General features: G+C 45.2%; 1 protein-coding gene across 5 annotated transcripts; it reads left to right on the forward strand.

The window, feature by feature from the left end:
• Positions 1 to 3,194: 3,194 nt before the first annotated feature.
• On the forward strand, positions 3,195 to 104,372 carry NFATC2 (nuclear factor of activated T cells 2). Of its 5 annotated transcripts, XM_055814186.1 has the most exons (11): positions 10,843 to 11,378; positions 19,670 to 20,696; positions 22,047 to 22,215; positions 39,254 to 39,456; positions 41,481 to 41,653; positions 52,176 to 52,316; positions 67,082 to 67,137; positions 68,068 to 68,194; positions 69,785 to 70,480; positions 94,122 to 94,209; positions 98,608 to 104,372. In XM_055814186.1, exons 1-10 carry the CDS (start codon positions 11,234 to 11,236, stop codon positions 94,163 to 94,165), a joined length of 2,781 nt encoding a protein of 926 aa, XP_055670161.1. In that variant the 5' UTR covers positions 10,843 to 11,233; the 3' UTR covers positions 94,166 to 94,209; positions 98,608 to 104,372. The 5 variants fall into 5 exon arrangements, with proteins under 5 accessions (XP_055670163.1, XP_055670161.1, XP_055670158.1 ...); XM_055814188.1 differs by lacking the exons at positions 10,843 to 11,378; positions 94,122 to 94,209 and adding an exon at positions 3,195 to 3,277 and having other exon boundaries at positions 20,187 to 20,696; XM_055814183.1 differs by lacking the exon at positions 94,122 to 94,209.
• Positions 104,373 to 144,179: the final 39,807 nt, after the last annotated feature.

Consider the following 144,179-nt stretch of genomic DNA (forward strand, 5'->3'; position numbering starts at 1 on the left):
GTAGCTGAGCACTGCCTGCTCGACCTCCTGGGCTGGGAGCCCAGCACTGGGGCTGCACTGGGCTGCTCACAGCGACAAGGTCGGTTTCCAAGCCCACTGCCTGAGCCAGGGGGTTGGGGGGTGGTGGAGGGGGTGGGGGGGCAGCACCAAGGCTGGGACATGTGCCCCCTCCCCTGTCCCCAAACCCTGGGCATCCTTTTGGCAAATCCCACAGGGTGCCATGGGTACAGTGGAAAAGGTGGATCTGTTTTGGGGGGTAGGGATGTGGTCCAGAATGTGCCCCGGAAAGGAAGAGGAAGTATTCTCCTAAAGAGGGAATAAATAGCTAAAAATATTAGTTATTAATAGCTCCTTACCTCCAAAAATAAAATCCCTTAGTGATACCAAAATAAGAAAGCAAAGGAAAGTCGGAGGTATTTGGCCTTCCTTTGAAAAAGGAAGCTAAAAATAACTATATATATATAAAAATCTCTCGTTTCTAGGGAAAGTCTCTGCCCCCGCATCCAGCTTGCACAGTTATATAAGACTTGAACTACATCCCCCTGCTCCTCCGCGGCCGCTCACAACGCGCTGGGAGCCGGAGCCAGATGGAGAAAGGTTCCATCAGGAAAGTTTAACTCAGCGGGGAAGCTGCAGCCAGTGGAGGACACGATTCTCTCGCTGAACTCTCCAAAAGCCTTGGAAATCTTACAGTTGTGTCATATGCTGGTTTGGGGAATGCTAGCAGTCCGGAGGCAGCCGCCAGCCCTCTTTCACTTCTTTCTTTATTTTTTTTTTTTTCGCTCTGCACTGAGTTTAATTTGGGTAGCAGGATTCAGCATTTTTAAGTTGGAAAAAACTTGGTGGAAGAAGATATTTTAGGAAAACCCTGTCATGTGAACTAGCGGGAGCCGATCAAACTGAGCTATTAAAAGAAAGACATTGTATTTTTAAACGGTCCAGACTAGGGAAGCCAACCTGTGTGCCATAACCGCTGAGCTGGGACTGCTCCCCCGATTATAGCTCAGCGTGGGAGGAGGCGAAGCTTTCCGTCAGGGTCGCCCATTCTCCGCTCGCTCTGGGATACCCTTTGGCAGGGCCCGGTGCCCTGGGCCCCCCCAGGTTGTGTGTGTGTGTCCCCCACCCGGCTGCTCCTCTTGCTCGCCCCCTCTCATCTCTGCTTCAGTGCTCCCTGTCTAGAGCCCCTTCCCCAGTTCCTATTCTCTGCATTTCCCAGTGCAATACAACGGGTGATGCTGGGTGACCGGTCAGTGCCACAGCGGGGAGTTGGGCGGTGGAAACCGGGCCAAATCACTGATTTCTCCCGGGTAATAATTAATTAGCAGTTGCTTCGCTCTGAAGCAGAGCAGCGACCTCCCTTTCCCTTTAACGGTTCGAACTGGCGATCAGGCGGGTCCGACATCGCCCCACCTGATGCCGGCAGCGGCTGCGACCGCGCAGCCCAGCCCAGGCGCGACACCGCCGCCGTGGGGCCGGGGCGGCCGCGGGGGCGAGCGTCGGGGCTTCGGCGGGACCCCGAGGGGGGGCGGCCGCCGGGGGGGCTGCGGAGGCCGCGCAGGGGGCGAGCCCAAGCGCCGGGCGCGGCTCCGCGGTGCCCGCAGCCGTGTGCGGCCGGGAGGACCGCGGGGGTCCCGGCGGCGGCTGCTCCGGGGGGAGCTGCGGGGTCGCGGGCCGGCGCTGCCCCGGGGGTCGGTGGCAGCTGGTTGCATAACGAGCCGGCGGAGCCGGGGAAGGTATTTCCGCCTCGGCGTGTCCAACAATGACAAAGGCTAGGAAAGTGAGGTGCGCTGAGTTTCCCTGGCCGGCCCGCAGTTGCTAGCCTGCGGGACAACAAACCGGAGCAGCAGAAAGTGTGATTGCGATGCCTCCTCCGAGCCGGTGCCGGGGCTCGGGGAGCGAGGGATGGAAAGGCGGCGCGGTGCCAGGTCCCGCCGCGGTGACTCACCGCGCTGCTGCCCCGCGCTCCGGCTGACCCCGCACCCGGGGCTGTGCACCAACACCGGGGGCTGCCACGGCCCCCGGAGCAGCCTTTACACACGTGCACCCACTGCCCCCCCCCCCAACCTATACAAATCCACTTGCGTGGACGCACCGAGCCCAGCACTGTACCAAGCGCCAGATGCTCATTAACACACTAGTGAAAACTATACGTTGTAATGCAGCTCACAGTTCATGACATCTTGGACTTTATTTTCCTGTTTTCTTTTGCTTTATTTTCCTGTTTATACATAGTACGTGTAAACACACACGGGTTGTCTTGGTTTCGAGGCTTCCTTGGCTATTTCATTCTTGCTAAGCTCCACGTGTATCAATGGAAATCCATGGGGTTGCTCCTCTCTTCTAAATGGATCCAAAAATAGAAACAGAGAGAGGTCTGTGAAATGCCACTAAACAAATTAACCGGTTTTTTTCTTTTTCTTTTCGTCTTCTGTATGAAGAATTTACCCAGTGGTAATTAGAAGCCAAAACCTGTGCCAGTAACAAGATGGGTATTAATAGGGTGCTGGCGAGTTTAAAAGACATAAATATAAGCTGGGGGCTTCGGTTTTCTGAAGATTTATTCAAAGGTAAAAGCAGCACCAGTCCGAGCTTGTCTCTGCTGGGAAGAAGGAAAAATTTTGCACAGAAGCCCCGTTGCTTTGAAAGGCTTTGCAGTTCCTGCAAGTTTTGTTTAAAAAGCACACACTGGGATTTTTAACATCATCCATATTTCTTTCTTTCTCGCTCTCTAACTTTCTGCTCAACAATTAGGCGCTTGTGCTGCAGACTGAGAAAGCCGCAGAGCTGCCTTGGCCGGGAGCTGGGAGACGTCATGGATTCCTAAGTGAGAAGTTTGCAGGAAAGCCCTCAGTTTGGGAGATGGAGTCGATCCAGTGGTTTCCATGGCACTGGGATAAACAGGAGGAAACAGTGAGGGAATCCCGTTATTTTATAGCATTCAAAGACTATAAACACTCGGAGCAGGGAAGGAAGTGGCCTTTCCCTCTCTAGTAACCCTCATCTCAGAGCAGAGAACTGACTTCACTTCAGGAACAAGCTCAGCCCAGTTCGGATCCCTCTTTGCACCTCCAAACACTTACGGAGGAGGCGAGCAAGAGGGGTTCCCTCTGTCTGGGCGGCACTGGTCGAACATGGTTTAAAGAAGACTTTTTTCTTCTTTTTTTTTTTTTTCTTTCCCATTTTTTCTGCTATTGATTTTTTTTGTTTAAATTCCTGATGCAGCGAGAAACTGCCTGCAGGCTGGTACATTACCACATCATGAGGTCTATGGATCAAGGTAGGGTCGTATTCCCGCGCTGTGTGTGTGTGTGTGTGTGTGTGCGCCCCCCGCCCCCGGGGGTCCCCGCAGGTCCCTCCTCGGGCCAGGTGGTCTACCCCGCCGGGCCAGCTCGCTCGCAGGGGGTTGGGCAGGCGGGAAGGGTTTCGTGGCGAGAAGGTGCCTCGGGGAAGGGACTGGACTGGCTTTAGGTTTGGTTTGAAGCGCTCCGCGATGGCGATACAACTCTGTCTGCAGAAACCTCCTTTCAACTTCAGCCAGGGGGACTCTCCTCTTCCAAGCGCTCACCCCGGGAGCCCGGCTGACTAACCTCCCGGCCGCTTAACCCTTCCCCGCCTGCCCGGCGCGGGGGCCGGGGGCGTCGCAGGCGGTTTCCCCGGGCGCGGCGGAGTCCGCGGCAGCGCTGGGCTGGGGACGGCGGCCCCGCGGCCCTCGGGGATGCCTGGGACTCCCGTCGGGGTCGGCACCCCCGCGGGGCGGGCGGGGGCCAGCCGTGCCGGGGGGCTTGGGGCGGCCGCCGCGCACCCTCCCCCCCCCCCCGCTCCCCGGTGCCGGTGGAGGCAGAGTTAAGCGCGGCGAGAGGCGGAGTCTGCCCCGCCGTCAGTGCTCGGTGCGCGGCCGCTCCGCGCCGCCCGCGGGGCCGCTCCCACTCCCACCCCCGCTGTCATCCCCTCCGTAGCGGGGGTCTCCCCGCCGCGGCCCCCCGAGCAGGGGGCAGCCGTCCCGGAGGGGCAGCGGCATCCTGCGTCCTGCCCCGCCGCGGCGAGCGAGGCGGTGGGCTCCGGCGGAGGGCGCGGCGCCGGGAGCGGCCCTGCATGGGGAGGGGGCTGCGGGCACGGTAGTGGCCGTGCGGTGCCGGCACGGAGCCAGGGGAAGTGGCCCCTCGCCGGGCGATGTTAGCGGGCAGGGAGGGGGGCTCCGGGCGCAGCCGTGCCTGCAGCTCCCGGCGGCGGCGGAGCCAGGCGGAGGATGCTCCGCGCCGGGAACCCCCTCGCCGCCCGCCGCCCGGCTCTTGTAAAGCACCCGCGGACCAGCGCGCCCGGCTGCCCCGCCGGGCCCCACAGCCCCCTGCCCGGGCGGCCTGCCCGCTCCCCCGGGGTGCTCGGCGCTGCACCCCGCAGGCGGGGCGGGAAGCGCAGGTGAGTTGCAATTTTCACAGGGCTACTGGGCCGGGGAGCAGCGTGGACAAAGGCGCAGGAGGTGCAGATGGGAAGCGCTTCTCCATCCACTCGCTCCATGTTAGATTCCCCCCGCCCCGCCCTGGGAGCCGCCGCCGAGCCTGCCCGCCCGCTCCCCGCCCCGCCGGCGCTGGCACCGCCGCTCGCCGCTGAGTCAGAGCCGCCCCGGGCGCTCCCGGGGCCGGCCGAGGGGGTGCGGGGGGATGCGGCCAGCAGCGCAGGGCTTCGTGTGAAGGGCCCTCAGTAGCCGCTGTTTGTTTTCTCCTGCCGCAGCGAGCTCCCCAGGCACCTGCCAAAACACACTCATTAGCACGTACACCCAAAGGGGATCAGCCGAGAGCTCCCATCCTCGGGCAGGCCAATGGGACGGCTCTGTACCGCCTCAGGATCAGGCCATTGCCCTGCCTCGTGTGGCCTCGGTTCCTCCAGACAAAACTCCCTCTCTCCTGAGCGCTTCAGCTGCTCTTAGTCACTCTCTCAACATCCCGGAGAAGTTACGTGGCTGCAGAGCGAGCAGAAGGAAGGACAGGAGGCTTCTTGCTCTTAGGGCTGCCGAGGTCCCGCTCTCACCTGCTGCAGGATTGCAGCGGATCAAAGCACAAGGCAGCACTCCAGTGGCAGCTGCCACAACTCCATCCACAACTGCGCAGCTCTGCTTTCCCCAGAGTAGATGTTCCCCAGAGCCCTGCAGTCACAGACCAAAATGAAAGGCACTGATCACTTCCCCCCCCCCCCCCCCCCCCCGATAAAATAATTGATTCCACAGCAGCCAGATGAGCGGTGCAGTCAGTTGCACGACACAGCCCAGAGATGGTATGGTTCAGGAAGAATATGCCCCTGGGCCTCTGCATGCGTTTTTGCCTTACGCAAAATGCTCGCTCCTGTTGGTGGCACAAGGGGTGATGAGAGCAGACCTGGCACTCACTCGCCTTTGTGTCACAAGTCTGCTCCCAGCCTTTCTACAAAGAGCGAGCTGCATGAAGCTGCTAGGGTTTAATAGCACATGGCACTTTCGAGATCAGTCTCTGGCTTTGGGAGGATTTCTGCACCCACAACAAAATGCAAGAGTCTCATTAATATAGGGTGTGTAAACGATGATGTGTTAATAATTTTAGGACCTAGCCCCCTTTTATGATTAGAGCAGGCTCGGAATGGGGAACGAAGACTTTGCATAGCCTAACACCCTGCTAGCAAAAAGATGCTTTGGCAGCTTTGCTCCTGAGCTGTGCTTCTGCAAGTGTCAGGAAGACACCAGCCACAGCAGGGATTTTCATCAGGTGACCGTATGTCCCTGTGTCATCATGTTATTCCACATCTGGTAATGCTTTGCCACTCGAGGTAGCCCCTTTCTATCTGTAAGCCTGCCCCGTGGGACACAGTTATACCAGCTAACAGTCAGCAGATGATTTCAGAGTCTTTCGTACAGGGGAGGAATCGCATTCACAGATGGGACACTGACATAATTGGAGCACTCTTTTATAACATTCCAATAGATATTCTAACTGAAATGTTTCATCATTCATTTTTTTTAAATAGCCAAGGATAATAATATCCTAGAGCTTCTTTTCCACTACTGGCTTAATCTATTTTTTAGAACTATGATATGTGCATTCCTTTGGTTTGCACTGCAGACTTCAGAACTTAATGGGAACACGGAGATAGGAGCAATTTTTCCATTGTCCTTTCTTGCCAAACCACTTTAAGCCTGAAATTGGGGGGTAATATCTCTGACTCAACCTGACCCCAAAATTGAATAGCAGCGTGTGTGCCTGTGTGCCTCTCAAAGGATGTACCAGAATATTTCTCCCCTCTCTCCTTTTTTTCTCTAACAGCACTCCCCACACTCCAGACCAAGCAACTAGTCACTCTCAGTCTGAGCTCATTTTAAAGAGCTTGGATTAAGTCCATGTGCAAGTTTTAGTTGCCTGTTAAATTTCTAATGCCTGCCACATACACCATTAGAACACTTAGATTTTTAAGACAGCATTGACTCATACTTTCTTTGGGTTTTAGCTGCTAAATAGATGTGCAGCATTTTTAATCCACTTTTCTCTACCTCTTCTTCTTTTAAAAAGTTTAATATGAGGGTATTACAGTATTACAGAACCACCATATTTCTGAGAAGATCGTCTAAAACTTTCTTCAGCTCAGAGCATCATCTGATCACTTGCATTAGTGAAGTTATTGGCACAGGGAATGCAATGGGAACTGTGTAAGTAGAAAGTGAAACCAGTAAATGATAAATTATATTTGCAGTAAATTTAAACACTGAGAAATGTGTTAAATACTTTTTAGATCATAGTTTGTATTACACTAGAAACTACTCTTTCTTAGCTTTGTTTTTGGATGCGTTGTCCCCTAGTACCTAGGTAGTCCAGCACTCACATACTTTTAAAGTTTATTAAAGCAAAGCCCTGCCAAAGGCAAGCACTGATCCAACTATGTGGAAAAGGACTCCTTCCATTCTCCAGTTCCCTGAAATGGCAGCACAGTGTATTTCCAGTTCTGCTCTGTGTAGAGCCTGCTGCAAGTAGACGTGGCTGCAATTTTTGTTAGTGCTGCCAAGGACAGGCTTTGCTTAAGTTCTTGAAACACCTTTTTGGCTCATGAAAACAGCTTTACAGAAAAAAAGATAGGAGCTAATGCTGCCTCCCAGATCTCTAATGTGAGTGCTGTGAGCCGGAGTGGTGACCAGTGGCTGGGGGTTGTGGGCATGTCAGCCTTCTGATAGTGGTAATAGGAGAAACAAATGGAGGATTCTTGTAGAAAGGAAGTGTTTCTGATATGAAAAAGATTGAGATTTAGGGAAACTAGTATTTCCAGTCTTTGGACACTGTATTCCAGCCTTTTGCTCCAGCCCTATTGGAAAACAAGCATTGGGAAGTGTTTGTCACATTGTTTGGGTTTTTCCTTTCATTTGGAGTGGCTGGATGCTTTTTCTGAGTGTGTGTATTGAGCTGAAGAGTCCACAATCTATTTCAGTCTAGTAGTTGCCCTGCCTTTTCTTCATTGTTAATTATTAATGACAGACTGTGGGCAGTATTTGTCAGTTGTGTAGTTATAACATCTAAAACTTAAACCATTTGTAATCTTTTATTCTCATTGTTGGCTCGAGAGCATGTTTTGGGTCGAAGCTGAACTATGCTCAGCCCTTGGAGGGCTCCAAAAACTACATCTGTCACTTGAGCTGAATTCTGCAGCTGCTTGCACCCAGTAATAGTTTCATGCATCTCTACTATTTAGGCCGGATCTGTATTTTGTGGATTTGCCCCAGTTCAGCTTGAAATAACACACCAGTAGGTTGCAACACAGCTCGCAGCATATAGTATTGTAACTCACACCCCTGTGCACTCAAAGCGTGTGGAAACAGTTACTCCTGTACAATGTGCCGTAGTGGTCATATGGGACCAATGTCCTCATGTGCCCTGTGAGCTGCGGAAGGGAGCAGGGGGAATCCAGTCGATTGCATGCCCGGTGGCTATTGCTCCTTGATGTCTGTCAAGCTGTCTGCTGGGCAAAAGAGCTGAAGCCTATAAGCTGAGCTAATTCCTATGTTTCTCTAACACTTTTCTCATTGCTGTCTTGTCACCCTAATTCCTTGCCAGTGTCAGGATTTATGATTGCATGTGTTAGCAGTGAAACTCTTTCAGATGACATGGTCATCTTGGAAAGCAAAAGGTACATTTTCCATTTGAGGAGTATTACTAATTCTAGGAGTAGCTGAGGATAAGTTTGAAACTTCACATGCTTAATGGATTGCAGGCGAGCTAGGAAATAAAGGATAAAGGGTCGGATAAAGATTTAGCAGAAGTTGGGGTCGTTTCCCCACGCTCTCCTGCCAATCACCCATATCTTACTTTAAAAGGCCAATGTTATTGTTCATGTCTTTTCTTTCTGTGGCTAATACAAATGATACTATCCAATCGTGCTCCATGTGGTGTTAGCTGCAAGGATGACAGTTCTCTTTAGTGCTATGCCAAGATCAGCAAGTATATTTGGTTTTTCTAATGAATTTTAAATAGAAGGGCCAATGATAAAAGCTAGCGCTCCAGCAAACGGTAAGCATAATTTTAGAACAGATCTATAAATAGGCTTATTTAGTGTATGTTTTCTTCACGTTTAAACAATTCAGAGCAAATCAAGCCCTCAGACAGAGCAGCGTGTGTTCCCCAAGGGGCCAGCAGCCTCTGTTGCCCACTCGCGTTCCTGAGGGTAAGAGCTCAACCCCATCTGCAGCTTTCGGGGGTGGCCTCATTTCTGAGTGCTGGTAGCCAAGACCACTAATCACCGGCTGCTCTGGCTCCCCCGTCCGTGCCCGGTGGCAGCAGGGCCCTGTTTCTGGCTGAACCAGACACTACAAAACTACAGAGAGCAAGAGCCTTGTGTAGTATTAAGAACCGCTGCAGCAGATGAGGTAGGCTTGAACTGTGGTCTCCAGCTCAACCGCAGAGCGAGCACGGGATCCTTTCCAAAATAGGCTTCAGCAGTCCCTGCCCCGAGCAAGGAGCCACGCTGGGTCAGGGAGCAGCACCGTGCTGCACGAGAGGAGACGGTCACAGCCTCTGACCTTTTCACGCCGCTCACACGCGTGTGTGCACGTGCACACAGGGCTGTGTGCTGACCACGTGGAAACCCAGCACAGTGCCATTCCTGGTTGTTTTGGCAGCATGTGCAGGAGAAAGTTCAAATCGTTTGGTCCAAGGAAGCTATTGCGTTACTATGTATATTTTGCATCAGTGAGAAAAAATAGTCCTTTTAGTCTCTGCTGAGTTAAAGTATGGCATTGATTGCAGTGAAATCACTCATTAATCTAGCGGCTCTGAATACGGAATGATGGGTTTTCCCCTCTCCATTTAAACTGCATTTCAATGGGAAACTTATAGAGTGAATAGACCAGTAGGATTCCCAGTATTTCCAGCTCACCCTCTCCTTCTGTAAATACCTCAGTAAAAACCCTGGCACATGCCGCCTGCGGGGTCACCCGCCCTTTCTGGAAGTCAGGTTTCCCTGTCCCTTGGCACTTTTCAGTAACAAATTCAATGTTATAACGACCTAATTCCAGCCTGATTGTTCCCCACCTGCCTTCCCGCAACTGCACCAGTGGCGTGTGCTATTCCCCGTGCTCCCCTTCCACACCCGAACACGCTGCGTGGTTTTTTTGCCCCAGAGCTGCTGCGGGATGCCCGGCCAGCACAGGGCTCGCTGCCAGGAGCCACTTCAGCAGCTCAGCATAGAAACTGATTTCAAAGCATAGGAAAAGTCCAGGCTCTTGCACTCTGGGACTGGCAAAGGATAGAGCAAAAGGGTGTGATGAGAGGGTGATTTGTCGTTGCTTGGCCGCATGAATGATAAAGGTGATGGGGTGTAAGCATGAATGCAGAGGTTCTGGTTATATGTGCTATGGAACAGACTTTCTGTGGCCTCAGGCAAGTAACTTAGGGTCAGAGCTGTAATGTAGTTAATGCTGTCGTGCTAACAGGCTTAGCAAATAAAAACAAGTTGAAGTAAACACCAAAATATTTTTTTAATGATCTTGGTCCCTCTGCCCTTTGCCTCCCTTCCCTGTCTGCAGACTAAGAGCATTTTTCAAACTTAGACCTGGTGACAGCCATCTGTACACTAATAAAAGGGACCACACAAACAGGTAAGCAAGGGAACAGAGTCTTCTGACCACAGGTGCTCTAAACACACAAATTTAGGACCTCCAGCTACCCATGAGTGAAGTCATTGCTGGTTGCAGCTGCTGTTGGGGGCGGGGAGGCAGAAGGCTGTCAGGAGGCAGTGACCAGCACCCTGTGAAGGGCCTGGGGAAGATGCTGATGAATAGAGCCAATGTGGTGAGGGCGGTTCAGGTACTGGGGAAGCTGGCAGCACTGGCAGTGTGGTCAGCAGGGAAGGCGGCAAGGGCCCCTTCTGTGAAACGCTGTTTGTGAGCAAAGCAGGAGGAGAAGAGAGGCCTTGTGCATCATGGCCTTTATGTTTCTCAAGGTGCTCCAGTTAGGAGAGATTAGCCTGTGATTGCTGAACGAGATGCACCCAGAAACTTGCCTGTGATGGGAGGCAGGAGCAGGTGGCGTGGGACGTGTGAAGCCTGGAGGAGGCAATGGCAACACCTGGGCTGCCTGGAGGTGCTGGAGACCCTGGAAACCTCACCAGAAAGGGGCCTGACAGCTGGGGAGGAGGTGGCTGCGTGCAAGCCCACCAGCTGTGCTCAGTCTGGGGTAACAGGGCAGAGGCAGCACACCGAAGGGGGGCTGAACGGGGCTGCCGCAGGCTCCCACCCCTGTGCAAGCCCACTGCCCGGCTTGCCCACCTCCCAGACCCTCCGCTCCGCTGTCCCGGCCCGCCCCAGACGGCCTCCCCGGGGGCCCCCCCTCCCGCGGGGCCGCGGTCCCGCCGCGGGGCCGGTGCGGTGCGGCCGGGCCGGGCTCCTCCCCGCGGGGGCGGCCCCGGCGGCAGGTGGCTGCTCGGCAGCAGGAAGCCGCCACCGTCGGTTGCGCCAACCCCCCGCCTGTGCCGCCGCCGGGGCTCCCCGCCGCACCCGCCGTCGGGGGAGCTGCGCCCGCCCCAGCGACCCCCGCCCCAGCCTCTGGCTTGTTTCCCCCCTTCTCCCCTCTTTTTTTTTTTTTCCCCTTCCTTCTCCCCTCTAACTCCTCTCCACTTGCATTCGGAAGGATCCCGACGGGTTTCGCGGCGGCAGGCGCACTCCGTCTCCTCTCGGCGGCCGGCGAGCCCCCCGCGCCCCCCTGCCCTCGCCGCCCGCCCCGCCGCTGCCGCGATGAGCGCCGCCGCCCCGGCTCCGGAGCCCGACCCGCAGGAGGGGGGCCCCGGGCCCGGCCCCGGCCCGGCCCGGGAGGGCAGCCCGCAGGAGGAGTTTGACTTCTCCATCCTCTTCGACTACGACTACCTGAAGCCGATTGAAGGTTGGTGAGGAGCCGCCGCAGGAGCCGCTGCCGCGCCCCGACGGGGCGGAGGGGCCGCCTCTGCCGGAGCGAGCGGTTGCGGGGGTCGGGCCGAGCGCTGCCCGCACCCTCCGGCAGCCCCTGGCAGGGCAGGGGGGAGCCGGGGTGCCGCCGGACCCCTGCCCCCAGCCTCCCCTTCCCCGCCGCCAGCCCCGCGGGGGGCCCGCTCCGGCCGCCCGACGCCGGTGCGGCGATGGGAGCCGGGCTCGGCGGGGCCGCCCTGGCCAGCGGCCGGTGTCACTGCAGCGAGTGGCTCGGTCCCGTCTGGTGGTGGCGTGTCAGACAGCGGCCGTGGGACCTTCCCGTTAACGGCAGGGCTGCGCACCCTGGTGCGGGAGCGCGGCCGTGAGCGGCGGAGCTCGGCTGGCGGCGTCGGGGCGGCACGGGCACGGTGGAGCCGGTTCTGGGGGCTCCCCCAGGCACCCTGGGCACCGCGCCGGGAGCCCCAAGGGCATCCTGCCATGAGTCTCACCATCCTGCTTGGATGGTGAGGAGCTGGGGAGATCCAGTTTCCAGTCTGGGTCCAAACGCCATAAGCTTAAGTTAAAATAAAAGAAAAACAGGAAAGATTTGCAGACCTTTCTCCTGCTGGTCAGAGTTCATGCAAGCCTGTGATGCTACAAACACTGTGACAAGTGTTCCCGGACTTTCGAAATGATATTTCTGTTGATGGCACTAAAAAGCAGTACTTCCTATCCCATAAAATACAGATTTGTGTAAACCAGGTAAAGCAAAGAGAGGACCCAGTGGGAAGGATTGCTGGGGCATTGTTTCTGAGATACATTTGTTTTGGTTCTGCGGGCTGAGAGGTGGCATTTCTTTAGGGTGTCTGATGAAAGAGGCACTGTGGTCCTAGGGGATGGTGCAGGAGACCACCCGCTGGGCATGAATTGTGGTATCATTAGTGATATGGAGAGTTACTGAGATTTATTCTTTGTGTACTTGTTTGAACATACAGATGGGCACCAGCGTCAAAGCTGAGTGAGGATGGTTCATGTCATCAAATGTACAAAGCTGAGTTTTCTTTCAAGGTTTAAGATAGATCAAACTGTGCTAAAATAAGTCCACGATGCGGAGAGGTCAGTGATTTTAATGAAAATACATTAAATCTCAGTGAAAGCTTCAGATGCTCAGTTTTTTCACATCTTTATAGTAGAGAGTACTGCTGTGAAGCCTGAGGTGGGAAGTTCCACAGAATATAATAGTAGGTAGGTGGGGGGTAGAAAGTTTAATCTTCAAGCCACATAAATGCAGAGCAGTGTATGCTTGCAGTAGAAATAACTTCCTTCTTGAGCCTGCTTTCTCCACATTTGAATGACTGGAAACCATAATTAGTAGTAATTTTGTTTGTTCCAAAGATGGAAATCATTAGCATAAAAAAAAATCACAACCATATATACTAGCATTGTAATCTGGAGAACATTCTCCCTCGCTTTGAAAAGGCACCAGTTAGAGTCTGTAAGCAATCCGGTATACATCCGTGACCTTTAATGTACAAAAGATTAAAGCATGTTTACACAAGAACAGAAAATGTTCAAATTTCGAGCAAGAGCTTTATCCACATGCCGGTGGTAAATGATGCTCGTTGTTCGTGTGCGATTCTGGCCTTGTCTGAACCGCAGTTGGGAAAACAAGTCCTTATCGGTGGAGGATTCGAAATGGAACCAAAACCATAGGGGTGTCTGTGGATCCCAGCACTTCAGCCTGGTTCCTACATTCAAAGCCCATTTGAAAGAGGCTCTGGTGTCTTCAGAGTCTGGCCTGCTCCACCCACCACTGACGACATCCTATAATAACAAATCTCTGTAAACATGGTTAAAGGGATTTTTTAAAAAAATATTATTTTAGGGAAAAAAACGCAATTTTGGGGCTCTAGGACTGGATTGGGATGAAAGTTTATTTCTGAGAAACAGTTTTATACAAGGTTGGGATTTGATGGTATCCACCTAAGCTTGTGTTTTAGAAGTAGGATCTATATCACAACTTGTTGCCATGGAAATGCCAGAAATATCCTTACTGAAAGCAGCTAGCATCCAGTAGTGCTTGTGTGTGTGCCTGTCACAACAGGAACATGAGCTGCTATAAAAGCAAAGGGGAAAAAAGGGTAAATAAAAATCCTGTGGTCAATATTGTAATATTAGATATTCCTCTCTAAGCCAACCATTTTCAAAAGCAAGAGTGCTGTATTACCATGTATCTTTTACCCCTACTAGTCAGAGTTCATTTAGCTATCTTCTCAGCATTTACAAACCAGAAACACCTGCCTTCTGCAGACTGAACTCAAAGGTGTGCCCAGGTGAACAGGCTTGAGGAAGTTTGGGCAAAGCAGGTGTCCTGGCTGGTAGGTTGAAATTTTCATTTCACTTGGGCATTGAAGACGTTTTCTGTCTCCTTTTTTTAAAAAAAAGTGTTAGGTGCATTCCCTCAGAGATACATGTGGAGGTATTGCTAGTGGTATCCCAAGTTTTAGTTTATTTTGAACTTGACAGTGCTGAATATCCTTGTCTCTCAGGGGAGAAGACTGACAGAAAGTTAATGAGCGTTTGAGCTAGCTCCTACAAATAGGTCTCCCAGATGAGTAAGTTCTGGTAACTGCTTTGTGTATTATTTCATCATACCTCTCGTTGGCCACTATGACAGGCAAAATACTGAAAAACCAGACAACTGCTCTGCTTCAGCAGCTCACTTCATGTATTTTTGTTCTGTGTTCAGTGGGTGATGATCTGCTGATGGGTAAGGCTGCCGTGTAAGTTTGGATATTTGAGGTGAACCCTTGCCCTCCAAGGGATGTTTTGAAACTTAAAATCCAGACAAAACCCATCTTTAAGTAAGATTCAAGGCAAAATCTTGCCCTAAGATAGTAGGTGAGAATGCAAATGGGAAGGAGTATTTTCTCATAGACTCAAGCCTTTGCTGCACCTCAGCAAGTTCTTGCGTTGCATCTGGTGATACAAATCTACACGGTCTGTGTATGTGTAATACAGTGAGAGGAAGCAGGGAGCATCCATAAATATTAATATTCCTCTGAATGCTTGCTTGTGTGTAGAAAGGCTCCCAGGGACATTGCCACGTCTTGTAGGTGTCAAGCCCTGTATAATTTGCCTTGTTCCTTTTTTTTTCTCCCCAGTGCAAAGCTATTAACAGGCCAAAAAAAAAAAAAAAAGATGCTTGCAGTTCAGTCCTGGTGAGTGGCTCAGTGACACAGGAGGCAGTGTTCAGCAGCAGCCCTGCAGTAGAGAAACAACCATGCACATGTCACAGAGAATGCCTGATTACACTCAGGAAACGAGCTTTCACTTTGAGCTTCCAAGCAGCCAGTGTAAATAACAGGCGACTTGGCTCTTGAAAAATGCAAAAAAACTCGGGACTGGTCCCTTCAAATGACAATAAGCAAATGAATTAAATTTTTTTTGACTGATGCAAATAAGGAACTCTTTAAATCCCAGGAGCTGTGTTGCAGCAAACGGATGTGAGGTCAAAACGAAACTTCTCCCCCTGCCCTCCCTCGTCCCACATGCAGCTATCTTTAGCTTTTCCTAGATGATGGTTTTTATAAACCCATCGCGGAATGCCGTTGCTGGGGTGATTTGTTATTCCCTAATTTCATGCTAATTGGCAAGGTCACATTTGGCTGACTGCATGGCTTTGAAGTTACTGCCTTGTTGAAAAAACAGCGGAGGGTGGGCCCGTGCAAAGCCCTGTGTGCGCACACTGGCGCGCGTCCCGTCCGGCTTGGGAACGCTCTGGAGCCCAGCAGGACCTGGTGTGGGTTTTCCTTTCTGCTGTTCAGAGGTGTGTGAAAAGGAGTTTTTTTAATTCAAGGGTGAAGTCCTTTGAAACTTAAATCCCTTGATCTTTTTCACCTGTGTTTTCACTCTCCTGGCTCCTCGGTATGAAGGGCAGTCCTGGGGGCACCCGCCCGGGGAGGCTGGCCAGCACCAGATGGCTACTGGGGCCACCTACAGCCCCCTCAGCCTGGCAGCAGGGCTGCTTTGCTGGCTGCAGGACGGTGGCTTGCAGAGCCCTGCTGTCACGTTCCCTGTGGTGGGAGGAGAGGAGATGTTCTTGTGAACTAGTGACTGGGTAAAGGCGATGGGGGAAAGGGGGGAATAAGAGCTGGCAGCTTGGGGGGGGGTGTCCTAGGGGGCTCAAGGGTAGGAGTCCCTACTCGGGGGACTTGGGTGATGCAGGGGAATAGGCTGTTTGCCGACGACGTAAAGCTGATGAAGAATGTGAGAAGGTGCTAGTGTTGTCTGGGGGTGAAGCTCGCTTTCTTTTAACCCCTTGTCAAACGAGAAGGGTCTTTTGGTGCTGAATCAGGGATGATCCAGCAGTGAAACCTCAGGCTGGGAAATGCTGGAGCGAAGGGGGGTGGGGAAGCTCTGTAGCTGCCCATGCAGAGGGGTGTCGGAGGAGCTGTGCTGAAGCTGCTGAGCTGAAGCTGTGCTGCTCGCTGAGATGTCCATCAGCAAAGCGGTGGAGAGGACAGGCCTTTGCAGGAGTATTCAGACTGCGTTCTGGGATGCAATGGAATGGATGAACCCTTCAAGGTGGCACAACTGTGGCTGCAAAGCTACACCTCTGGGACTTCTACACAAAGGTTTCACAGCTGCTTCAGTTCTTGGAAAACACTTTTGCTAGGCTGATCTGTCACACAATTGTTTTCTTGTAAGGGGGTGCAATGGGCTCTCACCTCCTTGGGGAGCCCAGCTGGTGGGCAGCTGAGCTGCTCCCTGCCATCCCCCCAGTGTGGCGGAGGGCAGCAGTGTGAGGTTTGCTGTCCTCAGCTCCTGCTGCCCTAACCAAGCTCACCTTGGCAGCTCAGGGAGAAGCGTGGGTATCGCTGGGGCCATCTGCCCGGAGCCGTTCCTGTGCCCTGGGCTGCTCCACGTTCCCACTGTATCTGCAAATGCAGAGAGAAAGGAGCCAGGCTGCCGGGGAGCACCCTCTTCCCGTCCCACCCCCTCTCAAAGGCAGGAGCTTGACATTGTTTACAAAACCAAACTCCCGTGGTGCTCGCCTGGGGAAGCTGGGAAGTTGGCTCTGGTCTGCCCCTTCCTCAAGCAGATTCCAAACCCTGCCTTAGCCAAGTTGGCCAGGAGCGGGCCAGCCTGTCCCCTCTACTGAAGTGAAAAGCAGAATTTCTCCTGATTTCGATGGAAGAGCCATTTATTTCTGGAGAGCAGCACTTGCTGCTTCACCCAGCTGCCCCTTTTCCCTCCCCTTGGTCAGAGCCTGGCATTGTAGCATCACCAGCTTTTCCATGGGGACAGGCCCTGACATCACAGGCGTGAGCAATAGCACACGGGACAGTAATTTCATTGTACCTCTGGAGTTATGCAGGGCTGGGATTTGGTCAGGAGATCTCCCCAAACCCCCCAAGCCCCAGGTCCTGACGAAGCCGTGCCGATGAGTCAGGGCTGGCAGCCTCTCCCCTGCCCGAGACGCAGCCTCAGCCTCTGGGCATCCCTGCCTGGCACGATTCCCCGGGAACTCTTCAAACGAGCCGAGGTTTTCTTGTCTGCAGTCTTGCCCACACTCCTGTGCTGCTGCCTCCTTTATTGATAATTTGCCATGGTGGGGGGAAACTAAATATTTTTGCTCTACGGCAGGCTGTGGGTGTTGTCTGCTTGGCAAAGGGTGCCCGCCTGGCTGCTGTGAGCAATCCGGGTTTGCAGGACCCACAAAGCGCCGCAGAGGAGAGTCTGCGAGAGCGCTGTACAAAGGCAGGGCATGTCGCAGCTTGTTGTTGTGCGTAAATGTTGTTATTAATATCTGGAACGTGGATCCTCCTGGGGGGTGGATGCCAAGGATGAAAGTGCTCATTCAAACACAGTATTTCAGGGAAAAGCAAAGAAAATTTAGGTTATCTAATGCCCAGGTTTTAATGGGCAGAAAGTGGTGGTGGTGGTGGTGTGTTTGTTATTCAGAAGAATTTAGAGATTACATGTGCACGTATAAATAAGTTTGCTTTTCCCATGCCCCTTAACACAAACCTGCGCACACTAGCTTTGCTGCTCAATGTGTTGGGAGGAGTTTTAATTCTTTACCTGTTGGCTGTGTATCTGGCACAGACAGCGTGGTTGAATGTGTTACGGTGGGGGCAACTTTTACTGTAGGTGTGTTGGGTGGGGAGCTGAAATGGTCACCTGTTCCTTGATGCGAAGCTGTTCAGACTGGGGAGCTTTTCTGCGATGGCCCGTCGCTGTACAGATCCTGCCTCAAATCCTGGCGTGGCGCCTCGCTCTGCTTGCTGCTGATTTTGCTGATTTTACTCCCTTGCATCAGCTTAAATCTGAGTGATTCTTCTGAAAGCGGTGGGAGTGCTGTTTTGTGTGACTGTGGAGGGGTGTGTTGCTCTATTGAGCCCGAAGGAGTGATGAGTTTTATGCAAAGTGAATCGTAGCATCGATATCTAGGCTCGATGCGTCAGAGTTTGAGTGATGTGAATGACACACTATTCCTGTGACTGCCAAAGCTCTGGTATCTGAGATCAACAGCTAAAAATATGTTCGGCTCAAAAGTCAGTTACTCGTTGCTGTTTTCCCATCCCCAAAACAGCTGTGTGCTGGGATTAAAAGCCAGAGGGAACCTTAAGAAATCTGCAAGCTGGACTCTCCCCATCATCTCCCATCCCGTCCAATAGACAGACATTCTGTGTGTTGGTTTGTTTGGTTGGCCATCGGGGGTTTCCCGCTAAACATGAAGGCTCAGCAGTTCCTGCTGCATTTCTTCTTTTTGTGTTTTCCTCAGGTTGTGCAAAACGTTGAGCACAAGCAGTAGTAGTAAAAAAATCAGTGGATGATTTTTCTTTCACACTAAGAAGCATTCAAAACTGAAAATGAACAGAAACACCCTGAAATTAAATCACAATCTCTCTGTGTGTCAAAGTTTCACTGCAAACTTTCACTGCTCTTGCAGAAAGCACAGTCACCTCCTGCCTGGCTTTATGTACAATCTTATTTGCTCATGGGAAATGCTGCTTCATGTAGTGTAGGAGTTAGAGAAGATGCTGGAACAGTTATTGAAATAGTCTGTGACACACACTGATGTGTGCCCAGGGGTGAGCAGATAGTGTGAGTTAATCTCAGTCTGTGGAGCTTTTTCAGGTATTTCCTGCTGGATATATTAAAATCTTTAAAAACATATAAAAAAATCCTGATAGTACTTCGCATGCTTTTGTGTAATGACTAGTATTACTCAGCTCCCAGGCTGGGGAAGCTGCAGGAGCTGATGTACACAGAGGGGTCTGTCCCAGGGATACCTGGCATGACTCTGCTCTCTCAGGTGCTGCTGACATCAGACATCTGGTGGGATGAGATCAGAGCTGGGATCAGTGATGCTGGTGGGAATTCTGTGCTGCCTAGAAGCCTCCCTACACTCTTTAGTCCTGGGGATAGTTTGCAAGATTGAAAATCTCTGAAAATTTTTGCACCAAGAGAGAGGGTTGCACTGAGCACTTGGCTGTTATTGTGTATTTCATAATCCCTCTCTGGCCAAAACATTCCTTGAGCTGAAATTGGAAAGTTGATTGCCTGTAGCCGTGGGGCTGGATCCTGTCTGCCCACCCCCCAAATATCTGTGCATGTGTTTTCTGATCATCTGGTGCTTTCTCATGTGAAACCTGTCACCAAAACTTTTTGACATGATATGGAGCCAAACAAATCATCACACAGAACTGACTTTTAAATTAAAAAGCTTGAACTCAGCTTCGATTTCATGAAGCCTCTTCTGGCTGGGCTTTGCTGCGTAAGAAGGCTTCACCAGAAGCTGTGCCGCAAGCTTTTGGTGTTACACAGACTGATTTGGAAGTGGTTTTGTGATGTGATGGTCTCAGTCCAGCTCCTAGTCGACCAAAGCTGACCAAAGTCAGCACACCCCAGTTGGTGCTAAGGGGTGTATTTGGCAGAAAGGGTTGGAAGGCCAGCCGTGGAATGGATGGAGAGGCTGCTGCCAGTCCTCCCAGGTGATCCCGCTAGCTCAGGGCTCAGGTAGCGGGAGCCCGGCCGGGCAGTGTGGAGGTGTTTGCAGCGCTTCTGTCCATGCTGCATCTGCTCTGAGCACTTGAGCTTCCCTGGCTGTTAATCTAGTACTTTTCACCAGCATTAATTGCAGTTAAAAAGAATTAAACAAATATTTACCTAATATCAGATCACAACCAGTTTATAAATATGCATATTTTTTTCTTAATCCATGATTGCTCAGCTTCTGTAATAATATTTATAGTCTTAAAGAGACCCTTCTTTTTCCAGAAGAACCGACTCCACATAAAACCAACAGCCCACCCTCTGGAGTTACATACGCTCATGATGTCTTGGACTGTGGCCTCAAGCCATGCCCCCTGCCTTTTTCTAGCCTTTCTGCAGATCCCATGGGCAGATATGGACAGCCAGATAGCATAGGGACAACACCTACACACCCTGCCAACGCTGCAGGGGCCTCTGCTCCGAGCCCTAGGATTGAAATTACTCCATATCATGAACTGATTCATTCAGGGGGTCCCTTCCGCAGCAGAGACACAGATGTTCTTTTGGTAGAACATCAGTCAAACTCAGCTACCACTAGCCCAAGGGTTACCCTGCCTGTCCCTGGCTTTGAGGGCTACAGAGAACCACTGTGTTTGAGCCCAGCTAGTAGCGGCTCCTCTGCAAGTTTCATTTCAGAGACAAATGTATCTCCTTGCACATCACCATGTGTTTCACCAAATAATGGTCCTAGTGATGACCTTTGTCCACAGTTTCAAAACATCCATACTCATTATTCTCCTAGAACCTCTCCAATAATGTCACCACGAACAAGCATCACGGAGGAAACCTGCTTGGGACGACATTCACCATCACCCTGTCCCAACTCAAGGTCTTCATCACCAGGTGCAAAACGGAGGTACTCTTGCACTGAGCTCTACAGTACTCAGCTGCCTTCCACTTCTCCACGACAGTCAAGGACCCCCTCTCCACAATCCTCTCCTCGCATCCCCTTGAGAGAAGACAACTCTTCAGTTACTTACACGCAGTTGCCCAGCGCTCCTCTTTCCATGGATGCTATGAACAGCCTTCCTACAGATCCTTCCTGTGGTGTTCCCACGAAAATTTGGAAAACCAGCCCTGATCCTTCATCAATGCCTTCCCACAAAAACAGCATTCCATGTCACGTCTTTCAGACTGTTGACTTCCATGGGCCTTGTGAGCAGGAGGACAGGAGAAACTCAGCCCCAGAGTCAATTTTGTTGGTACCTCCATCCTGGACAAAGCAACTGGTGCCTGCAATACCTATCTGCAGGTATGTAATGCTTCTTGCGGTCGTGTGTTTTCTCATGGCATGATGTCCTCTGTCGTGCATGGTGATCCTTAGGGAACGTTTCCTTGGGCAGGTCCTTCTGCAGACCAGAGCTAAGTGCTCAGGGACAGCACTGGTTAATGGGAGCCCACTCTATTGTGAGTCTGGGAGATGGCATCTGGGTTTGAAAGAAATGTTATCTAAGTGGTTCATTGGTAGCACAGCATGTGACAAATTCAAATTTCCGTATTAGTTGTCTAAAAAGCAGATTGCAGACAGCCTTTGACAAAGGCTAAGTACTCTTACTTCGTCCCGCTGCTTTTAAAGAAAATTGATTGCTTTTCTAAATTCAGAGGACGTCTGGCTTACAAATTTCCATCAAGCATGAAAATACTTTAAATATTTCCTGATTCAAAATAGAGCATGCTGCTCCAAGTCAGACTGAGCATTCAGTCAACTCCAATTGACTTACTGTTGGCTGTTAATTTGTTAATTGTCATTTAACCCCAATCTCTGTCGTTGGTGTGACCCTCATCAACTCCCTCCATTGTCTGGCAGGGGCGACACGCAGGTCTGGACCCCGGGCGGTGCGTGGCTGCCAGAGTGGGGGCTGCCAAGTGTGGGACTCCACTTGCCGTCACTGCTGGCAGCCTGGCAGCCCTGCCATCCCGCTTGGCGGCAAGGTTGTCCCCATGCTGACGTTATCCCACGCTGCTCCCAACCTGCTAAATGCAAATTGCGAGTGAAAGAACGCGGGCTGTGACTTGGCTTATTAGATCGGTCCTGGCAGCGCTTTGTACTAATAAAATAAGAGTTGTTCAAAATCCAGTGCAAGCTCTAGTTGTACGTTTCAATGTATTAATTTCATGTTATAAACCCTTGTGTGCTTTGGTAACAGGAATACTAGTATCAGGTAAGGATATTTAGCATTTTATTCGTGTGCATTTTAATATTTATGGAAATAATAAACATTGTTCATTTACACAACTGGTAAGTAATGGTGAAAGGAGTTCATATTCCACAGTGTATGTTCTGTGATCAAGCAAAAGCTAGATACAAGAGGGGGCTCTTTGAAAAAATGTAACTGCTACAGATATTTCTGTTTAAGAAAGAGAAATATTCCATTTTATTCTCTCCTACAAGGAGATGGGCCCATCTCCTGAATTTTGGGAGAGTTGTAACCAAATATGAGCAGGAGAGCATGTTCTCGTTGAAAATAGATAGCTCTCACTGAAACTAAATGTTTCAGCGAGAGCAGCCCCGGTGGGGTGCTTGGGGGAAGAATGGATCAGGGCGTTGATAGATCAAGTGCTCAAGAGGTTCAGCTGGTGTGTGTGGTCTCTCTCCGTCCAGTTTGCCGGTCCAGTCGCTCCCGCCCCTCGAGTGGCCGCTCTCCAGCCAGTCCGGCTCCTACGAGCTGCGGATCGAGGTGCAGCCGAAGCCCCACCACCGGGCACACTACGAGACGGAGGGGAGCCGAGGGGCCGTCAAGGCGCCGACCGGAGGCCACCCAGTCGTCCAGGTAAGGGACTGGAGAACGAGTCCATAGGGGAAAGGTGGGGGGTGAGTTCATTTCTGAAAGTCTTGCTGGGGGCTGACCCTGAAAGAGGAGGACCATGTGAACCTGGGTGTGCTTGTAGGTGTGTGTCAAGTGCCCGAAGTTGATCTGTGGTGAAGTCCTAGATGTTTGGAAGGTTGGTTTGGATTAGCTTGTGAAAGCTCAGAAAATTAGGCAAAACATTTGCCACCTTTCCTGGGCTCTGTGCTAAACCTCCTGCCATCCAACTCTGCCACGAGATGCCCCGCTGTCCTGAATTCCAGCTGAGCCCGTTTTATCTTGGCAATAGACTCTTCTGTGTAAACTAGGGCATTTTGTGAGGTTCAGAATGTGCAAGCGTCAAGCCTGGCTCTCAGTGTAGCGCAGTGACCTGCCAAAGGCAGATTTCAAATAACTTGCAGACGGCATTCGGTCCGCAGCCCCGCGTCCTGCGGGCAGTGAACGAAGGGTCGGAGCTGTGCTCCCTGCGCTCCGCAGAGCAAGACCATGCGGCAGAGTTGCTGCCCGTGTTTCTGGCTGTGTCTAACCTCTGCTCCTCTCCGGTTCGTACAGCCAAACTGTATATTCTCTTGAAGAAAGGCAAAGCAGCCTTCATTCACCTTGCTTGGAGTTGGATTGGGAAGGTAGGGATGTTAAACTGGGGTTTCCCCAGAGTTCACAGCTGCCTTTTGCTAGAAATGTCTGTCATGCCTTTGCTTTTCCCTTAGCAATTTTCCTTTTTTTTTTTCCTTACCCCATCCTCTGGTTACATGGTAGAACTTCTAATTTTAAGCCCATTTAAATTTAGGTCAGAGAATTTCACCCGTGTGTAATTCGAACACTCAGTACATCCATTTCAACCTGGTGTCTGGTTTATGTGTAACTTGCTGATGCCATGTCACACCTCATGCAGTTCTGCTTGTCATCTGTGGGAACGCTGCTGCCTTTTTGTCCTGGGTATACACCACCAAGACGAAACCTGTACTAGCTGTAGTAGCCATGTGATAAGGAGACAGCAGGGCAAGATAATTGCATAGCAGTGGGGATGCTTTCAAGAAAATGTTTGGTGTCTGTGAAGCTGTAAATATATAGAGAAAAGGGGCGAACGAGTTTAGGCAGGAGCTCCCTCGTGATTTGGGCTGATGTCACTACAGAAAAAAAATTTTATCTCTTTTGAGATATCATTTTTATTGCCCTAAAGAGTCCAGTTCTGGTCCTAGCTATGCTTGTGAGACTGGTTTCACCCTGCTGAAACCAGTGAACAAAACCCAAGCTGACAGTGATGGAGGTAACAAACTCTGGCCCTTTGCTGACCTGAGGGGTGGATGAGTTGAACCCTTACTCTGTCGCGGAGGGTGAAGGGCTTTTCTTCTTCACCTCCCGAAGGGTAACGTGAACCAGCGGCTGAGTAGCTGCACTGTAGCCCTGTGGGGCCGCATCAGTCCTTCCGTTCCTTTCCTTCCCTGTCCCAGGCAGTGCCGTTTGGTCAGGGTTGCAAGGCGACGGGGCGATGCTGCTGGTAATGACGTATGGCGACTATATGGGTCAGCCAGCGCTAAGCAAGGCTGGGGTGCATCCTACAGATAGGCCTGTCACAGGACTTGCTCTGGCAAGTGTAAACCAGGGAAATGTTGACGTTTATGCTTAATTTTAAGCATGCGATCAATACTAATTTCACTGAGTTGATTTGTGCTTAACTTCAAACATATGTTAGATATTCCCCTGCAGGCTCGCTCTCTTTTAAAACCAAACCATAAATTGTTAAATCAATGAATCTGTTTACTTTGGTTGAGCTGGGCTTACATGTATGGACTGGATATTTGAGTAAAGGGGGCAGGATAATAATAAAGAGCAGTCACGTTTGACATACCTTAATATATGCAATCTTTTTAGTTTATGAATCCGACAAACTTATAGCCTGCTGTGGTGCGTTTGAAGGTACATGGATGTATGGACTATACGGGCAATCAGCACTTGCTCTTGTCTTGGTTTGCTTACAAATATAATATCATTTACCTTCCCGAGATATTCCTATCAACCGGATGTTTATTGCAATGAAGGAGTTTCTTGTGACATGGGGAAATATAAGTGTTTTGTTTCCTTCCTGTAATCAATACCAATCAAAGAGGGATTTATATTCTCTGTTGGAGACAGGAACTGGTATTCCTGGTTTTATCATAATTTGCCATCAAGCTTAAGGATCTTAAACTATAAATTCAAAGATCCACACCAGTTTCCCGAGCAGATGTGCCTCTGCACAGCTGTGCCTGCATCTGGGGAAAATATGGACAGTTTCCTTATGAAGGTTTATTGTAAACCTGGAAGTATTTGTTGGATTTGTGTTCACTTTAACATAACAAGGTTCATATGGGTGCCGAGCAATGAGGTAGTTGCACCTGTATGGTTTATGACATCTGAAATTTGGGAAGGATAGTAAAATCCAAAGCTTTCATGTCATAAGTTATTTGGCTTTTAGGTCTCTTCTTTCCACCCTCCCCCCCCTGCCTGTCCCTCCCGTTAGTGAATTTTAACTTTTGTGTTCTTGTCAGATGCAAACAGTACAGAAACAGGGAAAATGAAACAGGAGAGATTTTTAAAAGGTAGGCACTGTTGAGGAAAGTTTGCATGAGTTAAAGGCAACTGGTTGCAAGGAAATTAAATTGTTTTCAACAGGTTCTATCTGTATGCAGCCCCAGAGCAGGGACCGCAGGGTTGGCCCAGGGGTGACAGGGCTGGGGCTCTGCTGCAGGCGGCAGACCTGGTGCTGGGGACCCACAGCGCTTCTCAAACGAGAGATGAACACACCACCCTTGGGATTTTTCTGGAGCACTAGGACCTCTCCATAGCAACTTTCTTGAATCCAGTGCTGTTTCTTAGATATTTGGACTTAAATATTGAGAAGCCAATTGGGAGTGGGAGAAGCCCCCCACAGCGGTGGAATTTATACTAAAGCTGAGTGTCCCATACATTTTACAACCACTTTTGATATACTGATTTTCCACTATTTTAATTAGTTTTTCTAAAATACAATCTCTTAAAAAAATAATTTAAGAAAAATTTCCCATTAAATTAACCCTTCATGTGACTAATTATGCAGCTGAACCTTCTGTTGGAAGAGAAGTTGGCTAGTTGTTGCAGCATGGTGTTGGCCTGCAATATTTACTTTTTGAAAACTGGGCTTTGCATGCAAGTTTCTTCTTTTGAGTACTCTGAAGCTACAGACCAGCAGATCTCATATCCTCCAGGCCTTATCTTGTGGTTTATCTTTCTGATGCTGCTTCCTCTTCTTCACATGTCTAGCCCCTAGAGTTTGTGCACAAGACTCTGCACCAGTTTTGCACTCCAAAGTATGGGAGGGGAAGAGTCTGGTTAATCAGAACCTCTGGCTAGGTGGGCCACATGGAAGAGGGCATTTACTTTGTTGGCCTGGAGGAAGAGGGGAGAAGCCATGCATGCCATGTAACCTTCACACCATCTGACTTCGGAGACCTGCCGGAGTCACATGGAGAAACACAGGCTCCCAGTTTAAGTGTTTCGAGTCACCCTTGAGAGGAAACTACAGCTTGCTGTTAACCATAGAGAAGCTCGGGCTGCTATTTTAGGGATGTAAATTGAATGCCAGTGTGACTATCCCCTAGACGTTAAGTCTCTGAGAACGCCAAGGAAATCCTGCGTAGCAAGGCCAAAGCTGGAGTTTGGATGCACCTACTGTCTTGCAGGTCCAGCCGGTCCCTGAGGCTGGAGAGGAGGGGCAGGCATGATTGATTTCCAGCTCTTTGTCACCACATTGAGGGACAGCTGCTTATTTGTACCCAGCTGCTCCAGTCAGGGCTCTGGAAGAGACTGTCCATTGGGAAAGACAGTGACTGTGCCTGTGTAAAAAGCTTATGGATGTGATTGGGATAGAGGTGGCAATCCAAAGGCAAACCTAGTTATGTCCGTGTTCACCCCACGGCAGTGCGCCCTGCCCAGGGGGGTAAAAATCTCCATTTTTACATGCTTATGGGCAAGTACTGCTATGAAGGACATGGATTTATTTGAATTCTGCTTGGGACGGGAGAGATGAACTAGATGATTCCTTGAAGATGTCTGCCAGCATTATTTTCAATAATCCTTCTAGGAGCTCCTACCCATAAAGGAAAGTAAAATTTTTGGGTTGTTGGCATTGCTCACTGTCCTGTTGTCCAGGGGAAACAGGGCATGTGGTAGCACTCGAGGAACACTGGGTGCTGGCAAAGGTGTCTTTCACCTACAGCCTGCAGGAAAATGTGGTGATCAGAACGTCTCTGCCTCAGGGGGAGAGATATTTTAATTTCTTCAGCAAAGATTCTCATGTCTTTGAACTGTTTAAGGCAGTGATGAGAAGGAAAAACCTTTTCAGTAGCAAAGGCTGAGTCTGGATGAGCTTCACCCTGTGGTAAAGCAGAGTCTATGGTACTTAAAAAGCCATAAAATAATTATTTTGAAGGCACTCCGTGGTTCTGTTTTTTTGTCCTACTGCTTTGCATGAAGCCAGATTTTTTTTTTTTTTCCAAGATGGAAATGATATTCCATCAGTGGTATTCCAGGGAGTTCTCTAAGCAGAACTCTTGTCCTTCCCGCAAGGGAAGCGGAAGGGAAAGGAAAAGCTTTTAGGGAAGATGGGGAGTTGATTTATGCAAATGATTGCCCAGCTGTACTCTGGGTAGCTGATCTGTACTCGTTTCATTGGAAGCTGTTGCCTTTACATGTGTGGCAGCCCATGGATATAAATGAGACAAACCCATTTCACATCATAATCTTCCCACATTCTGAAGTCCTCTGGGGTGTTTGGAGATGATCAGTGTGAGAGAGATGTGTGATCTGCTGCTGCATTCACCTCGTATAATCGAGAGAGGTGACACAGGGCATCGATTTCAGATGTGCTATGGACTGTAGAGAGGCTGAGGTATGCTATTTTGTTAAAAATCTGTTTATGAGAGCTTGTCTGAGTCTTGGGGTCAAAGAGTAAATATACACTTTTTTACTACTTTTTGGTTTTCTTATTATTTCTATTTTTTTCCCCCAAGAACCTGTGTGTTTTGGACTTACCTCGCTGTAAACAGTCCTTGAGGAAGCTGGTGTTTTACATAGCTATTCAGCACAGTAATTTGTAGTCATATTCTCAGAGGGTTGTGCCTAACTGTCATTTTAAGGTGTTTTTTTAATTGCCATCTTAGGAAATCCTTCCCCCAATGTATTCATTCTCTAACTTGTCTTTACAAAAGGCTCAAATACTTCTGAATGAAAACCAGCGCATAAGCAGTCACTCATTTGCATCTCTCGCTTTGTTTCTCTCACTTCCACCACATTATTAACCCAGTTCTTCATCAACAAACCTGCTTTTTTCCACTGCTTGTGTCAGATAACTGAATCCATTCAGCACAACCTGAGGCTGCAGTGTTCGAAAGCAGCTGAGGATGCTGGTCACTCGCAGCCCAGTTTTCCAAGGCGCCTTGCCCAGAGCGCATCCTGCATCGGTGGTCCCTGGCTCAGGGTGGGGAAAAACTCGCTCCTCAGCCAGGAGGTTTGCACTTTCCTGCAGCTGGAGGTTTCAGCCCCACACCGAGTGGTCTGAGCCCGTGTCTGGGGGCGAGTGTTGTTCGGGACCCTTGCAGAGAGCAGTCCCTGTGGCTGGTGGGGCTGCTGCCTCCTGCCTTTAGGAAATGGCTCAGTTTGGGCACTTTCCTGGGCTGTGGGAGCCAGCAGGACCCTCCTTGGCCAGTGGGGCTGAGCCCACGCTCGCACAGGCTCCCACCCACCGTGCAGCAATGGGCGGCAGCTGTCTCTGCCTCTGCCAGAGCCGTGGTCCCCTGCAGACAGGAGGGCAACATCCCTGTGACCTGCCTCAGCTGCTGCTGAGTTCTGGGGTCCTTGTTTCATCAGGTGTGGTGGGTTAATCTGTGTAACAGGGCTGGGAGAGAGGAGGGAGTATTTCCTTCCAGTCAGAGCATCAGGGATGACTCCTTCCTTGTACCCTCCCTGCAGCAAGAAGGCAAGATACCACAAGTGCACTCAGACTTCAGTCCCTGCCTGCTGCCGCTATCCTAAAATCACATGGGAGTTGTATTTATTTAGCAAAAGCCCTGCCAATGCAGGTGTCTTGGACATCGGTGAGGCCTTCAGTCTCTTCTGTTCTTGGAACACACGACATCAAAAGCTGTTGACATTCCCTCTAACAGAGTTCAGGAGCAGTAACCTCCAGCGTGGCAGTAATGGGCAAACTGGGCACAAGTCGGCTTTCCGCTGGCAGCAGTGAATGGGAAAAGGATATTCTCCCATGGGCTTCATTTCAGAAACAAAAGGGAGGAGGTAATTCTGCTATGAGCTAACATCCTACTGCCAAAATTACATCTCCTTTACTGGCTTGATTGTAATGGTAAAAATTAAATACATTACCCCACTGTTTAACTGGGTACAACATCCAAATGTAGACCAGGTCTACCAAGCCCCAATGCTCAAGGGGAGGGCATGGGGCACACCCAACCCATCGCACAACTGTGTGTACGAGTCTCCCCCTCGCTTCGTTTAAAGCAGGAAAGATGTATGGAGAGAGGCTCCTGTGCAGCACAGCTGACCCAACTTTCCCCTAGGTTTTAACTTCTAAAACTGTGGTGACTTCTACTGCCTATTTTTTTTTTTTTTTTTTAATTAAAAAGAAGCTGGAATGGTAGCATTGTTAATGGAGCATACAGGAGCTGCTTTACAATAACAAACGTATGTTCCACTTTCCTTTTATATTTGAATTTTGCTGTATGTGTTTTCTTGTGGTTTCTGAGTCAAGGGAGACATTGTTTTCTAGCCTATGCTTCCCGTGGGGCCCTGACTTTTAGCTGTATGTAACTTCCAACATTCAATTAATTCCTTTGTGTATTAGTGAAACCAGAACCTTTGATGGAAACTCAAAACCAAATCACAGCTTGGTGCCGTGATTCACGCGCTGACAAGTAGGGCTGGGCTGGAGATGTGCTCCTGCTGAAACCCAAGCCTGCCTGCCCAGGAAAGTTTGCTGTTGAGGGCAATGCCAGAGGAGCAGAGTTTGTCCTTTTCTGCCCATCTTTCCAACTCCCCCTTCTTCAGCAAAGGGGAAGTCCGACATCTGGGACGAACCCCTGCATGTTTGCACTTCTGTGGGCAGGCAGTGCTGGATGTGCGCAGAAGAGCTGGCTTGCACCGTGCAACGTCTTTGTAGCGTTCTCATGGACTTAACTTCCCTTTTCTAGCAAGTGGGAGCGTCGCGCAGGCTCTCGGCAGCTTTTGGCTCTTGCAGGGGTTTCTGCTGCCAGCTCAAGAACGGCATATGACAGATTGGCTGTGCGTTTCATGCCTCATTTACCTGCGGGACTACCGGGCTTGTTTGCACAACTGTGGCGATTGTAGGCGCCTCTTGAGCTTTGCGCTGTTGGGTCATGGACATATTTACTGCCATTACGTGTGCTGTTGCAGGGCTAGATGTGCAATGCTGAAAACGCAGATTTTAGGTACATCTGGGAAATTCTTTTCAAAACTAGTATCCCATCAAATGTAAGGGTAGGGCAGTACCCCTCCCACTATACTGCTAACATGCTGATAGCACAGCTGCACCTTGAGATCTATCTATCTGAAAGCTCAGTGAAGCCACTAAGGAAAGGAAATAGCCAGTTAAATCAGAAGTAGTGTAGGAAGACATGGGTGAGCCTGAAATCTGCTTTTGTTTAGATGCGAGACTGGATTGAAAAACGGGGAATATAAAATATGGTATCTAATAAACCAAGATTAGAGGAAGAGCTGACCTGTATGTTTTCTCTAATTAATGCAAGAAGAGAACTGCTGGATAACAGTGAGGATAATTAGCTACTGGGATAATTTAACCGAAGATGAGTTGCATTCCCTGTTGCCTAAAGTCTTTAAACTGGGTCTGCATCCCTCTGTGTGAAAGGGATGCTGTCACATAGAAGTTATGGCTGAGCGAGTGCAGCTCGCCCCTAAGAGAAGGACAGGCAGGATCGCTCCATGGCACGGTTAGGGTGCAGGGCAGATGATCAGAACTGTGTACCTGAGGGAGCCGTGGGATTTTTGCATGTGCCAACCTGCTTTGAGTTAAAAGTGAAGGAAAAGCTCTCACTGAAAATTTTTGAGCCCAATTCAGAATACATTGCTTTTGATGGAAAGTAGTTTTGGCAGGGGTGAGGGGAAGGAGAGTATACCAGCTGGTTTGAGGGTGATGCCTGTGCTGTGCAGAAGGCTGGGGTTATTCCTCGGATTAGAAATACACCTGGATTAGGCAGGTGCAGGGTTTAGGTTACCCTTTCGTGCATGCTCTCACTCCAGGACTGTGTATGGGGGAGTCAGTGTGCAGTAAACAAAAGTTCAGATTCTTGGCTGGTTGCCGTGAATGTGGACACTTCCAGCGCAGCAGTAATGCCGACATAACTCATCCTGTTCATGGCACACTTGAGTATGCGCAGAATTTCATGCGGAGTGGATAGTGTCCTGTAAACTCACATCTGAGCTCTGTTCATGGGCTTTACTGTCCAGCTATAAGCCTTCAGTTCCTCCCTTCCTCTCTCAAGACCAATGTCTATTGAACTGGAAGCGCCTTGCGCCAAGCGAGGACTCGCACCTGCGTCTCCTGCATCCAAGGGGAGCATCATGCTCGCCAGGCTGATGGCTGTTTGGGGGGAAAGGGACTGGACTCCTGCCTGCTGCTGCTCGGTGAAAATTTTCTAGGGTCTCTATTTCATTCTGAAACAACTGTTGAAACCCTGATGCTTCCAGCAGACCTGAGTTATTCTCTCTCTGAGCATGCCTTGTGTTGTGGGTTTCAGCTTGAGAAAGAAATTGGGGAGGAGAGAGGTTCCTGGGGCTTGCTTCTTTTTCTTCTTTTTTTTTTTTTTTCTCTTTCTTTTTTTTTTTTTCTTTTTCCCAAAAAATGCTTTTCAGCCAAGATCCTTTCCAAAATCTTGCTGACATTCAGTCAAAGAGCCAGTGCCTGAGCAAAGGCCATGGTATGCTTCCTGGACCCTAAACCCGCCTCACAGGAGGCACAGCACTAAGCCCTGGCAGAGGGCTTAGCTCTGGGGATTTGGTTCAGTGCAGTCAAATCAATCAGCTCAGGCTGGAGTGAGTAACTCCAAGATGCTTTTGCTGCTACTGCTGTCCCAGCTTGCCCCTTGTCTGTGTGGTTGCTCTCAAGCTTTGTGCCACATCTCGGCTGCACAGCGTGATGCACCTGAAGCATTGCTGCCTCACCTGCCCGCCGGGAGGGGTGAAGTGACTGTGGCAGAGGAAGCTGCGAGGTTTGGGGATAAGAAAGCAGCTCTGCTTGCCACCCTCCGTTCTGCTCCAGCTGGGCTGAGGCTGGATTCCATAGTGCTTCCAACGGCTGGCAAGGGATTGGCTCTGGTAACTGGTGGCAAAGCCCCATGTCAAGAAACTCCCCCAGTGCAATGCTGTCAAAATCAGCAAATCTGCACCCTCTGATCTACTTGTGGCAGAGTTTTGTCATGCTGGGGGAACTTTAAGTCTCTCATCATGAGTGTGCATGGAAGCTCTCTTAATTTCACAGCTGCTTTTCTTAGTAGGAGACAATTCATTTTTTCACCCAGCTGTGAAAACCCGATCTCTAAATCCCCATATCTGTGCATGTGTGGTAGTCAGATGCATAGTGCCTCTTCTTTTAAACTTTCGGCTGAGATAGTCAAAGCATCTTGAAAACAGGATCAGCTCTTCATAGGCGCGGGGAAACTGAGGCACAGAGAGGAAGCAACTTGCTTACGTTGCAGTGTAAGGTTAGTGTCAGGACAGCCAGGAACAAAACCCCCAACTGCTTTCTCCCAAGAGCTGCTGCCTGCATCCCAGACCTGTATGTTAACCCTGTGTGAAAGCAGAAATCCCAGTTAGACACTGGGAGTCTGGTTGTCGTTTACTGTAAGGAGCAGCAGAGCAAATGAGATTCAGTCCTTGGAATTTTGACAGAATTGTCACCAAAATAAGAAACACTTTAAACTGGGTAGAATAAAACCTCATCATTTAACAGAATCAGATGTTCAAAGGATTATCTTTGGAGGCCTTTTTAGACTGCTCTGGTAAGGAGCAAAAAGAACCAGGGCAGAGATTTCCTTCTGGTTTGCGTTCTTTTGCTATGTCCCAAGTACATTAAATTGAACAAAAACATGTGACAGGATTCAACTTTGTTGCTCAGTGTCAGCTCTAACTGAAGCAGGCAGGCAAGCTGCTACATGAGCCGGTGTCTGGCTGAGGTCTTTGTCTTTATTATTGACAGCTATTGATATGCAACTCTCCCAGAGACAGCACAGTAAAATTTTCCATCTTGGTAGGAGTATTGTTGAGTAAAGACCTCCCCCAAAACCCCTTGAAATTGTTGCAGTCAAAAGGTATCAATGATGACAATTAATGATCAAAACCCAAGACACAAAGCTGCTTGCGCCAGGAAGGGAGCTGAACAGGCGTGACAGAAACACTGTGCCAAGCTGGGGCTATTCTGACAAGCACATCTTCCTCTTGTCCGCTGCCGAGTGTCTGGGAGCGCCTGCTGGCACGTGAAACAGCCTCGGGAATGATGAAGAGTCCGAGCAGGGGAATAGTTTGTGGTGTCAAAAGCTTTGAGACACGGCTTCAAGTCTGCAGCCTCTTGCAGTTTGCAGAGGAAGGTGGGCGTTGGGTGAGCTGGGGCTCCTTCCTAGGGCAGCTGGTGCCGTGACCACGTGCCGCTCCTGGTGAACCTTTCAGTGCTTTCTTATCTCCTTGTGTACAGCAGGAAAAGGGAAGCAGTAGGAGGAAGTGATTTCTCACGCGGCTTTGTATTTGCTTCTAATTAAACGTTGCTAGTCGAGCTGTGTTTTCCCACTTTTCATTACCGGCTGGGGACGGTCTATCTGAATCACCCCAGTGCTGTTTTCAAAGCTGACCACACACATGCACATCCTGGTCGGAGGGAAGCTGGAGTGACTTCCATGGGGAGATAGCAAGTAATATGCAGCAGTTAATGGACTAAGCCTCATGTTACAGTGAGCTGAAACAAGCAAAAGAGCTGATTACTTTCAAGCAAATAAAATCACCCAGACTAGTGAATTCATTCTGCAATTTTATACTTTCCTTCTGGCAGTAGCTTGCGTTGTCTAGACAGGAAGATGTGTGCAATCAGCTTTAAAGATGCAGCTTTATACATCCCATGGGAGAAAGACCTAAATTCCTGACAAGCAAAGCTCTGTTGGGATGAATGGGAAACAAATTACTCCCTTCTACTCTAAGGCAATTGGTGTCTGTATTGCGCAGGTTCTTGCTGCAGCTCTTCAAAGGTGCCCATAAGATTTGCAGATGCTCCTGCTTTTGTCTTGTAAAGCCCATCGCTGTCTGCCTGCAGACTTTCAGATGTGCAATACCCAAACCAGAAATCCCCAAGAAAATTTAGCTCTGAAACCTGTCCATTAAAAAGGCAAAGGCAGAAGCTTGCGATACTAGTGAAAACCAAGGTGCTGTGGCCAGCAAGCAGTCCTGCCGCACGTTTGTGCCATTTGCAGAAGGAGGTTGGCAACCCCTGCAGCAAGGCAGCGCGCAGGGGGAGGGGGACCTTGGGTTTCTCACTGCGCTTTGGCTGCTTGTCCCTTATGAGACCCAGCAAATCCCTGCACTGATCTGTGCCGGCTTCCCCATTTAAGAATAAAAAAGTTGTCTTTCTTACCTCCTGTGACGTCTCTTTCCTCTTGCTAATAATGCCATTCTATATAAAATATAACAATATTTAAACTCAAGTAAATATGTCTAAGATTCGGAGATTTAAATTCTGGAGGTTTCACTAAATTCCCCCTGCATATACGTATGGTGTATCTAGAGCTGACCACCTACAGAATCTTTAAGGAGCTACCTTCCTTTCTGAGTCTGTTGTCAGTTTATCACTTGTTTACCGGACAGCGTAAGTAAGCAGTGTTGCAGGCTTCGCTTGTGCAAAGAGATTTGCTGTTCATGCAGCACAGCGAAGGTGAACCTGTGGTCTTAAATCCCCACAGCCAGCGGCAATGCCAACTGTGCTGATGCAGGGTTCGGTTCATCTGAACACTGGGGTAGGCACTGCTTTAGATGTGAGTTTTAAACTCTGGCCTTAAGTGCTTGTGTGTTTGGAGCTGGACTCTCCGTCTGTAAGAATACCTGAGTTTTAAAATAGTGCAGGAAAAAACCCCGTGTTGTTTAATGTGGCTAATGCATGGTCTTGATGGCTGCAGTTGCTGGTACCTTCACAGGAATTGTGTTCAGGTGGGTGACTGGGCGGCCAATGCACAGAAGCTAAAGGTACATCTGCTCATTTTTTTTGCATGCAGAATTACATACGTGCCTTCCTGAAAATGGCACTTAAATACCCCCCTCTTCCAAACTTGACTGGTATTGATCCATGGATGGAGTGCAGAATGAATGAATTTTATTTGTGCAGAGGTGAGCCAATGATTTTAATCATGCCACACATTTCCATTTTGTTTAGAAACCCAATCGTAGCAGCAAACCAAACAAGAAAAGTCTCCTTGTTTTCTGAATGATGTTATTTGTTTATCTGCCAAAGTGCTTTGCATTTCTTCAGGTCACAGACCAGCCCATGTCTGGCTATGTTAATATTATAAGAGTTATGCAAAAGCAAAGTTTTAGAAAAATCTTTCAGCTGAAAGAAATAGGATCTTAAAATCCCAAAATAGAGTATGGAAAGGTACACATCATGTCTGGCTTCTCTTTCCCCTTGTGGCAAATGTGACTCAAAGGAGTTGGTTTTTTTCCAGCTCGATCTGTATACAGTTTGGGGGAGTTTTATTGTGAGTAGGTCACCTTATAATACACAAAAATATTTCCTCCCCGAGTTCTGTATTCATAAATCTTTCTTGATTCTCACTCTCTTGAAACCGAAATCCAGATGATTTCGTTTTCTTCATGGAAAGAGGAGTGAAAAAGAGTAAAGGAACACCTTGGCACGGGGCTGGTCCTCTGTTCTCATCGCTGCTGAAACTGCCATTGCGGGGTTTGTACCCCCTCAGCCCAGGGCAGCTGCAGGGTGAGCCGCTGCCCCCCTTCCCTGAGATGAGCAGAAGAGTAGACCTGAAAAACTGAGACTTCAGAGTGGCTTGATTGTTGCTAAAGGAGGAAAAAATGCATTTCAAAGTTGTTATTATTTAAAAAATGTTTTACATCTTCACTTCTCTGTAGGGTTCTTTAAGGGTTATTTCTACTCCTTTGCTCTGCCAAAGGAAAGATCAGCATTGTGGTTAAATACTAAAGCAGCCACCTAGCATAGTGGAGGTGAGTGTTTATTGAGAGTAACAGTCACTCATAGTTCAGTTTTAAGGAGAGACACGTATCTGAAACATAGCTTTAATGTGTGCTTTCATTCTAGCTCACAATGAATTTTTCTATATAAAAATGCAGCACAAAATATTAACTTGTTTCTATCCCTGCAAAGTAGGGTTAGCATCGCTGTTCTTGTTACAGGTAAACAGAGAGGTTATACGACATGACCAAAGCTATGTAGTAAGTTTTTGGCAGAGCTGATTGTAAAATGCTGATGTTAAAGCTCCTGGAGCATTTCTTTGGGCTGTCATCTTCATTTTTTGTTCCTAAGTCATTCTGATGTGTTCTTAGCAAGCAAAAGGTTGATGGAAATTCTTGTGGTAAATGACCACCTATATTATCCATTAAAACATAATCAGTTAACTCAAGAAAAGGACACACACCTTCAGATGGGGATACTTGACTCTTTTACATGTATTTTTCTCTTTGTATTTGTGTTTCATAACGCTATTTTGATTTTACAGTGATGTCATCCTAAAGCATTGACATAATGCCATAAATTACCAAATAATTATGTTACTTTCTTCCCCTGATCAGACAATTAATTTAAAATCTGGTCCTGTGGAGGACCAGAAGGCTTTTTACTGTGATTTGTACCTCCTTGTCCAGCAGATGATACAAACATTGCCATACGAGCACACAATCAATTTCTCTCTTGAAGTGCGTATACATTTATACAGACACACAGCCACAGACATACATATTATTAGAAGACCATGAATAGTTTTGCCTTGGGAACTCATTCTGTACATGAGCAAACACCACTTAAAATTAGTTTTAAAGGTGGCCAGTATTAAAAACTGTGTATGTAGCTGGTTCTGTTGTAGCTGCTACTGACTGTGCTCACTGGGGGCAAATTTTCTTTTGTAATTTATTATCTGTTTTCCTCCGTTCCAGTCTCCCACCTGTAACTCTGGGATTTTGTTCTGCCAAGACACAGAGGGTAGAGCAAAAGCTGCTTTGTTGTCACTGTAGTAACTGTTCCAGTCCAAAGGATCCTCTTGTCATCTTAGCTGGATCCACGAAGAATTACTCAAATTACTCTGTCAGACATGACAATAAACATGCTCAGTATTTAAAAACTACTCTTCTTCTCTCTCTCCCCTTGTAAAGACAAGATGGCTTTTCATTGAAGGCCAGGAAATCTTGGAGTTTGAAAGTACCATACCTAGGATGGGTTTCAGTATGGCTCCCAGAGGACCTGGGCTTAATGGTCCTCCATGGATAAACGGGGGGCGATTCCTACATTCATGCCTGTTCCTGGCAGATCTATCATTTTGACCTCTGTTGCCTTTAATCTTCTATACACTCTATACATTTCGAAAACTCCCCTTGGCTGCCATCGTATTTATCACATTCTTGGCAACACGGCTTCTCCAATACCAACCCCTGTGCTTGGAGTCCAGCTCCGCTCCTCCTCCACCTCGCTCCCAGAGCCAACTGGCATGTTTGCACAGAGCCTCGTACCCTGTTTTTCCTCCTCACAATCTCCCAGAGCGCTTGTGCGAGTGAGTTATCGTAGGTGTCTGAGCTGCAGCTGGGCTGGATTCTGTAATTCTTTCTTGCACAACCCATACTTATAGCCTGTTGACTTCAATGGAGCTATTCATGTGAGTGGAGGCTGCAAATTCGGGCCCTTGGGTTGTAAGGTCTCTGGGGCATAGACCCTGTCTTTGTATGCCTCGCAAATATGTGCTAGATGAGTAATGATAGCTCAGAAGAGTGAGTGTCGCTTTACATTTGCCATACTGAAGGAAGGTTGCCAGGATTGCATTGATGCTGCATGTGGTCCCCTTCCAGGGGGGAATTAATCCTTCTACGCAGAGATACCTCCTGCTGACTGGTGAAAAGAAAAAAGAAAAAACCCACCAGTTTGGCCACGAATACTATTAACTTAATCTTCCTTTTCTCTGATCTTCCAGTACTATTTGCTTTGTATGGCTTCATCAAGGTTTTGAATTGGACAGAGTAATTGAAAACAAATTTAGCATGTCTCAGACCATAAAGTTCCCTTTCAGCTGGATCATTGGCAATGCGGTAGATAAATGTCTGGTTTTCATTTTTGGTTATGTGAGAAATTTAGGATGGTTTATTTGTAATTTTGCATGTTAATAAAGAAGGAGAAATTTCCTTGTCGCCTGGCCTATGGAGGCATTCTGGCTTTCTTGCTTCTCTTGCAGCAAATGCTGTTTATAAACGTTATTTAGTACAGAAGAGTGTGTTTATGTCCCTGAACCCTAAAGGCCCCAGTCTCTACGTGTAACTAAGACCTCCTTGTACCGTACAGACAGACCAAACCCCACATCTACCTGTACGGATAGTATTTTAATGCAGTGCAAGAGGAATGGCTGAAAGTGAACCAACAGCTGAGGGAAGGATGAGTTTTAAAGAGCAGCGACTCAATGCTGGTTGAAATCACATAAGTGATTTCAAGAGGCCAAGAACGTATTTCTGTTTACAACTATTCAAGAATTCTGCAGACAGGGAGATTTGTCAGGTGAAGACGTAGATACTAAAAGGGAACATTCCCCCTGGGGGAGGAGGCTGATGGGCAGAAAATGCAATGTTGTGAGTATCTAAGAAGTTGATGCTGGTGTTTGGCGCTGGATTTGGGAAGTTTGGAAATAGGTTTTGATAACTGGGTAGAAAATGAGAGATGAGAGGGCAAAGAGAAGAGCAGAGCTTTGACGATAAAGGCAGGCACCTTATGTCTGGTATGAGGGAGACGGGGAAGCTGGAGAGATGTGAAGTTCAGGGTGATGTCAGCAAAGTGAGAGGTTGGAAGGACAGTCCTTCCAGCTGGATTTGAAATGGATGTGAGCTGGGGCAAGATTGCGTGTGCCAAGGCCAGAGAGGGGGATGTGGCAGGGATCGTTAATTTCTGAAATGTTTATACATCATTTAACATTTCAGTTCTCAAAATTGCAGACACATTTGCTAGATACTTCCTGTTTAGGGGGGGAAATACTTTTTAACTGCAGTTGAAGTAGGAATCACAAGCTGAGCTGAGGCAAAGTCATTCTACTGAATGTTAGGCTGGAGAGAAACGAGGGTTTCCAAGTTGGATGTCACGTAGGGACTGATTTAAAGCCCCTCTGTCAATGGGCATCTTCCATTAGCGTTGCTAAGGTCTGCAGAAGGTGCATATGGGAGTACCATGTATATACCAAATGCAAGTAAGAGACTTTCTTCTGTCCTTACTGTGTTTGCTGCTGCCCAAGGCTGCTGGTGTGACGAGTCAATGCAGCTTACCAGCTTTATCCACCGCACAGAGAAAAATCTTTTGAACCTCATTTAGGAAACAGTCACTGCAAATTAAACAAGTGTACTCAGAAATTTATCTTTTGAGGGGTTTTATCAATCTGTTTTGACAACCAACAATTTCTGGTAATGGAGAGCTTGTCTGGAATTTTTTCTTCTTAATATATTCTTTTTTCTTCTTGATATATTTAGTATTATCATCATTAATTAAATCCTTTCCATTGTCTTCTTTCCCTATGTATCACGGACTCCAGCAAATACTCTTAAGAGGATGTCTGTCTCTGAGAGCGAGAAAGAGTCTGTACTACATATACCTTTATGAATATCTATATCTCCATATCTGTATATCTACTTGGTTTCCTGACATGAAGGCATTTCAAGCTCTGTGTTCGATAACAGATTTTTAATGTCTTGCCAGCTTCACGGTTACATGGAGAACAAACCCTTGGGTCTTCAGATCTTCATTGGGACAGCAGACGAACGGATACTTAAACCTCATGCTTTCTATCAAGTCCATCGCATTACAGGAAAAACTGTCACCACCACCAGCTATGAAAAAATCATTGGCAACACCAAAGTTTTAGAGATTCCATTGGAACCCAAAAACAACATGAAAGCAACGTAAGCATATTTCTTTTTATTAGCAAAATTGAGCAGGATTAAATTGGCATATGAAGTTCCTTCTTTTTGGAAAGGAGTCACTTAAATGAATAATGATGCCTGCTCTGGAGGGACTTCCCTTTCCAAAGCATCAGGAAGATATATGAGTGTAAGACCTGTTTTACAAAAGCATGAGCAGCAGTTGCAAGCACCTGGGTTAAATGCTTAAAGAGTTACCATTTATCAGGTGACCATGCAGGCATTTTTGCTCTTTACCCCAATTGCAGTGACTATATTGTAATCATCGGTCATCTTCGAAGTCAGAATGGGTTTGTAGGGCACTAAGCAAAACAAGACTCATATCTCAAGTCCTTATGCTGCAGGGACACAGTGAGAAGCAAGGAGCAGTAGACAATGGAGGAAAGGTGTACGATTCATTTTATAGCATTTACTGGAATAGAAAACATCTCTTCTGAGCTCAGCCAAGTGCTCTGGCCATGGAATTGCGCTCTCTTGTTGTAATAGGTTAACAGAAAAGCAAGCACAGGCACATCTTTTCTATATTACCTCTTCCAGTTTTATGGAGGCAGAGGGATGAAGTGGGCACCAGTCTGAAGCTTCAGGCTTGAATGTGTGCCAGGCAGCATGAGAGTGATTGCTCTGCAGAGGGAAGAGCTGTATCTCCATCCTTCAGAGGATACTGACAAAATTGGCAGAGCAGCTATGTTTTTAAGCCCCTCTATTTCATCGCAAATTCTACATTCTTTCTTTATATCTTTTTTCAGAAAATGTACCTCATTCCTTACAAGTAACGCTGGAGTAATAAACCCCTGCACACAGGCAATGGCAAGAAACAGTGTGGGTGTAGGAAGGAAACAGTTTGGGGTCTCCCAAAATGTGATTTTAATTCATATCAAAAGAAGAAAAATGAGTGTCTTTAAAACTGGTATCAAAATGGATTGGCAGTGCCTGTTTAATAACAGTGCTCACTGCACCCTCCAAGGACTATTGCTGAGCTGAAGATCTCGGATTCTATAAATATTAATTGGCACATTCTCTTAATGTAGACAGGCGTGTTTGCTAGGTCACGCTGGACTCTTAGGAAGTTAACCTGCACTTGCACCAGTATTCAGTTGCAATGCTGGTTTGAGCAATCTTAAACATTTCGTTGCTGCTCAGCCCCATTCTGCTCCCTACATGCTCCCTTTGTGCAGGGACATGGTGAATGGGAGCTTAGAACCATTTTCTGCTCTTCCAGGCTATTGCCTTGGCTGGGACCAACATCCCAGGGCTTTGGAGGATGACATGGTGACCTGGGCCAGGGCTGGAGAGCCCAGTTCTAGCAGTAGCACCTAGTTTGTCCAAAAGTAGGAGAGAACGGTTTGGTTCCTGCTTCAGAGATGAATTCAATGCTTGCATTACAAACCGTGGGGAAAACATGCCTGGGTGGTGCACGCAATTAGCTGGTTCAACCGCTGTGATTCTCCATGGAGCTGAACTAATTTGCCCACGTGCAGGCAATAGCTGCTGTGCAGTCTCGGTGCTGAGCTGTTGGTAGAGCGGGCGGTGGAGGCTTTAATGGTCCCCAGCTCACCGAGGGCTGCGGCACCGGCTCAGCTGGTTGCCTGCCCTGTGTGCCCTCCTTGTGCTGAATCACTTTCCCTGCCCCACTGTGCACACTCGTGCTTAGCACTGGAGGGGAATAAGACTCGGGGTTATGAAGTTTAGAGATGATGTTTGTCTTCTGCTGTTGCCAGAGTTAAGGCCACCCCTAGCCCTTGGCTGGGACGTGCCTGGGACATGCTGAGCCACTGGGCCCAGACTCTTTGGGGAGGGATCCAACAGTGTCCCTCACTCGCCACGTCCGGGATTTCTTCCCCTGTAACTGCTGAAATGGCCATATCTAGATCCTACACAGAACAAGTGTTTGGAAGTGCTTTTAACCCGGAGGTTGAAGCAAAACAGCTTAATCCTCTTGACTGTCACCTATTTCCAAGCTGTTTGAGAGCAGGAATGTTAAGCTAAACGGTGTGTGTGTTTGGCAGCATTGACTGTGCGGGGATTTTGAAGCTGAGGAATGCAGACATCGAGCTGCGCAAGGGAGAGACAGACATCGGCCGGAAGAACACCCGCGTCCGGCTTGTTTTCCGCGTGCACATCCCCGAGTCCAATGGCAGGATCATTTCTCTGCAAGCAGCATCAAACCCCATCGAATGCTGTAAGTATCCCTTGAGATTTACTCCTTCTCCATCTCTTGCAACAACGATCATCTTGTCCCTCTGCTCCAGGTTAGCACTGAGGGGAAAAACCCCAAACCTGCTCAGCTTGGCAAACGCAAGGAGCCAGTGTCTCTGTCTGTGCCACCGTTTGAGTGACCTGTGGCTCTCACCTGTGTGCACTCCCTCTCCTGACACAAGCTTGGGTGGCAGGTGGCTCTTCGCAGTGCTTAGCGTTTGTGAAGACGGTGAGGGACTTCGGGGCTTCGGCGAATTTATTTATTAGCGTGTTGCTGCTGGAGCCCTCTGGCTAGCAGGTCATTTCTGGGAGCAGGGAGCCAGCGTGGATGTGTGTGTAGGGGTGTGTACACGTTCTCCCTGTTTGTGCCCGAGTGTGCACGCTGCCTGCTTTCCTGCGAGTGGTTTTGAGTGGAGGCACAACCAGAATTTGTCCACAAGTTGGCAGGTGTTTGGATGTTTTGAATTCAACTATGGGCCAGATCCTAGCGCTGTGGCCGGTCCTGCCTGCTGAAGGAGTGACTGCAGTCCTCTGATTTGAGCTGTGCTAGGAGAACAACTGAAATGGGGAAACATGTTTGATTTTGAGGCTCAGGCGCATCCTGGTTATTGTTTTTTCTAGATGTCAGTGCAAAGAGGTATACAACTCAGGCTGCAGCTGAAGCAGGGAAAGGCCGGGTTGCTCTGGTATTCCCCTGAGGGCCAGAAGAAAACTTGCATTTTTGATTTCTGAGGGGCAAATCCTATAAGCTTGTAAGCTGAGAAACCTGCACCTCCCACTCATTTTAACGTACTGAATCCTGAGAAAGTGAGGCCTCCGACAAGGTGCCTCCCCCCCCCCTTTCCCGTGTCACAGTCATTTCTGGAAGGGCTCCACCCACTTTGCTGGTTCGTGTGCATCCTGTGATGCTTTTTGTTGGTAAATGGTGCCTTTTTAGCGGTTTGGGGATTTCACAAATACATAATGAACAGTTTTCCTCTCCCTTTGCTGAATGACTCACCTCATTAGCAGAACCTGTCTTGCCATAAATCGTGTGAAGAAAGTCATTGAAAAGTTTCTCATGTGTGAGTTTTGTTTATGGGGATGCAGGCTTTACTTAAATAACAACTGGTTAGAAGAAGAGAGAGGAGTCAACTTTGGATGGGAAATCAAGAGAAACTGGCTAGTTGAATTATTGATGGCAGCTTTTTAAAAAACAGTAGGAATGAATAAACAAGGCAAGGCTAAGGAGAGGATGATGGATGTGTGTGATCTCCTGGCAATGTTTATGAGAAGATACCAACTGTCAGAGCATTTTAGCAACGGAGTGAGGTCTGGCACTGTGATGGGGAAGGGAGAATAGTGGGAGTAGCCACCACCTTTCTCCATAGGAAACAGTTACGATCCTTTGTGGGACCAGATGGCTGAAACAATAGTGGCCTCCACCCCAAACCTGTCCCTGCCAAAACAAAGGCCCATTTGCTAAAGGAAGCGTTCAGTAAATTGCAGCTTCTGTGGATAGGAAGGGAATTGTGGCAAAGGATCACCTGGCTTCTCCCTCAGTTTATTTTTTGAGTGGAAACGGCCCATTCCTGCCTACAATGGGGAACTACTTGGGTGGGGAGACTCCAGGTGTAACTCCTACGTCACTGTACAGCAAAACAGCATGAGTCCCGAGCAGAGAATGGATGGTCCCTGGGTCGTGCAGGGAACCCTGCAGATCACACCCCACTTGCTCAAATTCTCCCACAGGAAAAGCAAATATGAGTTAGCCAGGCATTTCTAAGACCCTTCCGCAATTGCACACTGTATTTGTGCCCATCACCAAAGAGAAGAGCGCTCAAGCAGAAATCCAGTCACAGTTTCCAGAGTAAGATCACATTTTTCTGAATTGTATGTGCACACCTGAGTTGCCTGTGCAATGACTGCTGTTTGCAATGGCTTGTTTGAGATGTGTAGGCATTTATTCTGAGATAGGTTTGCTTTGTTGAGTCTTAGGGGCATAAAAAAGCCAAGAGTGGAGATAGCAGTGTAAATGGTTTATTTTTATGTTTTTTTATCATTAAAATATGAAAATATTGGCTGCACAGCAGATAGCAAAGCTCCTACAAGAAAAGAATTATTTGTTCCCCAAGGAAAAAAAAACGTTTTGTTTTTGGAATACTGGATATACTGGCAGTTTGCAGAGACATGTTAAGGACTGTGCTTTTCTGAACTCGTGGAAGCAGCGTATAAAGTGATCTGGAGTAATAAGCCTCTTCCTTTTGCATAGTTAGCAACGTTTTTGCATTTCAGTAGTACTTCCTGATCTCAGCCCAGTTCTGGGAAGATGGTTAAAAACATCAGTTGATTCAGCCAGCATTAGTAATGCAGGCGAAATCATGCTGGAGATGGTAATCTCAGTGTCTCCCAATGTGCATATGTTGCAGAGCTCACAGTCCCGGGTAAGCTCAGGTGCCCTGCCAAGAAGGGGCACACTGTGGCTTTTCTCTTTGTGTCCCACCTCTCACCTTCACATGCTGCTGGGATTCTCTCTTTTTTTTTTGATCCTTTGTTCACTTTTCGGTTTTTTTTGACATGGGCACCTGGGAGCCCTTATCCTCAGGGTCTCTCCTGTCTGGTAGCTGTTAGTAATATCCCACCGGGAAAGCCTTAGTAAGTAGCAGCTCTAAGATAACTGTCCATTTCCCTACCAGTGGGGTTCCCCTGAGAGCACTGTTGCTACCAACAGAATATCTGAGCACTCTCCTCAGCAGAGGCTGATCCTGGCTGAAAACTCCCACCGGTGTCAGCAGATCATTAGCTGCAATGAAGCAAGAACTGTGAAGTATCTGCTTTTCACGGGGCGATTTTGTTCCACCTCATCTGTGTCACATTCGGCACTTGACAGGTTTTAGGAGGGGATTTCACAGGTTCAAAGCATCATCCGGAGCAAGTTCCTCCCCAGGCAGCTGTGTGGGAGGACCAAGGAGGTGGTATGTTGTTAAATGATCAGTTATGCTTAAAATCGACCTCATATCCAGACAAGCCTGCGCATTCAGCAGCTTGCAGATTATTTCTCCTGTTGCCTGTTGATTTGTTCTGAAGCCACTGAGGAGGCAAAGGTATTTGAAAGCCCTCTGATAATTGTAGCAACAGGCCATCACTTACTTAGGGTTAAAAAGCCACTGTCTTGGAGGTGTGGTGCTGGAAAGTTGAGAAAAATCCCTTCCTCCGTGCTCAGTCCATGAAACGGCAGCAAGCACCAGAGGCACTACATGAGGTGACCCCAGGATGCACAGCCAATGGGCCCATGCAGCAGCGTGCTGCTTGGCCCCGCTCCCTGCCTGCGCACCCCTGCGCACCTCGGTGCTGTTAGTCCTACTGCAGCTGTGCATGCCCCGGTGTCCGTCCCTGCTTGTGCAGCTCCGTGCTTTAGGCACAGGCATAAGCCGGCTCGTGCAGGTGAGCTCGTGTTGGGCCAGGCAGGGCTGTCACAGGGCTGCTGTCACAGACGATGGTGAAATTGCAGGTGTGAAGAGTTACGGAGTTAACTTGTCCCTTCAAATACTGCCCTAATAATGAGAAGCCACTTGGCGCATTGCCGGTGGAGGGGTTTGCTGTTTGCTGACCTGATCATTATTTTCAAACTGTTAAGATAATTTCTGTAACATTAATTCTATTGATTCGCTTTGATTTACTTTTCACTATGAGCTGGAACTCATTTGTCAGTGAGTGATTGGTCTCTGGAGTTTTGTTTCTAACCCTGGGCTGAAGCATCCACGGAGCAGAGAAGGAGCAGTACTGAAGGGAGGTCAGAGCTGCCACATAAGCACCTGCAAGGCAGCTTGGTTTAGTCCATGCTGTCTGCAACCAAAGACTGCTTTATGCAAGTGTCTGCGAGATGTGAGTGTAGGCTTGGCAGTACCATCCACGCTGTGTCACAGTTTTTCTTCTAACGAAACCTGGTTAAACTCTCCCGATGTGTGTCACAGTTTGTGTTTCGTATAATCCGTGTTGGCTGATACAAAGCTGTGCTCATGAATCCCTTAAAATGCAAACAGTTGCACTTGGCACGAGAGAAGAAGTCTGAAATCTTGTTCTTATAATAAATATTCCGAGGTGGTAAAAAAACAAAACAAACAAAACTTATTGCTAAAGAACTGTGTGTCCATCTGAGGAATTTAAATAGTTTCTATTATTGACCATATTTTGTTCCACTAAATTGGGTAAAATATCTTATTTCCCTTTAATCAATTTCCCTGGAAGTTTCCTTTATTTTTCTCTCCTTCTAGTAGATTTTCCCATAATATTAGACAATCTGAGCCTCTGATATGTGACACATTAATAACTACAGAGGAAAGAGCTAGTCATGTAAAAGAATGTTGTCTTGGCAAACCAGCGAGTGCTTTTTCCTCGACTGGGAGTTGTGCTGGTTGGAATACAATGGCAGGCAAGAAGAAACCCTAGTTTATTGAGATAAAAAGGCTGAAACAAATGGTCTCTTTGCACATGGGAGATACCCATGTGCAGGTTTAACCATAAACCATGATTATTATGAGAGTAGCGTGGTTTCCAGTTGAATTAAAGGCTATTTTTTGCCCCTTTCATTTCAAGACACTCACACAGTTTGCTGTAAATACAGCTGACACAAAAAATAGTGCTTTTTCTGAAGTGAATTTTTTCTCTCTCCTAAAGCACAGAAGTTAGAAGCTAATTCTGTCAACATTTGCCACGTCTAATGTGCAACCGAAATATTTCAGTCTGGAAAGTCTGAGTCAGACAGAAGGAAAATGCCTGCCCTTTTAGCAGGCTCTGCAAGCCTTGCTGCGAGGATAAACTCCTGTTTACTTTTTGTGTTTGCAATATGGCTGTTGGTAAAAGCAAGCACCCCAGCATATTACGCAGAGCATGGATTTCCGAGCATAATTTAAGCTCGGTGGATCTCCTCCACAAGGGATTAAAGGGAAGTGCTGTGCATACCCACAGAGATGATTGACAGACAAGTGAACCGAGGCCATGGTTTTCCTGTCATTAATCACACGCTGGTTTGGTGAGCTGGCTGCAGTTCATAGAAAGTATCATACTTATCTGACACTACTGCCATCAGTGCTTGTCACTCCTCCTTCGTAAGGACATCATAAATTATGTGCAGGGAAGAAGGTGGAGAAAAGCCCTCTATTTTTGGTGCTTTTTTCTTGGATGGCTCTGCACAAACTGCTGATTAAGTCTTGCTGGCAACAAACTGGAAACTGTTGTCATTCATACTGGGTTCTTCTTTTCACAGCGTTTAGATCACATTTCCAAGGTTTCCCATCTAATCGCGAGGGTTGGAAATTTGCTTTATTTACTTGATCCTCACTTAAGCCATCCACTGTCCCATACTCCTACCAGGAGGTGAATCATTGCATCCCACCCATTAGAAGACTGCTGCTCTCTAGGGGACCTTGCTGATGGCTACCTGCCCGCTAAAGGTGTCTCCTGCCCTTGGTCCTCCCCTGGCTCCCATACTGCAGCTCCCCAGCCTTTGCCCCTTGTCCCACCAGGGAGCTCAGGGCACTTCAGCCTGTGATGGATGAGATCAAAGTCTCTCAGGACATTAATGCGTTGGATAAGCGTTGGGCACAGGAGCTCTTATCCTATCAGTCCTACCACAGGCAGGCAGCTTGTGGTAAATAAACAGAGTGTGACAGCAGGAATGAAATACTTACTTTGGCTCATTAAGGTTTGCACTGAGGTGGAAGAATTAATCCCACAACAAATTATGCCTCTGCTATTGCTTCTAGGGTTTGGGTTTTTTTTAGCACCAGACTCCCAGCTCTATCTGCTCTTCTCAGATCCAACAGAAATCAGTGGTTAGAGCCAAGAGCCTTTGGTGGTTTGGAAAGACATGTCAGACGTGGTGAATCCCAGCTTGAAGGCTTCCAGCAAGCTGAGATGGGCTGGGGCTGCCCTGGGCAGGGTAAGGACAGGGTGGGTCCAAAGAGGGACCTGGACATCTGCCCTGGGGAGGCTACTGCACTGGGGGTGCAAGTTGTGACCCCACCTCTTTTAAGTAGCCACATTTTTGGTTTTACTTGGCTTGTGATGGCAATTTGAGGTAATGCTAGCTTTGCCGCAGGTGAGCCTCAATCCTGCTTCTTGTGATTGCCCAGGGTAAGATCTGTCCTGAACGCTAGCCAGCTGTGGCTAAGCTCTGGATCCAGTGCTGCAGGTGTCAGAAAGACAGCATAGAGCAGATTTGACTCCAGCAGCTATTCTTTTGACTCTATTTACACAGAGGTTTTCACGGAGGCTTCCAGCCACCCTGCAGAAGGTGGCACTGAGATGGTGCGTGGATACACGGAGGCTGTAGAGTATCTCTGCCCTGGAAGTGTCGGTCAGACCCGCACTGCCCTGCGCAGAGTTCACAAGCCCGTTCCTCCTGAGAGGCAAATCACGTTAGTGTTTTTGCTTGGCTTACATTACCCGATCCAGCCCTCATCCATATTGCACATGCGGGAGAGAGATTGCTGAGACTGTTCCTCTCTGGAGGCTGTTAAGAGACATTTAGCGTCAGTTAAGGCTTTTCATAAAACGAGTCAGCTTTTGGGCAAGACAGGGCTGCACTTGGAAGCCCTCCAAGCTGGTGGAAGGAAACACGATGCTCAGGCAGGGCGAGAACTGCTTGTCCCTGAAGATGCGTGCGGGAGGAGTGCTGATGGGGAGAGCTGGGTGGCACGGAGCAAAAGGGGCACTCAGGTGGATCTGGGATTACCTAAGGAGCACATTAGGGAATACAACTGAGGTTGTCACTTGGAACCTGCTAGCAGCAATGGGCAACACTCTCCTGGGGGAGATTTGGAGCCACAACAGACTTATCCAGGTAATTAGTTGTCTCAAAATAATCCCTTTTTTTTTTTTTTTTTTTAGAAACCCAATAGCCTCTCTGCTGAAAAAGGGATGGTTATGGGTGCTGCGGGGAGGTGGAGAAGCCAGAAACACCTTTGCCCTGCCTTGGCCCACTTCCTTACAGTCAGCCTCCAGGCTTGTGCATCCCATGTGAAGCATTCAGCCTGCTGACCCAGAGGATCAGGCCTTCTAAACCTTCCCTCCACCTGCTGGCATAGGGAAGGAGATAGTGTCTCGGCCCCCGACAAGCACCCTGTGCCCGTGCAGCGGGTGCAGGCGAGCCTGGGTGGGCTGTGGGTAGCAGTGGGCCTGCCGGGTGGCACGGGCAGGGGTGGCAGCTCAGGGGCTGCTCCCCTCCCAGACTGAGCCTCGCTGGAGGTGCTGCAACGCTCTGAGACAGCAGCTCTCTTTCTCTTATGTTGCTGCATGCATTGTATTTCTTGGCACCATGTATCCATGACATCTTGATTTGCAGACAGTCAAATAAAATAGAAAAATAATGTCCCCTGTTAATAGGTTGACACACTGCTTCAGGCCAAGTGTGAGTATTTCTATAGCATTTGCTTTGCTGCCTTATGTCAGTAACTGTTGCTATTGAAAGTAAACACCCCAACTGGTTAAATCAACAGTGTTTTGTTTATTCAAAGCTCATAAACTCCAGTAGCTGTAGGTCACTTTATGAAGTGCCAACCCCTGGGGGAAGAGAAGGAATAGTGTGAAATTACTGCATGCAGTCCACCCATCATGAGCCTTAGAGGAAGGAGATTTATTGGCAATTAATATTTCTTGCAGAGCAAAAAAAAGTAACCCTACTGAGGCAGCTCCACACTGAACCTTGAGACTCATTACTGGTGGAAATGGGGAATGGGCTGAAACCTTCTTATGGGCCTGGGTAAAAAAAAATATCTTGGAAGTGAAAAGTGGTTTTTTTTAGAAAAGGGTTTGCAAACCACCAAGTGGGAGGAGAAGAGTGCAGGCGAATGGGACAGAGGAAACTTGGTGCTTGGTAGTTACCTATATTCCTCCACCTTTTCCTTTAGCATGCTATCTGCTTTAAGAAAGTCAGCTAAAACAATTCCAAATGGTGTTATTCTGCAGCACGTATAAAGCATGCACAAGTTTTGTACACCTACAAGTTTTGTACACCCAAATCTGGGTCAGGGCAGAAGCAGTTTTAGAGATGCCTGTAGCCTGCTGGTGTGTAGCCATCCCAGAACACAGCTCCGCATCAGCCTGGCTGCTACTGGCCATGGGGCTGTGGCAGCACGGAGCTGCATCGGGGAACACCTCTGCCCATCGCAGGCTTCCAGGCAGTGCTGCTGAGGCTGTCCCAGCTCGGCTGAGGATGGCAGAAGGGGTTTTGGCATTTCCTAAGAGCTGGGATGCACGTTCCCGGTGAACCGGCTGTCCTCCCCGGCTCCCTGGTAGGTCGCAGCATACACAAACACTGCGCTCTATGGAAGTTGGACAGAGGCTTGGTCTTCAGCAGTGATTTCCAGCTTGCTGAGATCCAAATGTAATTAAGATGAGTCAGACAGTTATTTCCAGGCTAAAATTTGTCCTTCCTCGTCCTGAAAAAGCCTTGAGAACCACTGGTCTGTGGGATGTCAGGTACAAAGCTCTCTATTAATACACTGAAGTCTGGAGATGTAGGTTAAATCTGGAATTTTGATGACTTGGGATGCATTAGGAGTGAAAGTTGGGGATTGAATAGGAATAAACAACATCCAAGGCAAAGTTGAAATTAATTTTCTTTTGACTGTTGTAGGAATGTTTTTGATGATTGCTATTTACTCTTAAGCCTTTGAGGTTACAGATCTGTGTTTGTGATAAATCCAATTATGAATTCATCAAAATTTTGAGAATTTAGGGAAAGGAATTAATCATACAGCCATGTGAAAGAAATTAGCAGCTTCTGTGAAAATAATCTGAATGTATATTCTTAATTGGCAGTATCTTAGCCCAGCTGTTTTTATATATTTGAAGGGAACAATGAGTCATAAGGTTGTTTTAAATAGATTTCCAAAAATGCCTCTCAAATGGCACAGTAAAGTTACAAATACTGAATTATCTGTATTTTTAACAAGAGAAAAAACTCTGTCATGACTGGCAGAAAGGGTTCAGCTGAGCTTGTCCTTGTTAGAAAAGTTGCTCCCCATTTCTACAGACACCTGTCTGAAAGGTTTAATGCTTGTATTTTCCCACCAAATATTCTTCATGTGCTGAGGGGATTCGTACAGCTCTCACCGTGGCCAAGAGCTGGTGGGTTTTTGGCTTTCTAAAGGTTGCACAGCAGTAAAATGGTGCTGGGACCAGGTCACAGAAAGCACAGCCTTGCCTGTGTGTGAGTGGAGGGCCGGGACTGAACATATAGGATAATAATTCCTTATTTTTGGCTCGGCAGCCAATGGTGTTTGGTGAAGGGAAGACACAAGTGCTCAGGGTCTCTTGGGAGCAGGCTGTTTGTCAAAGAAAGTTAAAATCCAGCCAAGGCAGCTGTTAAGTAGATGAGCGGCATCCTCTAGAGGCCTTTCCAGTTGGGGTGGATGAATCTGGAGGAGTTTGAGTGCAGGTCATGAACTCGCAGTTCACCAGACCCAAACTGCTGCCCACCTGGTCTGGTCACAGGGAAGCTCATGATATCTTCCAGCTGTCTGCGTTACAGAGAACAGTTCTCACATCTTCACTTTCTTCGGCTCCTGACGCTTGTTAGCAAACAGTTGGAATGGGCTTGTAGGGATGGTGACTGGGATTCTCCGAAGCTTTTCTGACCATGCAAATGGCTGTTTTAATGGGATGAGAAGAAAGTAGGTTGAGAGATGGTGCTATCTGGTTTTCTGGCTGGGGAAAGAGAGAATAACTTGCCAAAGTCATGCTCCAAGTTTGTGGCCAAGAACAGTAAAGACCTTAGAAATCCTTGATCACGTACATGTCTCTCTGGATTCTGCCCTACCTTTTCTTTCCTTGCCTTTTATAATCAAACTCAGCCTGCAACACGGGGCCCTGCTCCTCAGACGTTCAGGCCTCTGCAAAACATGTTTGCAAAGAGCCCAGGCTGCAGTAGTCCATTCCTGCTCGCAAATGTGGCTTTGTGATTGCCCCTCTTGTGTGCACAAGGCTCAGTGCCTGCACATGGAGATGGTGCTTTTGTTGCCAAACGTTCTGTTCCAGGCCCAGCCTAGTCCCTGTTCTGTAGGAGGCAGTGGGCTTTTGTAGCTGATGTTGGTTTTGTCTTTTTTTTTTTATTATTTTTTTTCCCCTGAAGGAATTCAGTGTTATTCAGTGGAATCCTCTCTGCAGGTGGAATTTTTGGGCTCCAGGGTGGTAGTGTGCCTGCACTTGAAAATTTGGCCATTTATTTGGAAAAAGGCATGGGCAAGTTCCAGCTCATTCATCCAAGCTGTCCTTTCTCAAGGACGAGGAGTAAGGCCAGCACAGCTGAAACGCTGCAGCCAGCTCCTGAATGTTTCCAAATAAAATGCCTTGAGTAAGTTTATTTTTCCCTCTCAAACCTAAATTTAGCACCCTGGAGAAGCTGCTTTGGCAGTCAACGGATGGTAACGATGACAAGATCGATCTGTGGACAATTTTGGGAAGATTTGGAAAGTCCTGGTAAAATGGAGTTGGTTTCATTCATGTCTGCAATTTGTCCACAGCCCAAAGGTCTGCTCATGAACTTCCAATGGTTGAAAGACAAGACATTGATAGCTGCCTCGTTTATGGAGGACAACAGATGATCCTGACAGGGCAGAATTTCACAGCAGAGTCCAAGGTGGTGTTCACAGAAAAAACATCAGGTAAGGCATTTTTTTTCTAACTTTCCCTGATAGGATAAGACAGATCTGTAGTGCTGTTGTGTCTCGTCTCATCCTAAGATTTGTGCTCGTGAGTAACTCTACTCGACTGAGTAATCCCATTCAAGTTCATGTAAGTAAAACCAAATCACTTGATTAACCATGTGAGTAAAATTAGACTCGGGTACAAATATTTGTGTTATTGATTCACAAAAATACAGACACTGGGAATCAGGAACAGGATGTGTTGTCAAAGAAACAGGATCACCATTACATGTTCCTCTGTGCTTGTTTGATCTCATGTTCAGTGAACGCTATTGTAGAAATCATAATGGAAATGAAGATTTTATTGAACTACGGGCAAAGACTGTGTTGTCTCCGCTTTAGAAGTCTGTGGGGGAAAATGTATACGGTGTGTATTTTTTATATCAAAGTAAAATTATTTTTATACACATACTGAAATACAGGAATACATCACTTGATCTTCCGTATTTTTTCAGGTCTTTTTATATAGGCTGAGAGTGTAGCAAACCAAATCAGATTCAATTCAAAGAGAAAAGCCCCGTTACAGCCCAGTGCTACCTTTTTTCCATTAGAACTGCTTCTTTTAAAAGTTTTTTCTGACAAAGTTTTCAGGTGATTTTGCTAGCTCTTGAGCAACGATGAAGGGGGAATGGGTGGCAGATTGTAGATTCTCTCTCTCTTCGTCTTGTCTGCTCACTTGCTCTACTTGCACAGAGCTAGTACAAGACGGTCCCAAGTCCTGACTATTATTGGATGAATATAAATAAATAACAGGAAGAAAGAAGGTTACTGAGAGTTATTTAGATGCCTAGCATCACCTTTACTGACTTTCCTGAGCTTTCTGTGTTGTGTTTTCATAATGGCATGCTATAATAAACATCACTTGATTTCTAACTCAAAGAATACCTGACTGCAGAAAATATGCTTGTGATCTAACCGTTAGGGTGGGCAGCAGAAATCCAGGTTTTCTTGTTTACAGGAGGAAATGAAAAAAAAATGCATTCTGCTGTAGTTACCTGTTTCTTCAGAGCTGAATTGTTTCTTTCCTACTATCATATGCATGCAGGCATTTCATCTCACTTCACTAAACAGTATGTGTATTTTATTGGATTTTCTAAAGCTTTTGCAAAGGGACATTTGTTTCTTTGTAAATTGTCTGGACTTGCTTAACTTACCCTTCATTAGGCTTGATTTTTGCATTCGAAATACTGTGCTCTGGAAGGATCATAATGTTGTCTGGGGATCAAAAAAAGCACTTTGCAAATATGAAGGGCCAGACTCTGCCATCCTTTACTCCTGTTGATTTCAATAAGACAAAGGACTCGCTCTGCAGTACGAAAATGCGTCAGCCTGTTTTATGTAAACTTTGTGTTCCCTTTGTGCTGTTAAGAAAACATATTGCTCCTAAGTTTTCTGTTGATAAACTAGGGTAGAGGCAGCTTAAGCCATATATCCAGTGACTTGCAAGGGATTTAAGAAATTACATTGCCCAAGTGAACAGTGTGTGCATGGTTTATGGGGCAATGTCTTTGGCAAAGAGTAAGAATAGAGCCAAAAATTAATGTATGTGGGCATCAGCTGGTGATGGAGGGGGGAGAGAGCATGCTGTGCATCCCAATTTCTTCCCACACCACCAGCAAGCCATGCTATTTTACAGCAAGAATGAAAGGCTCTGGGCCTCTGAACTGCGAATGTTCAGATGAGCCTGTGCAGTCCGAGCAATTTTCTTGGCACCCTGTATTTCCTCTTAAGCCCATGTATTAATTCCTTCCCACTGTGCTGCCACTGTTCCGTCGATGTCAGCGAATCGTGAAGGTGCATGGGAACATGCTTGGCAGCCCACAATGGTACCTGTCCCAAGAATGTTTTGCAGTAACTAAAGGAGATGATACACTAAAAGGAGGTAGCTCTTAATGCCATTTCGAGGAAACATCCAAAATGCCCTGCCCCTGTTTCCATATAAGAGCAGAGAAGGCTCTGGCTGGAATAGATGTTAGAAAGTAAAAAGAACAACAACATTTTCCACACTAAATCTAAAGCTTTTCTTCACTGCTGGGAAAACTGCATGGTTTTTTTTCTTCTTTTTTTTACCTCCTGGTAGCGGAGAGGCATTACTTATCCCAGCGGCAGTGCCCAGTCTGGAGCAGGGATTTGCATGCTGGTGTTCCATATCCTGCCTCCTCCGCCGCCCCTCAGCCTCTGCAGGCAGTCTCAGTCTGCTGGACTTTGAATAAATGTTTGGCAGAAGGGGATTTTAGAGGATGGGAGGCCCAGAATCAGATGGGAGGTCTGAATTGGAAGCCTGTGTAGTTTGCAGTGGGTTATCTGGAGGTCTCTGCTCCGTGCTGAAGGCGAGCTAGTTCTCTCTGTACCTATGCGGTGTTTTATGATACAGTGATGCCTCTTACAGATATGCCCTGAAGTGCTTTTAAGTGAAGAATGCTTTCTTTGATAGGTATATCCTAAGGTGAGGAAGGTTAAGAAGCTGAGCTAGATATGCAGATCACGCAGAGGCTGATCAGACTCTGGCCGATGAATCTGGCAGCAGATTGAGAATTAAGCTTTTGTGCTTGGGTTGTCAGATGTTAACGAGTGTCTCAGCTTGTCTGAAAATTGGGATCTTATGCACCTGTGACTTTCATTTTCCCTCATTATACACTGTAGACAGTTTTAATTATTACTACCATGGCTGTGTTTAGTTGTCATTGTATTAGGCTGCATGAACACAGAACAAAAAGGCCCGGTTCTGCAGCCCGATTTATTAATTAGAAATGTCACTGGGTGGAAGGAGGAGGTGGATCCTGCACTTGCCTCGGGGAGCTCACTCGCTGCAGATCTGATCTGCACAGCACCTTGCAAAAAGCACTGATAAGCTGCTCTGAAGCAAGGTAAGCCACAATAAACATCCCAGTGGGTGGATAGCACATCGCTGGCATGACCCCGTTGTTGTTGCGCCCTCTTCCACAGCATGATGCTGCCCTGGCAAGCCTGTGAAAGAATCACACCTTTGTGAAGGCAGGAAGATGCACTCAGCTCACAGGAGAAACATGGTTTTCTTTGAGTTTCATTTTGACAGCTCACAAGCCTTGTCTGGGATAGCAAGTGGTACTTGGATTTCCCACTTTTGTCACCAGTTTTGCCTCTAGTTGCCATCTAGTGATGACAAGGGTGAGAGCAGTAGTGTAGATAACCATCTAATAGCTTTTGGCATGCTGTACTCCATAGAGCTCCTTGACTTGGCTTGTTTTGTCCAGTGTTTAAGATGAGAGTAGCAAGACTGTTTTTTTCCCCCCAAATCTTTGTGCAGGTATCTTTGTACAGTGAGATATTCTCCTGTCAATTGTTTCATAGACTCCAAAGCCTGGGTGCACCTTGACTCTGGGGTCTGGATCAGTGTCTGCAATGAAGCAAGTGCTGAGAAGGTGGCAGTCAGCGTGCCTTACCAAACTGAAGAAACTGCTGTTGGGGCTCACAATTGTAAATTAGGTTTTATCCCTCAGGCAGACACCCAAAACCTATTTCAGTTTCCTCTGGATCTTGTAGGCGATTCTTCACTCACTACTAGCAAAGCAGAGAAATGTAGAACTGTTCATATTGGTGACCAAAATGCAACACACTTCTAAGAACAATAATGAACGGTTTTTATTTCCCTGTTGCACAGCACTACAGATATGTATATTTTCCCCTTGAAATACCTGGAAAATAAAGGATATTTCCCACATTATGCTAGGATGTCATTATGAAAATAACTGCCTTGTGTTACATGAACTACAGGCTGTGGCAGTGAGCTGGCCGATGAGAGGTCTGTCAAAGTCTCTCATTTTAGGCTTGCGACAGGAAATGGCAGCAGGAAGCGAACTCAGGGGGCTGGAGCTCCGTGCTCTGGGTGTGAGCGAGGGGATAAAGTAATTTGAAATGCTGATGCATACATAGCATTCATTTTCTTAATGATAAGGTTTACCAACGTGTGAGCATTACAGTTTTGAGTACTTTTTAAGGTTATCTCTTCCGGATGAAAGATTGTAATCTGTAGCTGCTGTAAGCCAGGGGAATTCAGAAGTCGGTACAGTCAGTCCGGCACACAAAAGCAGAGTTTGGCTGAAGGAGTTTTAAGATCTGAACTTAAAGGCACATAACTGAGCCCAGCTAAATCAAAATAGGTCAGGGGAAGCAACTAGATCAGATTGCACAGTTGAAATGTTTGAAGTGCGTGTATTCTTTTAATTTTGATCTGGCAGAGAGAGCTTAAAAGGCAGTCTTATGGCTATCATGGATTTGGAATATGCTAAAGGTCAAGGGTGTCAGTGTTTGCTTGGGGCCCAGATCTTACGATGCAGTTAAAAAAAGAAAAGGTTTGGAATTCCCCCTTTTATTTGTTTTAATTGTCATGTAATAATTTGCAAGTCAGATGTTGTTGGTTGCATTGTGTTTACTCCCATTTGTGTACTGGTTACTGCTGCTCTGCTGTGAGTGATAGAGGAGTTTCATGTTTCTTTAGGAGAAAAGTGCAAACGGACCGTGCTTTCTCCTGCCAAACTCTTATGGTGGCCACATGGACACCGTGAATCATCGCTAGGACAATGTGGGTGGTGGAGGAACAACCCAAACAGAAAGCGTACATTTTTGGAGTAGATCCACCATAAATCTTTCAATTTGGCCATGCAGTGTAAAGAGAAGAGGTGGTGCTCTCTGTGCCCTTTGAACCGATGCAGCTGTCAAGGCCCCTGAAGCAAGGATACTCAAAGTCCATTTGACAAAAATAAATCTTTCCAGCTCTAGATTCAAGTAATGGAGTTCTAGTTTCTTTTTCCCTTGAGTTTCTGCATGTCTGTCATCTTGGTGATCTTTTTGTGACAGTGGTTTCTTAGGACGCCAGTAACTAGAGCAGGTGGGCTCGAACATACTTGGATGACTATTGGTTTCAGGAGAGCTCACCACAGGGCAGGATCAGATCGGGACCATTGTGTTCAGTGTGTCAGTGGCGAGTTGAGGCTTTCGTCTGCATGGTGCCCAAAATGCCATGTCTGAATGGAGGCACTTGCCTCTGTACCCTAGAAATGAACCACAGAGCTTGTGCCACTGACAGGATACCAAGACCCACAAGTCTTTCTTCTTTCCTCCCTCTTGTTCCATCTTGTACCTCCTCTGGCTCCATCCTGCACCCCCTTTGGCATACCTGGCAGCTTTACTAAAACATCTGAAATATGATTCACAGAGTTTGTTGCTTCAGGTACCGCAGTAGCATTCATGCCTTCATGCACGGCAGGAGCAGTATCACTCTGCTTGGGATGTGCACCAAGTGTCCAGCCTGTGCCCATCCTCTTTGAGGTTGGTGGCTCTCTGCTTCTCGGATGTATATGTATGTGCTGCTGTCTGTCAGGGATCACTGTGGGAGATGGGCTTTCATTGTGCATCCAGCTGTGCTAACTGCAGTGGCTTGTGTGCTCAGAAGCACCCATGGCCACGTGTACCTGTTTTATCCCAATATCTTTGTTTACATCTTATGCAATGGCAAGCCTATCACTGGAATAATAATAATGTTAATAACTAGTCTGATGATAGCTGTACTGCTTTACAGTGTCTCCCTGATTTCTAGCCCTTCTCTACATTTCTTATTTAACTCTGGGCAAATAATTTCTTTGAAACATATTACTTTCACTTTTGGAAGCAAACAAGCAGGCTCTAGAGTCAATTCTGCTTTCAAACTTGCACTTTTCAGTATCCCACTGCATCACAAACTAGCAAATAAGCACAGCAGTGTTTTCTGGTTTTGGAATTTCCACTTTCTAGAAAAAATTGTGTTTTATAAAGCACAGTAAGTTGGACCCAGTGATGTTATCAGTCTTCCTGTACCTCCCCCTGCCAAAGTTAAAAAGAAATCACAGCTCCCTAGAAAGGTTTTATATTCACAACCTATAGCTGGCAATAATGATGATTTGTTAATTATACATTTAGAGTTAAAAGGCACAATAGATTTAAAAAATATGGAAAATTAAGAATTTATAGTTCTTACATCACTCCCTCTGGCCTGCAGCTGCATCAAGAACTCAATACTTCTGGGTGTTTGGGCATGGGACCCGCTTATGAAAAGTAGCCAAAGAGTTCAGTGAAATGGGGTAAATTCTTTGTTACTGGGGTGTGGGAGTCCTCAGCAATCAGTTCTGGAGCAATGAATATACGCTGCCAGGTGACAATGGGAAGAGTGGGGCAGCCTAGACAAGCAAGAAGTTAAAAGGAGTGATGTTTTACTTTGAGCTGAAGCTCCTGGTGGGGCTGAGTCCACAGTAAGTGTTGCCCCAGACCCATGAATCCCAAGGCATGTTCTGGCTGACATTTTATGATAAGTAAAGCCACTATTGCAAGTGCCTCTTCTATACAGTAGATGCCTTTTACAGCCCATATGTGTTGTAATTGTGTAAGTTGATATATATCTGCTCAAAATTGGCCAAATGACTTGAAACAATCTTCTGGCCAGGACAATTCACTATAGAAAACTATAATGGAACAGCATTATGGCAGGTACAATGTGACTAGAAGGTGGCTTGTGTATTGGTTTTGATGATAGTGAGGAGCCAGGACTGAGTATCATGGTCCTCTGTGAGAGATGTGACGGGAAATTGTAAGACTGTCTACAGCAATATTCCCCTTCTGTATTGTGTCAAGTCTGAAATTTCTAACTGTGCCCCAAACAGGGAACTAAATGCTTGTTTGTGGTCTGACAGTTTCATGAATGATCAAAAAACTCCTGGGGAATGCAGAAAACAGCGAAATATTTTCAACAATTATCTCTTTGAACTTAGTGATGGAAAATTAATGATGCAATTTTCTCAGGCAAATTTAAGATAAAAAAGATACCAAATTTTTTTTTTTTGCAAAGCTGTCAGTTTTTTCCTGGATCCATTCGAAAGGGATGTTTGCTATTTGACCTCAGTAAACAACTTCAAATATTTAATGCAAGCTCCAAGCCCCAGTTCTCTCACTGAATTTCTAAATCAATGAACTGAAATAGAGGGTTTAAGTTAGGGAGAATGGAGAAGAACGGGATGTGTCTTAGAACTAGGATCATAACTTAGTCACAGATGCAATCCACTGCTGAACATGCATTACAACATAGGTTTTTAAGACATCTTAACCTGAGACAAAAGCCCAGTATCTGGGGAAAAGAACCCAAACTATAATTTCGTTTTTTTTAAAGGGAAAGGCTAAGGAAAAAGCACAAATATCTGGGAATAGTTACAGGGTTAGCAAAACTGAGAATGCTACTGTAGTCTTAAGTGATTCAATTTATTTGCAGCATGTGAGGTTCTACAGAGAGTATATAAAATAAATTTGCTATCTTGCTATTTTCTTGATACTTTAGAAAAAGCATTTTCTCTGCTCCATGCGGTCTGTGGCTGAAGTTCTGCATTTGAAGCTGAATGCATATCTTCTCCACTAAAACTGCAGAGCGATGGGATGAACCAGGGGAATAAATTTATCTGTTGGAGGCCCACCTGATTTTTGCATTAGCTAAAGGTGATCACCTTCCAGGTTAATCTCCCCTGCTCATGCCTTGCAGTGCACCAAAGTAAGGTGGCAGCAAAGTGGAGCGCAGGGCCTGCTTGGTAGTTCTCTCTGCAAAAAGATGTCAGAACTGGGGAGGATCAGGGAGGTTTTGTTCTCTTTGAGTTTCTGTTTTGTTTGTTCTTTCTAAGCAAAAGAGGAAGACGTCTCAGCAAGTCCTACAATTTGTGAACTCTGAAGAGTAACAAGTATTAATCAGGAGGATTAGAGTTTGCGTTTTCTGTTGTGCAAATTAGAAAGCTCAGGGTAAATGGGACACCTTCTGCTTTTCCTTGCTATGATAGCTGCTGAAAGCTGAGCAAATCTTTCTGCACACAGGTTTTGCCCCCTGGCTGGAATGTGCTGCCTAGCCCAGGTGTTCTTGTAATCCCAAGGGGCAATTGTCAGATGTTAAACTGGGGATCCCAGAAAAACACTGCAAAACAGGAAAAAATCTAAGGATCACACACACAAAAATGCAGAAGAGTGTGGCTGCAGAAACGGAGTTGCCATAGCTGTTAGAGACTCAGCGAGACAGGGTGGAATCCAGTGTTTTGGAAGGTTTCCCCGTATGACACAAGATTTTGGAATTTTACAGCTGGTAAATCCTTATTAACACAGGCAGCCACTACTGGCCTGCATTCCCTGGCTCGCTGTTTACTATGGGGGCGCCTAGTGGAAGTATGCCTGGTCCTGATTATTCAGCTTTGAATCTTAATTGTTTAAAAAGAATATTAAAAATAATAATAATTATTGGAATAAACAAAAGGCAAAGAGACAAGCTCCCATCACCTGTTGACAGAAAATTGATCATGTAGAAAGCTGGCATGGGGAGTGGAATTCCCTATTCTCCCACTTAGTCATCGCATCCTGGTGTGACTCATTTTATTACATGGAGGTTCCCAGTGGTTTTATTTTGAGAGAAGTTTTTGTTTAATAATTTACACACACACACACACACACAGACACACAAACACACATATAATCTTAAAAAACCAACAAATCTATTTTGATGAACTGGCATAAGGAATCATTTGGCAGAGCTCTGGAATGACAGACTGCCCCTGCTGCTTCACTACTCAACTACTGTATGTTTATTATTTTAGTGTGAATTGAATTTCTCAACAATAGATGGGGAGAAATCTTTTCTAGACTTGTTCTCACTGTGCAAAATGTCAGATTTGGGGCTGGGCAGGATGGCGGATGACTAATCCATTGGCCTTTTACCTCCCAGACCTTGACTTGTATCTTTGGCCTTGGTGACTCAAACTTATGTCCTCAGTGAAATGAAGGCACTGGTCTCAACTCATCATAAACAGAGCTTCGTTAACTGCAGTGGCAAGCCTTGCTTCAGAAAGAAAAAGAAATCCATGGAGATCAAGCTTAGTGAAAAATCCAATAGCTCTACTTTTCAGAGTTTTAAATTCATTCACGCTGTGTTTGCTTTAAAGTTTGAAAACTATTCTGAAGTAAAAGCTTAGAAGGCGACTACTGCTTGAGACCAGATGCTGGGCAACGTTGCACTGACATGAAGCAGAATAACTTCCCAGCTGAAATCAGAATTCATCCCTGAAAAGAGCAGCAGAGACTTTGTGTGAGCATTTCCCTACCCGTAAGGTTTCTGCATCCCAGCAGTGGTGTCTGTTCTGCTGGAAAGCATTTGTTGTTTACTTTGTTCTTGGGATGATTCTAAACAACTTTGGCCATTTTCCAGAGATGCCTGTCATCTACTGATAAAAGCTGACAGAGGTAATTGTTGTGCTTTTTTGGAAAACCTTCCAAGAAACACAGTGAATAAGGAGAATTCGTTGCAAGCCTAAAGCGAACTCTGCAGAAATGTGAGTTGGAGCAGCTGTCCCACTAGCTAGCAGGCTCGGTTTCTTTGAGGAACTAGCATGGTTTGCTGTCTGGGAAAAAGGTAACAGGTTGTTCGTTAAGTAATTTGTGTAATGCTTGACTGAAAAAGCAATGTACATTTTCAAGCATAAAATCACATGCAGGCACAGAATCACATACAGAATCGGCACAATAGTATACTTAGTCTTCAGCTGGAGAGGACTGCAAAGAAAATTTCCTGAACCTCTCAGTCCATCAGTCATGCTTGTTCAAATAAAGTAGTAAGTTTGTTTCTCTGCTAGTTACTGACCCCAAAGTCATGAGTAAGGGATCGTGAATAATGTGTAAAGGCTGTAACTGGTTCAGAAAACCTTTAATTGGCTAATTAAAAAAAGCCCTATAAGGGGCTGCAGAGAATCACCCAAAATGTTCCTAATGCAGGCTGACGTTTTGATTTTCCCCAAAGTTTGAAGCAAGACTTTTGGTATGATCACAGTTTGAGTTAGAGAGGGTAGAATTACTTTCTTCCAACAACTCATTCATTCCTCCAAAGAGTGCTGACACAATCAGATCTCTCATCAGGGTTTAATGCTAAGTCTCATAGCCCTGAAGCAGCACAAAAATCTGTTTTCTGAACATTTCACTGACCTGTGGTGTTAAAAACTTGCCAACTAAGACAAACCATTAAATGAGCAGGGAACCACAACAGTAAAAATATTGCATGAGGCAGCCATGGCCGGTAAGACCTCAGGGTCTAAATCCAAAAATATTTTATCATCTTTAGTGGAACTACTGCTCTTTTTGGAGGCATAGATTGAATTCCCCATAGTGGAGGTAGAGTTCGAGACACACCACACATGCGGATCTGGCACCAGGTTCCTGTGTGATCTACACATGTACTGGGACATCCTTGCTGTGCTCTGGGTGGCGTGCACCGCTGTCAGGACAGCCCAGTGCTGAATGCCACTTACAGAGTGCACGTTCTCTGTGTCTGTGTGCTCACACTCTTACAGTACTTAGCAAAACCGATACTGTTGCTCTTTTGTAGTTTCTTACCTCTCCACTGTCAAAGCAGGTTTAATTATATGCGATAATCAGCTATCTGTACTTGTAGACTTTAAGTTATTAGTCAAGATGGGGCTTAATCTTCTCAGTTTGTCATCAGGGAGGGGACCAGTCATTTGTCCCGTTTGTGGCATGGCAGACTTACAGGGTAATTAAGGACAGAAGGGACCTCGGGAGGCTGTTGAACACAGCTTCCTGCTCAAAGCAGAATGCATCTGTAATGTTTAGGCACCGTCTGGGTTGCAACACTGGCACTGGAGAATACTTCAGCATACCCAGGTCGTGACATGTGTTTTGTACTGGGGGCTGTGCTCTGCCGTCATATCAGCTTTATGATTTTTAGCACATCCTTACAACAAAAATCCCATTTTTGCTGATGACTTTCTTCAAACATCCACTTTAATTTCCTCCTAAAAAAATTTCTCATTTATGCACATTCTAAAGATGATGTGTTGACAGTTTGGTCAAGTTTTCTCTGTTCAAAATTTCCTTGAATTGTCCTACAGATGGGCCTTAGACTTCTCAGTTTATTCCTCCTGCTCTCCATTAACTCTCTGAGTGTGCACAATCAAAAGATTTCTTTTCATTACCAGCAAAAAGGATAGCTTAAAGTAGAGAGAGGTTTCTGAATGCAGTTGTATTTTTCATTTTATTCATAGCCTCTGTCATCCTTCTGCCAAAAGCTCACCGTAATGTGCATATCCAGAGGGGTTAAAGGAAAAGCAAATATTGATTGTCTCAAGCTAAAGTGAAGCAGTGAGACAGATGGAGTCACATCATGATATTTAAGCAGAAAGGTCAGGGAGTGAGCCGCAGAGTGGTTATATTCAACAGGGCATCGGTGCTTAAAGAACAGGGATTGCTGCTGCTGACAGATCTGTTAGAAACCTGTTTAGCTGCTATGAGCATGAATATATCCAAACAGAAGCATCTATTATCATTAGCATGATAACCCCAGATGAATTTATTTCTTGTTTGGTTGGGCTTCTTCTCGTCCCTACTCTTAATCCCCACAGACTTTGGATTCAGCCTAAACATCATTTGATTTTTATGGTTGGCTTCATTAGCTTTTAGTGCAGTTTCAGTGGCTTGGTTACTAAATCAAATCCGCTGTGATTGTGGTTGCATGTGCTTCACAGGCCTCTTGAATGCAGCAAATGACTCGGAGGCCCGTTTCTCCTTTATTTTATGCATTTTGGACCAACAAACCCTTTTAATTTCTACCTTCTTTGTGAAGTTAGTGCTGTTGTATCTGCACAGACTGTTTGAATTTAGCAGTACAGAAAGAAAGATGAAAACATTCTGCCTGGAGGAAAACCAATGTCAACTATTCCTGCTTGGCTGTCCTTGTTGTCAGGACATCTTCATATTGCATTGCTTAGACAGTTCCCAATGTGTGTCTCTGTTGGAGCTCTTATTTTATGACATATTTTGTTGTTTCCTTTTTCCCTCCTCTTTTCCTCAGAGAACTGTAAAAATTTACCTTTTGAGGGTTTTTTGAGGGGTGTGGAGAGGTTCCTTAATGCATGCTATGATGGTTTCTTTTCACAAAGATCACCTGGAAGAGGAATCCCCTCATGAAGTATTTGCTGCCTTGTTGTCACACAACACATTTAGTATTTCCTGGATTAAACCCCCAGTATTTGCTGGCTTCCCGCTTCCCTGCGACATTTACTATCTCAACAAGGGTGGAGAGTTAGCTGTGTTAACAGTGCTATAGATCTAACCTGCAACAGCCCAGAGCAGCAGCCGAAGTGAATGCTTATTGTTAAATAATGAAGTATTTTCCATTCCTTTGCACTGTGGCCCGTTGGGCTGTGAGGGCCGAGCAGCGAAGGGGGCGAGAGCCTTGCCGGCTCTAGTTACAGAGCTTGCTTAGGCCACCTCTGCTCCAGCAGCCCGTCACTAATCCACGTGTTCCTGTAGAAAAGACAACTGACTCACTGTGGGGAACTTGAAACACTTAAAAAAAACACCCCCAAACCCCCCCCCGAAAAAACCCCAATCCAACAACAACAAAAACAAAACCAAAAAACAAACAAACAAAAAAACCACCCCAAAACAAACAAACAAACAAAAAAAAAACAAAAACAAAAAAAACAAAGAGGGAAAAAGTCAGAGTTATGTGGCATTTTCTCCTTGCACCAGAACGCTGCGGCAGTAGCTGTGTGAGGTGCTGGAGGCCTGGGCGCTCTCTCCCCTCTCACCGCTGTGAGACTTTTCCTCACAGGTAACCGATGGCCGAACTTCCAGCTGCTCCTCAGTTGCCTCCGCTTTCCCAGCGGGAAGGATGGGGGATGAGGAGGCCCAGCCAGCGCTGTGCCCTGCTCCTGCCCCACCACAAGCTGCACACCCTGCCCAAACACCCTGGGGAGCCAGCCCATCCTCAGTGGCCTCAGGGAAACCCCCTCTTCTCCCTTGTCAGTGTTTAGGGCCTGAAGTGGCAGAGGTGCCTCAGGTGCTGGGGCAGGCAGGGGGGACCCCTGGGCTGAAGGGCCGCGGTGCTGGGGCAGGCAGGGCCTCCGGGGGCTGGGGTCCCTCAGCCAGGGGCTGCCCGGAGAGCCCAGCACATCTGTCAGCTCATCCTCTGCGCCCAGCAGAGAACAAAGAGGAAAACAACAGAAAAAATGCAAAATGCATTTAAAACTACTCTTTCATTTCCCTTTTCGCCAGAAGCAGAAGTACTTAAATAACAAGAGGACAAAAGCAGCTCTTGCAGAATTTCCAAGAATTGGGAAAAAGAAACAGTCCTGTGAGAAGGGCTGGTTTTAGGAGCCTTCCACCCCTGTTGGGCCAGACCCAGGCGTGCAGCCTGGGGAACCCCCGCCGGAGCGCCCCAGCGCTGCCTCCCCCCCAAAGCAAACACCAGCCTAGCGGCTGCAGGATTTTCAGTCACGTCGATTTGTTTGGATACGTGTCCCCTATTCATTTTAAAATCAAAATCAAGCTTTCGGAAAGGTATGAGGCAATTTTTTTCCCCCCATCAGTATTTTTCTTCTGCAAATTGCTTGGCTAAAAGGCTCAGCAGAATAGAAGAATCAAAGGGATAGAGATTAAAATCTAACAAAAAAAAAAAACAAAACCAAAACCAACAAACCAGTAATAAGGAAGGCATTGCTAAAAGATGTTTCTGGGAAGTGTGGGTGACAGTAGATTAAAGAAACATTTGTAGCCAGATGAAGCACCCAGCCGGTGTACAAATGTCCTGTCACTACCAATGGACTCTTATAACACCGGGGTTACTTTGGTGGTATTCCATACAAGGGGATCAAATTTTATTTTCCTCTATAAATACAATTTTGTGTAACTCAGAACGGAGGCGAGCTGCATGGATGTAATTAAGAGCAGAAACGCTTCCAGTGGTTCAGAGGCAGAGGCTGTTGCACGTGCAATGAGGTGCTTTTACACCGAGTACGGTGACTATTTAGTGCTTTACAGTGACTTTGTGACTGCTGGTGGCACTCTGTCACAGCCCACAGTGGTGCTGGTGCTGAGGTGTGGATCTGCTGTCTGAGAGGTTGGGCTTGTTCCTAGATTGGAGGAGATGTATTGCTAAATATCACGTGCTGAGGTTTCATATTGCACGTATTAAGAAACAAGTATAAATAGTGAGAGGGCATGCGTAACAGAAATTGTGCACTCTATATACCTGGTTTCCCAATTATGTTAAGAATCTGTCCCTGTTGAACTACTTCTAGAAAAACCTACGTGCCTGTGAGAATTCAGAGCATCTGCCAGTTTCGCTGTGCAGCACCTCTAAGTATCCGCCCCAAAGTGGCTCAGTTTGCTTGCTTCCATCTCCGTGCACCCCATACGAGATCTGATTTTTAGCTAGTCCTTTCACCACCTCCTCGCCCATTCCACCACTTAACCACACTGGTGGGGAGCCATGTGGTCTTAGCTTAAAATAGCGGAAAGTTTGCTGAGCTGCTGACCAAATGTGACCATTGACAAGTTCTCTGACCTTCTGATGCTCTCCGTCAGTCAAGCTGACTGAAATCAAGTCTGTTAAAAAAGCAGATGTTGCACCTGTGCTAAATATTTCATTCCTCAGTTTGGCTAATTTCTACATTAACGTTTAATTTTAATATGTATGTAAGCTTTTTCCTGGCGAGAGAAGTGTTCAGTGATGTGTTCGAATTAAATTCTGTTGTTTTGGTTAGGACTGGGAAGGTGCTTAAAATTAAGTCCATTTTGAGAGCTTTGCTAACTTGATGCTCTTAATTTGTCTCCTTTTTTTGAGTCAAGCTTTATGATTTAAAAAAAAATACGGTGAGGTTAATGTTGTGATATTCTTCTAGATGGGCAGCAGATCTGGGAAATGGAGGCAACAGTGGACAAAGATAAAAGCCAGCCTGTAAGTATGCAAAACATTGGATGTCCTCTCCTTGAGCTTCTCAGACAGCAAGTTGTATTCAAGGGGTAGTTTTCAAAGAGCGTCTCAAAAGTAGAAAGAGCAGCTATCTTACTGCTGTGATGAACAAATGTCAAATGCTTCAGCAGTAAATGTGTTGCAAAAAGAAACTATTCATTTAGCAGTAACCCACAGCAAATTGAATAACTGCTAGATTTTCTGTTCTTGCAGAAGACTATTGTATCAGCCCAGTCCTCTGCAGGATGCTGGCTGTCCTGACTTCCTTTCGCCTGTATGGAAGTCTTGGGTGCTCTGTGCTTTGCAGGGCAGGATTTGTACTAAAGTGTTTAAAATGAGCATTGATCTTTCAAGGGAATGAGCCTCTTTGTTCACATTGCTTAATGGGACCTTACTGTAGTTGTTCAGTGCATTTAGGAGCTAGCACTTACATTGCCATGGGCCATGCCTGCCCTTGCGGAAGAGAACGGGGGAATTGCTGTTAATTTCCATGGAAGCAGGATCCAGTTGTGTATAAGTAAAAGGCCTATAGAATAATCAAGTTTATTCCAACAAAAAGAGAGAATTCTGCAATACATACTCATTTGCCAAGCACAGTGTGATTGACAGGGCTGCTGTATTTATCACAGTTTTGTGTGTTTTATTTGTAGCCGAGACTTTTCTCTCCAAGTTCAAGACAACATCAAATGCAAGAGAGGCTAGAGTACACAGAAACCAGCTTCCTAGTACCAAAAATCTTCTAGTCTTTCACCGTCTGCCCTTTTTTCCCTTTCTTCTTTTCATACTCTTTTTTTATAGGATAAACAGGAAGATTTCTCTTCCTTTATGCCTGGATGCGTAACATGGGAGATGCAAGCAAAAATCTCTGGTCAGCCTCAGTTACTAATTCTAAATTGTCACCTTTTGTTGTTTCAGAGCATGCTTTTTGTAGAAATACCGGAGTACCGTAACAAGCACATTCGCACAGCTGTGAAGGTGAATTTCTACGTCATCAATGGGAAAAGAAAAAGAAGCCAACCCCAGCATTTTACCTATCACCCAGGTAATTCTCAAGGACGGAGCAAGTTGTTGCCTAGTTCTCGTGAGCAAGATTTTACTTTCTGCTAAGTTGTTTTCTTGCTGTTATATGAGGATCTAAATTTTTCTAATTTAATTCAGCTGAGTGCAGCTGAGCACTGAACAACTGTTTGGTTTAAAGGATGCATGTGATTTATGATGGGGAATTTCCATAAATTTAAGGGGACAGTTGTCTTGGTAACAGGCTGATGCTGCCCCATTCACTTGAGGGAAGTTTGCCAACAGCCAGCCTTAGTGGGAACAGACTCAGTCTGTGACATGATGTGACCCTGTGAAAACCATGAGCATTGCCTTCCCCAGCTGACATGTACGACAGTAAGATAACATCAGGTCTGGGAAAGTAACAAGGGCTTGGTATGGAGGAAGACATGAAATATATATTCTTCAGAATGAGACTGGTTGAGAAAAATATGAATGCTTTTCTGATGTCCTCCCTCTTGGGAATTGGTGAGCCATGCCACAATAAATGCAATAGGATTACTAATGAGATTCCCAGAATTTCTCAGCTTTGTCTGGGAGAAAAATATTGTGAGAAAATCAGTGTATTGTGTTTGCAGAAACCAGAAAGCATAAACCAACAGTACCATATTTTATGCAAACTTCAAATGGTGTCTTAATTTGACTAGTTTCTAAGGACAGGCAAACGTTAACTCTGATTCTTATTTTGGTCTCCTCCAGCCTGAAAATTTCTGGTCCTCTACTTGAATTTATGAACTGTGTAGGGTATCACCAACGTGAACAGTTGTATACTTGCTAAATTGTTCTGCCGTGGAATAGTATTAAATACAATGTTATCTCAATATGATCCCTAAAATAGACCACTTCAGTAAAGGAATCCTTACTCTTCCAGAAAACAACCCTGTTGCATGACCATTATATGGGTTTTTTTGTATGATATTTCTGTACTGAGTTTTGGGGAAGATTTGACAAAAAAAAAAAAATCATTAGAAATATGAGAATTTGTCTGTAGAAGACCACCATTTATCCAGACCAAGATTTACACAACTCTTACTAAATCGTGGTCTTTTAAATGATGGTATCAGAAATGTTGTCAGCTCTCAGTGGTGAGGAAGTTATGTGCAGCAAAGGAACTAAAAAGAAAATTTAGAACAGTTCATCTCTGCCTTTGGTCACTAGTTAAGTGTTTAACAGAAAAATGAGGAGTTCTATGTGTCATAGGATTTCTATTTATTCAGTCTTCCTTTGCAATGGAAGTACTACATGAAGCACCTGTCTATGGCTTCTTCTTTTGCTTATGTTCCAGAATGACCCTTAAATGAATTAAAATATGAGCGAAAGTATTCAGTTTTACAGTTTTGAAAAATCAGTGGTTAAGTAGTTCGTTAAAGATTTTCAAGAGCCTCTTAGTACAGAGTGCATTCAAGAGAGACTGCCATGATTGCATATATGTGATTTATTAAATTCCGTGCCTGCGAGATATGAGCTTGCACACGCAAATCTTGTAAATGGCTTAAATCTCTTATTACTTCAAGGAAAACCTCTCTGTTTCTTATCAGCTTGTTACGAATAATGTCCTTTGCATGCTTTATTCTAGTACCATCAATCAAAACAGAGCCCATTGATGACTATGATCCAGCCTTAATCTGCAATACAGTACACAGTGGTCTGGGAACAGTAACACAGCCTTACTATTCACAGCATACAATGGTCACCGAATCCCCTTCCTGTCTTGTGGCCACTATGGCTCCTTGCCAGCAGTTGCGCTCAGGCCTTTCTTCTCCTGATTCTCGATACCATCAGCAGAATCCAGCCGCTGTAATATACCAAAGAAGCAAGAGCCTTAGCCCGAGCCAACTGGGCTACCAGCAATCCAATTTGATGGCTACTCCAGTTGCTATTTCAGATGCCCATAGGTCAGTGCTGGTGCACGCTGGTTCTCCAGGCCAAACTTCTGCAGTGCTCCACCACTCTCCAGGCAACCAGCAGTCTTCTCCAGTGATTCACTATTCTCCAACCAATCAGCAACTGAGGTGTGGAAGTCACCAAGAATTTCAGCACATCATGTGCTGTGAAAATTTTACATCCAATGTTGCAAGATCCAGCCAGCCCCAGGTCGGTCAAGCACAAAGGTTAAGTCCAAGTTCATACCCTACAGTGATTCAGCAGCAGACAGCCTCTGGCCAGCGAGCAGCAAAAAATGGACCACCAGTTAGCGACCAGAAAGAAGTGTTACCAGCTGGAGTCACTATAAAACAGGAACAAAATCTGGACCAAGCGTATCTGGATGATGGTAAGCACTGTTCTTCTCTCCTATGGGCGGGTTTGTTGGAGGGAGGGGGGAAGTTTAGGACTTATAAATCCCACCTGTTCCTCAGCGCAAAACCAGCGTGGCCTCATTTTGATGGGTGTGGATATTTGCTGTTTGCTCATGCTGCATTTTGGTCTTTCATCAACTGCATTTTTGGTAAATGGCGAAGCACTTTGGCAACTGAGCAAAAACATAGTGTTCTGCAGAAACCCTCTGTCTTGCTTTGTGCCATGGCGTGAGCTGTCAGGTTTCAAGCTGTTGCCATTTTGTTTCCATTTGCCAAAGGTTAGTTTGGAAAATGGAGAATCTGAAACAAAATGCACTTTTAAATTATTTTTTTATTATTCATATCAGGGCACAGTCCACTTTGTAAAATGCTTTTGTACATTTTGTACCAAAAAAAGCACCCATTGAACAGTCTATCAAGGCCTGTAATGAATGGGGTAGTGCTGCAGGCGAAACTATTGCAGATGTTCTAGATGAACAGTAGGACATTGATAAGTAAAACAATGATGTTTCTTTGTTGTGAGCCAGCAGATTTAGCCTTTAGAAATGAATACAAGTTAGCGTAAAGCTTTCTTTGAACATATCCTGCTTATTCTTAGGTAGGCAGCTATTGGCAATCTGGTTGATCGGTTCTTTTATTAAAGTATGTTCTTTGCAAGAGGAAATCAATGCAAAGTTAATAGTGCAGCTGGACGCTGCATTCAAACAGGCCAGTAGCAAACCCGACATTGATTTTAGTGGGAGCAGAGTGAGGTTGCTGGATATATTGCTGCAGATCTATGCATGAAGTACAGACGTGATTTTCACATATATTCACAGCTGCTGTCCTCTTAGTCTAGGCAATTGCATGCATGGTTTGATCTTGTGAATGTGCATTGTTATGTGCTTTGTAAGCACCCAGTAGTTTGGGTTTTTACTGTAGTTACTCACCTAGAGTTGTGAAATTGCGCTTGTGAAAGTTTACTTTCTTCATCTTGGGTACCGAGTGCTCTGTGGCTGTATCATGTACAGTCTTCATTGCTGTTTTCGTGGGCAGAGTAGAGTTTGGATGGTTTTGTCTGTTAGTCTGTGTTTGAAATGTGGTTGCTACAGCTTTGGTGCCATTTGGTGACAGTACAATCTGGAGAGTTTTTACTGGTCCCCTTGTCTGAAGAGGAATTTTGAATTGGGTTTTAGAAGTGAATTTGATTTAGGAGATTTGCTGGATCTGCAAGAAAATGACTAAGTAAAATCCACTGCCCATTCAGGGAGTGGGGCACGATAACAAAGCAAGATAATATTTCTAATAGCAAAATTGAACACTGTGTTTTAAGGTACTTTAAATATGAGGAGCTGAGAGATTCTTCCATGTTTCTAAAAATACTGGGTACAAACCTTGTAAAAGAACTAAAAAAGAAAGAATCTTGAAATAAAACCTATCAAACTTCAGAGCTGAGCCAAAGTCCACTTAAATGAATTCCCCAAATGGACTGCAAAATTAATTTCACTGGGTTTTGAATCAGGCCAGTAGCATCTAACTATGGTACAGCTCACAGGGGATGCACTCGACCTCTGTGCTAAGAGGAGCCATTAGGCAGAATAACAGCAAGTTAATAATGAAATTCCAGGCTTCTGCTTGGCTGACTGGATCACCTTGAATTGATTTCAAGTAGAGATTATCAATTATGCCACCCAAGTCAGGCCAGGCAAGACTGGTCACATGCAGTCTCTTTACTGACCTCAGTGAGTTTACATTAGCTAGGAGTGTGACTTGGAGAGTTGTGATTTACTTCAGCACTTTGCAAACAATTTTCATTCTGAAATGTTCAGGACTTGAATTGAAAAGCCACTTTGTTTGCTGCTGGGGAAAAGTGACTCAGAACATAACAAAAGCCATATTTTTCCTGACTAGAAAGTTTATTTTTGTGCTTTATAGTATTAAAAGAAAGCAAACCCAAAGGATTATGGAGGCTTTACTGTCAAATCCCTTTTATCCAGAAGGCTCTTCTGAGCTGAAGTGAGCTGTTAGGTCTTGCTGTGATTTTTCACGGCTAGATACAGAGATGATGGTTCCCCAGCCAGGCTTGGCATGAGTGCACTGCACTGCTGCTGGTACACAGACTCTTAGGCAATCACTGTTTCAGTGTCTCTCACTTCCCTTCGCTCTTCTTCCCTTCCCCCATCTTCCTCCTCCTTCTTCTTTGTTCTTCTTTCTCTGCATTTCTGCTGACAGTCCAGCTTTCATCCCTTCTATGGTTGTGACCTCCTCTTGTCAATTCTTGTCCTCTGCCTTCGTGGTTAATGCACAGCTTTGGTGTTCTGGACTTTGCTTCTATTCTGAGCTTTGCCACGAACTTCTTGAGTGACCTGGGACAAGCCCCACTCTGTCGGTTCCTCATTCCTGAAGCTGTTGCCTCTCAGAGTGGGTATGCTGTCCCAGTCTTTGAGCTCTCCTGGAAGGGACCAGAGGAGAACATCTCATAGCTAACAGAATTGCTCTTTCTGTGTACCCCTTCCAGCTTCCTGCTGCCACTGGTGGCAGGACCCTTCATTATTTTCTTATCTTCCCCACTGTAAAAGAAAGTATTTGTCCTTCTTCCTGAGGCCATGGTTTGTTCTTTGCTCAGAGCTTTCACTGCTCCACAGGGCACATAATACTGGTGACTTAACACACTTAACCTGCTTACCTCCTACCTTGTAAAGACAGGAGCTGGTTCCACCTCCATAGGATTACAGTCAAATGTGTGACCGTAGCTTACAAAGCTGTAAGCTCTCGAGGTTGAATAGCACCAGCAGTGTAGCCAAAGCAGCATGGACCTTAAGGCAGGTGATGGCAAGTATTTACCTATCTTCTTGGGTTGGTTTTGCCACGTGTGAGGACCTCCTTGTGCAGTAGCTGCACAAAGGGTACCATCCATCTTGGCTACCTCAATGGTAACTTTTGCGTATCTGTGGCTCATTTCTGACTGTACTGCAGATACAGAGACATGCCATGTGCTTTCTTGGAAGGAGACGTTTGCCCTTATTCTCCTTTTGCTGATGCTACCTCAGAGCCAGAGGTGCCTAGCCCAGGCTGTGCAGCCCCCTTGCAACTTCTCAACTTTCCCCTCCCAGACAGAATTAGAGAATTTAGGGTTACTGGAAGGAAGGCTCTAGCTATCAAGTCATAGAAGTTGGATTTGGAAATGCAGCCATTAGGGAGATTGATGCAGGTTAGACAATGCCACACATATGTATACCTTTATACATATATATATTCCTCCATATACCTCCATATTTCCCTGTAAAAAAAAATATCTATACCTTTTTGATATCAAATAGTGTAAAGATGAATACCCAGAGGAAGGGACCATTCTTGAAAAAATGGCAGAGAAACCTTTGTTACACATCTCTGTCTCAGCGATTCATTACTGTTGGAAGTAATTTGGGAGTGAAGATAAGCCATGTTTGGGATCCTTCAGGATGCATCAGGTGACCAGGCTAATGCTGGCAAGCAGTGATAAGCTTCAAATGCAAGTGAAAGCCATAGGATGAGAGAATGCTTAGCATGTTTCAGCTGGTGCCTCGTCCTAATATTATTCATAACCAAAACCACCCTCAGTAGTAAAAGTTACACAACCAACCAGAGAAATATGTTGACAAACAGAGCTCAGTTCTTCCAGGACCTTCAGAGCAATCAGATTAGCTCTTTAAAGCACAAACCCAGTTAAAAACTTAGTTTTTGCAGCACCGTCTAAAATCCCTTGGTAGGGCAGGATGGAGAGAGAGGGTGACCTAGGGCTGGGGGCACTGGTCATGCCCTGGGCTGCCCACGCTCGTGCTGCAGAGCCAGAGGTTCCTGTGTAGCCTGGGGAAGCCACTGAGCTACCGTGTGCCACAGTTCCCCATCTGGGACACAGAGATACAAGGCTCTTTCCATAGACAAATAATGGACATGTAACTGTTGTCTTGGATGTTATCAACTTGCCTGCCTTAGATTTTGTTCTTCTTTTCGGTTAAGTGGTCATGTTGTGTGTTTTTTACTTCACAAACAAAAATGATTGTCATTATTCAAATAGTAACTCTCTAACCACATCTGACAGTCAGAACTGTCTGCTTGATACAGCAACTCTAAATTATTTTTGGTGCACCAGTAATCTTTGATGGGGAGGAGAAAAGCAAGGCAGATGCTTGTGTAGTGGTTTATCAGACTGCCGATCAGCAGAGATGTTTTATAGTGAACTCATGTATTTCACAGAAAATTTCAGACACGGCAGATACTTCTTTAGAAAATGGATCTGCAGGGTGTGCAATGGGCTGCTTGTAAATCACCCAGCACTTTCAATCACCTTTGCTACAAACAGTGAGTTAATTTGTGCAGTTTTATTCCCCACCACAAGAACCATTGCCCTAACCATGGGTGTCAGCCGAGACCCTTAGTAGTGTGTTAGATCCCTAGATTTTCTTTCTGTGTTTTTCATTCAATAACAAGAAAATCCGCAGTCTGTCCTCACAGTGGCATGAAATGAAATTCAAATCCCTTCTTTCTTCTGTGTTCAAAAAGAAACTTTCTTTTCTGACCAGCATTTTTCTCCTTAGGCCGGTAGCTGTTAGGCACAAGCCCGAGCATGGTGTACCTCCAGGAAACCCTGGGTCTCCTGGGGACCCGAGAAGCAAAGCTACTGTGTCAGCCCTGAGTAAGCAGCAGTCAGGGACTGTGCTCTTTCCTGCCAGCTTTGGTCTCTCACCGCAGTGTGCAGCCCGCTCTGCATCCATGCTGGTCCTGTGTGCTCCTCGGGGAGAGCAACGTGCGTGTGTGGATGAAAGGAGAGGGTCAGTACAGCCAGGAGGAAAGGCGGGACGCAGAGGCCCCCCTTGCAGCCAGCATGGTCCTTAAGGTTTTGGCTCGGGTGCTGACACGTTGTGAGCATCTTGCTCACCCTCCCCAGCCCCTGCACGGTGTAGGGAGGAAGGGGTGGCCCAAAGCCAGCCCTGTCAGCTTGCTGCCAGCTGGGGATTTCCCTGTGCTGGGGGAACCTCAGCTGCACGGTGAAGGCAGTTTTAAGCCCTCCATGCATTAGAGCAGTGCAGCTGCACTACCAGGGGCCAGGGGTCCAGCTAGCTGCCTGCCTGGCTGTAGAGAAGCTGCCTTTCACTCTTAACATTGTATTGATTTCATCCCCAGAGAGCACAGAAGATGGTGGCTTTACGAGCATGTTTTAGCTTGGTTTGTAATTATTTTCATCATGTGTCCACGCACACAGTAAAATAGCAATACAGGGCAGAGGGGAAATATTCCTGCTTCCTGGCATTTTAGACAGGAGTGAATTTGAATGTTGCAAATGGGCTGTGGTTCAGTTAGAGCAACAATTTGCATCAAAAAAACCCATGCTCTGTTTTTAATTAGAACTACTTTTCATAGAAGGTGTGGTCATTTCTGCTCAGGCAGAGTTTGACTAAGAGTGAAGCATGTATGTTCTCCAAAACATTGCACTCAAACACTAGCAAATCTATGTATTCATCAGACTAATTCTTGAAGCCCTGACTCATATTATTCCAAATTTTCTGTTCTCTGTTGAGACCTTACAGTGCTCCGTGGGTACACTACATGCTTTATTTTTGGATCACTGCTGTTGTGGGTTTGTGTTGCATTAGGATATAAGTGCCCCAGCTGTAGGGCAGAGTCTTGCTTTTCTAGAGGCAATATGAAAAGAGAACAGAAAGGTGGTTCTGCTCCCAAAACCCTGTAGTCTGTTGGCAGGAATTAGATTGGTATATCAGGAGGAAAGTCTCCTGGGTTGTGTCTGAGCTTGGTCTTTCAGCCAACTATTTAACTTCCCTGTACCTCAGTTCACCCTTGTTAGACAGTATCTTGCTATCCTTCCCTCTAGAACAGTTAAGCATTTAATTCATTCATGGTACTAAAACTCACATGGATTCTCAGAAAAAAATGCTGCAAACCTGAATAAGAACTAAGTATTTGTATTGTTATGGCAGGCTGGCATCTTTTCTTCACCTCTAGAGACAACTTGCCATTCAAAAATTCAGACAAATTCAGCCCCTTTTCAAGACTGCTCTTTCCCCAGCAGTCTTTCTGAGTGTTCTGCTGCCTAAATACATGCAAAACAAAACAAAGAAAAAGAAAAACTCATACATCCAAAATCAGCAGTGGAGGAAGGAAGAAAATGAATCAAGTGATTAAAACCATAGATCCACTGGCACCTCTTTGTTCTCGAGCTCAGGAATCTTTAATTGGTGCAGTAAGTGCCCACAGGCAAGTTGTGTTACAAAGCATTTCCTGTTCAAAAGAACATGCAGACTCCATTAGGAGACCATGGGCACGGCCGCCAAGAACTGACACTGCAGGATGGGTACGTGAACCATCTCTTGGTGGCTCAATGGGCAGGGTCCCACAGCGGACTGATGCACCACGAAATAAACTCCAATTCTAGCTATTTGCTGGTGGAAGGCATGCCACCGTTTGAAGGCTAAACCAGCGGACTGTTATCAGCAGAAGGCGCTCCGTTTTCAGAAGGCATCAAGCAATTTTCAGATAGTTTTGAAATGCTGGCAAAGAGTTACTTGAAAAAAAGAACTTGTTCATGCAGTTGGGAATTGAAAGCTTCTAAACCACAATAAAGTCCTTTCCCAGACTTGCTGTCCATTTACTCCACGCTCATGGCATTCCTTAGATGGTCTGAATCACAGACAGCAGACAGCTCTTATAAAGACGACCATAGACACCCATCTGTTGGAAGACATCTGCCAAAATAGACCATGCATTTACTTTTATTCCTTCAACCAACTTTCAGTTTAAAGGGATAACAACAATAACATTTTTTAGTCCAGTGACACTATTCATCCAGTGCAGAAAAACTATAATGAATTAAAATAATTGCACTGCAGAAAGAAGCAGACAAGCTTTTCCCCAACTCTTACAGATGGGTGGAGAAGGGCACAGAGCTTTTAAGTGAGGTGCACCACCTGATGCAAAAAGTCACTGGTAAAACTGTAACTTGCCTAGGGAATCCCAGGCTGCCAGGTCCCCCCAGCTGCATGTTCTCTAACATGTTGCACTAGAGGGAGGGATTGTCAGAGCTACTCTCTCCTTTTTCTGGCTTTCCACTGGACTCACTCCTTTCATACTGTACGTATCAATGAATACTACTTGCTTTCTAGAAGTGAATGATCGATTGTTGGCTAGTAATACTCCACCTGTCACTGACAACAGGTGTGTCTATTAGAAACACTCTGGCTTCTTAGGGCAAAGTCTGGAGACGGAGCAAAGCTGTCACAAGAGCAAGCCCAGGATGTAAGGAAGCTGAAGGTGGTCTTCCTGCCAACTAGGGGTGATGCTGGGTGTTTTGCACAGAAATTCTTTCAGTTCAGTCAAAATAATTGTTTTGACATTTTTAAAAAGTGGGGCCTTGGAATGAGGAGCAAGAAATGTGCGGGTTGGAAATGGCTTATAACAAAACTGTGCAAAGCAGAAAAGGGGGTTAACTCCTGGAGCCAGATTCCCCATTTTGCATTGAACCAGAGAAGCCTTCTCTGGAAACTTTTAACAAGGCTTGTTTTACACTTAGGCAGCTTACCACATAATTGTGCTGGTTAAGGTGGTTGATTTTTTTGTTTTATTTTGCTAACACACCTATTATGGTAAAAGCCCTTGTATAGACACAGCTCTGTTGGTGTAAAAACACTGGAATCAGCACAGCTTATGCCAAGTCAGGGAACCACCACCAGCTGTTTAACTGAAAAGCTTTTGTACTGGGATGACACTGCACTGGAAGAAGGGTTTCCACCAGCAATGCCAGTGCTGCTAAGCTGGCTAAACTTGTAGGGGTAGCTACAGTTGATGTAATGTAAGGGATTTTCACATGGGCAATAATTGCATGAGCTCAGCCTGCTTGCTTTGTTATGTTGACCACCTCAAAATGAATCCTAGCGTTAGCAGCTTCCAGCAGAGGTGATGCAATGGGCTGGATTCATTCATTAGAAAGATGCTTTGATGAGAGTAGTTGTACCCTCCCTTAAAACTATATAGGGAACCTGCAGCTACGTATGTATTTGTCCTCCTGTTATCTCTGCTTTAAAATTAGCACAGTGTAATTGAAGAAGTATAACCCCATCCCCATGGCAGCTCAAAGCTTTTGGCAATTCTTTGCAATTTCATTGTGAGTCTTGGAATATTTATAGCGATGTAAAAGTCCCTGTGCAGGTGACTGCAGCAAAATACCAGAGTTATTTTTTTCTTAGTGATATTTTTGAGTCCGATCAAAGAAAAACGAAAACATTAAAAATATGAACCTTGGTGTTTTGGTCTTTCAAAATCCAGGCAGACAAAAATGATGCAACTTTGGGGGCGGGGGTTAGTTGCATGATTTAAAAACCAATCTCATGATTATTAGAGGCCTGACTCATGAACGCTGAATGCCTGGCTTTGGCATTGGTGCTCTTCACAGTTTCATTTGTTATGAACCGTGTTAATGTTAAGAATGTGCAAAGGTGAGAAAAGGGTAGGGGTCTTTTCTCCCTTTAAAGCTCAATATAATACATGGGAGCATTCATCTGCTCCTGTGATGGCTAGCGAAAAGGCAGCTTGAGCTATTTTTGAACTGCACTTCTGAAATCTTGCAAGCAGCTGCAAAGAGCCCTGCTGCTTTGAAAAGTTTGGACAACATCTGCACATTTCTTTAACTATTGTGAAATAAAATGCCTGGCAAGAATAACCATCTTAAAGATATATAGTCTCTTTATGGTGCAAACTGAAAGCCATTTATAAAGACTTCTACTACAGAAAAATAGCTGGATTCTCAGCATTATTCACATAAGCAGAACTTTACCAGTTAAGGTCACATCCTGCCAGGCAGCATGGATAGTTAGTTGATGGGGGACTTTTGTCTGTATAGATTTTTTTCTCTCACAAGAATGAAGACCTATAGGTGATGAATTTAAAATCCATTTTTCTTCCACCTGCTTTTCATATGGCATTTCTTACAAAAATATAATTATTGTAATTTGTAGATCACTGGCCAATTTTAAATAAAAAAAAAAAAGGCTGAATCATCTGAACTTCCCATCAAAGTTAGTTTTCTTACGAGAACTCTAAGTAGTGGGAGCTGCTTTTCTGCCCAGCAGAAGATGGTATGGCCTGATATTCCCTGATCATTTTATAGTGCTGCTTACTCACCACTTCCAAGAGACTTCTGTGCTCTAATTTGGATGCAGTATGTTTTTAGAGGAATTTTAAAAGCAGACTGGACCAATGGACAAGAAGACAATCTTGCATTAGCTACAAGAGGTACTAGATGACCTGATCAGTCATTCCTACTTCTCTGGTTTGAAAAATAAGCAGCACATCTGTAGTCGTGCCAGCAGGAGAGTCAGAGATGAGGGAAGAAGAGAAAATACTTGAAGACCATAAAACTCCTTTCCCAGCTTATTAGCTCTTAATTTGAATTTTCAACCAGCTGCTGGCCTTCACACTCCTTTTCATTCTGTAATATAACTTCTGTGTTTACCAAGAAAAAAACAGAGGAAGGTAAGAGCCAACCTAAAATGTATAAACAATGCAGTTGTGTCTGAATCATCGGTCCAAGTACCCCCCCCCCCATGCTTCAGTTTTGCAAGCACAGAAATCTGGGCATACATCCAGCTGTGGGCATACATCCAGCTGTGAATTTCACAGATGGATCCTCTCTCTAAAAGTGGTCTGCACAAAACCCCTAAATCCAAGTACTCCCAGCTTTGAAAATACTCATATCCTCCAGTTTAGGTGTGCATCTACTAGAAATGCTAGTGTCTGGCAATTAAATCTCTCATCTCTATATAGTTGCATGACTAATGGTCTGATAACAATTACTTTGAAAACTTGGTCTTGAGTTAGATTTAACCAGTGTTAGGTATAAGAGTTAAATCTTCAGCTACTGTTAACTAGAGTAAAACCACTGAGGATCAGAGGGCTTCAAGAATGATGCCTATGTGACTCAGCAGGGTAACACTAATTCACTCAGTGAGAAACTGGTCTAATACTCTCCATCTTCCTGCAGGTTCTCCTAATCCACACAGTTCCCATTTTAATCAAGACATGTCTTCTTATGGGTTTTTAATTTGGAAACTTTACACTCCAAAACATAGGCTAAACTCTGCTGTCAGCTGAACATGATTTCTTTAGAGTGAAATCGTAGTTCAGCTAGATGTACTGAGAAAAGTATTATTGACTTCTGCCTGTGGATGTTGAAGTGAGTGATAAGTTTGCATCTGAAGGAGAATTTTTCCACATGGATAATTGTCAGGTGTGGAAGCGAAGGTCAAAGTGGACTGTCCCTTGCTTCCACCCAGCTGTGTGCATTTGGGCATGCTGTGACTTGTGGTGGGGGGATGCTGGTGGTGCAGCGGGTCTGTCCCAAAACTGTTTGTGCACCAAAGAGGTGTGCACTGCATGACCAGAAAACTCTGAGGTCCTGCAGAAACAGTCAGATGACATCACAGCAAAGTGACAGCACAGTTTAGCCCTTTTTCAGTGCTTACGTGTTACTCTGCCTTTTTGCAAGGACTCTGAACCCTCACTTTTAACATGCAAAGAATAATTTGGGCCAGGGCAAAAGCAGCAGTAAATTAGAGGAGTGTGAGTTTGCAATCGTTCCCTCTGATCATCTCTGCCAGGAGAGTCTAGTCAAAGATTCCCAAATTGTGGTGTGGTTTCATTTGGTTTCTTAATGATGAATGACTTCATCATCCGTGAATGAGTAGAGTCAAATGTAGGACAAATAGTGAGACACATGAATGACTCTTATGACATTTGCAATGTCTCAATGGGTGCTGGTTTATTTAGGTGGTTTCTAAGTTTCTTTGGAAAGAGTGAGAATGACTAAATGAAGGGGGAGCCACTTTAGAAGTATGGGAGCCAATGGTGAAAGTATTGTGACAGTTAAACCTCCCTGGGTTAAGTATCTGTCATTATGAGCAACACAGCGTCAGTTATTTTGTAAGAGCCCAGCTCCAGGAGACTCCATAGCCACAAGGCCAGAGGAAGCTGGATGATGCATCAGATGTTGCATTCCCTTTATGGTCAAATACCTCCCCGGTGCTCGTGCTGGGTCTTCATCAGCCACTTTTGGGTTTCTGATTCTTATCAGGAGGCAGCAAGGCTGTTCTCTGAAAGTGTCTGTGAAGGTCCTAACATTGAAAGCCACCTGCCCTCAGACACTCTGTGTGGTGGGGTGCATCCAGCTTGCCTGCAGGCAGCGCCTCCAGCCGCTGCTTCCCAGGGAAAGGGGCACTGGTTTACCTTCACAGGTCTGCCAAAGCTCCTTAAAAATAAGGCACGACATTTCTATAGATAGATGGTCACCAGCCTAGGAGTCTGTCGTTAGGACCTGGGGAAGTGCCCCAGTTCAACTCACCTGATAGGAAGCAACTATAATTTTGTGCAAATCAATGTTTGCAAAGGTTGGAAATAGTTTGCAAACACTGCCCATTCTAGGCATTGGCCAGGTCCAGTGAGCAAACTGGCTTGGTTTAAACCAGAACGGAAGCAAAATGGAGTAGCTGTATTTTTTAATTGCATTGTGTTGTATCGGTCTTTTTTCCTTACAATTACATTTTTTTTCTTGTCTGGGTTCTCTCTCACACATGTTTATTTGCTTTGAGTGGGGTGCAGTCTTATTCCTTGGAAAGCATCCCAAGATACTGATTTTCAGCAAGCAAACTCTAGGGTGGATTTTCAGCTAGGTATGCTGGGTCACGTGAGAGTTCTTCTCCTGAACTTATCCTGCAACTTGTATGTCTTCAAATAACTTATACTGTGTTTTCAGATATGTTCCCTTTTTTAAAAAAAGCCATTGATTTTAATACAAATAATCTTCAGTATATATTTTATAGGCAATTATTTTAAAAAGCACACAAACCTATTATTAGGTCTGTTTTAGAAATTAATATTGTTGGACCTTTGTTTTCTATTTGATTACATTTCATAGCTTTTTGCATCTTCAAAAATAGTGGAAGTTCTAGATCAAGATTAAGCCTTTCCAAACATTCAGGCTGCTCTGATAATGGTCTTTGTTTAGATATAGCATTAAATGCCCCTCCAACTTCTCCTGTCATGCAGAAAAGCATCTCTGCTTTTCAGAAACCATTGCTGAGTGTGAGTGTCTCTGTGGAAAGGCTGGAAGAAACCTCCTCCTGCGTGTGACATTCCAGTGCAGCTCTTGCTCTCGGGGAGCATGTCCTGGACACGCAAATAATCTAGTCCTTAATCACAGTTAGGCTGTAACATTTACTAGCATTTCGGTAGATTGTGGTCAATATAACAAGACATTCATTTCCTCCCATGTATGCAACAAGAGATGCACACAGTCAATGGCTGGTTTATTACAGGAAGCTGGTGTTGCCACACGCAGGCACGCTGTGCTGAGGCTAGCTCAGCTTGGGAGGATCAGAGCCTGAGGAACAAGAGTGATTAGCCAAGGCAGCCTCTCCCCCAGCCTCTGCAGCAAAGGTAACCTGCGTTGTGCCGCATGGACCAAAACCTATCAAGGCTTTTTCTTTTCAAGATGTACGCTGCATTCAACTGACAGGCAGATGCACTAGTTATCTGGGGAGTCCCTGTCTGTGGCACCTAGACAAAAATGCTTTGGCAGACAAATAAGTGAGGAAATTAATTTTCTTGTCTTTAGAAAACAGTGCACACCATCACGCCTGGATAGATCGAATTTGTTATGATAGCAAAACAAGTTCTATGGAAACCATTGTGAACCCTGGAGAGAGGCTGCCCAGGAGAGTTGGGGAAAGCCGCTTTTGTTTGTTGTGCTTGGCATTGGTTTTCTCTGGATGAAGATGCTTTAATTTTGTGGGGAGACCCAAGAGAGCATTCCTCTTTTTCCATACCAAAAAGCCTTCCAAGCTGGCATAAACGTCCCCTCTTTCCAGCTGCTCCTTTCCAAACACACAGTGCCTCCTAAAGATAGTCTTTACAGTGGCTGGGGCTGGTGGAAAACATGAAGCCTGCATGGATTAGCACAGGAATTCATTTGGGCTGACGAATTGGGTTTCCCTCTATAAACAGCACTAGTGTTTTCATCTTCTGGACAGCACAGCAAACTTCACGTCCTCTTGCTCCTCGCCCCGTCTCTCCCGCACTGTGAAGTGCCTGCATCCAGGCCAGCTGCGGTAAAAGACACACTAAGGCCTGCTTATGGGGGATGGAAAATGGCGTGTGTTCAATGAAGCATTTTCAACTATCTCCCTTCTCAGACGGGTTTTTTCCAACCCTTAAAAGAGGTGGCAGAGTTATTTTGGTTTTTTTTCAGTTTATTTTTCTTTCCAGGTAAAAGGGAAATTAAAGTGATCCCTTCTCCACTGGTTTAGTGACCTTACAAGCAGCCCACACTGTATATTTTTTCTGCTTTGTTTGACTTCAGCTACAATGTGCTTATCATCTGCAGGAGTTAGGGTTTCTCTAAAGAAGATTTTATCTACCCCTTTTCCCAGGGCTTTGGGCACGTAGAGGCTATGTTGCAGGAGTATGGCCCTGCACTGCATCACTGCCTCCTGCATCCTGCCCCTGCCAAGGAAGCACCCCTCAGCATGGCACTGAACACCTCTGCTGCATTTTGTATTGCATATACTTTTGTATTGCATATACTTTCTTTTATAGCTTATTTGGTAAATATAATCATCAGGGGTTATTAATTCACCCAACATTGTTTCCATCATTGTTTGGGATGGGAAAGACATGTAAAGGCCAATTACGTGATCAGGCTACATTTAGTGGTGGTTTGTATTTACCTGACTATTCAGTAATGGATGAGTTTGTCCGTGTCACTGAGTAACTGAGCATGGAATTAGTTGTGTGGATAAAAATGGGGGACTTGGGATTCAGCTGACAAATGGAAGGATTGTTAAAATAATAAAGCCCTGTCCATTAACTTTACTTGATCATCGTGTTTTCACATGTATAACCCACACCCCATTAAAAGTTTTTCCTTGGAAACAAGTCTCAGCAAGCCCTACCTCCTCATAACATGCTGTAGTCTCCTCTGCCGTTTCAAGGCACTCTGGATCCAGCTGTTCTCCACCTCTAGCAGGAGTGTCTGCTCTGGGATAGGGGAAAGAAGAGGGGATTATTGTGACCTCGAGAGAGAGCAACCGGCTGAAATGGCAGGGGTAAAGGCATTACCCTCATTCATGTATAACCTGCCTTGTTGCTGAATCACAGTCTTTTTATAGATAACATAGATTATACTCATGGCAGTATGGGATTTTAAAAAACAAACTCTGCAAAAAAGCAAAAAAACTAAAAGTGGATAGCAATGCCAAAGTGTTTTGGAAGTTTATTGATTTACGGTGTATTTATTATGCTGCAGTTCACAGTGTAAGCATTGCCATACTTTCAGAAGTTGGGGTCAGGATGCTGTTGGCTGCAGCTGAAATATTTTCTCTGCCACATCATTTGATGTAGGTACTTATTTGTGCAGTTCCTGATCACCACATTCTCATCTGGTGTGGCTGCGATGGAGTTAAGCCCTGTTCCCATTAGAGTGACGAGGAGGCTGCCCAAGGGGAGCCCCAGGGTGCTCCCAGGAGAGGAGGTGCTGGCCAGGACACGGGCTTTCATGTATAGTTGCTTTAAGCAGGCTCACTGGCTGCCAAGGGTTTTGCAGCTGGAGCATCAGCCACACTAAACCACATGAGGAAAACAAAACCCAGCAGATTTCCAAAATACTAACAGCTGGATGCAGATGACATTTCTGAATCAGGAAAAAAAAAAAACAGAAGGCCAAACCAAAGCAGCCGCTCTCATGTTGCTCTCTAGCCTCCTTCCAATGCTGCCCCTACGCAGCGGCAGGGCCAGGCTGAGCGCCTCAGACAAGTGGGTGAAGGAGAAATGCAGCCGGGGGGGATGTTTCTGGGGCACCTAGCACAGGTGATGAGAAGGGGGAGAGTGCCAGCTGGAGATGGTCACCCTCATGAACCATAAAAAATGCCTTTGTCTCTGCAGCCAAAAGGCTGCAGCAGTCCTGATCATCCTTCAGATTTCAGCCAGGGTCAGCAGTGACCAAACCTTCTCTGGAGACTCTGCTGACTGTTGCTATTAACAGTGGTGATTTCCAGCCCAAATATAAACTGAGCTGTTATTTTTGGTGTTGATTACAGTCATGTCAAGGGGACCCCCCGAGAGGAAAGCCCCGTTGTGTGACCTGTGGCTCAGCCAGGGCAGAGCTTGCTCCCACCCCACCCTTCATGCCGACAGGCTCGGCAGGGCTGTTGGCTGTGGCTTTGGCTGTGAGACGTAACTGATCTCTGCTTGACAGGGATCTCCCAAGGTCATTGGTTGCTGTCAGCTCAAAATGGGGGAGCTTGTTTTTAGGTTGCTTGATGTGGCTCTTTTGTAGTACCTAGAATACTCCCTTCCCTTTACCAGGAACTTGCCTTTTTCACTGTTGCTGGGCTCAGTGATGCCATGGCCAGCAGGTAATTCCAGCGTGGTTCGAAGTGTTGCACCTGCACTCACTGCCAGGCCGTCCTGCAGTGCTGAGTAACGCTGTGAGAGCTGGAGCTGGCTGGGACAGGCTCTGCAGCACATGCTGCAGCCCACAGCCAGGTCTCCAATCCTCACAAGCTACAGGACAGTGCAGGTTACGATGGGCAGCTGTCCTGTTGCTGTCTCCCCACCATGGCTGCTCTACCGTCCTTCCTCTCCATGTTGAGCCTGTGGCAAAGCACAGGAGCTGGTGGTAGTCAGCCATCAGAGCTGTTCCCATGTCCTAGAGAAGAGATTACAGTAGCACTGTGCAGTGTCGCTCCATGATGGTGATGATGGTGAAAAGTCACATCATGGTGCTGCAAAGACACACTGTGAGCCTTCCTCATGCTGCTGCTGCAAGGAGCATGCAAGGCATCAGAATTGCCTCCCCAGTCAGCCCTTAGTAATACAAAAACTTCCCATTCTTTTCTTGGCATCCTAAAGGACACACCTCAGTTCCTGTTGCAGGACATCCTCTGTTGGTGTTCCCCAACACCTGTTCCATCCTGTCTATCAGGGCAACGGTCTAAGCCAGATTCTGAGAGGTGATGCGTGCTTGTCTCTTTGTGTACTTGACTTTTTAAAAAAGTGGCTAGATGCTTAATCCACAGCGATTTAGTTGAGAGTTAGCTACCAAAATACCTTTAAAAATCTGGCCTTTTGGAAGATATCTGGTGGCTTCATACAGTTTCATTATGCTGTGTGTGTTAGCTGGGGCATTTCATTCGTGTTGGCAGTCGCTCTCCTTCCAAGACTGTTCAGAAAGAGTTATGGTGATCTTGGCCTTCAACTTTGCTACTGCTGTGTCTTCCAGCTGTCTGTGGCTAGTTCCCCAACTGCAGGACAAACAGTGTTCCCATTCAATCCGCGTTCCTAGCCGAGGGGACGGCCTGCCAATTGCTTCCGAGTGTGTTCTGTAGTCAGATGAGATCATATCAAACGTAAGCAAGTTTTATCTTTATTTTAGGCAAGAGGCTGTTTTATCATGATGTGGTTCCAAAGCCTTCGTTGTTTGGTTGGAATTCACCCAGGAAGTGTAGCGATGGATGGTTAAATGCAAACTAATAGGTTCAATATGAGCTACAATTGCAGAGCTCGTGAGCTGGCTGTGCAAACCCGTGTTTAAAGAAGAATGTTGTCATACAGCTGATGAGAACTTGGGAGTGATTAGGAGGGTCTTGCTAGGTACTTGCAGCATTTTGTAGCATGCCTCTGAGACACTCCAAGGAGCATAGTATTTTGCCTCCTGCCTGGGTTGCGTGGGGATACACACAGCTCTCAGACCTCACAGTTGAAAAAATTTGGGATGGCTCATCATTAAATCCAGGGAAGGATTCCCTGGGGCAGTCTCTTTGGGTGGTTGTTCCTACATCTTGATCTGGAACTGGGATGGGAAGTCTGGAAATAATTGAGGACTAATTTCTGAACAAATGTAGGTTATTGCTGTTGTGGTGAGGTTGGGAATTGCCCAACCTCAATAGCACCGGCTGCACTTCAGCTCAAGATAGTCACCTCAGCAGCTATTGGACATTGAAGAGCTCAGTTCTATTTCTGGTAATTTATATCCCCCCCCACCCCCCATTTCTTTTCTCTTTTCATACTGAGAACAAAAGTTTTCTCGTTTGTGCCATTGACTCAGATTGAAAGTTTGAAGTCTTTGGATGATGCATATACCTTTTTCTTATTCTCTTAAACTATTTACTGTCAGACATTCCTGACCATCTTGAAGTGAGATGCAGTCAGTTACAATATCTGCTCCCCATGGTCTTTTGCACTCCTTTTTCTAGTTATAGGTGTCTCTGGTAATTAGCTCGCTCTCTCAGTTCATTATGGTCTCCAATTTATACATATACTCTGTAGTATTATGTAGTATTTTTATTATTACATTATTTTATGTTAGAAACCCCTGCAAGGATGAGAACTCCGTTGTGGCAGATGCTGTCTTGACTCCAAAGGAAAAAAAGCAGTTTCTGCCTCAAAGGACTTAATGAGTCAAAGTACAAAATAAAAGTAAACAGATGGATGTGGGCAGACGCGCAGTATCTTGTATGTGGCACCTCCTCGACATTGTTACATGTGCATTGTAACACTCTGTCAATAACCACTTAAATATTTAATGGTCTGGAGTCTTTCCAGCTAACCTGAACTGTAGCCCCAGATTTAGGCGCTCAGCTGTCCTGGACTCCCATTGCCAAGACGGGCAGAGCACTCCAGCGCTGCCTGTCGCTTTCTGTCACCTGCAGAGGCCGTTTCTGATACAAGGGCTCCTAAAACAGCCCTCGCCATTCAGTGCCTAACTCAACGCAGGGAAGAATCTGGCCCCAAACATTCATTTGCTGAAGGATGCGGAGTCATGATAGAAAAATAATCACCGCACGAAAGTGATTTCATGTGTTCCCCTGCTCAGTGGTTTTTTGCTATGAACAGTGTGCCTACTGGCTGTAGCCCTCTGTAAAATGAAGCACATAAGAAACATATGCCTTCTTTGCGCCCACTGTTCTGAAGTTGTTTGTGAAAGCAGAGTAATTGCAAGCAGAAGGTTATTTGCATGCCTGTTGCAGAGGAGAGCTTGGTTTGTCTGGCAGAATTCTTTGTAGGCCACTTGTGCATCTTCCCTGTTACCCTGGGACAGTGATTTTCTGCTGGCTCTTTTCTCCTGAGAACCAGGCTCAAAATTCAGTTCAGACACGTTTGGAGGGAAACCTGGTTTGCCGGAGAGGCCTGGGTTCTGCAAGAATCCACAAGCCCTTCAGCGGGGACGCTTATGAAGTTAAGACACAGCAGAAGATAAGATGCCAGAGAATTAGAGCCAGTAAATAGTTTTGTGGATTAATAGACATAAGTGCTAGTGCTCAGGGGAGGAAAATAGATTACATTATTGACTGTTCATCCCCTGCAAAACTGCCTAAAGGGAAGGGTAATATGGTTTGTTTCCCCTTAATTAAGTATTTGTTAAATGGTTTGTTTCCCCTCAATTAAATATTTGTTCTGGTAGTTCCTTTGTGACAGAAATAAAAAAAAAGCAGCGCCATTGCCTATTCTTGTTACTTTCAGCTAATCCTGAACATGCTGTAACTGTTCTTTGGTTCCTACCCCCCAATTATTTCCTGTAAAAAATAGCTTTCTCCCATCCATTCTCTTTTCTCTCTCTGTTTTTGAAACACTGTGCTGAATGACTCATAACGCCTCTTAGTAAATAGGTTAAGTCTAGGAGAATGATGAAACTGCAAAGTGACATGTGAATAAATAGTGCTATCGCTTGTGTGCTTTTCCTGCTGGCAGTTACTATTTCAGAGGCATTGTGGTATCTATTACCAATTTCATTAGCTTTCAAACCATGAGGTGCAAGCTACTGTAAGAAAGAGTCATCACCAGCCTCCTTTGGTTTTGCTGTTTTGAATCTAGAAGAAGTATGTCTTAATACCAAATGGCACTGCTTATCTCAGCAGTTATGCAGCAATTCGTAAGGTCCAAACCACACACACAAAAATAGATGCGAGCACAGTTCACCCTTGTGCTTTGCAGGAGCAGCAGCTGCTGCAGTGTCAGATTAAGAGTGAGAAGTGACAAAATGAAGACTCTTCTTGTGTTTCTTAAGCTTCAGTTTATCAGCCTAATAGTTCTGTATTGGTTTAGCCAACTAATGTGGTTGAAGAGAATGTACTCCATACCCTTCTGGTATAAGTTTTTGTATATTTATTTATTATGTGCATATTCTACTCGGAATATTTTTCTCGGTCTCATTGCATGTTAACTGAAACTAAATACAAACTTCATCTTTTCTCAGTAACTTGCTAACTATCAACTAGAGAGAGCCAACTTCATGACTCAAACACGTGTCCCTTCCCTTACAATTTCAGCCAAAACTATCTGGCATCAAAGTACTGCAGAATGAAAGTCATATCTAAATATATGTGAGCAGAAAGTCAGTCAGTTAAAAAAAGACTTTGTTATGGAAAGCTACTACAAACCAAATCCACGGTGGCCTGGAGTTCCTCATCACACCCAGGCTGATCTAGTTTTCCACTTTCAAGGTATCCTTCCCAAACTTGCTGCTAAGACTTGTAGAACTGCACAAAGCTCTCACATCTTGTTGCAGTCCCTTTATGTCTTATGTGTAGCAATTAAACAGACTTAAAGGGTTTATCTAATAAATAAAGTGTATTTATCATCATCTTAGCAAATTTGATAATAACAAGAGTTTTTGCTTCATATTCATATAGTTCCCGACAGTGTCAGTGTTAATATTCAGAGCCAGTCCTTTGTCAGGTAACCCATGAATGAGATTGGAAGTGCCTGGCACTGGGTGCCCCCCTGACTGCCACCCCTGGGGTTCTGGTTCAGTATGTGCAGCGCTGTGGACCGGGCAGGAAAAAGGTTCTGAGAATGAGATTTAAAGAAACGCCCCAGGTTGATGGGGTGTCTCTTCCCGTTGTACTCATGCGGTGACTAAGATGCAACTCCTCTAAATTAAGGATTGTTTACAGCAGGGGGACTGAGCCTGCAGATGAGTTCCAGGGGCTTCCCACAGTGATATGCTGAAGCCTAACAGGGCAGGAGGGAAAGGGCACGAAATTATGCCTGAAGGTGCACTTTCCAGATTGCCAGCTGGTGCGGATTCTTCCTCCAGTGGATGCATAGGCAGGGTTTGCACCTACCTGAGAATCTTCTGATAAAACGTTAACAACCAAATGCTTAGATCCATCAACCAAACAGGAAATCACACTCTGGAGCAAAAATTGCTCTTTCTCTTGCTGTTCCAGTCAACAGGCCAGGATGAGAAAGCTCATGCATGTGCGCATGTGTGTCCTGCAAATATCACATAATCCCCTTTCCTGCCTCATGGAGAAGGTACCTAGAAAACTTAACTCATTGATTCCCACTAGTTTCAAACAGGGATCAAATGGATTAAATAACTGAAAGCACCACAAACAGCACCTGCTCAGCCTTAGAATTCTTCCATTCAGCTCACTTTAGGGCAACATTTGGTGCCTGTTTCTACAGGAGTATGTCGTTTGTAAGCAATATAGTTCTCCCATATATTGTTTGCACTTTGGATTTCAGTCGTTTTGCTACTGGTCTCAATAAACTGGTCTTCCAGGGAATTAAACAACCAGTTAACACCCATTTCTTTTCTTAACTGATTAACTATGTGAAAGTCCTCTGGCCATGGAAGTGTAAGGATTTTTTACTAATCACTTACAGGTTCAGGTGCAACTTATTACTGATTTACAAGATTGTAACCATTTGTGTAACAAGCTGAAGTGAAGCGTGGCAAAATAGGACAGGCACTCAACAGCTCTGTGCATGGCAGGTAGTACTGGGAGAGCAGCACAGGTTTCGCATTATCTCCACTGCTGCAAAATGCTTTGTTTTCTTTCTTCTGTAAGTGGTCACTTGTATCACTGAGGAGAGCTTGGCTGGAAGGAACTGCAGTAACAATTTCTGTCTGAGGATAATGCATGAATAAACAAAAGCAAAGGCTTCTTTGTCTAAAAGAAAATACTCAAGCTACCAACTGGCTGGGGACACCAGTCCCAGACTTCCCACACACTCAGTGGAAAGAGCATCTGTGCAGCTTGTCACAAGTGGTACCGCAGAGTCTCCCAGGACAAAGCATCCCCAGGGCTGATGGATGCTCCTTAGTCTCCTGACTTTAGATGTTCAGCAAAGTCAGAACAGGTCACTGTCTTCAGAGTGGTCTGTGTTACCTATGTTGGCTCAATTTTCTAATAGAAATACTTAGGACATAATTTTTAGAGGTACTGGGCACTCCAACATTGTCTGACATATATAGGTTTAAAGGTTTTAGCTTGGTAACTTAAATTGTTGCCTACTAGGATTTTGAGTTCCTAAGTGAGCTCAGCACCTCATGCCTTTGGTAGTTTGAGATCTAAACTACCTAAAGGACTTTAAAACATCCCTATAAGGACTTTTGAAAATGACTGCTCTCTACTACATCCACACTCTTAGTATAGGCTCATTCTTTGCAGGCCATCATCGTTTCAGGCTTTTTTCTTTTAGCGTGGCATGTATTGTTGAGGTTCCCTGGATGTGACCTTCGCAGTCTTTCTGCATTTTTCAGACCAAAGCAAACCTGTAATAAATCTGGTCCTGCAGGGATAATTGGACTTGGCCAGGGCCATATGGCAAGATGATGTTATAGCAGAGGCCCAGCCTCTGGAATCCCACTATCCAGTTGTCTTCTCTAACTACTAGGTCATGCTTTTTCCTGACACTTTTAACGCAGTTGTTTTGTAGTGGTAGGCTGTTGATCTTTCTGCAAGCACACTGACAATAATGAAAGTACTTAGAAAATCCTTAACGTTTCTGGGGTAGTGTCACAGGCGATTTGTGTTTTGAGTATTCCCTTCTTGATAGTTTTGATGTATAGTGCTTTGAGGACATGGATTTTTTTTTTTTTTTAGCAGAAATGCTATCTTTATTTTCTGCTCTTTTCTTACAGGCACACCCAGCTTCCTGTTAAAGATTTTGGGTAGGATAGTACCACAGATACTGATTGTTTTATTTTTGCACCTCACTCTGGAGCTATATTGAAATATAAGGGAAGGATATTTAAATGTCTTGAATGAAATCCAGATTCTGTGAATCACAAGTTTAGATACTGATTTCAATTGGGACACACTTTAGCCAAGAATATGCATCTTATTTAAATTCTGTTTTCCATCAGATATCTATATTATGATGTTAAATTCATGGAAAGATGCCGATGGGTTTTGGGTCTATTGAAACTACTATAGCAAAAATGCATCATGGGACTTGAATTGTCACCTAGTTGGAGATCACTGACTTCTTCCAAGAGTTTGCTTAACTAATGGAGATGACCTGGTTGCTGTTGGGCTGCATGGTGTTGAAGAGGTTTATAGTTTACCCAGGCTACGTAGATTACAAGCAGGACAAGGAAGAAAAGTTGCAGGGTGCATCTATTTGCATTATTTCAATAAGGAGGAGTAAAATCTTTTTTGGGTATGTAATTAAAGTAAGGCTTTACAGCTAAGAACCTCTTAGTAGTTATACATCCCCATTTTCCAGAAAAAAAGCCTTTCATTGCTGTTGATTTATAAAACAACCCCCTACCACACACACACAGTATTTTTCCCCAGCACAGTTTGTTGGGTTTGGGCTCCTTCTGCCTGATACACCTACGTTTGTATTTACTAGTCAATTAGTTGCTCTGCTTGCATGTGCAAAAGCTGATTTTCCAGGATGCAGAATATAAAATAGGCTGTGTACTGAGTGGTAGGTTCCAGTGTATGATACGTGGCTGCACAATCTCTGGGAGCCAAGTAAAATATTTCTTTTCTATATATAGTCACCTGAAGTCCAGCAGCAAAGACACTTCTGAATCTTGTGCTTAAAACTAACTTAGTTTTTAAGAAGCACTTTTTCCTTCTTAATATTGTAGTTACTTTTTAAAATTTCCATATGGTTTTGCAGAAGTGCCAAATGCTTTCACGGTGAATTCAAAAGAAATCTAAAAAGACAGAAAGAAAATGAAACAGCATTTTAAATATTGCCATTTTATGAGAAAAAAATGTCATCCTTTTGTGTTTGAAGCAAAGACTGTAACTTTCACACTTTCTTTGCACATACCTTTCCTGTTCTTTACAATTAAGGCGAAGTCTAATTTACATGGCCACTGTGGTTAGATCTCTTATTTAAAAGGGACTGACTTTTAGTCTGGCATAAATGTGTCATGTTTTATTTGGGCCACTAAGATGATAATATAACTGCATTTTGCAAAAGGCAGTGACTAGTCTTTGACCTGACTTACAAGATGCATGGACCTCCTGTGACTCTGAAGTCTCAGATCAAATTATCAGCATTTCGCATGTTTTGTGATCAATTTAGGAGTGTTATTTTTTGTGTACTTATTTTTAGATAACATCAGTTGAGAAAAGAGGGGGAAAAGTAAATCTAGTGCTGGATCTGAGCAAACAGAAAGGTCAGCGGTTAAGTTCTGCCTTATGTATTGTATATGCTGAAATGTCCTTTTAATAAATTAAATCAGAAAATGAAAGAGTAGCTGAAAACTGTAACATTTGGCCTTGCAATATAGGTCAAAGGTTACCTTTTTTTCTCAAAAATGGTTTTGCAAATCTTTTTCAGAGCTGATAGATACACACCTTAGCTGGATACAAAACATTATATGAAAAAGAATGACTGTGATCTTTGATCCAAGCAATCAAAAAGAAAGGTAATTGGTATTTTTCTGCCTTTTCTCCAGCTGTGTGTTTCTCTTAACCTTTATTTATTTATTTTTTCAATTAAAAAGTCATGCCCCTTTTTATTTGGCTTAAAGGGTTTAAAATCTTATTTGATTTAATTTTTTCATTCTTTTTCTTCCCCATTTGTGTACCACAGAGCTGTCCTGAAGTAGCTGGGGGCTGGTGGGCAGGGAAGGAGAGATGGGGTTGTGCATGCTGGGCTAAAGCATCCTGACGTTCCCAGGCAGCAGCTAGAACCACGTTAAGACCATGGTTTGCCTGGTCACGTTTTGAGGGCACACTAAAAATTCAGGGTTCAACTTTCCTCCCCAGTCCCTGTTGTGCCATTAGTTCCTCCCTGCATGTCTCGTGTTTGCTCTGCATGTAAAAACATTTCTTGGCTGCATCAGCAGAGCAAACATGGAATATTGCAGGATCCCTGCCCGGTGCAGGGAGGAGCCCGCTGGAGCTGAGCTTTGCCTCCTCTGACAAGACCCCTCAGCCTTGCAGGATCCCCAAAGGGCACAAGACCCCAGTCACTGCCATGGGTATAGTGCTGTGACAACATTGACTTCACTGGTGTTATTCCAGATACATATGTGGAATAACACTAGTAAAGTTGTTACTCCAGTGCATGTGTGTGTATGTGTGTGCACGCATGCATATGAGTGTGTGTGCACGTATATAATCAATAACAAAGAGCCTGACTCATTGCCAGCTAAAATTGGAGACTGTTTTCTGTCTCTGGACTACTAGTTGGAGCTCGGTATTTAATACAACCCACTATCATCCCACAAGTGAATATACTCCAGATTTCTATCTGAGAGGATGTGAATTAGAGTCTTAAATGTCTTTGAGGACTGGAGCCTGAGAGACTGACTCTAACCCATCAAAGCCGAGTGATTAGAGGAACACAGAGATTCTCCCATGATTTCAACCAGCCTCTTGCATTCAGCTAACTTGGGAATCCCCAAGCACTGGGGCAGTTGTAATACTATGACAGCAGTATCTAACAGAGATACGCTGAAGGGATTCAGGCCTAACTAGGCATTTCCTTGGTCCGGATAGCTGACGTCAGCTGTAATTTCAATATCCTTTTCTATGATTTAATCTTTCATTATCTTTGTGTATGGCCTTATGGCCCCATTTAATCATTTTGCTCTCATTAAATGGATCAATAGCAGTGTGCTCTAGAGCTGCTGCATGCTAGGCACCTTAAATAACAATGTTTTATTTATTAATCACATCATCTCCATTTCCTCTGGGCTAGAAATGAGCAAATAATGAGAACTGATGCTTGAGATACATTTTAACCATGCTACCAAAAAAAGACAGGTGGGAGTTCAGAACAGCAAGTTCAGCGCATGATCTCGGCTTCTTCTAAAGTTTAGGTATCTCTCAGTCTGCTGATTTTGTTCAACCTACTATTGAAACCCAGATCACTGAGATTACACCCGGATCTGGATCTGTGTGCTCCCAAATCTGGAGCAGATCACGAAAGGTGTGTGATTTCACTAGACTTAGTCCGGAGGTGACTCTGACCTGAGAGAGAGATGCTTGCCTTGGAATCTATTCCTGTTACATTTACATATTCATTAGATTTAGGGGCTCTGGTTGTAGATGAGGGCTTTTTGTGCTGGGACAATCATTGACTTACACATCTTGCCCTTAGAGCTGCCAGACTAATGTTGCCCAGCTTAAACTGCACCTAACTTCCCTCACCATTTGAATTTAGGTGAAATTCAGGGTGGCTACAGGCCAACTGATGAGAGGGAGCTCTCTTGTCATCCAGAGGTTTACAACAAAAACCCCATTTGCCACCCATAAGAGCTGGCACAGAGAAAGCCCAGCTCTCTGAGCACAGTCCTGCAGCCCGTCTATAGGGTTAATGTTTCATACTGTTCCCCCCGCAACTTTTAAGGCTTGGCAGGTTGTAATGCCCCTGTAACTTCAGCCCACAAACCCTACTGCTGACCTCCCATGCAACACGTAAGGAGGGAAAGTGAAGTTTGCGGCTGAGTAAGCTTTTTACCACGCCGTCCAAGCTGCCTGGGGCTGGCGAGCAGAGGGCCTGGCGCTGGCTCCTGCTCTGCTGGTGCTGTGCAACAGGTTCCACTTTGCTTAAAGCTCAGGCAGGGAAACAGAACCAGAGCTGGACCCCTCAAAAGACTGTCGGTTTAGTAAACTCCATTTAATTATCTTCTCATTTTTCACTTTATATTTAACCCTTCCTAAATGAAGGTGATGGTTGGCTCAGATATTTCCACGAGTGGTGGCTGTATTAAATGAAAGGAAACTCGTGCACAGTATTTTTTGGTACACTGGCTGCTAAAACAAACGTGTTGATAAATAAAGCGGCCCTCAGTCTCAGCCCACTTGTTTTTAGAAAGGAAATGGCCCTGTAAGAGTGGGTGCCCACTTCTTTTACCTCACTGCTATTTTTAGCTGAGGCTGTGAAAAATTTCCATTGAAGACCTGCTCCTCTCATTTCCTGGGTAGAGCAAACAGGAAGCTCTTAGCTGAGCTGAAGGAGGTTTTTTTTTGCCTGAAAGTGGACCAACCTCACCTCCCACTGGTTGTTTGCTTACACTGCAGAGCAGCAACACATTAAAAACGCCACATGTGCTTTATTTGCAAGAACTAGCCCAAAAGGCTGGTAGAAGCCAGCTGGTGATGGTGGCAGGTAGAAAGTTGGGCAGCAGGAGAGGACAGGAGTTCTGCTGTCAGTGGTGCTTTTTTGCCTCTGTCCTCCCCAAGAGGCACCAGTCTGGTTGAAATCAGGCATTCCCTGCCTGGAATTAGAAAGAGTTAAACTCTGGGCTGTTAGTGGTGGGATTTTTGAGCACAGAGGGATGGAAACTGTCCCTTCAGGAGATTTCACTGTACGTGGACATGCAGAGGGCTGCCTCCCTGCTCCTCCCGTCAAGCACCTGTGCCACGCTCTGTGTGAATACTAAGTTCTTGAGAAGTATATCCCACCACAACAGACATCCGTACAGTAATAAGGTGGAGCTTTGCACAGAACATAGATTTTACTTTCTCAAAGATAAATTCCATTGCACATAGAGTGGAGGGAGATTTCAACTACTAGTTGTAACTATTGAACACTAATACATGTGTTCCCCTTCCCAGAAGCAATAAGAGATTGGGCATCAGCTTTTTTAATTGTGGGAAGTGGTGAAACACCATGCTAATTATTTTTTTTTTCATATTTATCATATTTCGTGTTAGAAATGGGCCTAAATATGGAGAAGTCTTACAGCTGCATGCTTGAGGATTAATCAGTCTTGGATGAGGGTCATCTTCGGTTTCAGTTAGTCCTTGTCTTAGCCCTTAAATGTCAACAGGGAGAAATCATTTAGATCTGGGGTCTGAAACCTTAGAAAATTTGGTCTTCTGGTTTTAAGGCAAATTTGTAAAGTAGACAGACTGTTTCAAAACTGTGGACCCCCTTGGTGAATATAGTGCCAAGGACCTGCATGTGAAATGGAGCCCCAAAACAGGCAGTTTTGGAGTTCTGCACCAAAACGCTCATGTTTTAGGTCTCTCCTAATGAAAGTGCAGCCTTTACAGAATTGTTGTTCCAGGAGACAGCAAAGGGTGCTTTAGGCAAATAACTGTGAAAGGCAGACAGGAGAGAATGGCTGTTGTATGTAACATGTAATATTGTTTTGGTTTTTTGAACAGAGATCAAAATTCTTCAGTGTCGTCTCTTGAGCTTTATTAACAGGCCTGTCCCAGCCTCTCAGGGTATCATAGCGGTGCATGGAAGTTGGCTTATGCTACGATCTACAAACAAACTAGGATAAAAATTAGAGCAAATAGAGTCTACAGCAAGATTTAAAAAACAAAACAAAACAAAAAAACCCCAACACAGCAACAAACCAAACACAAAACAGTCAACACTTTTTCACCTGAATTACAATCTCTGTGTTTTCAGCACTCTCCACTGTATTTTCTCCAAACCTGACCTTTTTCTTTTCAAAATACTCTTATTTCAGCCTAATGAAAATGTTAAAATGCTTAGATATGTACAGATTTTTCTTTTTTACCTCGGGTGAAGGAAATGTCTGTGAAAGAGGGAAGGTGTTGTGTATGTAAAGGATGTGGCGTGTACTGGACACATGGTACACTCTCAGTTGTGTTTTTACGGTACTTAAAGCACGCTGAACACAGTGTAAACCACCTCTCTCCGCTTCTTCCCCCTTGCCTTCAAAAAACGTGTAATCTGGGTCAATAGGACTTAAAGTCTTAGGTTTTAATAATATTGTGTTACCAATACAGAGGGGATTTTTTTCAGCTTAACAGCAAACTGCTCAAGGATTGCTTTTACTTCTTGTGATTTTGAAAGTGCTCTAACATTTCTTCCTCTTTCTTTTATTTCACAGTTAATGAAATTATCAGGAAGGAATTTTCTGGACTCCCTGCCAGAAATCAGACATAGAAGAGATTTGTGAGACAACTTTTACTGAATCCTTCCATAACTGACCTCTTAGATCCTTCCAGTGCCCCTGCAACCTCCTGCTTCCTTAACTGTTCATCTCAAGGCACCAATTCAATGCAAGGAACAATGTATTGGCATCAGGCTGACAGCCTTGACTAAGCAACTTGCCACCTCTCTCTGTAAACATCAAGAAGGACACCCTTCCTTTCGTCCAAAGATCGTATTGTTCTCATGTAACAGAGCATCTGTCTGAGGAAACTCTTCAAGCCTGCTGCAAAATATCTATCTATGTATCGATCTATCTTAGTAATAAGGGAGAAGTGATAGGTCACTCCTGAACACTGCACAAAGCAAAGGAGGTTATATATTAGTGCTTATTTGGGTGGGGTGGGAAACGGGGGAAGAAAGAGTAATATATTCCATAAAAGAAAAATGACATTTTGTGGTTCACTAACAATGACTTGCCCTCAGGTCTCTTAAGCCCTTCTGAGAAATTTTGAAGTTGTAGGAAACTGAGGCAACCCAAGCTTGCTTGGCCTTTAACCGACCTGGGATCAAAAGCCACTTTTTTCTGACTGAGCACTGTGATCAGTATTTCAAACAGTAGATGTCAGCTGAATTCAGGAGCTTTCTTCATTTTTCTTGTCCAAGTGGGTAGGAATTGAAGGAGAGGGATGCTCACAGATAACCAGTGAAAAGAGAAATTCAGCAGTTGTAACGCCTGTCCCAGGGTAAAATAAACCCAGATAAAACAGAAATTAATATATAGGAGTCACAGTAAATCCAAAGATTTTATGATTGATCCTTGTTAATATTTAGGCAGTGTATGAACACATCTTAGTTATTTTCTCTCTAAGAAATTGTTGCTGTTTCTTGTCGTATAGAACCTGCTGTTGGCTCATAACTTGACTCATTTAGCAGCTGTAATATTTAACCACACAAGCTGCAGAAGAAAATAATTGCATCTTACAGAAGCCATATGTTCCAGAAAAAGTATACGCTTATTTATATTCACCTTGTCTCTTTAGCTTTGCAAAGCTACGAGCAATTTCTGGAAAGGTTAAATTTCCATGTGAGTTAGTATGTTTGTATGTTTTGCTTCATGTGTTAGAATATACTGTACTGACACATGCTTATCATGATAAAAGATAACCGCTGCCATCTGCAGTTGTACGGCTAGCAAGTTTATAACATTTTGGTGTGTCATTGCTCCCACAGTGTGATAAAAAGGCATCGTGAATGGATAATCAATGTACAGGAAAGGATATCCATAACATGGTAGTAAATACATAGTAATATTTCCTAATTTTGTAAATGAGGAACGCTGATACTTTTAAGAGTGCAGAGCCTGAGCTCTGTTCTAGAAAAAAAAAAGTGAAACTATGCTGTTTTCAGTTGTTTCACAGTAAACTTTGCTGAATACCTACGTGTTCACATGCTTACAGCAGGAATTAGGTTATATGAATACAGCAGACCAGCAGAGCGGCTGCATAACTGGTTCCCCAATATTGCAAGAAAGATCTTGCACAAACCCTGCAGAGTATGTGCTCGTTTCAACAGAAAACATTTCAGGAGCATTGAGAAAAATACATTTTCTGCCGCTAAAAGTTGGTGCTTAAGTTCTGCAAGGTCATCTGTCAGTTTTAGAGTGGGAGACAGAAGCATTAGACTCCCCAGAACACCTGACCTGACCGCCTGTTACCAGCAGAGGTGAAAATGGCCAGGTTTATTGCTGACTTTTACGGAAACAAAACTGAAGCTCAGACTAGCTGAAATGACTTCTGCACAGGGGAATTATTGATTGTTAAACAGCACTCATACAGTACTTTGACTGGCTCACATGCCTCAAATAAGCTATTTTGGACTGTTTTAAAACTGCCACTTCACCAGAATCTGACATATACTATGGATTTTTAATGCAGTCTGGTGTTTTGCATCACTTTGAGCAATTCCTCAGGCCAAAAGTTGCCTGTCAGAAGTTCTTTGCTGCATCTGAGTAAAAGAACAGACCGAATGTGTCTGCCGGTTTCACAGAATTCATGCTTGGAAGTATCAAAAATGAACATCTAGTTTTCTCTGAATGAAACCTGTGACATATAGGAGAAGTTTAAAAAAACCCCATTCACATAAACCCCCAAATAACTGACAAGCTTTTCTCTTACTGGATTTTAAATAGATTATCAAAGAAGAACATGAACGTCTTTTCAAATCTGTAGATGCACTGATGTAATCTAAAAATATTGCTGCTTATTTAGTGATTGTCGATAGCAACTGCTTGTCAATAGTCCTCTGTATACAGATAAGTGGCTGATCTTGAAGTCAGATAACCACACACCAAGTCCACTCACAGTCCTCCTGCAATGTGCAATTGCAATATGCATGTTCGTGATGTGGACTCATGTTTATTTTTAATTTTTGCCACTATCCCCCACTGATCATTTAAGCATCTTTCTCCCCTTTTTACTATAAGGCATAATAAATGTGCATAGCAGACAAGAAAAATGTGGACTTATAGCAAAGGCTTTTCAGCATTCAAAGGGACCCAGGCAGGGAAGCTCCTGAGCCCCTGGAACACTCCAGCAAAGCTACTTTGCAGGATGCACCCATGAAACATGCGCTCTTTAACCAAAAGACAAAATTTCCACTGCTCTTTTGTGTCCCTTTGGGCACTTTGCTGTAGAGAGGGGGAGAGGGTTATTTTATTTTTTTTAAAACGTGCTACAAGTGCTTTACTTGTGCTTGCATTAGCTGTATTTCTTCCTCATTTTTAATGCATAGGTATTAATCTGTATGTGTGTTTGTGTAGGTGCATATACATGCATATTTTTATAATATAACCATATATACCTATATGGCTATATTATATAAATATGATGATATACGAACACACACAACCCCATTACAAACTTGAGTCACGATCCTATAACTGGCTCCAGTCAGCCAGCTGTCTGCAGGCACATGAAGCCAGCTACTGGATCGAGGGGGTCATAAGATGTATATAATATAGACTACATTTTAGTGGTTTTATTTACAGCTACATGAGGTCAGGCTGTGCTACTCTATTTGCTTTTACATGCAACTGTTAGTCAAATAATACAGCTTTAACCAACTTTATATTTATTTCTGGAGAAAAGGAGTATCCTCAGACATAGCGTTATGCATTGCTGTCTCTTTTTAAAAAGAAAACCAGTATGTTAAAATTATATAGCTAGGCTGAAGAACTTCAAAATATACAGTACTAAATTATTTCCTGTTCTTGCTGAGCAGTGTTTTTCCAGTATTAATATTTTGTTACTTAGTACAACTTATTTGCGCTCTTTCTGTAGAAGCATTAGCTTAACCTTGGAAGAGTTAATACCATTTTGTGAGTAATTTGTTCTCACTTTATCTGGAAGATAGCCATATTTGCACATGAGGAAATACTGTCTTTCCTCAGTTATCTGAATGTTTCACCACAGTGCCTTCCTGCCATTGTACCAAAGGCCTCCAAATATATTGTCTAGAGGGTGAACAACTCTAATGCATTTTTCCATCAAAGTTATACCATGCAAAGTACATGGGGCTCGTTGGAACTCAAAAGTTCATCTCTTTCTTTTTTTGTGTGTGTGTGTGCATTTTTTTAACTTCCATTTTTCCGTCCAAGCTTTGGCTGCAGATACAGGATGAGCTTCTATAAACTTCTGCATCAAATATATGAATACGTAGAATAAAATCATCATTCATGATATGTAAACAGTCTGAGAGTGGAATGGGAGTGGACAGATATCAGGATGACTTTTTTTTTTTGTCAGTTATGAGCGTTGGAAGTACAGTTTGGCAGGAGAGTAATTGCTCATGAAGATACTTGCAATGAAGTATGAAGTCCCGTTTTTGTTTTTCTCCATGAGAATGAGCAAAATGTAAGATCTGAACAACAGTGATGGAACGAAGTGTCTAATGTATGTGTTTTTATTGGTAGAAAGAATGTAGAAGAGCCATGGTTTTTGCACTTGCTTTATTTGTATCCATGTAAATATGTATCACTTCCATTCTTCTTGTAGGAATACAGCATTTTCTGAATGTAGAATATTTCCAAAACCAGCACTATGTTATTCTCTATTGTATAAAATACTGCTGCTTAATAACGTATCTAAAACAGTTCTCAGATTAGCTAGCATGTTTTTAAAAGTATATTTTGTAATCCATATCTTTACAAAAAAGTGTCTATGCTTTTTGTCTGACCAAATATGCAACACCTTTTGGATTAAGGATAGTATTTATAAAGGATCAATTTTCATTTTCTAAGTGTATTAATTTTCTATGCAATTGTTGTTGAATTGTTATTGTTCTAAAAAGAAATATTTGATAAATTTTCCAAAGACTTCAAAGACAGCTTTAAACGCTTCAGAAATATGTTTCTAAATATTTCAATCTGACTTTTCCCACTGCATTTCTTTCCAAATTGCTACTTAATAAGGAACAGTTATCTGCCAGATGGGATTCAAGAAAATTACTCTCTTAATTTCAAATTGTAAGTTGATTCAGATCTTCATAAATTTTGCACCACTTAAAATCATCAGATGTTCCAGTTTATCTGCTATTCTAAGTGTTTGTTATTTATATTATGTATTCCTGTGCAATAGGAAGAGACACCAATGTTGGATTTAGACTGGGTGAATTCCAAATTCTCCAGAAATCAACTGTTTTCCTCATCGTTTACATTGCAGTGTTTTCTTACCTGTAAATGTAAGGCATCTATTTGCCATCACACCTGGAAAGTTATAATTCTTTATTCATCTCAGTTCAGAAGGAATAATCCACTTCTTTGAATGTTTGACATAAGATTGACATCTGTCTTTAATGTCTGCTACTTTATAACTGCAGTGGGTGACAGCTGGTAGCTATTTGCTCAACTACCAGCCAGTATCTAATCTATTACAGTCTGTTAAAGATTTGTTTAGCCATTTTCATTGTTCCTGGGGTACAAAAAAATATATATAATATTGGTACCCAACTCACATTGCAATAAATTTCAAATGAAGGTGCTGGTACTGTGTAAGATCGTATAGGCTGCAGATGAGTGGTTATCTGGGAAAAGCTAGTAATTTGAGGTTTATTTCAATAACTCTCAGAAAATAGCAAAATCGGGTAGAAAGTTCTAGAATGACTGACTCACAAAAATGAGTAATGATTTATGTGTCTGTAATAGCCCAGAAATCCATGGATGTGGTGTTGGAATAATCAGTTATTCCAGGATTAAACTGTCTTTATTTTCCTGATGCTGATCAGTACCTTACTACACAAGTAGTGTGGGGAGACCTGGCAACAGAGAATCAAGCTACAGTTCTGTCTTAATAATGGTGGCCTAATCGGGACTTACATATTTGTGTGTACATGTGTGTATGATTATGTGTAATTATGAAGTGATCCCCTCCTCACAGAAGTCCAAGCCTCCTTGCTGAAGTTCTACCCTTTATGTTCAGGTAAAACCATATGTTAATAAATATGAGCGAGCAATTGTCGCTGAAATCATCCTGGCAGATGTCTTTTTAATCAAGCTGTTCATTCAGAAACCTAACTTTAAGAATCGGAAAAGGTTTTATACCATTCACATTCCTACAACAACAATGTTAACCTCCAATGTAATGATTTTTTGCTATCTGTAAAATATTTTTATATATTGCCTGTACTATGGTAGTTTAGCAATAAATGAAAGGATATCATCTGCTGCATGAGTGTTTGGTCTATTCTTAAATACCTTTATCACCTTTGATAAACTAATATAGTCATCTTGTCCTCATTCCTCATCGCCCTCCTAAATACTCACAAGAGGGGTGTGCATAAGGATTTCAGAGCATGGAGCACCACTTTGTTAATGAGATGCCCAGTACCCCTTTGCATCGAGAGCCCATTCCATTTCTGTAGATGAGATAGACTGATACATGCAGTGACAGTTTTATGAACTTCTTCACTTTCTCTTACTATGTTCCCTCATTGAATTTTCTATTCCCGCCAGCACCACCCAAATAAAAAGCACTAAACCATCCGCATCAACAGGTACTCCAGAGTTTTGACCTGGCTTAATTAGTAGCATTAATTTCTATCTGTGCAAATGTCCTTCTGTATCAATATATGCTTTTTGGAGACTGGGTGTGGACTCCATTTAATTTTTGTTCATCTAAAGCTTAATTCTGCATTTCTCTACTGGAGACACAAACAGATACATTTTCATACTGCTGTGCTGGAAGAAAGCCCAGAGCCCATTATGTCTCAGTAAGAGTCGAGTTTATATAGCATACAATTAAAGACATTTACCTTAACAGAATCAATATTATCCTTTGCATTTAAAAACACAGAATTAAAACCATACTTGATGCATGTTGGACACAGAGCAAGGGCTTTGCTTTGCTTTGCTTATTCACAAAAGCCTCAGAGCAAGCACCATGTGGAAGTTCTTAACTCCCAGTACACTGTACAAAGGCTGGGAAGCTCATAAACCAGACAGGCTTCGCCAACAAAGAAGCTGTTACTGGCTAGGAGAGAACATTTTATGATGAGCAAATATATGGCACACAGGAATTTAGCTTTATTCAGCAACAGGAAAATTTAAGTAACTTAACCTGGAAATTCCACAGCTAAGGGCTGAGAACTTGAGCACCTGACTTGATACTCTGGCTTTAATTTATGTCTTGGGTCCAAATGAAAAGACTACAACAGCACCCCAGTTCCCCAACCCAGGAAATTTCCTGGATTTTGTAGACTTAACTGACTACTTTATATCTCTTCAACACAGCTGGCTTTTTTTCCCAGTTTTACTTTTCATGGTAGCAGCAAGGAAGAAAAAATTCGTGTTTCTAATGAACATCTGGGTTTCGTGTGAGAACTCGCTTGCTCGCGTGCTCCATTGTGTAAATACGCGATTTACAAGTTTGGTTGGGTTTTTTTTTTTTATTATTTATTTAAGTACAAAAGTAATTTACTTAAATTAAGAAGCTGCATTTCAGCTTCATACCAGATTCTTGTCTGAATACATCATCACTGGCTTGCTCAGGTGGCCGTGCTCCACTGGGCTGCTGCGAAGGGAGCCTCGCAGGGACGATGAGCTCCCACCCAATGCTGTCCTCGTCTTCCCGATCCCTGCTCACCTTGTGCTTTAGCCGGACCATCTTCTCCTGCAAACAGCTATCACCTGGGTGAACTCATGTTGTAGAGGGGCTTGAATTATTTTTATTTAGGGAAAAGAAGACCGCAGCACAGGATTTGAGCTCCTCCTAAACCGAAGGGCAAGGCTGCTGGTGCAGCAAAATTGCCGAGGCTGTGAGGAACCAAAAGCCCAGGGAAGGGGGAGGCAGAAGAGGTGGGCAGGGGCTGCGCTGTCAACGAGTTGGCCATATCCAGGCTCTAGAGGTGGCTGCAGCACAAAGGCACCTCTTTATTCAGTGGACTGTAGGCCCAAAATTGTAGCTGAAATCAAGTGGGAGGGCACGGAGGCAGAGCTGAGCAGGGAAGGCAGGCATGTGAAACAAACGTTCTCTATCTGTTGCTCAGAAATAGAAAAATATAAATAGTAAAAGGATTTTTTTTTCTTTTTGAGCATGGCAGTCTATTAGCTAACTACTTGTGAGAGCTCAGCTCTGCTCGGGAATTTTTGATGAAACGGACTTTCAGGCCAGGGGTGGGGTACGGGGAGCAAGCCCCCAGCATTCACCACACCAGCCTTGTGTTCTTCAGCAAACAGCTAAACACGTACCAGCCCGTCCTCAGCCAGCTGCTGCATTTCGGCATGGCTGTGGGACGGTGTGCAAGTCAAGCAGCCATTTCTAGGTGATAGTAACTACTCCGAGGGCTAGGCTGTGCCCTGGGCTCCGGGTAGTAATTGCAGCTGAACTCTGCAGCCCCTGCATTTGACACTGACCCTGGCTCCCTGCCTCTGGTGAGGTGGTGAGACAGCCCGGTCAGTGCTGGCCCCACGCAGGGAGCCCCATCACCCCCCTGAGCCCTCTCCTCCGGCAGCACCACGAGGAAAGAGCAGAGAAAACATGACTCAAAGGTCCCCCGGGAGCAGCCCGGGTCATCCACCACCTTTTGCTGAGAGCAGCAACTGGGAACGCCTGGTCAGAAATACGGCTGGAGGTTTGGAGCGGGTTAGGACGTCACATTTCGGAACCTCTCTCCAGAAAGCCACAGTGACTGCCTGCACCCACGTGCCCTCCCGGCCCTTGGTGGGGGCCATCGGAGCAGCAGCAAGCGCACAGCCGAGGGGAAAATATTACAGCCTCTGCCCCTGCAGAGCAGAGCAGAGATTCACGCTGTGATTTTGTGGCAGGCCTGTAATGATAGCTTAGGAGTAATCACAGGAGTAAAGTTTGATTCACATTTGTTTTGACAGATAATATCAATGACATTTTGCCAGCTCTGTGCTTCCCCCCCTTTAATTTACATTTTTTCTGCAATGATGTCAGAAATTGTCACAAACCCGTGTGCCTTAACTTTTTACACCAGGTGAACTCAAGGCATCGAAAGCCATCAAAGACTCAGAAGTATGTGTGACCCCCACCCAGCCTTACGAGAACAGACCTCCTTATGCCTTATTGCCTGATTCCTTGCCAAGTTTGCCCTGATTTGTACTACAGCTGAAGCCTCTAACGCTGCCCTTTATATACCAAAATATGTATCTGCCTCTAGCTGAAAGAAAAATTACAAACTGGCTGGAGAAGGATGAGCAGTCAGTGGTGACGACCACACCTGTGCTGCGTGGCAAGTGAAGGGGCAGGACTGCAACTCCCAGCAAACTTTCCCCATCCTAAATTAAAATTAAAGGGTTCCCCACATAAGAAAAACACCTATGGGAAATGGGGCCTTGTTAGCATCATTTACTTACCGTGAGAGCTCTGAAATGTTACCGTTAATTCCCAAAGTTTTCCAGGCTTATTTATGAAGTGGCTTCGATGTATGAAGAGGCTTCAATATATAAAGTGGCTTCAATGCGCAGGCATCCCTAACGCCTCCAGCCAGCAGCACAGCGGTCTGCTCAGGTGTTGTACGGGGACCTCAGCCGACCACAGCTCTTGGGCCCCCCAGAGCATGACCGGCCGGCCGTCGTCTGCATCCTGCTAGGTAAGAGCACGTGAACACATCACTCATGGGAATGTATGTATTTTCTATGGCACTGGCTACGATTCAAAGTGAAGCTTCATTGACTGGCAGGTTATTTTTCCTTGGAGTGATGCTAAGGTCTCAGCTTTGACCCGCTCCGTCTGGATACTCCTGATATGTCAAATACTCGGTGAGGCTAGATCACTGGTGAGATGGATAGTCCTGAAGGTTTGAGGTGGCTTGAGTAAATTTTTCATGGACTCTTTATACAACCTTATTGAAGATGAGCAGTATCATGAAAGCCTTCTCAGCTGCCTGATTATATCAGCACGAGCAAGCCACTGAAACCTAAGCCCAACAGATGTTTAACTTCAAAGCTTTTTCATGTTAGCCTTCACTAAAGGAAAAGGTGGGGAGAAACCTTTCTTTTCTGAGTTGAAGTCTCCAGTGACTAGCTCAGCCTACCGTTAGCTTAGGGGTGCCTTTCTTCCCTTACACTTTTTCTTTTTCCCAGTTCTAAACTCAAACAGTTCTGTAAATCAGGATTTGTGCTAGTTATCTATACAGGGCTCTTGCAAGAAACCATATTGGCTTCATTTACCTTTAAAAAGGCCATTAACATAAGCAATAAGTAGAAAGAATAAATGTAATTGAACCATGCCCACACATCTTAACATTTTCTAGGCTTTTACAGGGAATCGGGGTATGTAATACTTTGCCTCACAGCGGCACTGCTCCCTCTAAGCTGCAGGCTGGGGACAAAGCAAAGTTTATGTAAAATTTGCTCTTTAGGCTGCATGGAGGGTTGGTGGTTTGGTTTCCGCTCCCTCCCCCCCCCCCCCCCCCCCCCCCCCCTTAGCCAGAAAAAAAGTATGGGGAAATTCAGCAAAGGGTTTGTTGCAGCACAGGATATCACTGCCATCTGCAGGGAGGGCTGGCTCACCGCTGCTGCACCGCTCCGGCGGCGGGAGCCACCCGCAGGGACCCTCAGAGCGCAGGCACAGCTGCAGCACCGCAGGCAGCATGAAACCCTGGCCATGGAAAACACTTCCCAGGTGGGTTCAGCAGTTAGGGGAGAGGGAGGCACCACCACATGCTGCACCCTTGCACATCACAGCCTTGCACACCAGAGCCCGGCACACTCGCCCTTGTACACCACAGCCTTGCACATCGCAGCCTTGCACACTCACCCTTGTACACCACAGCCTTGCACACTCACCCTTGTACACCACAGCCTTGCACATCACACCTGTGCACGCCACATCCTTGCCCACTGCAGCCTTGGCCTGTGACCAGGCTGCGTTTGCTGGCCAAGGAGTTTGCAGCTTCCCCTGGACCTCCCTACTCCAACACCAAAAGGCAGCAAGAAGCGCCGCCAGGTGAAGCACTGACCCCCCAACAGACAGACACACACACACTCGCACTTTTCCAAGCATGGGGCCATTTGCCAGCCTTTCAGAGAGAGACACAGGCAGGCAGACACCCCCACCCTCCCCTCCAGGGATTCCCAGACATCTCTCCCCAGCTCTGGCAAGGCTACGCCAAGACTAGGAAGCATTTCATGATTGTGAAAACTGTTTTGCCTGGAAAACCCTTGTTTTCCAAGTCTTCCATGCAGCTTGGTTCACCTTGTGCTGCCCAGTTCCCTCATAAGAAAGCAGGGAGTTCTGCTGGGCTGATCTCTGCCACCGTTTCACGCACCGGACAGTGGATGGTGACCGTAGATGACACCTTTTCTATTAATCACAGCAGCCCTGGATTAAACCAGTATTTGCACAGCTGTTGCATTAGCTACATGACTTCCCAGCCGTTTTCTTCATTCCCCAGCACTGCACACTCCTGGTTTTGACTCCAAGAGCCAATTGCCCCATTTCACAGCTGGGAAAACCACATCAAACCTACCTGGCAAACAGCAGGAGCCGGCCCGGGACCAGCCACCACCCCCAGAGCCGGTACGGAGACCACAGCAAGGATGGAGTGTTGGCCCCTGTATAGTTTGATTCCTACCCTCTAGAATATGACAAAATCTCTGGTTCACATGACAGGGAGTGGGTCTGGCAACAATTAACCATTGTTTTAATTATCCCTTCATTCTTTAGAAACAGGTTAAACTAAACATGTAATTTTTACAACTGAGGAGCTGCATCTAAAGAAGGTCCATTTTGTGCTAGTTGCAGGCCAGGACTAATCCATTTTCCTAAAGTTGTGTCAGACAAACCCAGATCTTGCTGGCCAAAGTGAAGCCCTCTGAAATAAGTTTAATGACAAAGGCTTAGCTGTTTTACCCATAGTGAGATCTCCATCAGGAGAACTTAAGAAAATAAGAGTGATCTGGTAGATGAACAGCAAGTCTGAGGACAAGGGTGTTTTGGATTGCTTTTTAGGTTTTTTTTTCCCAGAAATTATGCCTGGTAAGCATCATGACTCAGTAGGAAAAAAATGTATCAACAGAAATAACAATGAGGCTTCTCCCTCCTCCAAACCTGGATGACACATTTTGGTTCAAATATGTGATTCATACGGTTGAGCTTGAATGTGACTTTCCAGAGGCTGACTCTCCAAGGCATGGCATCCAGAAACTGGCTGCTCAAAACCTTTGAACCTACCTCTAACACAGATGCAGACCTACCTGGGGACTTGCAGCCCATCGTGTGTTTGATGAGATCTCTTCTACGCCCGTGGGGGTTTTCTTAGTTTCTGAAACAAACATTTAAAATTAGCCAGGGCTTCTTAGAAAAGATGTTAGAGACCTCTGAGACCCACACGCCTCTAGCCTGCAACGAGCAGCACCTGATGGTGGCTCACTGGCTCGTCTCTGAGGAGCAGAACCACCTGAGGGTGATGAAGAGGCCAGTTCACTTCTGCATGAGTCATCTGCTGGGTGTTTTACAAGCAAGCAAAGCTGGAGGCTGACCCGTGGAGCTGAAAGTTAGACTTATGTATTCAGCCTGGCCATCGCTTTACCCAGAGCTTTTTTCAGTGGCAACGGAATCCAAGAGCAACAGAAATAGAAGAACACTGAAACAGTATTTCTAGACATAGCAATGAGAGAATGGCTGCAGGTTAAGATGTCTCTTTTGAAGACAGTCACGTGCTTGTGACTATTTAGCAGGACAGTCCATCTGGTTATGTTTTTGAAGACATGGTGCTTTTCTAGCCAAAAAACTCCTACACATATCAGTGTATCCAGTTTTCCACATGGAAACCTAAGCCAGAAGACCCCCTGTGCTCACTGTCAATCACAGAGAAATCAAAACGCTCCAAAATTTAAACATTTTAAAATTACAAAATTCCTTGGTTTTATCCAGTGCTTTTTCACCCACACAGCACAATTTTCACAAGGAAATATTATAACCTTGTTTGTACAGATGGTGAAACTGAGGCATGGCGAAGGGGCTCATCCAAAGTCCCAGCTCCAGTAACTGTGATGATAACTTGAGACAAAATCCAGTTATCAGAAGTCTGAGCCCAGATCAATGCCCATGTGCCCGCTCCCCCAAATTAATGAAGTCTGACGTAGCTGCCAGCATCTCTTACCGAGGAATAACCCCAGCGAAGACTGGGTGCTGCAGATGAGGGCTGGCTCACTGGAAGGTAAGCAACTGCCGCACTCCATCCCATGGAATCGTCTGGCATGGAAACCGCAGATCACAGGTTGTTACTGTTGGCACGGGCTATCTGGTACTCCAGAAGGAGAAACACCACCCTGTTATTCTGCTGTCCTTTGTTTCTGATTTATGGATCCCTCTGAAGCACAAGTTAAAGGTATTCACTTCATTTACGGTATGTGGTAGAAAGCGGGTTTTCAAGAATGGCCAAAATACCTTCTACATTTGCTGCAAAGACAGCAAATTCCACGTTTATTTCCTCTTCAATGAGTACAAGATTTGCATACTAATAAAGAAGTCTCTGAGTAGCTGTTATGAGTAGAAATTCAAGGTATATTTTCTTCCCTGTAACAACATGGTTTTGTTAATCACTGTTCAAACCCAGATCTTGCTATTTTAGAAGCTGGGATTACACTCCGTGTGTACTGACATTATACCTGGTCATTGAGCCGCTTCCCTCGCTTCTCCCCACTGGCTTAGGGATTACTTATTTCTTCTAAATTCTCTTCTGCAGGATGACAGCTAGCTGAATGGAAGCCTCCACTCAGTATGGGAGACGCTTTTGCAAGTCTCTGATTTGGGTTCCATAAAATAAGCCAAATTTTGAAGGGAGCAGTGGGTACCCCATCACACTAGCATGTTGGAAAACATACGGCAATAGGTAATATATTTTAGGGAGTAAGTCTGTATTCATGAGCTGATATGAGTGGACTTGCTAATTCTGATCCCGTTCGTATTCTTTAGCTCACATTAGAATTTACCTGTCTTAATAATGCTCCATAACTTGGCATTTTGCACTTCTCCCTCTGCAGTACTGCAGCTGACCAAGGTGCGGAACCTCTAGATCTGGATGCTCGAGTTAAAATTCATATGAATTACAGGTGCTTGTTTATTATTTTAGTTGGATTCTGCCTCTTGACATGGTTAATGCCATCTTTCAGTTGCTACTTGCCTTTACACTTGTTCTGAGAACGCAGGGGTTGTTTCAGTTGCAAAAAATTTATCCATCCTGTTGCCATGAACTCACCCAAACGGTTTCCATCTGATTTAATATTATTTCAGGCTTAATCATAGTAAGATTTTTCTCTCAAGCTATATTGCGGGCATTAGTCCAGTCCTTAATGAAGAAACATCAATGTCACAGATGCATCAGTAGTCCCAGCTGGCAGCAATTGCAGGACCCTTGGAGCAGGGAGGACGTCACCCAAAAGCGAGGAGTCTCAGCATGGTGAGGCTGCATGAGCCTCTCACTTTGCTGCAGACCCAGCCTAAAACCTATCAGCACTGTAGGCAAATTGAATTTTGTCTGTTTAGGATAAGGGGTTGGGTCCAGCTGTGTTTCCACTGCAGGAAGGAGAAGAGGAGGCTGGGTGTGAGATGACACAACAGGGAGACCACCAGCAGAGCTGGCTGTGCCACCAGGGCTCTGACACAGGTGCTGGGGCATCAGGCAACCTGCCTCACTTGGCTTTGCCCATGCCTAGTCCTGCCCCAAACCATCCACAAGAGATTCACTGGCACATGCCAGACAAGCTTCTCGCTCTGGCTGTCAAGCTGGGACCCATCACCTGTGCTGTGCTTACCTGGAGCGTTGTTTAAAGCCTAGTTCATTAACCTGTCCCATTTTTCCTCTTCATCTTTATGCAATTTTAAATATCCCTCTTTAGAGCACTGAGTCTCTGAGGCATACAAACCTCAGCTAGTAGTCAATATAATTTCCTCAGTCATGGTGTTGCACACCAGCAGGCACAGAACCAGCCCGCTGATAGCATCGGGCCAGTATTTTCCCAAACTTTTTTTTTTTCCCTTAGCTGTTAGAAAGGAAAAAGGGGGAAGAGGGAAAAGAGTTCATCCCACGAATCATATTTCTTCGTTGCTGAGAGACTTCAAATCTCCCTAATGAATAAACAGAGTGCACTTAATTTTGTTTATGAAAACAGACTTATTGTGATGGCAAAAAGCATGAGTCAGTGCCCCGAGTGAAGGGGAGTGCAGCAGCTGGAGACACTCACCGAAAAGCAACGCCTCAGAAACCAGAACAACTCTCATCTCGACCAGCGCCAAGAGATGCAATTTCTCCTTTAACAAAAACCACCAGGATACAGGGAATGGGAGAAGGCTTCCTCATGGAAGCAGTTGGCTGTTGGGCAAGTATTGCCATCGCTATGAAAAAGCTGAGAATTTGTGAATGAGCAGTGGGTGCCAGCTGGCACCGCACCCCCTGCACCCAGCCCAGCAGCACCCCAAGGATGCTCCTGATGAAGTTGGCCTGAGCCTGGCTTACGGGTTTGGGCTCCTGGGCAACAACTTCAGAGCTGCTGCTGGTCCCTCACTGAAGTACAGCAGAGAGACACGAAGGCAGGCATATATTTGAGCCCCTCAAGGAGGATGAGTTGCTGGCTCCAAGAAGATGTTCTCTGTCCATCTCTGCATCTCCTCTGCTGTTTGTTGGCTTTTATTTTGCTTGGACGAAATGAGCAAAGTGGGATCTGAAATTATCACTGTGGCTTCCCAGCATGGGGAAGGTCCTGAGGCCTCAAGTGCACCAGGAAGGCTGTTTCCTTAAAGAATTTTGCTGTATGTACTCACCATTAGACTTCCTTCCCATATGCATTCCCCATCCTCTGAAGGGGAGAGTCACGTACAGAATGCACACCACCAGTGCCTTGAAGGAGCCCCGAGGTACCAAACATGTTTTTTCTCCTTGCTGCAGTATTCAGTGGCATGTCACCCTGCCACCAGCACCCTCGCAGAGCAAGGCTGATTAGCTCTTCATCTAGTCCTCAGCACATTACTGGCACGTCATAAATAACGCCAGCCCTTCCCTCAGATCATGGGCCTTTTGTTTTCATTCCTCAGTTTCACTGATGTAAATCTGCCATGTCTGCACGAGGCTGTGCCATGGTGATGAATGATCCTGAATAAGGACCCACTCAGCCAATTTTCACTGTACAGAGTTTCATTGTGCGGAGGAGGGTTAACACACAGGGCTCTGTTCAAACAAAATGAGGTAAACAGAAGTTCAACGCTTTTCCTTCCTTCCTTAAAAAAAAAAACAAACCACCCCCGGAAAAAAAAAAAAACCCAAACCATTTTCTGAAGGCCAAGCATAAAGGAAGGAAAGAGATTTTAATTAAAACCCTAAAATTACTTATCCTACATTGGTGCCTAGGTCAGATCCACAGGTGAATATAGTGGATACAAGCACAAACCGTATCAAGAGGGTTTTAGGTGTCGCAGGGAAGGCAGCAAGAGATAGCACTACAGGCACCGCAGAAGCAGCTCAAGCTAGCTATCCAAGCCCCCAAAAAGTGTCCCCCAAAGGCTGAGACAGGTAAAGGTTTAACACTCTGTGCGTGCATAAGGCAGAGAAGAGCCCGTGGCTCCGCAGGCTGGTGTCAGCTCCCCGGGGGTGGGGAGCGCCCGTGGATTTCCGTGGCTAAAGGCTACACCTTGGCTGCAAACCCCACCAGCTACAGGCAGCGGGCAGGCAGCGAGGCCAGACCCCCGGGGTGTGACCGCCACGGGCTGAGGGGCCAAGCTCGTCCTCTGGAAGCGGCACCGCTAAAGGGAGCAGGGCTGTAGGGATGCAGCGCGGAGGCTGGGGGCTGCGGGGCTGTGGGCTGCGGGGCTGGGGGCTGTGGGCTGCAGGGCTGTGGGCTGCGGGGCTGGGGGCTGCGGGGCTGGGGGCTGCAGGGCTGTGGGCTGTGGGGCTGGGGGCTGCGGGGCTGGGCTGCAGGCTGAGGGACTGGGCTGGGGGCTGCGGAACTGGGGGCTGCAGAGCTGGGCTGCGGGCTGCAGGACTGGCCTGGGGTCTGCAGGACTGGGCGGGGGGCTGCAGGGCTTAGGGCTGCAGGCCGGGCTGGGCTGCGAGGCAGACGGGAGCAGCACCCAGCCCCGCCGTCCCCCCGCCGTGCCTCCCCCAGCACCCCCAGCCCCAGGCAGTGCCGGCCGGCAGGGCAGCACCGGGGGGCCAGCAGGGACGCACAGGCTGAGCCGGGGGGCTCAGGGGACCCTGACGTTGGTTTCGCAGCAGCACGCAGGGGGGTGCAGGTACAGGGCCCTGATGGCCGCGGTGCTGGTCTTGTGTCACACCAGCTGCTTCTCCCTCTTTTCGGCCAGTGCAATGCATTTGCTCCCTTCCCCAGCCAACCGGTGCCCCCAGCCAACGCTCCCGGCATTAAGAGGAAACTGTAGTTTTAGAGGGTTATTAGTTCAGCACCTTTCAACAGTAACTGTATGTTCAACCTAAAAAATTTTGTTGGAAGCGTATTATGGATCAAGCCTTGAGTAAATTATGAAGCCTTGGGTAAATAAAGGACAGCAAGCAATGCTGGAGGTCCTGCTATAGACTGTGTGAGTTACAGATCAGTGCTTTCTGTTACTGTGATTCACAGGAAAATTGCCATAAAAAAGTGAAAACACCGTGATCCAAGACTTTTTCCTTTCTTTGGTACCAGATTTGTCCCCCAGAGCTTAAGAAGGTTGAATCCCAGATGGTTCCTTTTCCAGTTCCTTTGAATTTTCTGACTAAACAGTGACTTTTCATGTACCTTCAAGACAAACCCAATTCTTCATCTGCCACAACAGCGGCAAATGGAAGAGGATGTGACAACAGCCCAAACAAAATGCCAGTAGTTTCATACAAAGTCTGTGGAAAATCCTCCTCTAGTTCTCACGAAAGTCAAACTTCTGTGGTTCCCTGGCTCCAGGGCACAAAGCTGGAGGCACCCATCTCCCCGACAGCACCCTGGCACCACGAGGGCCTGGGCATGGTCTTTGCCAGCTTGTTGTGTGCTGTAACACCTGGCACAGAAAGGTCGTGGTCCTTCGTAACAGTCATACACAAGATACAAAGAAATAATGGTGAATAATGATTTTCCCGTAAGATCCATTTGAAATAGTTTGTATCCAAAAGTACTTATAATTCAGGGGGGAAAAAAAAAATCTATTAAAAACTAGTTCTGTGGTACTAAACTTGGCTCAAACCAGCCCCTTAAAAAACAAACAAAAATCCCCTTAAGCACTGTAGATTAGTTGGCTTTTCACCAACCCGCTCTGATTGAAAATCAAATGCAGATGTGAACAGAAAAAAGCAGCAGTTTCAGCTCTTGCAGCAGCAGCTTGTTGTTGGCATGCTCCAGAAAAATATCATTGCAAACTGGTACCGTCTGGACCAAGCTGTAGCCTTCGTGGCAATTACGCGGCCAGAGTGTTCTTGCTGTCCCCGTTAAGATATAGAGTGCTTTCCGCAAAAAAGAGAAAGAGGGGATTAAGGCAAGCAATAAGAAAAAAGAACTCAGATGGGAAAGCTTAGGGGTATGTGTGCAACTCAGTCCTAGGAGTGAAAGCGTAAGTCAAGGAATTAATCTTCTGGCTTGTCCTTGAGAATGCCTGGATGGGAAGAGTCCTCCTGCATGGGGCAACCTGGGGCTCCATCACCCCAAATTGTAACCACCAGCCCAAGAACAGCAACAGGCTGGACAAGGGGAAGACAAGAACACTGAACAGTTTAAAACTCCTTTAAAAAAGAGATGAAGAAGAAAGAGTGTGATGATAAAAGATGTTTTGTGCTGTACTGGCAGAGGAGCAGAATTGATGATGTGATGAGTCAGTTCCCTTTCCAGCATTAACAATCCTCAACACGGATCTTCCAAAAGCAGCCTCTGTTCGGGGTCCCTGACTCTAACATCAGCAATGCTTTCCTTGGGACAAGCATCTGTCTTCTCTCAAACTTAACTCTTCTTTCGGGGGAGAAGTACCACAACACCATTACAAATTATCCCAGGGGTGGAAGGGCTGCTTGAGTAGCTGGCTGTCTTCAGGGCAAGAGAGAACATTCTGTATCAAAATACATTTCATGTGAATGATCTTATTTATTGTACAACGTTCAGCCTATTCTAGCTTGCCATACCTAGAAATACTAAGAGAATTAAATCTGAAAAATTGAAAATCATATCCATTTCCACATGCAAGACTGAACTTTGCAGGATTTTTTTTTTTTTTTTTTTTTGACTTCATGCCACTGGATACACTCTTCTGCACTCCCAAACACTCACTCCCTTGTGCAGGATGCTTGCGGTGCCTATCACTCAAATGACACATTGTCTCTTGGCAAAAAGATGTGCAAAATGAGACTTGGCTCAGAGATCTGCTCACCAACAGCAGCAAAAATTCCTCTTGAAGTCTCCTGCAGAAGTAGAGCCAGAAGGTAATTCTTTCTTTCTTGATTAATTCTCTCTGGAGTGTGAGAACTTGGAATATCTCTGCAATACTATGTAGCAGTGTGTTTTTTTAAAAGAAAATAATTAAGCCTGTAATAATAGATAGCTCCAGAAGCATTAGTTTTATTCATTTTGTGCCATTTATCTTAAAAAAAAAATATCTGAGAACAAAAATACCATTAAAGTAGAGAGACTGGAAATAAGATCCTTGTATTAGAAAACCATTCACCAACATGGCCATGGATAAAATACCAGCTCTGCTTCATGACTCATCTCTGAATTTATAACTATTTAAATACCAAAGTACTTTGAATTTTACATGGTCGTGACAAAGAGCAACAGGCAATTGGATTCACATTCTCTGTGTATAATACTGCATCAAGGAAACCTCTTCACCTAGCCACCTGTTTTCTCTTCCCCCTTTTTCTTATTTCTGCATCATCCTAGATTCCTACCTCCTTTTTCTCCCAAGAGAGTATCAAACCTTGAAAAGTGCTCACAACATTGCAGAACCATCTTGAAAGAAATGTGGAAATGTTATATGAATTTTTACAGGAGCAGCATTCGTATTCTTTACACGGTAAGATGCTGCATATTATTATAAAGAAATTCTTTGAAGCTGTCTCCATATTGTTCAGCCATTGCTGTTATCAGCCGCAGCAAAAGAAGAACAAAGATAGAGCTAATTAAATGCTGTGCCACTATAAAAATGAAGATTTTTTTTTCTGCTTTTGATTGGTATCTCTGGGAGTATCTTCACACAGTACAACCACAGCTCCCTGTGGGCTCATGCTGGTGCCTACTGCAGCTCCCAAAGCAGCTCTGACCCCTCCACATGCTTAAATCCCACCTTGAAGCTTCCTTCCCACTCACCAGAGGTGAATAATAACTGAATGTGCTACCCAAAATACCGACTGCAGTGGCTGCACCCACAATTCGACACAGAGCTACCACGCACCTCGCAAGTAATTTGTTTAGAAACTGTCCAGCTTGAGATCGGCTCATCCCCCAAATCTCCTGCAAAGGAGAACTTTGCTCCCTGTGCCCCAAGTGTGGGGCTGCCAGAGGGTGGTTGGGTTCCGGCGTCAGGGGACCAAGGTGTCCGTGTCTTCTACTGGCTGCTGTCAATGGCACAAGGACACACCTTTCCCCACATGGTACCCGGGAATGAGAGGGGGAAAGCGGACATGGAGATAGTTGAGATGCCACTGCTGGGTATGGAAGAGCTACTGAGGTGGGGACAGGCCAGGGACAACGTGCGGAGGGCTGCCAAGGTGACCAGACATCCCTCCTCTCCCAGCTGGAATCTCTGCCTAATCAGGCTCCTTCCTTCATCCAGACTCTGGAGTATCAGAGACCTTTCCCAGCCATGTAAGTAACCATTACTGCATTAAATCTGGATCTCCTAGCCTGTTCTGTCCATCTTACTCACTTTGTGCCTGGGGTGCAGACAGACCACCACAGCTGCCAGACCCGAACGCTCCCTTTCCACCGCACTGCCATGCAGCGGGGACCTCTCCCTGCCCTGTCCCTGAAGCCCGAGCTCAAAGGGCCAGTGTCTCACAGGTAGCCCCTCAGATACCCAAGGGTTTACACTGTCATGGAAAGGACAGCCTGGATTTCTAGTCTTCTAGATTAAGAGAAAAATCTCCTCCCTTAAAAGCTGCCCCAAGAGGACTTGGTCTCAGAGCCTGCCTGCAGACAGAGGCCGTGTGTGTGATGAGCACAGGCACAGGGGACAAGCTCCACGACGCACAAGTTTCTGTCCGTTTATTTGGCTAACTATTGGCCTGCTGGTAGTTTGGGTCTGGTAGACATACAAAGTGTCTCGATCCAAGCCTGGGATTCACGCGGGAAAACCGAACCCCTGTATGCACAGCCCTGCTTTTGTCCAATCCACCCAGGCTGCCCTGATGGGAGCCTGGCTCTGTACAATGACACCCATTTTCCTCAAATTCTTCCCTCAAGACAGAGCTAGAGCCGGACTTGAGCCTGCACCACAGCTTGCACGAAAGCAAGCTGCTCACGGGCAATTCTGGACTTGGAAATGGACTTGAACATCAGGTCCGTTAACAGCATAAGCATATCCCAAAACCTAGATGATCTGGCTCGTCTGAGCTTGATGGTGGCTGCTGACCCTGGAACCTAAAGATCGACGGCGATTTCAATAGCAATAACTTTAGCAGAGACTTTGAGCTAGGCTGGAGCTGGATTTTCAGCCTTTCTCCTGCTGCCAGGAAGGACTTTGGCACATGTGCTGAGCTCAAAGCCTTTCAGCTCCCTTGCTGCGGAGCTCTGTCCTGCACTGGGACAGCCTGAGCCAGAGACCACTTGCCAGCTCCTCTAGCACGGCTGGGGCCACCACCCAGAGAGGTTTAGGTCCTTCTCTGCAACATCTGCCAGTTCTTACCTGTTTTCTTTTAGACTCTTGAGTACCCATCAAGCTCTACGGCTCCTCCATCTATCTCCCACGTGTCAAAGTGCATATCCAGATGGAAGCACCTGCAGTATTCCCGATACCAAGGTCACTGTGAGAGAACACGTGTGGGAATTTGGATCAGACAAGTGCTGTTTCAGCATCAGGCTTTATCAGTCATAACCACCCAGGTCCCATCCCCACCTCCTAGAGAGGCATGCAATGTGTACATTGCTCCCTTCATCATTCTCTAGGGGAATTCACGACATCTGCAATACATTACCGTTTTTTCAAAGAAACGTTGTCTACATTAAGTAGAAGTATTTAATTAGCACTTCATTTAGAGCATGTGGTATAGCTCACAGTTCCATTTTGGGCTAGAGATGATTTTCAAGGGTGGGTGGAAAAAAGCCGAAAATGCCAGGAGGCCGGTGTCATCTGCAACAGCCACTCACTGCTCATTTCTGTTTTCACATCATTGCAGACTTTGCAGGGAGGCTGCTGTAGTTCGTAGCCCCGGTGAACTGAAAACAGACCCTGAAAGCAAATGCACACACAAAAAAAGTCATAAGGACGACTTTCACAACTGCTGTGTGTCACCTCAGCCCCGTCCTTCACCTGTAGCTGTGCTTCAGGGTTAAGGTCCTTCAGGAAGGAGGTTGCTCCTGGGGCTGCGGGTCGGTGGAGCTGGAAGTGCCTTCTCCATCCATCCCCCTGCCCGGACATGTGGCAGGGCAGCGTGGGAGCCCTGCCTCGCCCCGGGGAAGCCCCCATGACTCAGACGCCCTGAGTCATCCTCCACCCCAGCCTCCCCAGGGAGAGGCTACTGTGTTGCTGGCCAAAGTCAGCAGCCGCTTGCAAGCCCCGGGCCACGGACAGTGCCCGTAGGGGTGGTGTCAGCCCAGCATGTAGCTCACCCCCCAGGCACACAGGCTCCATACTCCCCTCCTGGATACCCGGCCTGAGTCCTGCATGCACAACCTAGTTCTGAACAATTTTAAAATTATCCACTATCGCTCGATGGAACTTGCCCGTAATTTTATCAGTTCCTATGAGGACTGGGAAATTCAAGTGTCCGTGTTAGCCTAAACGTTGCTCCTTGGAAGCAAAGCCAAAGCCTCAGATGTGAGCTTCTTGCCAAGATCGAGAGCAAGTCGAAAGACATCTTACAGACAACAGCAAAATCATTGCACTAGAACTGCTGGAATGATCCATCTATATATTTCACACTTCTCAAGACGTCTTGATCTGGCCAGCCCCAGATTTTTGCATCTGCTTGAACCCCAACCCCCAGCTACGTACTACCTACTACCTTCCTAGTACAACAAAAAAATCCAAACAAAGAAACACAAATCTTGGCACATGTAGCAAAAATACTGTAATTTATCAGAATAAATCCCTACCAAACATGTGAAATGTTACAGGAAAAGAACAAGACCAAGCAGTTGTGGTTTTGTGTGGGTTTATATATAAATGCACACACATCTATCTATTCATATAGATATATGTATTAAAATATATCTATCTATATATATACGAGATAAAAACTCCTTGGCTGTGTGCATACAGCTGCTGTTAAAGTCAACGTGACTCTATGGTGAACACACACATACAATCATTGATCATCACTTACCTAAGTTATGTGCAGTTGTTTCAACAATTTTCTATACGGTAGCAATATACTACGCCCTCTCTTTGCAAAAGTTTTCATTGGTGCAAGCGACACTGGTAAGCTATTCTTCACATTTAATTCTGTTAGCATGTTTCCTTCAAGTACCAAACTCCACGAGAATATGGCCATTATCATCCAGTTATCACTGGGGATAGTAAATGACACAATTCATGGACAAACAGGACTGCTGTCATTTTGATGATGAGAGACCCACATGCAAAAATTAAACGTTAATACTAGATGGAAGGCAACACACATCTCCGGAACGGATTTCTGGTTTCCAAAATATGGCTAACAGTACTAAGGCTGCTGCAAAATCTACGGTTCAGGCTATAAAACGACCTTCTGAGACACATATTTCATACTCTGGCCCTCACTGCCAAACATCTTACAACTGTCTCCATCCTGCATGTGTAGAGCATGCACTTCTGAAAGCCTAGAGCTGCATTTGTAAAGGAGACGCTCTGCAGCCTGCCTTTTTGCATGCGCTGATGCTTGTCTGTGCGTAGCTAGACAGCCTTTGCAAGGAAGCTCTAAACACGCTATTATTGTGGGCACAAACTTGGATTCCCTTTGAAAACGGAGTCTGTAATGTTCCACGAGGTAGAACTCCCAGTATTGTATCTAACACCGGCAAGCTTTGTTCTCTGCAGTGGTATTTGAGCTCATGCCTCTTCGACGGCTGTTGTATTAAGGAGCCGTACGGTGTGTCATGGGGTTATAGATCTCGTAGCAGCGTGTGATTTAGTGACTCTGCTCCAGGAAACGATAAAGCGCATGTCAGATGCCAGTCAGACGTGGTGCGGTGAACGATGTATGCCACCAGGACAGCTCTCCTGGGGTCTCCTGGCAAATGAAAAGGTTGGTCCCAGTTCGACAAAATGTAAATGCAAAAGGTGCTTGTCCTGATATTTGCAATTACTGTGTCTGCCACAGTAAAAGCAGTTGGAAAAGGCTGAATTTGCTTTTTAGAATTACATAATTCAAATAATATACAACACGCTCCTGGGAAAAGCAGGCTGTTAGGCTCCAGCCGACTCTTGCAGAAGTCAATAACTGAGTATGAATGTTAGCAGATGCAGGATCAGCGCTTCAGCACTGAGCATCTCTGTAGCTCCTTCCTTGCAACTGCAGGACAGGGAGGAGTTGAGTGTCGGGGAGAAGCAGCACACAGAGACGCCTTCCTGGGGAAGCAAGGATGAGGAAAGTTAATAGAAGGGCAAGGGTTCTCATGGGGGAGAAACTTTGATTTACATTCTCTGAAGAAACAGAGATAGGACATAATGAGGAGAGAGGAAAGACATCTTAAGCTGTGATTCTGCTGGCTTTCCTTCTCCTCTCCGCCTATTCTCTGGAAGGTTTCCTGGTGGCACAAACTGCTTCATGTGTAACTTGTTTATTTTTGGCCTGGATTACTTCCTTTGGAGCCAGCCCAGCCCCTGTTGGGAACATAAGATAAATCTGGATTCATTTGAAACTCCTTTTTGGAATAAGCAAGGGTGTCCTTGTCAACATGTCAGATTAGGAATGCTCCATTTGGTTTAATGGAGCTGGCCTTTGGTTTAATCCAAAAGGCTCCGTAAACTTCCATTGTCATTTATGCTTTAAAACTTGCAGTTTTCAGAATTACAGATTATATTCCGTACCTCCCCCCCCCTTTTTTTTAAGGTAGTGGCTTCCTTGTTGGATTGTATTCCTTTGCTGTAAATCAGTTCAGCTGTATCCACCAGAGGTGCTCAATTTATTCTGGCATAATGTTTTTATCAATCTGAAAACAATACAATTTTAACAATCTGCAAAGTTAAAAAATGTATCAAAGACTAAAGGAAAACTGAGGAACAAAATATTAATAAACGATACCTGAAAATCACTGCAGTACAAAGTGGAATCAGAATGATCTCTTCTAACACAGACTTCTCAGGTGTTATTGGCAAGTCACTTCAGACGTGCTGTAAGATCCACTTCTGAAAAGTTGCTCTAATTGTTATTCTCTTACCTTATAGAAGGCTAAGTTCACGAACGGGGTACTAAAAATAATCTTTATATCAGGAAATTGTAGAGTTGTCTGAAGTATTATTTTATGGCAGCCAAAGTTTTCTAAATACTGAATCAATCAGAAAAGCCATGTTGGATTTTGGAGAGGACGGATAACTGTGAGTTTAGCGTGCTGAGCTGGCACTCAGGGCATCCAGGCTTAAATCCCATCTCTGGCATCTACAGCATCTGGCACCCATGCATCTATTGTGTGACTTTCAATGAGTGTCTTCCATTTCCCAGTCCATGGAACAGGGATAATGACCCTTCCTCATGCTCCCATTTTGTCTGTCTGATCCAGTTAGGTGAGAGTTTGTCCTTTCATAGACGCCAACCAGCCAGTGTCAATAAGCCAAGTTGGACCTGGTCAGCTAGAACTCGTCACCATGATTCCTTGAACATGACATGTTTTTCAGAGGTTGCTCAACCCTTTTGGAAGAGGCATCTTGCTCCAGTTTGAGGCCCTTTAAACCAAGCTGTGTCAGGCAAAGGGCTTGCTACCAGTTGTGTCACACTGGAAAGGCAGTTTCTAATGGGAACACTGCTGTATCTCTACCAGAGCATCAAAGTCAAGGTCCCATAGTGTGAGGAATCTGCTGTTGTGGAAGTGGTTCGTACAACGGATGAAGCCAGTAGAATATAAAATTCTCTTAAATTTATTCAGAGCCTCATCCCTGTATACAATAAACATAGAAAACAACAGGGTAAAAGGAAAATGTTGGGGTCTTTTTCTGTTTTCAAGTTGAAGATAGGTAGTTTCCACGGCTGTCAGTGTTTTAGTCCAAGGTATCTGACATTTATAAATGCTGGGTTGTCTGACCTGGTTTTCATTCCTAAACAGGAGGCTCAGAGCTCCCGGGGTGCTGGTTCTGTGCTGCCCAGCTGATGAGCTGCAAGGCAGAAATGTTTGTGTTCCTTTTGTATGTACATACGTATTTTCTGGAAACCAAATCCAATCCAAAGAAACCTGCATCATGACATAGAGACTTATATCCTGGCTGACTACAGACACACTACTTGGTAATTCAGCATGATAGATGATGTGACCTCAGTGTGAGCTGTGCCCGAAACTCAATACCAATGTAAAAAAATAATAAAAAAAGAAAGAATAAACCCTACAGAACAACAGTCTATAAAAGAAGTTTCTATCTCTGTTTCTCAGTTCCTTGAGCCCGATACTTTTGCTGGTCAAAAAAAGCACACAAAAGAAAACCACCAAACCCCCCCTACCAATACAAACATGCATTTCAAATTAACTTCTTATATGATGGGCTCTCCAACAGACCAATTTTCAGCTGATGGTATTAATTTAGGCTTGACTGGTCATTTAGATGGTAAAATTATGTTTTGGTCTTACATAAAGATCGCTGAACACAAGCAAATAAAATACTGTACCCTTATGCCAGCAAAGCAAAATGCAGAAAGTAATTAGGAGGAGATAAAAAAAAATAAATTACATACTTTCCCTACAATGTGAAGCTCTGTAGGCCACTTGGAATTTGTAAATTAAACACCTTATTAAGGGCAGCAAGACTGCTGATCATCTGCTTTCATTATTGCAGAGGAAACCACAGCAAAAGGTAGAAAATTAAAGATGAAATGCAAAAGGAGTTATCAGATCCTTCCAGCTCAAATACAGAAATCCTGAAGTTACCAGTAAGATAAGAAATAGGAGGAGGTTGTTAGGAAAAGATTATTCTAAACTTCACTTTTAAGAAATCCAGTTCCTAAAATTCCATGTACTAGAAAATGACTTGGATATTAGGTATAGCAATGAAACAAGTTGTCACAGAGACTCTAAACCCCACAATTTTGTTGCTGCTGGTTTTGGAAGAGGGGCACTGCACATCGGTCTGCCGGGCAGGTGCTGAACACCCTTTTTTCCTAGTTCAGCACTTGAATGACACTGAGAAAGCTCAGCACATTCAGGAAAATGTTCAGCCAGAATCCTCAGAGCTGGAACAAATAAAGCTATCATACATTTTTAATATTTCTCAGCTATTTAGAATGTGAATATCCATCATTCTTGCAAACCAGAGCCTAATTAGATTCATAAATTATTATTGCTTAAATGTAGAGCAGAAAAGAAGCATGCATTTCTGAAGCTCGTTTCACCCGCAGGAGCCCTAGTTATCTTACGTACAATAACGAGACAGCAAGCACACACGGCTTGTGCTCCTTACGAAGCATTAAGAGGCGAACACAAAGCAGAACTCCACGGACTGTGGCCGTCCCCGGCCTCCCCGCGTTCCCAGGCAGCAGTTTCACTGAAGTCCCCAGCACCTCGGTGTCCCTTCGCTCAACTGCCGCGCGGCTGTTGGCTAACATGTGGCTCATGCTATGGCCTGACGTGTGCTGGGAGCCATGCCACTGGGTCACAGCCAAGGCAGCACGTAGGCAGGACACGGTGGAGAGGGATAAAGTTTAAGATGCAACTGCCATCACCTCCCACAGCCATCACCTCTGGCATGCTTGCATATTAATTTTCTGGGAGTTTCTTCAGAGTTCACTAACTTACAGAAACGGTATAGACCAAACTTCCAAGCTGGAAAATTTAAATACATCAACTTACAAAAAACCCCAAACCAACCAACAAAAAAATATCTTTTGAAGCAGATGCGGAGCAGCAGGAATGGGTGGGGAGGGATCTGCTCTGCAAGGGTGGTCTGTGTATCACACCAACATCTTAACCCCTCACATCACCAAAGGCTGCTCTTTTCCCTTTTGAGTGGTGATTAGAGAACTCTGCAAGTTGCTTCTTGAAAAAAATAATTGCAAAGGATTTGAAAAGCTCTTAATCTGGGTGGCAGGGGATTAACGTGGGAGCTTCACAGCTCTCCGTGGTGAGCTGCAAACTGTGCAGAGCCCTCAAGTGTCCTTCACTCCTCGTGGAGTGTTTGCTCAGATCAGGCTGAGGGTCCAACGGCAGCAGGCTGAAATTGCCTTCTCTGGATTGTATTTGTTTATCAGAGGGAAGAAGAGATAGTTGGCTGCAGCACAGTTATAGCTGCATCTCTCCAGAAGCCCTCAGTGTGGCTAAGGACATGCATAATGCATGGGGACCAAACACATCATACAAATTTGGGGATATTTCCAGCTCCAAACGCTGCAGAAATGTTTATGTTCTGTGAATAAACAGCAATGCTCAGTTGCCCAGTAGCACTGGCCCGTGAAGGTACCTCAGCTCCAGAAAGACAGCAATGGAAGTCAAAATGTATCAACGGTACAGTGCAGCACCGTGTAGAACATTGCTGAAATGGGACACGCAGCCAGAGGAACCCATATTCCCACTGGGTGTGAGAACTGATGCTCACCCAGCTGCTGGGACCTCTGGTCTTGCCCTAACTCACAGATCAATTCCATTTCCATCCCATTTTTTAATAGACCTACTCAACACAGGGAAAATCACAAGGTTTAGTTCCACAGACGAATAATTAAAAGTGAACGGTTCTACTCCATGTGCCCAAGTATTGGGCCAAATACATCTCATCTTCAAGATTGTTCATAATGCTGATAATGATGATGACGATAATACTACTAATACTACTACTACTAGTAATAATATTATAGTGATGCAGCAAATCTGAAAATCGCAAGTCTTCCTCCATAGAAAAATCTAGAAATCAAAAAGGAATTGCTTATATTTGGATTTTTGTTACAGAAAAGACTTCCCATTTTAGCTTCTTTATAGTATAAAAATAGCACCAGGGTTAAAACTAAAATCTAAATCTGTTCTATTATGTTTGTATTAACAACAGTTCTAATTTCAGGCTGCCTTTTTCCTGAGCTACATTTTTCTATATTTCCTTTTGAGAGTTGTCCAAGATCATAGCCTTGAATCCAAAACTTTTACTGTTTTCTTGTAGGTCTATTTCAAATTCCAAGATCAAATTATTTCCTGGAATTTATGTGTCTTTACAATAGATGAAATACAGTTTTAAGAAAAGTAGAAGATTATTTAATGTGCATGTTTCTTTTAAAAATAAACAAATTTTAAAAGCAAATCTGCAATGTTAACAACTTACATTGAGACATAAATTTAATATCAAGTATTTTAAATTTTATAGAAATTATTTATACACTTTTCAACTAGCATGTAATTGCTGCTGATACTGTAAACAAAGCCAAGCAAGTTGCCTGAAGGAAGTTATTCTCCAAGAAGGTGGGCAGTTAAAAAAGTAAATGAGCTTTTCTTTGGGTGGCAATTATTTCTTCTGTAGGAGCACAGAGAAAAGAAAATTCATTGTATTTGAGTTTCAGTGTATCTGTCTTCAATGAGTAGGTCATTCAACACAAAGAAACCAGCTAGGAGTTGAAAAAACAAGAAAGTTTGTTTTCTTCTTCCAATTTATACACATGAATGAGGTGTGAGAAGCTAAGTCCTGTTAGCTCCAAAATTTTGGCAGACACATTGATGAGAAACAAGTGCTTCAGTTTACTGACTTTGAGAAAAACTTCCCTTCGTTCATAAACGCATTCATTTTAATTGTCAAACATGCCTGTGTCAACTTACTGCTTTTCTTTCCGATGCATCTAAAGTATTTAAAGACAGCTTTTCACTAACCATTTTAAGCTGCTGCATTTGTGACTTTGAAATTAAATTTCAGGTTTTATTCCAAAAGAGTTTCACACCAACTGGAAATGCAATCAGCCATCCCGTAAATAATATATGCTGTTCAGCATTTCTAATGTAATAAAAACAGAAAGTACGATAATGTGAATGAATGCCTGCTAAGTTACAGAATGGTTTAAACATTTATCTATAAGGTCTTCTCTCTGAGAGCAGACTTTGTAGAGCAAAATAAGTCCAGCACATAAACCCCAGCATTTACTAAGCAAGTATTTTAAAAGTACAAAGGCAAACCAGCTTTAAATCTGTTCTTTAAATTGAAGATTTCTGGCTGTGGATAGAGATCGTGACTTTTAGTTATCACTTAAATAACTTCAGTCGGTTCCCCCCAGATGTTTCCCTTTACCCCAAAGCAAGCACGGCAGCTCTTGGAAGGGCTGCTGCAACCCAGCGCAGGTGGTGAGGCTCCTGGCTGTGGTGTCAGCAGAAGGTGACTGGAATTTTGTAACTTGTTTACGCCTCTCTGTAAGGAGGAAAGCGGAGAATACGGGGCAGAAAATGTTATTTTCCCTTGCAGCCACGAGAGGGGAGCCTTTTCCTGCTGTAGCTTAGGAAAAGTGTGTTCATAAACTCGGCGCATGGAAACCACTGCAAGAAGGAAAGCCAGCTCCTCTGATTTAGCAGAAAAGTTTGGCATCATTTTCAAAGTCAGTAAGTGCATACATACAGTCAATTAAAAAGAAACCAGCCAACTTGCAGCCGCACTAATTATTTATATATGCACATTGAAGACGCATTGTTCTAAGGCTTTTACATGAAAAATTAATTGATATAGAAGTCTGCGGCGCTTTTCCTCCCTCGTGTGAGAGCGTGTGTAAAACTTGGGCTGTTATTCAGCACGTTATGGTCACTGGGGGAATCCACGGGCTGCTGCCGAAAGGCCAAATAATCTGAAGGCAAATCTTCAGTGACAGAGGATGGGCTCGCTGCAGACCGGGAGCTCGTTAATTGCAAGCTCAAATGTCACACCTCCTATTAAACCTCATCAGTTTATTGTGCATGTTCTTCTCCTCTTACATGGCCATGTTAATTATTCGGTGTGTGAGCCTGGCACTTACCTGCAGGAGCGAGCAGGTGGTTTTCTCTCATTGAGCATTAAGGAGTTGGGGCCAGATCGGTACCCACAGGGCAAGCTAGACCTTCCCAGTGGCCACAGGGAGCCTGGGGCAGCCCTCAGCTGGCCACGGCTGCGGCTGAGCTCCCAACAACAAGCCCCAGCATCACCGGAGGAGGCACCGCTGGCAGGCTCTGTGCCACCCTGGACCCCCCCGAGGTGCTGGGTTGGCCCTTTGGAGGGAAGGTGGGTGGCAAAGGATGGAAAGAAACGTGTTTGCAGTGTGACTAGTACCCAGCACAGGCTCAAACCCAAAACACGTGGTTCAGGTTCAATAAAATATATTTATTTAGTTCCACAGACTAATTATTCGTCTGTGGAACTAAACCTTGTGATTTTCCCTGTGTTGAGTAGGTCTATTAAAAAATGGGATGGAAATGGAATTGATCTGTGAGTTAGGGCAAGACCAGAGGTCCCAGCAGCTGGGTGAGCATCAGTTCTCACACCCAGTGGGAATATGGGTTCCTCTGGCTGCGTGTCCCATTTCAGCAATGTTCTACACGGTGCTGCACTGTACCGTTGATACATTTTGACTTCCATTGCTGTCTTTCTGGAGCTGAGGTACCTTCACGGGCCAGTGCTACTGGGCAACTGAGCATTGCTGTTTATTCACAGAACATAAACATTTCTGCAGCATTTGGAGCTGGAAATATCCCCAAATTTGTATGATGTGTTTGGTCCCCATGCATTATGCATGTCCTTAGGCTTCAGAGGGAGCCTTGCAAGGCTTGGAACAGGAGACACGTGTGTTACTCTATCACCTAAAATTTATTTTTTTTTTTAATTTTAAAATCTGCTGCTTGTAGGAAGCAGCAGGTAATTCCTGCCTGACTTCATCTGCTAGTCAGCACAGGCTGCCTGTGTGAGCTTTCCCCGCTGCAGGACTGGCACCCTCATCTAGAGGGAGGTGAATGAGGATGAAACAGCGTCTACCAGCCACCCAGGAGAACATGAAACTAAGGCCTGAGATGAGAGATGCTCCAAGGTGTGAATAAAAAACATTAAAGAAGGTAGGTGTGAGCTATATTGTGTTTTTAATTCAATCGACTGGGCCTGAAATACATCTTTATTTTCTGGATAGAACAGCTTGACATTCACATTCCCAGAATCATGCCTATATCTCTGAACAAGCCCAAGCTCAGTCTTTCAGGGTGAAGAACAGCGAGAGTCTGATCCTGCCCCGGGTACTAGTCACATTGCAAATGTTTCTTTCCAGTTACAAAAGACGTTTCTATTTTCCTTGCAAATGGAAACCCTCAAACCAAACCATGCCCTACTTGAGCAGGCTCCTGCTCGGCTGTGAGCTGCTGCCGGTCCTTGGGAAGCACTTGAAGCTCTGCACCGGCCCCGAGAGCTGGGTCAAGGGTGGGACAGTCTGTGTCCCACTGCCCGTGTGCCCATTCATCTGCCACGGAACCCAGCAGAGGCTAACGTGGCAGAGCAAGGGACCATTCCCCTTACAAAAGGTCGAGGGATGCTACGGGCTTCAGGCACAAATTCACTGCTCCTGGTTGTATTGGGCTGAATTTGGCCCGCAGTGTTTTCTCTCCGGCTGTGCCCCTGTGTGTCCCTGCAATGGGATTATCTACTTGGCCATTCAAAAGCTCCAGTGTTAGTACCTGGATATAATAACCCTTTATTCTACTTACAATTCAATCTCTTGATTTTAAGGACAGCTTTTCTCTCTCCTCCCACACACCCCCTCCCTCCTGAAGCTGTGGACTCAGAGAACAGTTATGTTACCATAACATTTGATAAGCTCAGTAAAAAAAAAATAATTAAAAAATCAGAACATGTGATAGCCAGAAGGGATACAATGGGATTTTCATCTATCGCTTTGCCTTTGTGCAAGGCTATTATAGAGCACCAAGCACTGACCTAGCGCTACTAGACGTCTCCCCGTAGTCTGACTCAAGCTGCAACGGGTTTCAGACGACACTGCCTCTACCATGACTACCTAATCCAAAGCCCATTACCTATTAATATACACTGCTGGTTGCTAGAAAGACCCAGTTAAGGCATGGCTGGCTGGCAGTAATGAAATATCCGAGACCTCTGACATTTAAAGAGCAGAAATTATCTGCAGTAGTTTAAGCAGTCTTTAGAAAGCCAGCTCCTGGCAAAAGGCGGCTCAGCAGCCGTTTTGACGGCTTTCCAACCTCTCGTCAGGAACCCCGTTGTCTTCTTACCGCAACATCAGTTTTATATAGCAAACGGGCGTGGGACATCGTTCTGGCTGTGCACTGCACATGTGCAACCCTCTGTGTGGTAGAAACCATAAGCCTGTGGATGAAGAAACAAGCCTTGATTGCTGGGTTGTCAGAGTTCGTGGATTAAAGCTTACTCAAAGGCTCAAAGGAAGGACTATGTTTTCTTACCAATGTAGTATGTTTCCAGAAAAGAAACTGCATATAACAAAAAAACCTTCACTTGAAACAGGTCCAGATAACAGAAATATATTTGAGATCGTGTGCTTTGTTTATCACCAGAAAGGGATGAGGTTTTAAAGTGGTTTTGTTCTTCTTCACAGCTGCTGTCAATTCTGACCTTCCCATAGAACTTATCAGCGGTCTCTGATTCAGACTTATTTCTCCTTCTTTAAATAGAGGGAGAAAAGTAATGAATTTAACAAAGACTTCTTATGCCTCAAAGTTTCTCAGAAGTCTGAGTTAAAGTAGCACTAAGAAAAACCAAAGAGCTTCAAATCGTTTGGAAAAAGTTGTCACCCTCACCGTGAATCAGCCTTTATTTGCACAGTATTTCTTGCTTCATCACCCTACCCGTTCTCCAGCCATCTAGATAGAAAGGATACAATATAAAAAAACACAAAACCACACCAAACCAAACACAAAAGTGAAGGAATGTAACAAGTTGAAATGTCTGAGGCTTCTTTGAAAAAGTATTATGAAGTAGTAATGAAATTAAAAAAATAAAAAAAGTTGACAGTTTTAATCCATGAGTAGCCCACTTGTCAAGAGAAATATCTCTGCTGGGAATGGCTGAGCCTCTTTTGTTCTTGGTATTATAAACAGCATTTTTTCCTTATCATGGTACCCACTATTTCCTACAACCAAGTGAAGGGACTGACTTACATATGAGATAACTGAGGAGTGATCCAGCTCCAGACAAACTTAAATGGAAATAACTGTTTTGGATACAAATGTGCTGGTCACACTGATTTGGTCCTGAGAACCAGGTCCCCTCTTTCAGAGGCATGAAACCACTTCATTTAGAAGAGTAACTTTATTTAACTTCAATTACGGAAACCTTGGCCCTAAGGCTTTGCCCACCTGGCAGAGCTGCCGTTGATGATGACCAGATTTCAGCTGCTCGCCTGCAGCAGCGCTCTCCCCCATGGCAATGCTTCGGAGCATCTCCCTTAATGAGTTACTTGGGTGAAAACAAGTTCAAGCCGTTGCCTGGTGAGAGAAGGTTAATCTGCTGTTAGATATCAATCCTTCTGCATAATTAGTGACTGTCTCTTGATGATATAAATAGTATTATTAATTACACTGGTATTAATACTGCCACTAACGTTAGAAGGTTTCATTATGGATACAAATTAAGTTTCCTGCAGGATCACAAGTCATTAACAGAAGGAATCTGCAAATCAACCCTCTCTGCTTCCCTAAGCAGGATGCAGGCATAGCACAGAATTACACATTATGGTGTTTTCTCTGATTTTCAGCCCATCATCACCTTCCTTCCCTGGATGAAGGCTCCGGGCAAGCCAACGCTGAGACGTTATGCCCCACCACCACTGTAAGAGACTGCAGCTTGTGTCTGTTTTGCCTGTTGAAACCAAGCAAGGGAAGGACACACTCAACACAAACTATGAGACATTAGGAAAAGACAAGAGTGCCAAATACCTAGCAGCTGTTTACATGCATTGCAAACTCAAGATTCTATTTAGTTTGTCCTCAAGACACTTGTGGGTTCTATTTATTTGAGCAAACAGGCCAGCAGCTGGTGTGGCAGAATCTCCCTAATTCACCTCCTTTCCTTTGTCCATTTCCATATACCGGAATTTCCCTAAGAAGCTGGGTAGATGCTGGGAAACCATATGCCTGTCTGTCCTACCCAAGCAATGCAATCTCAGAGCTTCAGTCTGCAGAAACCCCCGAAAGCAAAACTGCCTCTCCCTCCTCTTTGGTCCCCTCAAGAGAAAAAAAATAAAATCCTGTTAAGATTAGTGGTTTGTCACATTTACTGTCAGGTCAGAAATTCCTGTTTCATTGTATTTACCAGTTTCTGCCTGCGGCTCTAACTGGAACCAGGCACAAAGTAAACAAACTCTTGGGCACTTGCAGAGATTGGTGGGGTGGGAGAAACTGCCCCCCCTCAGAGAGAAACAAAGGGAATCTCAGCAAAGTCTGTAGGGAGGCTGGGGTTTTGTTTCTTTGGATTTAGTCATTAACCTGTTTTTATTACTTCCATTAATATTGTCATCCATGCTTCTGCTACTTTATGCTTTACGGAATTAATTAACGCTAAAGACCAAAATGCATCTTACGAGGATTCAAGGTGAAAAGATTCTAGAAATAAAGTTTTATGAAAGAACAGTCAAGCAACATTCTTAGATGTCAGAAGTGAGCTGGTCCTTCCCAAAGTGCTGTGATCTCCAGAGTTTCTCATTTGTGAGGCAGATTAGGGAAAACAAAGGAAAACCCAGTAGATCTCATTTTCTGCTTAAAAACTGTTTAAATAACATCTGTACTTGGACAGTATTTTACCCAGGAACATAAAAACACAAAGGACCCCAGACTAGTACGCAATCCATAGAGCGATTTGCCTTCTGCCCAGGAATAACTGACCCCCAAGGCGAAACCCCTGGGGACCTGCATGGTTGAGCGGCTGGAAATTGCAGATGGAGCTCCCAGCCTCAGGTTGCCGCTGGCTCACAGCCCGGCTGGGATTAATCAGAGGCTATCAGCAACCCTCCGCTGTTCCGTGACTCGGGGGCTGGTGTAAGCACAGACATTTAAATTCATGTGGCTCATAAAATAAAATTGTGCCTCTAATTACTATTTGCAAGCATGCATTTTGTTGTAGGTTGTTAGGAAGTTGTAGATCTCAGTGCAATGAATATTAAGGCAACAAATAGTATGGGGCTTTTGAGACTTTATAAAAACAAGGGTTTATAATCATACTTCATATCAAAATCTCAGCCTTCAGAGATCAGAAATGGTGAGATGAGTGGTTCGATAAGCATAACCCCCTATACTCCACTTAAAAACCAATTGTGCTTAGGAAGAACCTAATGAGAATGTGCGAGGCCATTCTACTGGAAGAATTCACCACACATTTGAACTGTTAATGAAGCGTTACAACCGTGAGCTGCTCAAGGGGGTGGGGGAAAGAGGAAGCATAAAACCAAAAATGTTGGGGAGAATGCTGAATGCATAAATGGACATGTTTGTACCTATTTCCAATCTTTTTATATTTCTGAATTAATTCAGTCTTCATAAAAAAACTTAATGCCAGCCTCAGAGAGAGCTGCAGATGTACAGAGGATTTCAGGCCATGGCACAGAGCAGGGGGGTATTGCCCAGGTGGTCGCAGTCTGCGTGAGCATCCGAGAAAGGGAGCTGGGGGGATGTCCCAGTGAGGGCTCCCTGGGAACGCCTGCGCCCTGTCCTTCCATCCCCACGCTCCCATCGGACAGCGATGCTGCAGCATGGAAAAAACATCATCACCACCTTGTTCCCCCGCGGGACCACGCTGCACAGGCTGCCATCTGAAACACTCTAACTGGAAAACCACCAACCACAGAAATTAGCCGCTGCCTTTTCCCGTTGCCTTTGGAAGAGTTCACATGAAAGCAAACATTCCTCTGATGGAAGGGAGGTGGCTTTATTCTAGTTCACTAAGAAAGCAGGGATGCAGCGAAGATGTGCCCAGCAGGCTGCAGGTGCCCGCACCCCACACACCACAGCACAGGGCACCGACAGCATGGAAGGTATGTTCCATACTAACCACCCGGTCAGTCTGGTAGGAAAAATAGGAGAAATCTGAAAACAGAGTAGGGAAACTAAATAGGTGACTGAAAAAAAACTGTCAGAAAGACCTGAATTTGATCAGTTGCCTACTCAGGTGAAATTATTACTGTAAAAATGATCCTCTGCTTACAGCACACTAATTCCATGCTGTGGGTCTCATCCAGAGGCTCAGAAGCCACGCTTGTGAAGTTAACAGGAGATGTGATGTTTATCTTTGAAGACAGAATTTAGTCCAACCATATTAATGCTTTGGTAGAAGTAATTGCATAATCTGTCTCTAACTGTATATCAAAATAAGCAACAGTTTTTACTAATGATACGTGTGAGTAGAAATGTACATTTTGGTGCATTTTGAGCTGTGAAACAGCTGAGCTGGATGACAATGTCACAAAGTCACAACCTCAGGAGTTAAAAAAAAAAAAAAAAAGAAAACAGAGGTCACAGTTATAATCATTGCAGCTTTAACACCTTATACCCTGACATTACTATATTCCCACCTGGAGTCAAACGGGAGGTCTGTGGCACAGCCAGGCATGAAGCCTGACTTGTTTTCTTTTTCCAAGTTTTTTCTTCAAAGCGCAGGCAAAGGCCCCCTGAGCTCCCGTGTGTTACGTACCCACCCTCAGGCACACGAGGCACTGCCAGGTGACAATCTGGCACCCCCAGACCCGCCGTCACTTCTAGCACAGCAGCTGCCCTGGACACGATCCAGAGCACATGCTGCCCTGGCCAGGCTGCACGCAGCCGTTCCTTCACAGCCATCCCATAAACGACACCAGAAAACCCCCAAGATGGTTTGTATACCAAACAGAAGACAGCTGGCAGTCTTTGACTTCAAAATATCAAACAGCTTTGTGTTTGCTAGGATTTTACCTCCAGCTAATCAGTTAATTGGAGTTAAGTGCTCTGAGTCGCTACACATCCCTCTTCTCCTAATGAAGAGGCCACTGCCGCCAGCCAGGCTCCGCACACGGTCCACCCTGCCCCTCTGACGTGCTGGGAATTAGAAGCTGAGGAAACCAAGAGGACTTCAATTGAATCCAGAGGGTTTCAAACCCGAACACTCAAGCACCATGAAGCCTTTGGATGCACGGGGCTAGGGAGCTGCAAAACTTTCTTCCTGACCCAAGCCTTGGAGGTTTTATCCCGTTCAGTGCCTCTTGTCGATGAGCTGGAGTCTGGCAAGAGCATGCAGCGAGTCACTGAGACGTGCTGCGTTACAGCAGAACCTTGCAGAGCAGGCATCCACGTGGAAAAGTGCTTTGGCTCCAAGGGGCTGTTAGTAATAACTGACGGCAAGTGATCACTCTGGCAAGTAATTATAAATAAGAAAAAAATAATGCCACCTCACTGCTCATATACAAGGTTTTTCAGCCACAGTTTAAACAACTCCATGCACTAGTCACAATTACTGCTAGCATCTTTAAAGAGAAGGGGAACGTCACTGCTAGGTGAAATAATTTTCCCATCTATTTGTCAGCAGCAGAGCTAAAGGCAAAGCTCCAGACCGGCATTACTAAACCTCGTGTCCTCCTTTTTAGGTTGTACCTCTAAGCATGATTATCCCTCTGTGCAGACACACCTGAGCTGCCCGTCGCTGTTTCCTAGGAGTGTTTTTCCTCCTCTCCCTCCCTTTTTGTCTTTTCCCTCTTGCTGGTCCCCAGCAATCTGTGAGCTTGGGCTGGGGGCAGCCAGGTGAGCCCAGCCCGGCACGGGGGCTGCGCAAGCTCCAGCGGCTGGTGCTCCCAGGGTCCTTTTGCCCAGGGCTCGGGAGCGATGGGGACAGGGCTGGCAGCGAGAGGCAGAGGCAGGCACCAGGGACTGTCACCTCTTCCACTGGCAAGACAGGATCCAAAAGACAACGTGTCTGTCTGCCGCAGGAGCTTCTGTTCTCAGACCTTTGGTACCACATTTTATAAATATTTTAAGCGGTGAGACTGTTAGCGCACAGTGCACTTAAAGGCATTCAGGATCTGTCAAGAGATTTCCTTCCCCTCGCTGCCTTCTCTCAGACTTGACTGTGATCTACGACTTGCAGGAGGTTTGCAGCTGCTTTGATTAAATACTTACACTATCCATCTCTGCACCACAACCGCATCTTTGGCTAATATTTTGACTGTCAACTTTGCCTTTTTTTTTTTTTTTTCCTATAAAATTTACTATCTTTTCTTATTGATTTACCTCGTATCGTATTTTCAGTTTTCTTCCCCACTGTTCTTTTGACAGCATTATTGATTCAAATGGATGCAATAAATCCTTTTCAGAGGAATATGGCTCCTGTTTAAGATCAACTCAGAATGCTGCAGCAAGATAATTATCTTAAAAGCTGTGGTTAGGATCACTGGACAAAAATCTTTCTATTGGGTCAGATTCTGATCACAGTTTTCATGAGACTTGCATGGTATGAGACAGGACAAATTTGGCCTTTAACATTTACAGTTCTGCAATAAATCTTAGCAATTACTATTTAAATAGCAGTAGCAATATACACATGATTACTTACTGTGAAACCTTCAGGTAACCTCAGACCTTTAACATAGGATAGTTTTCCTATAAAAATGATTTTTTAACCGTGATGGTGTGGATAAAAACATAAACATACTAAAACCACCTTTCTGTGGAGAACACCGATGTTATTTATTCCAAGCCATCCCTGTCTGAAACCCTAAAAGCTGATTTCCATGTGTTTTAGAGTTATATAATTTCCATATATATTTGGATTCCATATACAAGCTATTAGATTGCCAATACTGAGCCTTGTGATGATAGATACAGGATGAACCTGTTATAGCAAAAAGGTCAGAACAGAGTCTTTCCTGCCTCTGTAACTAACTCGTTTAGAACAATAATATCCACTGCAATGATGCAGCAAGCATTGCTGGTAGGGAAAGAGAAAATAATCTGAGGAATATAAACAGTTTCCAAAACATCCTGCTTCGTTGGGAAGCAAGCCCATTCAGAGCTCAGAAACTGATGTTCTGGGCAACAAATGCAACCTGTAAAACAGTGGAACTGCAAATGACTCCCCTCACAAAAGTGCCGTGGTGTTTCATCAACAAATGCCAGGATAGCTCCTCATTTTCCCTTGGACAGTCCCCCCAGGGAAAGCCTTCTAGAGAAGCAAAGTCAGGGTTCAGACAAAATGTTTTTGAGAACATATTTTTTGGAGAAACTCATTAAACTCACAAAAACCTGCTAGCACAGCCTCTTGTCAAATGGTTAAAGTAGCACTGCCTTCACGGAATACTCTTCAAGCACAAAATAATTTAAATTGACACCTCTCATCCCACATCAGGTTTGAACTGCATTAATTCACAGATATTACTCCCAAACTTAGATTTAAGACCCTTGATGCCCTGTGCAGTTTAAACACTAACCTACATACCAAGGTTTACCTGAACTCACCCCAAACTAGAAGAACAAATATTTTTTTGGTAACACATTTAACAACATGCTTTTTTCCTGTCTAATTTTCTCCATTTATCTGTCTTACTATGTTGTTTATAAAGATTATTGACAGGAAAAATACTCCAAAGATATTTTCACTTGTCTCATCAGACCCAGATACAATCAAGTTAAACATGTGCTTAAAATACTACACACAGGGATCCACTGAAGCCAACAAACCTACCTGTGAGTGTAATATATGTGTATACCTGTGGCATACAATAAATGCTCTGATGAAATAGGGCTGCTCATTGGGATTTTGGGTTGGGGGTTTTGGTTTTTTTGGAGTTTTTTTTTTGTTTTGGGTTTTTTTTTTTCAATGAAAAAGTTCCCGCTTGCCATTTGCCTGCTTCTAGATTGCCATAACTCATCCTGTGGCTCAATTTTTATTCTGGTTCCCCATGTCCTTGTCAGGAGCTTCTGTTCTGCAGCCTCAGAAAACAGGGCAAGCAGAGCAACATACTATACATGCTACAGGGAGCAAGCTGGTATTGATCGTTAATGCATCAGCAAGGCACAAAGGGCCAACAATTCGTGGTTCAGTGAAAGTGTTCATTCCTTTCACCTTTAATTCTTGTGAGCATCTTCCTTTCCCTTCCTCCACCACCCACCGTTAAGGCTTTCAGACCCATAAATTCAGCGGTATGCGTTTGAACCTAGCATTTATATGGGGTGATAAATTGGAGCATCATCATTTGCAGATGCAAAAGTTCACCCGTGGAAGTGTAGGCTGGGATTCGACGTTCGAAACGGCTGTGCAGAACTGCACCTAATTTACTTTATACTGTACATTACTTGAAGTTACTTAGTGAATCAGCTCCCCTCAGCCTTTAGATGTAGAATTTCATGGGTCAATGAGTGACTGTCTTCAGAGAGCCCGAGTCACTTCGTTTCTTCACTGCAATGTGCCTCAGCATGGGGAGGGGTGTTCAGCTCTGAAAAGGAGACTGGAAATCGGAACCACACAGCTCCCTATCTACAAGAAGCTGAAATACCTTCTTTCAGATATAGGCATTTAGTTATTTTGTTCTTTCCTGCAAAGCAATCAACACATCCTTTCGGCAGCCTGAGGGTAGGTAACTGCCAAACACCAAAGATCGCGGTTTGATACAAAACTAGATTGATACTGAAGATTTCCAGGGGTCAGAAAAAACAGCACAAGCTGAAGCCTATAAAACCTGTTAGTGTCTTTTTAGTTCCCCTCTTAAGATAAAACATACAGTTTACTAACAAAGCAAAGGTTTTACTCTATTTGGAAAGGAAAGTGACACCCTAGCAGGAAAAGCAGGCATTTCTCTTCCCTTTCAGGCAGCAGCACCCCCGAGAGCAGGCACAGCCCCAGCCCAGGTTCTCTGCTGGCAGGGGTGTTACACAAAACAGAGCAAACACAGCTTGAGTGATGAGAAACAGGCTGAGCAGGAAGTCACAAGATGGGGGAAAAAAAAAAAAAAAAAAAGGTTTTGACTTGTAAGCTGAATATATTTGATATAGAAGTGATAGCTGGAGAATAAGAGACAGAAGCCTAGCGCTGGGGCTTTTACACTCCGTGTTTTGACCGTAAGATGCTTTCTAAAAAATAGGTTTTAGATGTTTTATGATTGTCTGAAACTGTGAGAAAAAGATCTGGATGAAAATCACTCAGAATTGCAACCAAAGCTCCCAGGCCTGGACTTGCATAAGTGGTTCAAATGCCACGACAGATCTGAGATGTTATTATAAAACCCCAGGTTTTCAAAATTGCCTGGTGGTTTTGTAGGGTCACCTGAAGATATCTGGAAAGCAGGATTGTAAGACCCCATTTTACTCCCTGCTAATGCTCCTGTGCCCAGAGACACCCCTCAGCTCTGCCACGCAGAGGAGCGCAGAGCTGTTTGTCTGCCACTCGCTTATAAAACACCTGGTATTTTTAGAAATCTCACTCACAAAAAAAGTGCTGCTCCTCCGATTGTAAGGAACCAAAAGATATCAGTGGCTGGAAGGTGCCCAGAAGAAAAAGAGGAACTGGCCTTCCTAATTCAAAGAAAAAGCTTAACAATTACATTCCAGTACAGGCAAAAGGTGCTGATAAACCAGATCACGTTAAATTACTGGCTTTAGGATTATGCTCATAGCAATACCACTTCTTTTCTTTTTTTGTCTGAAGGAGGCAGAGGGTAAAGGGTGTTTTGAGAAAATATTTTCCTATGCACTGGCAATTTAATTCCCTGATAGGGAGGGATGGGAAGGGTTAGGTGCAGGGACTTCTTTACCATTTCCCAGTCCTGGTTCCACACCCACCCCAGGGCAGCTGCATTACAAAATCTCCCATTTGTTATAAATTTCAACCTCCTGTTTTTTCTGTCACTTTCCGTAGCGCATAGGAGCATTTTAATGTGTGCAATCCTTAAATGTCAGTATAATGGAAAGCAGATGAGTCTTTTACGACAGCGATTTTTCACTCGCTTTTCTTGCTAAAACTATGCAGCGGGAAAAAAAAAAAAGATTTAGATGGTGAAAATTGTGGTTTAAATCAGACACCACACTATATTTTTGCTTTAGCCGTGTGAAGCACACAAGCATATTAAGGCATCAGTCTCCTTTCAGACCGCTCTGATGCAAACAAAACTTATGAAGTTGAATGAGAATTCCTCATTAACATTGCCCACCCTTTCTGCTAGCCAAGCTTTGTTATGAACTGATTTATGGGGTGCTGTTCTGTTCCATGCTACAGCCCTCCCTGGGCACTGCACAGAACGCTTCAGATGAGTGACAGCGCAAGACCGGACAGTAATGCATTGCAGGGAAGAACAGTGTGAAGGAAAAGCAATTTTTATCTGGTTCCTCCTCCTACCTTACTTCCAGAATTTTGTACGTGGCACTTGCACAGCCTGCAGAAGCATCCCAAGATTTAATGAGCATTTGAAAGTTAAATAATTTGTAGATGCGACTGTTCTGAAGCCTCTGTTTGCAGAAAGCCAAAAAAAAAAAAAAAAGTGTCTCTGTATGCAGCTGATGCTGAACCACTCTACGCTCATCCAAAAATCTCTGCAGAAAGTACAGGAAATGCCAATTAAGCCAGATACACCCCATGTTTAGGAAGGTCACTATCTAAGGATGTGTTCTTGTATGTGCAAATGGATGAAGATATCTGAAATTACGAGGAGAGCATAAAACAGCATTTAAAAGGCAGACTGAAGTAATTGCAAGTATGCAACAAAAATAAATGAGATGATCTGTTGTCCAAATACAATATTTAACATAAGCTACTGATCTTTTCTCAAAAATAAATCAAAGCAACTTCACTTTAGAGTACTGTACTTCTTTAGTTTGTGTTAAGTTTTGTTACCTAATACTTTTCATTGAGAAAAAAAGCTGTAATGCAGCACAGAAAAACTTAAATAGGTCTCTTCTGCAAGGACATGCAAAACTTGTTTTGTGTGAAAAAGTAAAAAAAAAGATAAAACCAAAACCAACTCACACAAAAAAATCCCCATGTACATATATGCAGCAGAAATCTCACTATGTGTATATGTCTGCTTGAAACTTTGTAATGAGTAGAAGCTTCTCTCAGTCAGTCGAATGACATCTGGACATCCAATGTGAAGGTTACCAGTATCTGAATCCCTGTATATCATCTACCTACTGCATCAGTAGATGAAGCACATATTTTCTTTCTACCCTTTCGAAAACTTCTTTTCAAATGTTTAGATACTTTATCACACCGTTAATCAACTGTGTCACATTAAAGTGTAAAAAGTGTTTCTCATGTCGGGCTGGAGGCAGCACAGAGCTCTAACTAAAGAAAAGGTAAGTAATAAATTAAAAGGGGGGGAAAAAAAAGAAAGAAAAACTCCCTGTTGCAGCTCATGATGTGTCCAAACCTCAGCGCAGCACCTGAGGGACCATCAGCACTCAGACTCTCATGGAGAGGAAGGCAAAATGGCAGTTTATTGAAAGACACAGGCACTTATATACTAGTAACAGAGCCAGCCCCTTCGTGGGTGGTTTTCTACTTAGTTCCTACGTTTCCATCACAACACGTGATCTTCCGCATCGCCACATCCCTATGCTACTACAATTCCCCCCTTCCACGCTACTACAACTCTCAACCCAAAACAAACAAACAAACAAACGACAACCCCACAGCCCACCAGAAACCTGTAAAGCCTGATATTGTCAGCTTAGCTCTAATCACAGCAAAACACAAGGTAACCTTCTGAGTAGGCCAGATGCTGACTTGTGAGCATCATCTGAGATGCTTTCCTTCTGGCTGGAGCAAGGATCCATTCTTCTGGTGGGTGTAAGAATGACTGCCTGCAGTGGATGCCCATGGGGAGAGGTTTCAGCTCTACTTTCCTCATGTCCAAAGACCTTTCTAGCTCATCACGAGAGGGGAGATGCAGGAGGTAGATACAGCTGTCACTAATTTAGGATCTAAGCTTTCATCGCTTCTTCAAAAGTTCATGGACTATGCCCTGCATAGTTACATTCATTATCAGCAAAAATGGGAACTGGCTCCTAAATCATCATGAGTAACCATTGAAAATTCAACTCTGAGACTAAGACTGTTTTGCTGAATCAAAGCAAGTGACCCACAAGTATCTGCACTACTGGGCCTGAAGGGTTTCCCTAGCTGATAAAAACCAGCTCCAGGTTTTTGGACTGTTCCAGAGCAAGGCTGCTTTGGCCGAGGAACATGACCCTCAGCCTAAACCTGAACGTGTGGATGTTTAGTATCTGTTAGAACTAGACCAAATTTGGTGCATACATATGTATATATATATTTACACACACTATATATATATATATAAAATAAGCTGTTTAGGTCTTGTCCTTCTGGAGTTCAGCTAGCTTTGACCAAAGGATGCCAGACTACTGTCTAGGAGATGTCTAATCTCTGTAAAAAAGTCAGAGGCAACTAATCTGGTTAAAGTCCACCTCCTAAACCTACCGCTGGGGAGAATCATCACCCCAGTGATTCAGAGGGATCCTTAAGCACCAATAACACACCGAGTTTCAGTTTTAATCTTTTCTTCTGACCAGGTCACTTACACTTCCCACGGCTGTTTGGGCAGTAAACCACCCACATGGGGCTTCAGCTACAGGTTTAATCACTGCCACCCTATAGATACCCCATCCAAACAGATGCATAAACACTGGAAAATATGATCTCCAGATTTCAAATATGTTCTGAAATAAAAGCATCAGGATCAGGATTTGATCCCAGGTTTCCACTCTGTCTTTTTACTCACACTCAGCCGAGATTTCCCCATGCAGAAGAGCAGCCGTGCTCCCAAGGCTTGCTGCCTTCTCAGCTA

The sequence above is a fragment of the Falco peregrinus genome, chromosome 9 (genome assembly GCF_023634155.1).
Source record: "Falco peregrinus isolate bFalPer1 chromosome 9, bFalPer1.pri, whole genome shotgun sequence".
In the NCBI taxonomy this organism is placed as follows: Eukaryota; Metazoa; Chordata; class Aves; order Falconiformes; family Falconidae; genus Falco; species Falco peregrinus.

Bases quoted from the DNA above. Each gene is read 5' to 3' on its own strand.
- NFATC2 (XM_055814183.1), top strand. From the start codon at position 11,234: ATGAGCGCCGCCGCCCCGGCTCCGGAGCCCGACCCGCAGGAGGGGGGC. The intron at 20,697-22,046 runs GTATGTAATGCT...CTCTCCGTCCAG, and splicing joins CCTGCAATACCTATCTGCAG to TTTGCCGGTCCAGTCGCTCC. The intron at 39,457-41,480 runs GTAAGCATATTT...TGTGTTTGGCAG, and splicing joins AAAAACAACATGAAAGCAAC to CATTGACTGTGCGGGGATTT.